The sequence below is a fragment of the Danio rerio genome, chromosome 2, assembly GCF_049306965.1.
Source record: "Danio rerio strain Tuebingen ecotype United States chromosome 2, GRCz12tu, whole genome shotgun sequence".
NCBI lineage: Eukaryota > Metazoa > Chordata > Actinopteri > Cypriniformes > Danionidae > Danio > Danio rerio.
In genome coordinates, this window is record NC_133177.1 from 51,098,418 (window position 1) to 51,217,952 (window position 119,535).

At 37.0% G+C, this 119,535-nt stretch overlaps 10 protein-coding genes and 1 long non-coding RNA gene across 28 annotated transcripts in view; 4 read left to right on the forward strand and 7 right to left on the reverse strand.

The window, feature by feature from the left end:
* The window catches only part of ftr19 (finTRIM family, member 19), a 4,483-nt gene extending 2,700 nt beyond the window's left edge, over nt 1–1,783 (reverse strand). The window contains exon 1 of the mRNA XM_073930324.1: nt 1–1,783. This exon is cut by the window's left edge and continues 237 nt beyond it. Within this exon, the coding sequence (XP_073786425.1) occupies nt 1–348 (348 nt within the window). The 5' untranslated portion in view covers nt 349–1,783.
* Nucleotides 1,784–7,928: 6,145 nt separating this feature from the next.
* Nucleotides 7,929–16,998, reverse strand: LOC108179111 (E3 ubiquitin-protein ligase TRIM16). Its single transcript, XM_017352264.4, has 6 exons — nt 16,133–16,998; nt 15,842–15,937; nt 15,537–15,770; nt 13,849–14,008; nt 11,678–11,737; nt 7,929–10,182 (listed from the first exon to the last, which is right to left on the reverse strand). Exons 1-6 carry the CDS (start codon nt 16,715–16,717, stop codon nt 9,701–9,703), a joined length of 1,617 nt encoding a protein of 538 aa, XP_017207753.2. The 5' UTR covers nt 16,718–16,998; the 3' UTR covers nt 7,929–9,700.
* A 1,589-nt stretch (nt 16,999–18,587) lies between these two features.
* On the reverse strand, nt 18,588–28,421 carry ftr05 (finTRIM family, member 5). Its single transcript, XM_073930330.1, has 6 exons — nt 27,715–28,421; nt 27,481–27,576; nt 27,176–27,409; nt 25,525–25,684; nt 23,334–23,393; nt 18,588–21,838 (listed from the first exon to the last, which is right to left on the reverse strand). The coding sequence occupies exons 1-6, from the start codon at nt 28,303–28,305 to the stop codon at nt 21,264–21,266; spliced, it is 1,716 nt and encodes a 571-aa protein (XP_073786431.1). The 5' UTR covers nt 28,306–28,421; the 3' UTR covers nt 18,588–21,263.
* Nucleotides 28,422–29,699: 1,278 nt separating this feature from the next.
* ftr20 (finTRIM family, member 20) lies at nt 29,700–35,795 on the reverse strand. 3 transcript variants are annotated; one of them, XR_012394292.1, is made up of 6 exons: nt 34,765–35,791; nt 34,474–34,569; nt 34,170–34,403; nt 31,087–33,937; nt 30,861–30,935; nt 29,700–30,682 (listed from the first exon to the last, which is right to left on the reverse strand). XR_012394292.1 is itself a non-coding variant. In XM_021468048.3 (6 exons), the coding sequence occupies exons 1-6, from the start codon at nt 35,353–35,355 to the stop codon at nt 30,141–30,143; spliced, it is 1,698 nt and encodes a 565-aa protein (XP_021323723.2). In that variant the 5' UTR covers nt 35,356–35,795; the 3' UTR covers nt 29,700–30,140. The 3 variants fall into 3 exon arrangements, 1 of the variants encoding a protein (XP_021323723.2); XR_012394293.1 differs by having other exon boundaries at nt 33,857–33,937; nt 34,765–35,781; XM_021468048.3 differs by having other exon boundaries at nt 33,778–33,937; nt 34,765–35,795.
* Nucleotides 35,796–37,781: 1,986 nt separating this feature from the next.
* Nucleotides 37,782–50,793, reverse strand: ftr21 (finTRIM family, member 21). Its single transcript, XM_021471297.3, has 4 exons — nt 47,994–50,793; nt 42,184–42,279; nt 41,841–42,056; nt 37,782–40,422 (listed from the first exon to the last, which is right to left on the reverse strand). Exons 1-4 carry the CDS (start codon nt 48,561–48,563, stop codon nt 39,109–39,111), a joined length of 2,196 nt encoding a protein of 731 aa, XP_021326972.2. The 5' UTR covers nt 48,564–50,793; the 3' UTR covers nt 37,782–39,108.
* Nucleotides 50,794–52,741: 1,948 nt separating this feature from the next.
* ftr22 (finTRIM family, member 22) lies at nt 52,742–66,621 on the reverse strand. Its single transcript, XM_683823.9, has 6 exons — nt 65,974–66,621; nt 64,785–64,880; nt 64,459–64,692; nt 63,309–63,468; nt 63,018–63,077; nt 52,742–56,036 (listed from the first exon to the last, which is right to left on the reverse strand). The coding sequence occupies exons 1-6, from the start codon at nt 66,565–66,567 to the stop codon at nt 55,504–55,506; spliced, it is 1,677 nt and encodes a 558-aa protein (XP_688915.2). The 5' UTR covers nt 66,568–66,621; the 3' UTR covers nt 52,742–55,503.
* On the forward strand, nt 64,680–75,511 carry ftr23 (finTRIM family, member 23). Of its 10 annotated transcripts, none has more exons than XM_073918490.1 (7): nt 64,680–64,767; nt 69,970–70,552; nt 70,632–70,727; nt 70,794–71,027; nt 73,324–73,471; nt 73,545–73,613; nt 73,828–75,511. In XM_073918490.1, the coding sequence occupies exons 1-7, from the start codon at nt 64,724–64,726 to the stop codon at nt 74,364–74,366; spliced, it is 1,713 nt and encodes a 570-aa protein (XP_073774591.1). In that variant the 5' UTR covers nt 64,680–64,723; the 3' UTR covers nt 74,367–75,511.
* A 3,097-nt stretch (nt 75,512–78,608) lies between these two features.
* Nucleotides 78,609–83,286, forward strand: im:7148405. Its single transcript, NR_134974.1, is given in 5 exon segments — nt 78,609–78,713; nt 79,487–79,559; nt 80,798–81,001; nt 82,636–82,804; nt 83,043–83,286. It is a non-coding gene; the product is annotated as an im:7148405 (long non-coding RNA).
* A 5,540-nt stretch (nt 83,287–88,826) lies between these two features.
* Nucleotides 88,827–96,529, reverse strand: ftr24 (finTRIM family, member 24). Its single transcript, NM_001365968.1, is given in 7 exon segments — nt 88,827–90,398; nt 91,803–91,862; nt 92,086–92,245; nt 93,365–93,598; nt 93,758–93,853; nt 93,932–94,531; nt 96,406–96,529. Coding segments are annotated over 6 exon segments (1,677 nt in total). The 5' UTR covers nt 94,517–94,531; nt 96,406–96,529; the 3' UTR covers nt 88,827–89,856.
* A 2,016-nt stretch (nt 96,530–98,545) lies between these two features.
* LOC101882560 (tripartite motif-containing protein 16) lies at nt 98,546–109,560 on the forward strand. Of its 7 annotated transcripts, none has more exons than XM_073930274.1 (8): nt 98,546–99,126; nt 99,780–100,982; nt 101,504–101,599; nt 101,700–101,933; nt 102,459–102,609; nt 107,911–107,970; nt 108,136–108,411; nt 108,511–109,560. In XM_073930274.1, exons 2-8 carry the CDS (start codon nt 100,392–100,394, stop codon nt 108,672–108,674), a joined length of 1,572 nt encoding a protein of 523 aa, XP_073786375.1. In that variant the 5' UTR covers nt 98,546–99,126; nt 99,780–100,391; the 3' UTR covers nt 108,675–109,560. The 7 variants fall into 7 exon arrangements, with proteins under 7 accessions (XP_073786375.1, XP_073786386.1, XP_073786396.1 ...); XM_073930283.1 differs by lacking the exon at nt 98,546–99,126 and having other exon boundaries at nt 100,111–100,186; nt 100,271–100,982; nt 102,459–102,603; XM_073930280.1 differs by lacking the exon at nt 98,546–99,126 and having other exon boundaries at nt 100,129–100,186; nt 100,273–100,982.
* A 645-nt stretch (nt 109,561–110,205) lies between these two features.
* ftr26 (finTRIM family, member 26) lies at nt 110,206–118,753 on the forward strand. Its single transcript, XM_005163559.6, has 6 exons — nt 110,206–111,587; nt 111,962–112,057; nt 113,085–113,318; nt 113,506–113,659; nt 117,447–117,509; nt 118,144–118,753. The coding sequence occupies exons 1-6, from the start codon at nt 111,006–111,008 to the stop codon at nt 118,668–118,670; spliced, it is 1,656 nt and encodes a 551-aa protein (XP_005163616.3). The 5' UTR covers nt 110,206–111,005; the 3' UTR covers nt 118,671–118,753.
* The last annotated feature ends 782 nt before the right edge of the window (nt 118,754–119,535 follow it).

Consider the following 119,535-nt stretch of genomic DNA (forward strand, 5'->3'; position numbering starts at 1 on the left):
CAGCAGACACGACTTGATGGCTTTATATTTTATTCCAGTACAAACATCACACTCCACATCTCCAGGTCCAGCATAACTGGGAACAGGATCAACTTTTTGGACTTTTGTCATCTTCAGTTTCTCCACCATTTCAGCAAACACCACATTCTTGTTTAAAGCAGGTCTTGGAGTGAAGGTCTGTCTGCACTGAGGGCAGCTGTAAACTCTCCTCTGCTCATCTTGATTCCAGCAGTCAGTAATGCAGCTCATACAGTAACTGTGTCCGCAGGGGATGGTCACTGGCTCCTTCAGGAGATCCAGACAAATCGGACAGTTGAACTGATCTACTAAAATACTGCTTTCTGCCATTTTACTGTGTACTGGCAGCAAGAAAGAAACACAATGTCTTATCTACACTTTCGTTTTCTTTGAAATGAGGAGCTGAATTTGGTTCCTGGTCTAGAAGTGACGTGTGCAAAACACCAATGTCAGGCGTGACTCACCTGTATTTTACTGCTTATATTAAAGAGCAACCACTAGGTGTCACTCTCACACTGAAGACTTTTGCAATATTTTTTTATTTACTTAATATTATTATTTCTTTTGTCTCATAATTTAAGACATGCTTTTAGGGGTGGCATCCTCCTGCAGATGTTATTCTAACCAGTTCCAGCACACTTTCCTGGAAGTTTGTATTAAGTCTGAAGGCTTGGTTAGCTTGTTCAAGTGTATTTAAGGATAGGAGCTAAATTCTAGAGGCCAGTGCCCCCCCAGAGCATTATTGAAGTATCAAACCAGGTCCAGGGTGTCAAGTGTCAAACCTTATTACTCAAGGATTGGACTGTCAAACCGAAATGAAGGTCTACATCGCCCTCAGGAGCCTATTCTAATTTTCTTATAAAGAAAAGTAGAAAAATGCTAATAGCTTCTGCTATGGGGTGGCACAGTGGTGCAGTGTTTAGCGCTGTCACCTCACAGCAAGATGGTCGCTAGTTCAAGTCCCGGCTGGGCCAGTTAGCATTTTGTGTGGAGTTTCCATGTTCCTCCTGTGTTAGCGTGGGTTTCCTCTGGGTGCTCTGGTTTCCCACACAGTCCAAAGACATGCGCTATAGGTGAATTGAATAAGCTAAATTGGCTGTAGTGTATGTGTGTGTGAATGAGATTATATGGGTGTTTCTCAGTACTGGCTTGGGCATTCACTGTGTAAAACATATGCTTGATAAGTTGGTGGTTCATTCCGCTGTGGCAACCCCTGATGAATAAAGGGAAGGACAGCTGAAAGAAAATGAATGAATGCGTAAACTACACTTTTATTCAGAAATCACTGTTTCACTTGATCTGCTTTCTGTAGAGTTTGCTGCTCATGGCCTTTGGACTGCTTGGCCCCATTATTGCTGCTTGCAGCTATACATTTTTGATTGTTATTATTATTTGTCACAATATCCCACAAGATCCAAAATTAAATACATTTTACCCTGAGGCAGAAACAGACGTTCATGATTTCCACCGAAAATGTTTAAATCAGTTTTGAGTTCAAAAATAACTGGAACCATAAAGCAATAACAGCAAACACAAACATTCTGTGCATAGTGGAACTTTATTGTGGTTACAAGTACTTATACAATATAATTAATTCCACAGTTTTGTTTGTTTAATTCAATTCAATTCAATTCAGCTTTACTTGTATAGCGCTTTTACAATGTAGATTGTGTCAAAGCAGCTTCACATAAATGGTCATAGTAACATGGTAACTTTGTCATCCCAAGTGTCTCTTTATTCAACATACTGTAGTATTTCAGTTCATTCAGTAGCAAACAATACACGGTAGAGGTTACAAATCAATGCTAAATGAACATTACTGTATTTTTAACCTGTATACACACCCATCACAGCAAAATGTTACACTTATGTTCAGACAAACTGACAAAAAAAAGATTTATATAACATCAAAACATGATCTAAGACACATCAAGTCATTTACATAGACAAGCAAAAAGTATTTACTGCAGTAATTGGTATTTCTTGACTGAAACACTTGCAGCAATTTGTAACTTAATAGACAATATAACAAGTTGAAATGAATGGACATAATGGACATCGCGTGGTTTTCCTTTGGGTGCTCCGGTTTCCTACACAGTCCAAAAGACATGCGGTACATGTGAATTGGGTTGGCTAAATTGTCCGTAGTGTAGGAGTGTGAATATGTATGCATGTTTCCCAGAGATGGGTTGCATCTGAAAGGGCATCCGCTGCGTAAAACATATGCTGGATAAGTTGGTGGTTCATTCCGCTGTGGCGACCCCAGAAAATGAATGAATGAATGAATATTGAGCTTCGCGATGGCACAGTGGGTAGCACGATTGCCTCACAGCAAGAAGGTTACTGGTTCTAGCCCTGGCTGCGTCAGTTGGCATTTCTTTGTGGAGTTTGCATTCTCTCCCTGTGTTCGTGTGGGTTTCCTCTGGGTGCTCCGGTTTCCCCCATAGTCCAAAGACATGCATTACAGGTGAATTGAATAATTTAAATTGTCTGTAGTATTTGTGTGTAGATGAGAGTGTATGAAACAGGCTATCTTGAATTTGACAGAATATTTAATGAAACCCACAATCAATTTGTACACAAACGAAACATGGCAAAGGGAATGGGAAAACTGCATAAATAATAAATTACATGATGTTAACCCAAATATAAATAAAATACATTTAGCAGATTATAATTTTGAGACCAGGCATGATCAGACGGTCTATACCAGATGTCAAATTGGTCATTCTAGGTTGACACATTTATATTTACTGATTAACGAAGAATCACCTAAATGTAATTACTGCCAGGCTGCTCTTCCCATCAAACATATTTTGTTGGAATGTAGAAGTTTAAATTCCATTAGACAACATTTATATAGGGAGAGAACTTTGATGGACATTTTTAAAAAGGTAGTTTTAAATTATTATCAAAAATTTAACTGAAAAATCATATTTAATTATTATTATTATTATAGTTGATTCTTTGAATAAACTGTGAATTGTATATTTATATTTTATATATTTGTCTAAGTAACTTTTTTAGTGTAATACGAATTTGTTTTTATCCTGTAATATTTTATGCCACGAAATAGCCATAAGTTACTGATGTGGCAATAATAAATAAAATGAGAGTATATAAGTGTTTCCCATTGATGGGTTGCAGTTGGAAGGGCATCTGCTGCGTAAAACCTATGCTGGATAAGTTGGCGGTTCATTCCGCTGTGGCAACCCCTGATTATAAAGGGACTAAGCTAAAAAGAAAATGAATGAATGATTGAACATTAAGATTAATTAAATTCAATGATAGAAACATGTATTACACTGAATAGTAAAATATGCAAATCAAAAGCTTGATAGTAATAGTTACTGTAACTGGCAGTTACTGTAAATAAAATATGTCTGTAGATAAAATACACACATTCTGTGTAGCGAAAGGATATTTTTTGATTGTGTATTGTACTAACACAATTGAAAATATGCTGAACTGTTGACTAAAATGGCACCATTGATGGTCTGTTGTAATATATGTACTATCAGTTTGAAAATTTACCAATCTCTTTTTGCCAAACCAATTTTCAAGAGTTCACACTTAGATATTGCTTGACAGGTGTAAGCAGGTTTGGCATGCTGTCCCGGGAGAGAACCCTGAGCTCGGAGATAGTTGAGCCCAGGGCTCCCGCCAGGTCCATAGAGCATGTGAGGGGAGTACGAGATCAGGTGGTTTTCAAGAGCTCCCCTTTTTGTAAAGGAGAAAAGGAGGAGAAAGGGGTGGATGGGGGGTTTCTTCGGAAAACGAAGATAAGGGAGTAATGTCTAGCTAGGCTACTTATAGTGGGTTAGGATAGATCTGATTGGCTAACTAATGAGTGTAGATAGGTGGCCAGCTACTGTCAATTATATCACGTGCTCCTCTCGAAATTAGTTTAAAAACTTCACTTCAAGAGTTCACACTTAGATATTGCTTGACAGGTGTAAGCAGGTTTGGCATGCTGTCCCGGGAGAGAACCCTGAGCTCGGAGATAGTTGAGCCCAGGGCTCCCGCCAGGTCCATAGAGCATGTGAGGGGAGTACGAGATCAGGTGGTTCTCGAGAGCTCCCCAAATGCATGAAGCTCGGGACAGCAGCCGTGTATTCGAAGAAACTCCCCAAAAGGCTTGAAATGCTATATCCGGCTGCTGGATATAGTTATTTGAAAAAGAAAAGGTAAAGAGGGCTCCTTTGGAGCAAAGGGTGAAACAGGTTCCTGCGGGAACCCGAGCAGAGTTGGCTTGGGCTGTGAATACTCCTGCTGGAGTAGAGACTCGGGGAGACCCCTGCGGGGGTCAGAGCCATGGGGTGGGCGGGAATCCTGCTGGAGTCATTACAAGGGAAGGGGAGTGAAGGACTCCGGCTGGAGAGGGGGGTGAAGGGGGGCAGGGGGGGCGGGGACTCCAAAGGAGTAATTTGCTCGAGGAACACTCCTTGCGGAGATTGAGCTGGGAGGTGGCAGCACTATATATAATTATATATTTATATGAAACATATAGATATATAAATATATAATGGGGTAATCTAGGGCCTTGGGGGGGCGTTTTTACTGACTCTTGCGAGAGTCGAAGCTCTTGGCTCTCCTGCGGGAGAGAGAGCTGTATGTGCCATCTCCAGCTGGAGTCGGGAAAAGGAATGGTCGGTGAAGCCCCAGCTGAAGGGGGAAATGGCAGTTGGGCGATGACCCCTGCGGGGGTCCGGTGCTCGGGATTAACTCCGCGGGAGTTAGAGCTTGAGGGTGACAGCACTATATATAAATATATATTTATATGCGTGGGTGCATATATATATACATATATATAAATAAATTTAAAAATAAGAGATAAGTGTGAGAAATAAACAAAAAATAAACATAAATAAAAGCTAGGGCCGGGGAGGGTCGGTGACATGACTCGTGTCACAGCTCGGGGTTGGGTGAGCTATTTAGCTGCTCCAGTAAGAGTCGGGAAAGATGAGGGGGAGGTGAAGACTTCTTACTGGAGGGTGACGGGCGGTATAGGTGCTCTGGGGGTGTTCCTGCAGGAACAGAGCGTGAGGGTGACAGCACTATATATAAATTCATTTTTATATGCGTGGGTGCATATAGATATAAATTTATATAAATAAAATCAAACAGAGAGAAAAATAAATAGTGCTATACTATATGTCATTAAGGAATGACATATAATATAAAAAGCTAAGGCCAGGGCAGTGAGATGATTCCTGCGAGAATCGAAGCTCGGGGTAACGCCCCTGCGGGGGCCAGAGCCATGGGGGGGGCGGGGTCCTACAGAAGTTAGAAAAGTTGGGGGGCAGTGAAAACTTCTGTGGCAGCGGCCGGGGGGGGGGGCGGGGGTGACAAGGGGGCCTGGGCGGGGAGAGAACTCCTACTGGAGTTAGGTGAGTGAAAAGGGGGAGAAGGCTGAGTGCAAATCAGCTGGAAGGAAGAAAGGAAGCTAGATGGCTGGGTCATGCCCGCGCCCTTGGGAGACTGGGTAGTTCCTCTGCCCTCGGGAAGCTGGTATGGTTGGGTCGTATTCTCTCCCTGGACTAGGCCCATGCCCTTGGCCGCTGGGATTACTGCGTCTGCTGGTGAGGGTCCTCTGAGCTTCCCTGAGATGGCTGTGGCTGAGTCAGATATAAGATTTGAAGGCGTCAGGAGACTACTTTCCTAGTGTTTGTATGTGTTGTTACGATAGCCCTTGTGTGCTGCTGTGGTGGTGGCTCCAATTCTGAATGAGTGACTGGATTATGAATCTGGTGGGAAGCCTGAATGGTCCTATGACTTTAAGGTGTTATGAAACCAAAAATGTTATTGAACGGAATGTGTGGATGTGTTGAGCAGTGAGAAACTGATGAGGTGTTCTGGGGAAACTTAAAATGTATAAATGAATGCTGACGCAAATTGTGTATGCTGTGGTTATGGGATTATCATCTTAAAAGGAGAGATGGAGTCAGCTGCGGCTCTGCTTCTGATACCAGTTTCTGAAAATAAAGCAAAAGAGAGTCAGCGATTTCCTATGCAACTAGGAACATGTACAGAAGTTTTTTTTTTTTTTTTTTTTTTTTTTTTCAGAATGTATTGACTTTATTGCCAGTTAGAAGCGCATTGGCGGCCCCGATAATATACCCCACGAAGGGGGCAGCATCTGTGTAAAAAGGATATACTGAGGATGAAATTGGATAGCTAATAAATGAATGGCTTCTATTCCAGCGCTTAAGGAAGGAAGCATAAGCAGGTCGCATGCTTTAAGCGCTACCTGATGGTTACGAACCTTTATGAATTTCATTTCTGTTAAACCAGGAGTCACCAAATATGGTACCGATGGGCACCAGATAGCTCACGAGGCTCTCGTGTGTTGCTCACAGGCCTGTTCTAAAATAGCTCACCATAACACCACTTACAAGTAAGCTTTCTCTAATATAGAAGTAATCATTTAAAATGTAAATATTTGCAAAGATAAATAAAATAGTGTTGCACGTTGATATATTAATTACAGGGTATTTCCTACCCTGTTAAATCATTGTTGGTAACTTTGAGAGAATCATAACATGATCAGTGACTACACCTGGATGAATATTATTCATTATTAAAAAATAACCAAAAACTTAAATTATAATTATAAGTAATTTGAGCAATTTGTTATTTGAGAAGTGTTTATCCAACTGGTAGCCCTCCACGTTAATCGGTGCCCGAAAGTAGCTCTTAGTTTCAGAGGTTAGTGACTCCCGTGTTAAACGCTAAAGACAACATTTTGAAGAAAGCTGAAAACCTGTAACCATTGACTTTCACAGGAAGGAATAAATAATAAGGAAGTCAATGCGGCTGTCCGTAGTGCCCAGCCACAATTCATGACACTTCGTATTCTGCCGCGCCGCGGAGCGCTATTTGTATAATTGATTAGTTTATTTGATAAAGTATGAATGCTTGAGTCTGGTGCGCATTAATCTACTATCCTCTGTCGTAAGTGCGTCGCGTCACCGCGCCGTCGGCGCCTCTGGTGCGCGACGCCCTTCAGGCAGAGTTTGTTACGGCCAAGATCGGATTTAGATCATTTCTCTTCTATTCCGGAGATTGCTGCTGCGAGATGAAATAGGTGAGTGACGAAAAGGCATCCCTGCGGGATAATGCGCATGTGTGTTTGATGTTCTAGATGGAGAGCAGTTTATGCTTAGCGTGATATTTTTCTTCCAGAATATAAAAGGGGACTGATTGTCGATTTATTCAAGTAGCTTATTAATGCTTGAAATTCTATCACTCCAAATTGATGCTTAAGAATTCTATAGAAGTGCTTAAGCCGGAGGTTCTTCCGCAATGAGAATGCAAATATTAGAAAACCGGTCACTAGTTTAGCTGGGGGATAGGGAGAGAGAAACGGGAACTTGTAGGTGAATTACGTGCGAACACCGTAGTTATTGGTGAAATCCAGCGGATCGTTTTTAAGCATAAATGTGTGGGCTACTTTTGCATCCGAATGTTAAACGGACTACGAAATGTAATTGTGACCTCCGATTGCCAGAAATCGGGTGGCGGGTGTAATGTTGATTGCAACCGAGCGCTGCAGCCGTCTAGATTAGAGAGATTGCTTGGTTTATAACGTGATAATTTAAGCATATTCATCTGGCAGAATCATGCTGTTAAAGCTGAAAAAGGCAGAATTATGAGGAGATGAAAGAGCCGTTATTAGACGTTTTTAGAAACGTTCTAATGTCCATTTCAGTAGGGCTGGTATGGATGTGCTTAACAGGGAATTGCTCTGTGATTTCTGGTGTAGTGTTGGTGGACGGCTAGTGAGGTTGTGGGAAGGGAGCGCCGAGATCGGCTGTGCTTCAGTAGACGAAACCTGGAATGAGAAATTCAGAAAATTAGGTCAGTTACGAACGTAATTCAGTAAAAGCATAAACATATTGACAAAAGTCGACAAGTAATTTCTATTTTATAATAGAAAATAATCAGCAGTAGCTGCGAGCTTGTAAAAATGAGAGGGGGAAAAAGCAATGATACGCAAGGTAGAGGGGCGGGGTGCGTAGGTGGTAAGGATCGCTGAAAGAGGAGGACTGGAGTGTGCACTGGAATCGGGAGCTGCAGGATGGAAGAGGTGAGGTGGGATTCCCAAGAGTTGCTTTATTGTCCGGGAGATAGGTTTTATCCGTGTTTAGAATTATGATTGCTGCAATATGTCCAAATCCAATATTGCTTTTTAATCCTTTCCTTGATTCTCCGGGGAGGCGGAGAGATTGCGGGTTTAATGTCTGTTTAGGATAGGGGGTGTGGCAGGAGCGTGTTATGTCCTGGGGGTGGCGGTGAAGACGTGGATTCGCAAGTGTTTTGGGTTTAATGCAGCGGCTTTGAATTATGGTCCCGGCGTCTAGGAGTTTGGAGGAGTTCAGTGACAGTCGTTGTTGGATATGAGTGACACATGATGATGCTGGAGAAGGTACGTAGCGGAGCTGGGGATTGCATTGTGATCTGGCTGGAGTGGATAGGCCTACGGCCTCTCGTTGGAGCCTCGGTCTCGAGCTGACTTTCATGCTGGGCTGGTTGTTGTTAAGACGGGGCTGGTGTTTCAGGGAGCCCGGAGCTTTCTTTCTTGTATGTAGCTGCGCTGATGCTGTTGTGATCTCAGCCGCCGTCGCTGTTGTTGTTGTTGTTGTTTTTGTCATTTTTTGTAGTTGCTGACGATGGTATTAAAGGTGGTGTGGTATTGTAGTTGAAGAATAGTAGGAGATGTGGAGGATCCGTTTTGTCCGTGAGTAACTTTTGGAGAAGCTAGAGCGGACCTGTCGTTTGTTTCTTCGGAAAACGAAGATAAGGGAGTAATGTCTAGCTAGGCTACTTATAGTGGGTTAGGATAGATCTGATTGGCTAACTAATGAGTGTAGATAGGTGGCCAGCTACTGTCAATTATATCACGTGCTCCTCTCGAAATTAGTTTAAAAACTTCACTTAAAATAAAACTGTAATGATTACAATAGGGTCGTCACAATACTGGAATTTTAAAAACGTCCATTTCCACTGAACATTTGAGAGCGTTTTTAAACAGCTCTGATTTGTCCATGCTAAACACATGACTGTGATTGGCTGTGAAGGTCATCAGTTCACCGAACTCACAACTGTTTATTGAGTGTAACCACAGATACAGTACACTGGAATGTCATGTCTACCAGATAATTTGTCTATAAGCTGACATACGAGCGATCCGCTGATGAATTGTGTCTTTGAAACATTCCAGCGTATCTGTATCTATTTTTACACTCAGTAAACAGCAGTGAGTTTGGTGAACTGATTACCTTTACAGCCAATCACAGCCATTTCTGTTGAGCACGTAAACACAACGACAAATCAGCAGCGTTAAAGAACACGCTCAACAGTGCTCAAATGTTAGCGGGAAATGGACGTTTTTAAAATTTCAGTAATGATTGATACAGAATTCCAGTATCGTGACAACCCTACATTTCAATCATTTTACCATACACTATGACTTGCTCTTTACAAACACTGTTGGATAGATCTCGTTTTTATTAATTACGTAAGATATGAGCATACTATTTCAGTGGTTTAAATATAATACTGAATAGAAAAAAGAATGCATCATTTACTAATCGTCAAAATTATCACAGTCTGGGTGAAATGTTTTAAGATGACACAGATTCACCTTTGACTTATAAACCCAAAACCCAGGGTAGAGCGGTTAAGTGAATGTGGTCTGGACTCTGAGGATGAGGCTCATTTTTGTGTCAGAGACGCTGAAGAAGGACAGAATTCCTGCTTTGGGATCCACATACACTCCTATCCTAGAGGAGATGGGAAATACATAGAGTTTCTTCTGTTGGCCATTGCGCCTAAATGTGTAACGGGAGTTAGAGCAGAACAAACTCCAGGACTGATCATTACATCCAAATCCACTAATATATCTCTGTGCCTTTCTCTTGATGCTCTTATAAGCGAGCGCTACACCCATCCCATAATCACCCTCATTCGGTCTCCACTCTACCTCCCAGTAACAGCGTCCGCTCACACTCTCTCTACACAACACCCCAGAAAAGTTGTCAAATCTGTCGGGATGATCAGGATACCGCTGGACTTTGTCAGTATTAGTCGCCACTCTGTTGCCATCAGACAGACGGAGGTGTTTATGGGCTGTGTTTGGATCCAGAGAGAGCTGCTGGAAATCTGAGAAAGAAAGTATATTTTGTTTTGTTTTTCAAAATTTTTTTGTGTCATTCTGCGTAATCCAACATAACAAAAAATACAAGTATCACAATAATAAATATTGCTACATCAGTAAAAATGTCTGGATATCAGTTAAGTGTGGGGTTTTAAAGGGGACCTATTATACTCCTTTTTACAAGATGTAAAATAAGTCTCTGATGTTTACGTTAAGTTTCAGCTCAAAACTCCCACAAATAACGTTTCGTTACTCCTTAAAGCTGCTCCTTTCATGCTGTGTTCACACCAGATGCTGAACACGTGCATAAATTGCACTATTTGCGCTGAAATAGACACATGAACATTAGATTTTACTTGCTTTATTTGCGCGTCAAATTCTGCTTTATTCGTGCGTCACATTTACTTCACAACAGACGTGAATTGGGCGGGGCTTCTTTCTGACTGGTGACTGTAGCTTTGTCGCTAAATGGCTAACATGGATTTTATTGAGAGAATAACTGTGTTTATGTGCTTTATGAAGGCTAAAAACAGCATCGATTCGTTTGGAGCAGTGTCTGAGTCCACTAGATACTTTCAGAGGTGCACCCAGCTCTGCGAGTTCATAAACTCCTCCATAAACTGTACCTGGATGATGGAGGCTTTCAGTGGTGCTTCTGACACAGCCAAGCCCAGTTTGATTAATTGTTGTCGGTGTAGGCAGGAGAATTTTTCCCCCGGGACACCAACAACAGGAGCTACGTTATAAACATGCCCCCACAAGAGAAAGCTCCTGATTGGTTAAGATTTTTGAACTCAAGCAATTCATGTGATTTGCACATCAAATTAATTAACTAATCATTCTTACTTAACAATGAACGCAAACTGTCATAGTTTATTAAAGATACAAATCCCTCGCTGCACATCAGCTGCACCTTCAGCAAACCTCCTAATAGGTGCTGCACAAGGACTTTTATGATAATTTGATCTGTTCTGCAAAATATTTAAGTGTGTCACTGGATTCTAAATGACTATAAATAATACAAAATGATATAACTAATGCATTGTCCACTTTGCTGAGCGAGATCGCTTCACTTCCTAACTGAAGTCACATCATCAATGACGCAAGTGTGCTTTGGCAGGGAGGGCAAAATGCAGTGCAAGTGCTGGCCGAGGGGGAGGGGCAAGGGGCGACAAGTGCGCTTCTGCATGGTTCAAGCCAACTTTACCCAGTGGGAGTAGACCCTCAGCCACTCTAACATCTTTATGGAAACACGCTTAATTCACATTTGGGATTTTTCTTTTCCTTTTTTCTAAACTTTGATTTGACTGAGACTTGCTTCATGTTGGCATGGAAACCCAGATATGTGATTTCAAATAACAGTTAATATAATATCTCAGATTTAACTAGTATCAGGAAAATACCTCTCATGATCCTTAAGAACACAAATTCTATAAAACATGATGTAAAATTAATGTCATATTGCTCATTTGAACAGCATGTATCGTTTTACTAACTTACATTGTAGGAAGTCCTTCCTGGTCTTGGGTTCAATCTGGTAAATAATACTGATCTGTGTTGCTATGGGGGAAAAAAAGACAACGTTAATGATACTGCAGAGTAAATAGCTTAAATTTCATATCCATTTCTATCATCTATCCGGCTTTCTCCTCTCAGCTGTATCTCCCTGTTACAGGAAAGAGCAGGCCAGATTTCTGAACACTGAATAGTGTTTTACTTACATCACGATTTCATCAGTTAATCATATACAAAGCTATTATGAAGATACTCTGATGTAAACAACAATATATATTAGGGCTGAACAATATCGCAGAATTAGATTATTTATTAAAGATGAAAAGATAGAGATATTATTAAATATCTATATAAAAATTATGTTTGACTATTCATACAATGATGACCATACTTTTTACATTTGATTGTTCAATTGCTGTACTTGAATACTGCTAGACTCCCCAGAACACCATAAAGCACTGTTTATTATTTATGTATTTTTGCTGATTATCAATTGATTATCATTTATGCAGATTCACTGCATAAAAAAGGACTTGACCATCTCAGTCAATCTAAATGAATGAAATCTTTTCAAATAGATCTAATTCAAATCATCTGGTGAAAATATATTCACATCGCAATGTATATTCCAGTAAAACAAAATATTGCAATGTCAGACTTTTCCAATATTCTACAGCCCTAGTTAGGCCTGTCATGATAAGGAATTTTTGTTGTTGAATATACTGTCACAGAAATTGTTGCGATATACAATATTATTGTCATTATGAGATCATTTTATGCCACTAATTATATAATGATTATATAGCAGCATAATAATGCAAACAGCCATACACACTTTAAAATACATATCATTATTAAGGTTATTTAGATTATATAATTTGATGTTAAAAAGGTAAATGTAATATAATACATACTATTAAGGGTCCTATTAGGTAAATGTCCAATTATAAACTTTGACACCAGTGAGGTAGAATGTAAATATCATTGTAAAATTATTTTGCATTATTTGTGAATTTGTGTATATATATATATATATATATATATATATATATATATATATATATATATATATATATATATATATTGGAAAGGATAAAATTATTTAGGTCATCTTCAAGTATTGCGTGATAAGTCAATATATTGATTATTGTGACAGGCCTAATCCTATTGCACAGTTATCGACACCTAAATACATTGATTTTTTATGCCATCTAAAGCATGAAAATACCCTGTGTAACCAGCTAAATATAGAGAAAGACTTGGTGTGCAGCAGAATGTGTAATATTTTGATAAACTGAATTCAATAGGCTTTCTTCAGCTTGATTTGTTAAATTTCTGGCAGTCTTTAGTACTCTAAATAGTTTTATTTCTGGTCCGACACAATTAAATATTGCCCTACTGTGCAAAAGACAAGTATGTCGATGCAATACTTTTTGCAATGCAAAAAGACAATGCAATACTTTCTCTATGCAACAATATCTATAACAAAGGTATTATAGATCGATAACAAATCTATTCATACAACTCAATATCCAGAGCTTTTGACTAATTGCATCTCTGTTTAATGGTTATCATCTTTTTTTTCATATTTATTTTGTGTTGTCACTTGTCACCTTATGTACACTGGAAGCTTCTGTAGCCAAAACAAATTCCTTGTATGTGTAAGCACACTTGGCAATAAAACTGATTCTGATTACAAACCAAAACTTGACTATTTTTAATCAGCAAAATATGCAAGTTTGGTTCGGTTCAGTGGCGTTTAAATTCTGCACTACAATATGCCCAACTGATGACATGTCATGAAAACCCTCTATAGGTGTAATTTCAATTCCTTGTGATGTTTTTAGACTTGTGTGTTTTATTATTCTGTTCACTCCCTTTGTGTGTCTGAAATCACATACATTCCTACTATACAGTAAGCAAAAAAAAAAAAAGAGTATGTGAACTGAGTAAAGTGTCTGATTTTGAAGTATTTAAAATGGCATCAAAATGGACACTTTACTATCCCATGAGGCCTCAGGAAAGACCATATGAATGGGAGTGAACTGATGTGCGTAGGTCATGTGCCAAAAAGGCTAATGTTAAAGGATGTCCATCCTGCTTTGGGGTTTATTCAAGGAAATAATCTTGCTTTTGGTAGTTTTGCAATACTTTACCTTGACTATGTAGGGTTTCTGTCTTCCTTGTGCAGAACTCTTCCATTTGTTCTTTCATTTGAGAGACAGATTTGCTCACGTCTTCATAAGGGGAGTCAGAACTGACAGCAAAATTGAACACATCCGTAGATTCCAAGGGTTCAGAGAGAGACTGGAATCTCTAGAGAGAACAAACAGAAAACCATCATTAAATTATATTCATGCATGCTCATCAACACCCAGAGTTTGTGTTTCTAAATGAATCTTTAGTAACACTGTAGGGATTATATACCGTTTTAACCTAAAGAATGACCAGTAATGAGTTCCTAGGCCGCTCTGCTTCTAATCACAAACCAATAACAATTATACTCTCACATAACGTCATCAACTGCGTCACACATATAGGTGTTCTAACCTGATTGGTTAAAACACAGATAGACTAGGAAGATTTTAAGGTGGGTGCGTGCGTATAATTCTGAACAATATCTTAAGCATATAAACATCAGACATCCACTATACTGTTTAGAGCTGACTCCAGACCTATGAACAAACCCACAATCAAATACAACACACACACTTAAAGTACAATCTGTTTCTTACCCAATGCTGAGTGTACTCTCATCAGTTTTTGTCAAAACTGGTTAAAAACCGGTATCATCTACATTCAGGCAGTTATATCCTTACTACACAAAGTCTATCTTGAATAATGTAATGTAATCTTATATAACACATTTATTGTGTATGGCCATACACCCAAAGCGATTTACAATCATGACGGCTGCCACAGGACAACGGCGCCAGTGCGCTCACCACACACCAGCTATTAGTGGAGTGGAGAAACAGTTATGGAGCCAATTCGGTGGATGGGGATGATTGGGAGGCCATGATCGTAAGGGCCGATTGAGGGACTTTGGCCAGGACACCGGGGTTACACCGCTGCTCTTTACGAGAAGTGCACTGGGATTTTTAATGACCACAGAGAGAGTCAGGACCTCGGTTTAACGACTCATCCGAAAGACGGCGCCCACTGACAGTATAGTGTCCCCTTCACATTTACTGGAGCATTAGGACTCACGCCCCCTGCTGGCCTCACTAACACCACTTCCAACAGCAACCTAGTGTTCCCAAGTGGTCTCCCATCCAGGTACTGACCAGGCTCTGCCCTGCTTAGCTTCAGTGAGCAACCGGTCTTGGCTGCAGAGTGATATGGCTTTGGTAAAAAGTAGAATCACTTTAAAAGAATTAAACTGTAAAAATAGCAAAATCACTTTAGACATTTTAGATAGTATTAACTTATAGAAATAAAAATAGACAGTCCTCAGCCCTCAGCTCCACTTAAGGTCTCCGTGACCTCGGACCTAGTTTGGTGGCTCCTGAAAATAGTTTCAAAGAGACAGGCAAATGCACTGAACATTCTTATATTAAGCAATGTTAACTTTATTCATTATCCAATAATCATCTTTAATAAAAATAATGAGAAACAGGATGATGAGAAAAGGATAAAGTTGATCCATGCTGAGACGGATTGGAAGGTATAAATCCGAATCCTTCAAGACATTCCAGCTTCAGGGTTTTCAGTGGGGTTGTGTGAATTTGACCTTCATGAATATTCATTTGCTTTGTTTTAATATGCATTTGATGCTTATTCCTATCAATAAACTGCTATTAAAGTATTGGTCACGCAGTCCTGTTATTCAGATCTCAGTTACCTGTAGGAAATGTATGTGGTCATCAGTGTGTGAAAGCTGCTCCAGCTCAGTGTTTCTCCTCTTCAGATCTTCAATCTCCTGCTCCAGTTTCTTCAAGAGTCCTTCAGCTCGACTCACTTCAGTCTTTTCTCGATCTCTGATCATCTGTGAGACCTCAGATCGTCTTCTCTCAATGTACTGGATGAGTTCAGTAAAGATCCTCTCACTGTCATCCACTGCTGTCTGTGCAGAGCTCTGTTGGAGAATACACACAATCAGACCAGCAGGAAACTATAAAGATGTTTTTTTCACATTTTATTACTGACCTTGTGAGTTTTCACAGACTCGTTTAGCTCCTGAATCTTCTTCTCTCGCTCCTGGATTTTCTGCTGCAGATTTCTCTGTGTGTCTTTCAAATGTTTCTGTTAAATAAATGAGAATAAACAGTGTAAAGAGAAAATATAGAGCAGCTTTGGCACTTTTAAGATTTTAAGAAAAGTTTTCAGATTTGTTGAATACTTTAAATTTTTATTTAATCGATTTTCATTTTTATAGAATGATAATGTTAGTGTTGCTGTACATTAATGCACATAATTTGCATAATTTTCCTTCTTTACCTGTTTCTCCGTTCTCTCAGATGAAGAAGATACAGTGTTATGATTTTTGTGTTCATCCATCGTACACAGTAAGCATATACTCTTCTGGTCAGTCCGACAGTAAACCTCCAGCAGTTTATCATGTTTTAGGCAGATCATCTCCTGGATTCGTCCGCTGGCATCAGTTATCTTGTGTCGTTTACCGGTGCGAAAAGCCTCATGACGCTCAAAGTGAGTCTGACAGTAAGATTCCAGACACAGCAGACACGACTTGATGGCTTTGTATTTTATTCCAGTACAAACATCACACTCCACATCTCCAGGTCCAGCATAACTGGGCGCAGGGTCAGTTGTTTGGACTTTTGTCATCTTCAGTTTCTCCACAATTTCAGCAAACACCACATTCTTGTTTAAAGCAGGTCTTGGAGTGAAGGTCTGTCTGCACTGAGGGCAGCTGTAAACTCTCCTCTGCTCATCTTGATTCCAGCAGTCAGTAATGCAGCTCATACAGTAACTGTGTCCACAGGGGATGGTCACTGGCTCCTTCAGGAGATCCAGACAAATCAGACAGTTGAACTGATCTACTAAAATACTGCTTTCTGCCATTTTACTGTGTACTGGCAGCAAGAAAGAAACACAATGTCTTATCTACACTTTCGTTTTCTTTGAAATGAGGAGCTGAATTTGTTTCCTGGTCTAGAAGTGACGTGTGCAAAACACCAATGTCAGAAGTGACTCACCTGTATTTTACTGCTTATATTAAAGAGCAACCACTAGGTGTCACTCTCACACTGAAGACTTTTGCAATATTTTTTTATTTACTTAATATTATTATTTCTTTTGTCTCATAATTTAAGACAGGCTTTAAGGGGTGGCATCCTCCTGCATCCCCCCCCCCCCCCCCCCCCCCCCCACAGGTCCAGGGTGTCAAGTGTCAAACCTTATTACTCAAGGATTGGACTGTCAAAGCGAAATGAAGGTCTACATCGCCCTCAGGAGCCTATTCTAATTTACCTTCACTCCTTTTAGTCGACTATGTTAGAGAACTAATGTTGGGAATAGTGAATGATGGTTTAGGCAGTGATTTTTAGATCCAGCCCTGACTTGAGGACTGTGTTAGTGTCAGACAGGGGCATATTTTGTGGGGGGGATATGAGGTAACCTCCCAATATTCAACACTTGCAATTACTACTCCCAGTATCTACTTGTAATAATATTAATAATAAAAAAAATCAATCAAGCACACCCAACCCTCCTGTTGGATGACAAAGATGATTCCTCCATTAAGAACCAGTTTTGTCTGGACAGTATCAGGATCGTTGACAGAACAGTTGTCAGATGATCATAGACTGCTGAAAAATGATAAAACATAAACTGCAGGAAGCCGTTCTCAAATAAAATGCAATTAAATTAGTGACAAAATAATGCAAAAAACAAGCAAAATAATACTTTAGGCTATATCTTCTCAACGCTTAACTGTATTCACTCAAACTTGGTGTATGTTATGACGCCTGACTGTCACCTCATGGTCAGGAGATATGAAAAATATTTTCGCTTATACCTCATCAACGCTTCAGCCAAAATGAACAAAATTAGTCTTATTAAATTTAGAGTGACAATCTGAATTGAATGATATCCAATATATCTCATTTTTGCCATTTCAGGTGTCAGCCATTTTGAATTTGGTCAAAAAATGCTATATTTTAGAAACGCATTAAGGTATCATCACAGAAATTGGTATGCATTTTCAACAACATGCCCTAAACATTTCGGAGCTTTGTGGCTGAAAGACATAAAGAAAAGTAGAAAAATGCTAATAGCTTCTGCTATGGGGTGGCACAGTGGTGCAGTGTTTAGCGCTGTCACCTCACAGCAAGATGGTCACTAGTTCAAGTCCCGGCTGGGCCAGTTAGCATTTTGTGTGGAGTTTCCATGTTCCTCCTGTGTTGGTGTGAGTTTCCTCTGGGTGCTCTGGTTTCCCACACAGTCCAAAGACATGCGCTATAGGTGAATTGAATAAGCTAAATTGGCTGTAGTGTATGTGTGTGTGAATGAGATTATATGGGTGTTTCTCAGTACTGGCTTGCAACTGAAAGGGCATCCACTGTGTAAAACATATGCTTGATAAGTTGGTGGTTCATTCCGCTGTGGCAACCCCTGATGAATAAAGGGAAGGACAGCTGAAAGAAAATGAATGAATGCGTAAACTACACTTTTATTCAGAACTCACTGTTTCACTTGATCTGATGCTTTCTGTAGAGTTTGCTGCTCATGGCCTTTGGACTGCTAGGCCCCATTATTGCTGCTTGCAGCTATACATTTTCGATTGTTATTATTATTTGTCACAATATCAGAAATTAAATACATTTTACCCTGAGGCAGAAACAGACGTTCATGATTTCCACCGAAAATGTTTAAATCAGTTTTGAGTTCATAAATAACTGGAACCATACAGCAATAACAGCAAACACAAACATTCTGTGCATAGTGGAACTTTATTGTGGTTACAAGTACTTATACAATATAATTAATTCCACAGTTTTGTTTGTTCAATTCAATTCAGCTTTATTTGTATAGCAGCTTCACATAAATGGTCATAGTAACATGGTAACTTTGTCATCCCAAGTGTCTCTTTATTCAACATACTGTAGTATTTCAATTCATTCAGTAGCAAACAATACACGGTAGAGGTTACAAATCAATGCTAAATGAACATTACTGTATTTTTTACCTGTATACACCATCATCACAGCAAAATGTTACACTTATGATCAGACAAACTGACAAAAAAAAGATTTATATAACATCAAAACATGATCTAAGACACATCAAGTCATTTACATAGACAAGCAAAAAGTATTTACTACAGTAATTGGTATTTCTTGACTGAAACACTTGCAGCAATTTGTAACTTAATAGACAATATAACAAGTTGAAATGAATGGACATAATGGACATCGCGTGGTTTTCCTTTGGGTGCTCCGGTTTCCTACACAGTCCAAAAGACATGCGGTACATGTGAATTGGGTTGGCTAAATTGTCCGTAGTGTAGGAGTGTGAATATGTATGCATGTTTCCCAGAGATGGGTTGCATCTGAAAGGGCATCCGCTGCGTGAAACATATGCTGGATAAGTTGGTTGTTCATTCCGCTGTGGCGACCCCTGATTAATAAAGAGACTAAGTCGAAAAGAAAATGAATGAATGACTGAATATTGAGCTTTGCGATGGCACAGTGGGTAGCACGATTGCCTCACAGCAAGAAGGTTACTGGTTTTAGCCCTGGCTGCGTCAGTTGGCATTTCTTTGTGGAGTTTGCATGTTCTCCCTGTGTTCGTGGGGGTTTCCTCTGGGTGCTCCGGTTTCCCCCATAGTCCAAAGACATGCATTACAGGTGAATTGAATAATCTAAATTGTCTGTAGTATTTGTGTGTAGATGAGAGTGTATGAAACAGGCTATCTTGAATTTGACAGAATATTTAATGAAACCCACAATCAATTTGTACACAAACGAAACATGGCAAAGGGAATGGGAAAACTGCATAAATAATAAATTACATGATGTTAACCAAAATATAAATTAAATACATTTAGCAAATTATAATTTTTGAGACCAGGCATGATCAGACGGTCTATACCAGATGTCGAATTGGTCATTCTAGGTTGACAAATTTATATTTACTGATTAACGAAGAATCACCTAAATGTAATTACTGCCAGGCTGCTCTTCCCATCAAACATATTTTGTTGGAATGTAGAAGTTTAAATTCCATTAGACAACATTTATATAGGGAGAGAACTTTGATGGACATTTTTAAAAAGGTAGTATTAAATTATTATCAAAAATTTAACTGAAAAATCATATTTAATTATTATTATTATTATAGTTGATTCTTTGAATAAACTGTGAATTGTATATTTATATTTTATATATTTGTCTAAGTAACTTTTTTAGTGTAATACGAATTTGTTTTTATCCTGTAATATTTTATGTATATCCATTTTGCCACGAAATACCCATAAGTTATTGATGTGGCAATAATAAATAAAAAATGAGAGTGTATAGGTGTTTCCCAGTGATGGGTTGCAGTTGAAAGGGCATCTGCTGCCTAAAACCTATGCTGGATAAGTTGGCGGTTCATTCCGCTGTGGCAACCCCTGATTAATAAAGGGACTAAGCTAAAAAGAAAATGAATGAATGATTGAACATTAAGATTAATTAAATTCAATGACAGAAACATGTATTACACTGAATAGTAAAATATGCAAATCAAAAGCTTGATAGTAATAGTTACTGTAACTGGCAGTTACTGTAAATAAAATATGTCTGTAGATAAAATACACACATTCTGTGTAGTGAAAGGATATTTTTTGATTGTGTATTGTACTAACACGATTGAAAATATGCTGAAATGTTGACTAAAATGGCACCATTGATGGTCTGTTGTAATATATGTACTAACAGTTTGAAAATTTACCAATATCTTTTTGCCAAACCAATTTTAAAATAAAACTGTAATGATTACAATAGGGTCGTCACAATACTGGAATTTTAAAAACGTCCATTTCCACTGAACATTTGAGAGCGTTTTTAAACAGCTCTGATTTGTCCATGCTAAACACATGACTGTGATTGGCTGTGAAGGTCATCAGTTCACCGAACTCACAACTGTTTATTGAGTGTAACCACAGATACAGTACACTGGAATGTCATGTCTACCAGATAATTTGTCTATAAGCTGACATACGAGCGATCCGCTGATGAATTGTGTCTTTGAAACATTCCAGCGTATCTGTATCTATTTTTACACTCAGTAAACAGCAGTGAGTTTAGTGAACTGATTACCTTTACAGCCAATCACAGCCATTTCTGTTGAGCACGTAAACACAACGACAAATCAGCAGCGTTAAAGAACACGCTCAACAGTGCTCAAATGTTAGCGGGAAATGGACGTTTTTAAAATTTCAGTATTGATTGGTACCGAATTCCAGTATTGTGACAACCCTAGATTACAATCATTTTACCATACACTATGACTCGCTCTTTACAAACACTGTTGGATAGATCTCGTTTTTATTAATTACATAAGATATGCGCATACTATTTCAGTGGTTTAAATATAATACTGAATAGAAAAAAGAATGCATCATTTACTAATCGTCAAAATTATCACAGTCTGGGTGAAATGTTTTAAGATGACACAGATTCACCTTTGACTTATAAACCCAAAACCCAGGGTAGAGCGGTTCAGTGAATGTGGTCTGGACTCTGCAGATGAGGCTCATTTTTGTGTCAGAGACGCTGAAGAAGGACAGAATTCCTGCTTTGGGATCCACATACACTCCTATCCTAGAGGAGATGGGAAATACACAGAGTTTCTTCTGTTGGCCATTGCGCCTAAATGTGTAACGGGAGTTAGAGCAGAACAAACTCCAGGACTGATCATTACATCCAAATCCACTAATATATCTCTGTGCCTTTCTCTTGATGCTCTTATAAGCGAGCGCTACACCCATCCCATAATCACCCTCATTCGGTCTCCACTCCACCTCCCAGTAACAGCGTCCGCTCACACTCTCTCTACACAACACCCCAGAAAAGTTGTCAAATCTGTCGGGATGATCAGGATACCGCTGGACTTTGTCAGTATTAGTCGCCACTCTGTTGCCATCAGACAGACGGAGGTGTTTATGGGCTGTGTTTGGATCCAGAGAGAGCTGCTGGAAATCTGAGAAAGAAAGTATATTTTGTTTTGTTTTTCAAAATTTTTTTGTGTCATTCTGCGTAATCCAACATAACAAAAAATACAAGTATCACAATAATAAATATTGCTACATCAGTAAAAATGTCTGGATATCAGTTAAGTGTGGGGTTTTAAAGGGGACCTATTATACTCCTTTTTACAAGATGTAAAATAAGTCTCTGATGTTTACGTTAAGTTTCAGCTCAAAACTCCCACAAATAACGTTTCGTTACTCCTTAAAGCTGCTCCTTTCATGCTGTGTTCACACCAGATGCTGAACACGTGCATAAATTGCACTATTTGCGCTGAAATAGACACATGAACATTAGATTTTACTTGCTTTATTTGCGCGTCAAATTCTGCTTTATTCGTGCGTCACATTTACTTCACAACAGACGTGAATTGGGCGGGGCTTCTTTCTGACTGGTGACTGTAGCTTTGTCGCTAAATGGCTAACATGGATTTTATTGAGAGAATAACTGTGTTTATGTGCTTTATGAAGGCTAAAAACAGCATCGATTCGTTTGGAGCAGTGTCTGAGTCCACTAGATACTTTCAGAGGTGCACCCAGCTCTGCGAGTTCATAAACTCCTCCATAAACTGTACCTGGATGATGGAGGCTTTCAGTGGTGCTTCTGACACAGCCAAGCCCAGTTTGATTAATTGTTGTCGGTGTAGGCAGGAGGATTTTTCCCCCGGGACACCAACAACAGGGGCTACGTTATAAACATGCCCCCACAAGAGAAAGCTCCTGATTGGTTAAGATTTTTGAACTCAAGCAATTCATGTGATTTGCACATCAAATTAATTAACTAATCATTCTTACTTTACAATGAACGCAAACTGTCATAGTTTATTAAAGATACAAATCCCTCGCTGCACATCAGCTGCACCTTCAGCAAACCTCCTAATAGGTGCTGCACAAGGACTTTTATGATAATTTGATCTGTTCTGCAAAATATTTAAGTGTGTCACTGGATTCTAAATGACTATAAATAATACAAAATGATATAACTAATGCATTGTCCACTTTGCTGAGCGAGAGCGCTTCACTTCCTAACTGAAGTCACATCATCAATGACGCAAGCGTGCTTTAGCAGGGAGGGCAAAATGCAGTGCAAGTGCTGGCCGAGGGGGAGGGGCAAGGGGCGACAAGTGCGCTTCTGCATGGTTCAAGCCAACTTTACCCAGTGGGAGTAGACCCTCAGCCACTCTAACATCTTTATGGAAACACGCTTAATTCACATTTGGGATTTTTCTTTTCCTTTTTTCTAAACTTTGATTTGACTGAGACTTGCTTCATGTTGGCATGGAAACCCAGATATGTGATTTCAAATAACAGTTAATATAATATCTCAGATTTAACTAGTATCAGGAAAATACCTCTCATGATCCTTAAGAACACAAATTCTATAAAACATGATGTAAAATTAATGTCATATTGCTCATTTGAACAGCATGTATCGTTTTACTAACTTACATTGTAGGAAGTCCTTCCTGGTCTTGGGTTCAATCTGGTAAATAATACTGATCTGTGTTGCTATGGGGGAAAAAAAGACAACGTTAATGATACTGCAGAGTAAATAGCTTAAATTTCATATCCATTTCTATCATCTATCCGGCTTTCTCCTCTCAGCTGTATCTCCCTGTTACAGGAAAGAGCAGGCCAGATTTCTGAACACTGAATAGTGTTTTACTTACATCACGATTTCATCAGTTAATCATATACAAAGCTATTATGAAGATACTCTGATGTAAACAACAATATATATTAGGGCTGAACAATATCGCAGAATTAGATTATTTATTAAAGATGAAAAGATAGAGATATTATTAAATATCTAAATAAAAATTATGTTTGACTATTCATACAATGATGACCATACTTTTTACATTTGATTGTTCAATTGCTGTACTTGAATACTGCTAGACTCCCCAGAACACCATAAAGCACTGTTTATTATTTATGTATTTTTGCTGATTATCAATTGATTATCATTTATGCAGATTCACTGCATAAAAAAGGACTTGACCATCTCAGTCAATCTAAATGAATGAAATCTTTTCAAATAGATCTAATTCAAATAATCTAGTGAAAATATATTCACATCGCAATGTATATTCCAGTAAAACAAAATATTGCAATGTCAGACTTTTCCAATATTCTACAGCCCTAGTTAGGCCTGTCATGATAAGGAATTTTTGTTGTTGGATATACTGTCACAGAAATTGTTGCGATATACAATATTATTGTCATTATGAGATAATTTTATGCCACTAATTATATAATGATTATATAACAGCATAATAATGCAAACAGCCATACACACTTTAAAATACATATCATTATTAAGGTTATTTAGATTATATAATTTGATGTTAAAAAGGTAAATGTAATATAATACATACTATTAAGGGTCCTATTAGGTAAATGTCCAATTATAAACTTTGACACCAGTGAGGTAGAATGTAAATATCATTGTAAAATTACTTTGCATTATTTGTGAATTTGTATATATATATATATATATATATATATATATATATATATATATATATATATATATATATATATATATATATATATATTGATATATATTGGAAAGGATAAAATTATTTAGGTCATCTTCAAGTATTGCGTGATAAGTCAATATATTGATTATTGTGACAGGCCTAATCCTATTGCACAGTTATCGACACCTAAATACATTGATTTTTTATGCCATCTAAAGCATGAAAATACCCTGTGTAACCAGCTAAATATAGAGAAAGACTTGGTGTGCAGCAGAATGTGTAATATTTTGATAAACTGAATTCAATAGGCTTTCTTCAGCTTGATTTGTTAAATTTCTGGCAGTCTTTAGTACTCTAAATAGTTTTATTTCTGGTCCGACACAATTAAATATTGCCCTACTGTCCAAAAGACAAGTATGTCGATGCAATACTTTTTGCAATGCAAAAAGACAATGCAATACTTTCTCTATGCAACAATATCTATAACAAAGGTATTATAGATCGATAACAAATCTATTCATACAACTCAATATCCAGAGCTTTTGACTAATTGCATCTCTGTTTAATGGTTATCATCTTTTTTTTCATATTTATTTTGTGTTGTCACTTGTCACCTTATGTACACTGGAAGCTTCTGTAGCCAAAACAAATTCCTTGTATGTGTAAGCACACTTGGCAATAAAACTGATTCTGATTACAAACCAAAACTTGACTATTTTTAATCAGCAAAATATGCAAGTTTGGTTCGGTTCAGTGGCGTTTAAATTCTGCACTACAATATGCCCAACTGATGACATGTCATGAAAACCCTCTATAGGTGTAATTTCAATTCCTTGTGATGTTTTTAGACTTGTGTGTTTTATTATTCTGTTCACTCCCTCTGTGTGTCTGAAATCACATACATTCCTACTATACAGTAAGCAAAAAAAAAAAAAGAGTATGTGAACTGAGTAAAGTGTCTGATTTTGAAGTATTTAAAATGGCATCAAAATGGACACTTTACTATCCCATGAGGCCTCAGGAAAGACTATATGAATGGGAGTGAACTGATGTGCGTAGGTCATGTGCCAAAAAGGCTAATGTTAAAGGATGTCCATCCTGCTTTGGGGTTTATTCAAGGAAATAATCTTGCTTTTGGTAGTTTTGCAATACTTTACCTTGACTATGTAGGGTTTCTGTCTTCCTTGTGCAGAACTCTTCCATTTGTTCTTTCATTTGAGAGACAGATTTGCTCACGTCTTCATAAGGGGAGTCAGAACTGACAGCAAAATTGAACACATCCGTAGATTCCAAGGGTTCAGAGAGAGACTGGAATCTCTAGAGAGAACAAACAGAAAACCATCATTAAATTATATTCATGCATGCTCATCACCACCCAGAGTTTGTTTCTAAATGAATCTTTAATAACACTGTAGGGATTATATACCGTTTTAACCTAAAGAATGACCAGTAATGAGTTCCTAGGTGGCTATGCTTATAATCACAAATCAATAACAATTATACTCTCACATAACGTCATATAGGTGTTCTAACCTGATTGGTTAAAACACAGATAGACTAGGAAAATTTCCAGGTGGGTGCGTGCGTATAATTCTGAACAATATCTTAAGCATATAAACATCAGACATCCACTATACTGTTTAGAGATGACTCCAGACCTGTGAAACGGATCCACGATCAAATTCAACACACACACTTAAAGTACAATCTGTTTCTTACCCAAGGCTGAGTGTACACTCAGCCGTTTTTATCAAAACTGGTTAAAAACCGGTATCATCTACATTCAGGCAGTTATATCCTTACTACACAAAGTCTATCTTGAATAATGTAATCTTATATAGCACATTTATTGTGTATGGCCATACACCCAAAGCGATTTACAATCATGACAGCTGCCACAGGACAACCAGTGTGCTCACCACACACCAGCTATTAGTGGAGTCGAGAAACAGTTATGGAGCCAATTCGGTGGATGGGGATGATTGGGAGGCCATGATCGTAAGGGCCGATTGAGGGACTTTGGCCAGGACACCGGGGTTACACCGCTGCTCTTTACGAGAAGTGCACTGGGATTTTTAATGACCACAGAGAGAGTCAGGACCTCGGTTTAACGACTCATCCGAAAGACGGCGCCCACTGACAGTATAGTGTCCCCTTCACTTTTACTGGAGCATTAGGACTCACGCCCCCTGCTGGCCTCACTAACACCACTTCCAACAGCAACCTAGTGGTCTCCCATCCAGGTACTGACCAGGCTCTGCCCTGCTTAGCTTCAGTGAGCAACCGGTCTTGGCTGCAGGGTGATATGGCTTTGGTAAAAAGTAGAATCACTTTAAAAGAATTAAACTGTAAAAATAGCAAAATCACTTTAGACATTTTAGATAGTATTAACTTATAGAAATAAAAATAGACAGTCCTCAGCCCTCAGCTCCACTTAAGGTCTCCGTGACCTCGGACCTAGTTTGGTGGCTCCTGAAAATAGTTTCAAAGAGACAGGCAAATGCACTGAACATTCTTATATTAAGCAATGTTAACTTTATTCATTATCCAATAATCATCTTTAATAAAAATAATGAGAAACAGGATGATGAGAAAAGGATAAAGTTGATCCATGCTGAGACGGATTGGAAGGTATAAATCCGAATCCTTCAACACATTCCAGCTTCAGGGTTTTCAGTGGGGTTGTGTGAATTTGACCTTCATGAATATTCATTTGCTTTGTTTTAATATGCATTTGATGCTTATTCCTATCAATAAACTGCTATTAAAGTATTGGTCACGCAGTCCTGTTATTCAGATCTCAGTTACCTGTAGGAAATGTATGTGATCATCAGTGTGTGAAAGCTGCTCCAGCTCAGTGTTTCTCCTCTTCATATCTTCAATCTCCTCCTCCAGTTTCTTCAAGAGTCCTTCAGCTCGACTCACTTCAGTCTTTTCTCGATCTCTGATCATCTGTGTGACCTCAGATCGTCTTCTCTCAATGTACTGGATGAGTTCAGTAAATGTCCTCTCACTGTCATCCACTGCTGTCTGTGCGGAGCTCTGGTAGAAAATACAAACAATCAGACCCTCAGGAAACTATTAAGATGCTTTTTTCACATTTTATTACTGACCTTGTGAGTCTTCACAGCCTCTTTCAGCTCTTGAATCTTCTTCTCTCTCTCCTGGATTGTCTGTTGCAGATTTCTCTGCATGTTTACCAAATGTTTCTGTTGAACAAATGAGAATACACCGTGTAAAGGTAACATTTATATAGCTTTGAAGCTTCTTTTTGTTTTTATTGAAACTTTTTTTGGAAGTTATGGAGTATTAGTGTTGCTGTACATGCACATGATTTCCTTGTCTACCTGTTTCCTTGTTCTCTCAGATGAAGAAGATACAGTGTTATGATTTTTGTGTTCATCCATCGTACACAGTAAGCATATACTCTTCTGGTCAGTTCGACAGTAAACCTCCAGCAGTTTATCATGTTTTGGGCAGATCATCTCCTGGATTCGTCCGCTGGCATCAGTTATCTTGTGTCGTTTACCGGTGCGAAAAGCCTCATGACGCTCAAAGTGAGTCTGACAGTAAGATTCCAGACACAGCAGACACGACTTGATGGCTTTATATTTTATTCCAGTACAAACATCACACTCCACATCTCCAGGTCCAGCGTAACTGGGTGCAGAATCAACTTTTTGGACTTTTGTCATCTTCACTTTCTCCACCACTTCAGCCAGCATGGTGTTTTTACCTAAAGCAGGTCTTGGAGTGAAGGTCTGTCTGCACTGAGGGCAGCTGTAAACTCTCCTCTGCTCATCTTGATTCCAGCAGTCAGTAATGCAGCTCATACAGTAACTGTGTCCACAGGGGATGGTCACTGGCTCCTTCAGGAGATCCAGACACACTGAACAGCTGAATTGATTCCGAGCCACAGAAATACTGGCTTCTGCCATTTCACTGAGTTTTCTCACAGACAGAATCAAACACAGGGAAGCTGAAGTTTCGTTTTCTTCTGAGTGCGTAGCTGAAATAGCTTCCTGTGTTGTAGAGACGTGTGCAAAACAAGTATGGCGTGTGACTCAACTGTTACTGACAATAATAAAAGCATCCACTAGGTGTCAGTCTTACGCTAAAACCAGAGCTGAATGACGGACTAAGGCACTTTGTGTTTGGCATTTTTCACATAATAACAAACAATAAATGAAAATTTCACATAATAACACGATGTAATTGTGAAAATTTAAGAAAATAATTTAACAGAATGCAAGTTATATCATAACTAACTATAGGGCTCACTTCACTGGAAACACTCATGTAGATTTGAAGTTGTCATCTGGATGGCCTACATCAGATCTGGAATACAAAATGCATTTGTTGCACTCTTTAAAGGTCATCCTGGAAACAAACAAACAAAAAAGCCACCCAATCGATAATAAAGCTGTAGTTCCTGTTACCTAAACACATATGGGAGGGTCACTGCATAAATTTCTTACATGTCATCTTAAGTTTTGCTTGAGCCACTTGTACAGTACGTGGAATCATTTATATATATAATTGTATCATATACATTGACTTGTATTAACCTGTAAACATTAGACTACAAATAAAGTAGAAAGTCATATATGAATTTATTTTAATGTGGCAGCTCTTTCACTAATGGATAAACTGGTTTATTTATTTGATCTGATTCCTCTGCATCTGTGCTCGTCTTCTCTCCACTTCACCACACAATATTATAGAAATGCATATTTTCAGCTTCTCAGACACACACAGATAGTTTACAAATGATAATACTATACAACAGTCAGCTTTTTCTGTGTCTGTGGTGTTTTGCATTGGTATACATTGTGAGATCCCAAGCTTGTCCAAAAATATGTCAGAATGCAGCTCACCATGATGTAGATTCCCATTCTCTATTGGACATCAGAAGAGTAGTTTCTCTTGAAAATTTTTTGCTAGTTTGCCTTATAACATTTCTTTATGAAAGATCAAGTTATTACTGAAATGAAATGGTGAAATCAGTTGCTTATGTAGGCAAAACAAAGAAACTGACATTGAAGTTGGTTGATTTAGTTTTGTGTTAAAAAGTTGTGAGATATGCTCCCAACAGATGTTTACCATGCTTTCAGTGAAGTACAATAGTGAGTGATACTCTTCTTGTTTAAATATCTGGGTGTTGTGGTAGAAATGTCTTCTAAGGCATTTGTGAATGAACCATTTACTTCTTGAAACTTTGGACTCTAAGTATGCAAGGTCATGATGAGGTGTGGCTAACTCTTATTTTACTCTTATTTTTGAGCTGTATTTTTTCTGACATTTTGGTCATGCAGAAAAGTGTAAGACATCATTCAAAATCGAGCATCTATTTTTATTTTTGGATGAATACAGTTACAACAAAACCAGCATTTGTGAAATAAAGAAACCAACTAGGCTGCATTTTCCACTATTTCTGTGATGTTTAATAGAAATGCATAATAAGAAAAAAGTAAAAAAATTAGAAATCTACATACATTATCACCTGATTTCCTGTTCTTGTGAATTATTTACATTTTTGCACACTTGTCTTTAATTGTGAGGACTTTTCACACCCATAAACATGATGCAACATTTGGTACAAATACGATTGGTTTCTTTACCCGTCACTGATATACCATCATGTGAAGTCCTAGACCATTTACAGCAGCCAAGATTTACACATATAATGTGATTTTTTGCTGCTAATCTTATTATAGTGATTAGTATCTCAGATACATACGATTCATGTGATAATCTGAAGATTTGTCAGGATTTAAATGTGACAAATTTTCACCCTTGAACCTTTATTTATCCAAAACCCAGGATAGAGCGGTTGAGTGAATGTGGTCTGGACTCTGTGGATGAGGCTCATTGTTGTGTCAGAGACACTGAAGAAGGACAGAATACCTGCTCTGTGATCAACATACACTCCTATTCTGGAGGATCTGGAAACTACAGAGAGTTCAGTCTGTTTGCTATCGTGCAAGAATGTGTAACGGGACTTAAATGAGAATAATCTCCAGGACTGATCATTAAATCCAAATCCACTTGTAGTCATGTCTCCCTTCCTGTTGATGGTCTTATAAGAGACGGCCACACCGACTCCATACAATCTCTCATTCCCGCTCCACTCCACCTCCCAGTAACAGCGTCCGCTCACGCTCTCTCTACACAACACACCAAAAAATTTGTCAAATCTGTCAGGATGATCAGGATACTGCTGAACTCTATCAGTCCAAGTCGCCACTGTGTTGTCCTCAGTCAGACAGATCTGTTGATGTGCTGTGTTTTGATCCAGAGAGAGCTGCTGGAAATCTGAAAAAGATAAAGTACAGCATAGCCATTTAGTTTATACATTTTTGCATGTAACTGGTTTAAACATACTCTGTTAAATTTGGTGTGAAGTGAAACTGCAGCAGTATCACACAAATACTGAATACTGGACACTGCAGCTGAACAATTTAGTGACCTTGTGTTATTCACACTGGCTTACACTGTTGGAAGTCCTTCCTGGTCGTGGGTTCAGTGTGAGAAGTACTCAGAAGTGCTGAGAAGATCATTTTTCTTGCTGTGGAAACAAACAGTGACTACGTTTACATGGTTATCGGTAATCAAATTATTTTCCTTAATCTGAATAAGACAATAATATTATTAAGGTGGTTACATGAATTACTTTTTAAATGTTCCCATTTTACTTTATAATACATAGTTCAACTAACATCATTACGTGACCATTTCCGGGGCGTCACGGTGGCTCAGTGGGTAGCACGATCGCCTCACAGCAAGAAGGTCGCTGGTTTGAGCGTCGGCTGGGTCGGTTGGCATTTCTGTGTGGAGTTTGCATGTTTTCCCCGGGTTGGCGTGGGTTTCTTCCGGGTGCTCCGGTTTCCCCCACAAGTCCAAAGACATGCACTGTAGGTGAATTAAATATCCTAAATTGACCGTAGCGTATGAGTGTGATTGAGTGTGTTTAAGTGTTTCCCATTGTTGGGTTGTGGCTGGAATAGCATCCGCTGCATAAAGCATGTGCTGGATAAGTTGGCGGTTCATTTTGCTGTGGCGACCCCTGATTAATAAAGGGACTAAACCAAAGAGAAAATGAATGAATAAATGAATGAATGAATGAATGAAAGTAACCATTTCCTCCAGCGTTTTACACAACAGTAGTTTGCGTTCGTCATGCCACTATATGTGATTTGGGGTGTTTTATTTAAAAATTTGCGACAAGTTCATTTGCAGTTCATTTCTCCATGCGTGCAAACAAATGACAGCGGATACAACTTCTCAAGCAGGCCATTTCATTCAAAAACTTTTCATTCATGCCCTCGTGACAAATTCACTTTAAAGTCAAGGCACTTTATAATGTCCATTTCTTCCAGAATACTCAGCATAGTCATTGTTTTTTGGCTTGCACCAAAATGTGCTCCCTTGCTTGAAGCCATTCTCATTTGTTTGTTGCCAAATGTCTGACAACTGCTTGTGTGCGTCCTGTTGCAAAATGTAGCGAAAAGTACTACAAAATGTTAATAATAGTATTTGCTAATAATGCTAATATGTCTGTACTGCACTTCAATAATGCCACCAAAATCAGCATACTCCCTGTCTTAATTCAGCATACTCCACATGTCTTAATTTAGTTTGATTATGACTTTAGTCAGATTAAGATAATCAAAAATCTCCGTTTACACGGTAGACTCTTAATCAGAGTATTGTCTTATATTTTTAGATGTTAGTATCAGTATGCTAATCTTCAAGGATATTTATAAGCTAGTGTGGTGGAAACCAATGACAATTTGCATTACAAGATGTAAAACTGATATAAACCATTGATATATACAGTAGATATCGTATACGGTCCTTGAGCGTGCGTTAATACAGCCACCACATTTGTACAGTGCTCCCAGGACAAATGTCATTCAATCCCACTATTCAAAGACTAAAGCCAATCTGAAGATGCTTTTGCGCTGCATACGTGTGTAGTAACGAGTAAACAAAGCACAAAGGCAGATCATTTCATAAGGAAGAATCAATTTTTTACGTTTTTGTATGTTACAAACTTTTGTGCTAAACAAGTATTGATGATACAGTCACTTACTGCCCTGACCATGAGGCAAAGGAGCACCAACTTGCAATAAATTCTAGGCTTATGCTAACTTAGTTATAAATATAATATAATATAATATAATTATACTAACTTAGAGATAAAATCAGCAAGCAATGTAAATAAAATTTTAAATCAAGACATTGCAGTGCCAAACATTTGTATTATTGTCGGCTAAGAGAAGTAACGGCTAGTTTTTGAAGTAACTTATAAGGGTGTCTGATAACATAACAGTGCATGTGCTTCAATGAGCATACTGTCCACTCTAAATTGCCTATTACAAATGTTACACACTGTACCATTTAGACCAGAAAGGTGGATATGCACATTGAGATGCAGGGATATGACACTAGTCATTCATAACGGAGATTCATTCACAAATGAATCGCTTCCTCCTTTAGAAATAGAAGTGAAAGCAAATTTCACAGGGAGGGAGGATAATACATTTCCATGCACACAAACACATACTCTTTGTCGGCAATGCCCGAGCGGTCACTTATCCATCGATGTAGAAAAGTGATGTAAAATTATAATTTTCATAATGTAATAAAAAATGTTTGCATACTGACCACCAGGAAAACTCCTGATTATAGATATACTGTATGCATATGTGTTTATATATCTATGGCTCCGGATAGCCAGTGCTCCACTGCACATTGGTCCCACATTCATTTCAAAGGAACGCTACCCTGTACTAATATGGCAGCTCTATTGACGCATTCCTTTCGATAGACAACAATAGCGTAGGCGACATCTAATGTGAATGCTGTATCTATAGATATAAACATGTAAAGCTTGCAGTTTGTCACTTCCACCTAAATGGATCACGTCACCTCATACTTCAGTTGGTAAAATCTTGACCAATCAGATCAAGACATTTCTCATTTGTTTTTCATTTGATGAACTTAAGCTTAACCACGCTCACTGGCAGAGCTGTGAGAAAAACTAAACACTATTGGCTGATTTTAAAAAGGGGAGGGGCTACTTTGTATCACTCTCTCTTCATTTTTTAGTTCAGATTGCCAAACATTGAATTAAAAAGCACTTCACGGGACCTTTAATCATATTTAAATCTGAGTGTTGGTGTCCATGTAAACATACTCAATATTAGTGTAACAGCAACATGATAACATGCATGTTATTTTCTAATAACTATCTCTCTGTGTATTTTAGTAGCTCATGTAGATGACTATTCTGTTCTATGCATGAAGTTTCACTGTGAACAGTGTGAATATTTTTGCTGGAATTCTTTCTTGAATTAAGTCCATAAATTATATTTGTTTTTTGTTGTCAAAAATGGTGACTTTACCTTGTCCATGTATGTTTTCTATGTCCTCTGTACAGATCTGCTCTAATTTTATTTTCAGTTGAGAGACAGATTTGCTCACGTCTTCATAACGAAAGCCAGAACTGACAGCAGTGCTGGATAAATCTGTAGATTCCAAGGGTTTAGAGAGAGACTGGAATCTCTAGAGAGAAAAATAGAAAACAACACAAAAGACAACAAGACATCATTACAGCATCCTCATAGCCAACATTAATATTTGTTTATATTTCTAAATCTTCAGTGACTTGAGTTTCACCTCATTCAATTGCTTTTTTAAAGGAATCAGATGTGTGTCTTAATCAGCTTTATTGTTTAAGTAATTGTCATTTAGAAGATACTTTAATATAATATACTTTACTTTTCATCTCAGTTACCTGTAGGAAATGTATGTGATCATCAGTGTGTAAAAGCTGCTCCAGCTCAGTGTTTCTCCTCTTCATATCTTCAATCTCCTGCTCCAGTTTCTTCAAGAGTCCTTCAGTTAGACTCACTTCAGTCTTTTCTCGATCTCTGATCATCTGTGTGACCTCAGATCGTCTTCTCTCAATGGACTGGATGAGTTCAGTAAATGTCCTCTCACTGTCCTCCACTGCTGTCTGTGCAGAGCTCTGGTGGAGAATATAGACAATCAGACCAGCCTGAAACTATTAAGATGCGTTTTCAGATGTTATAACTCACCTTGTGTGTCTTTAAAGACTCTTTCAGCACCTGAATCTTCTTCTCTCGCTCCTGGATTTTCTGCTGCAGATTTCTCTGTGTGTCTTCCAAATGTTTCTGTTGAATAAATGAGAATAAACAGTGTAAAGAGAAAATATAGAGCAGCTTTGGCACTTTTAAGATTTTAAGAAAAGTTTTCAGATTTGTTGAATACTTTTAATTTTTATTTAATCGATTTTCATTTTTATAGAATGATAATGTTAGTGTTGCTGTACATTAATGCACATAATTTGCATAATTTTCCTTCTTTACCTGTTTCTCTGTTCGCTCAGATGAAGAAGATACAGTGTCATGATTTTTATGTTCATCCATTGTACACAGTAAGCATATACACTTCTGGTCAGTGCGACAGTAAACCTCCAGCAGTTTATCATGTTTTAGGCAGATCATCTCCTGGATTCGTCCGCTGGCATCAGTTATCTTGTGTCGTTTACCTGTGCGAAAAGCCTCATGACGCTCAAAGTGAGTCTGACAGTAAGATTCCAGACACAGCAGACACGACTTGATGGCTTTATATTTTATTCCAGTACAAACATCACACTCCACATCTCCAGGTCCAGCATAACTGGGAGCAGGGTCAGTTGTTTTGACTTTTGTCACTTTTAGATTCTCCACCATTTCTGCCATCACCACGTTCTTGTTTAAAGCAGGTCTTGGAGTGAAGGTCTGTCTGCACTGAGGGCAGCTGTAAACTCTCCTCTGCTCATCTTGACTCCAGCAGTCAGTAATGCAGTTCATACAGTAACTGTGTCCACAGGGGATGGTCACTGGCTCCTTCAGAAGATCCAAACAAATTGGACAGTCAAACTTATTTTGATCTACTGAAAACCTGCCCTCTGCCATTTCACTTTGCGTAGTTGCTGACAGATAAACAGGATGGCTATAGCCTATATGCTTTTGTTTTGGGTTGATTTGGCAATGTCTTTGAAAAAAGGTTTGGTAACGTAGTGACAAAAGTGAGATTTAGATTCTAGTTCCTTTTTCTTGAACATGCAGATGGACGATCCTTAATTCTGAAATGCGCACAGGACAATCAAAACAATCTAGAACCAACAGACGGAAGACCCTTGAAGAGAAGAGTCTGCATTTGAAGACAATCCTGAACACGGTGGTGCTAAGCGTGTGGTTGTTGTCCCTCTTGCTGCTTCAACTCAGCAGATTTGCGTCTCGCTGAATTTATTGTTTTGCGTCTTGCTGAACTTATCGTTTTGCTTTCGTTTCTTTGAAATGAGAAAGTGACGTGTGCAAAAGAATGGCGCGTCAACCCATATTTATGTATGTCCACTAGATGTCAGTCTCGCGCTGAAAGCTGCTGTAATAGTTTTGGGGTAGAACTGTAGTAAGTTTCTAATTTTCATAATCTGAGGGATTTGTGAGATATTGTAGAGCCTTTTGATATATTAACACAAAAAGACACAAGTAGTAAACATTTTATCAACAGAATAATAGACAAGAGTAAATAAATGGAAACCATGAATAGATAAAGTGCATCATATAAATGCAAGTTATTAAGTTTGATGTTACACAATATCATTTGAAGATATATTTTGTGTGCTATTCCCCTGGAAGTAAAATGATAAATCTTGTTCTGATTTGAGCAAATACACTGAAAGGTTATGTATTAATTGACATCAGCTGTAGAAAATCTAATGCAGATTAAGAAATCATATAGTGATAATAAACGATAAAGGCTATATCTCTGGAAAATGGTTTGATGTTTATGTTCTGCTTGGCTCTTCTGCTGAGTCTTAACTGTGGTAAATAAGGAGTTTGATTCCATTTAAACAACCTTGAAGTCGAATGCTGTGGACTGGAGAATGTGAAGGTTCATTTTTATGAAACACACAGATGAACAATGCTTAATTAATTCTGAAATTTATGCAAAACAATCTAGACCAGGGATGGGCAAACTTGATCCTCGAGGACCGGTGCCCCCCAGTTTTGCTTTAGCACTAATCAAACACACCTGAACAAACTAATCGTCTGAAATCACATAGTACCATACTATATAACAGTATGCTAAAATCAGTATGATAGCCCAGTAGTATGTCTGAATTCATAGAATTCGAAAATATGCGTGAAGTACCCGAATAACCTACCACTTCCGGCGAGATTCTGAAGTGCACATCCCATGCACACTACGTTATACAGTGATGCACTGCAAGACAATTCATGAATGGGAGTGAAGGGACGCAACTCACACGGGCGGATGTGGTATGTCTGAGTTCCATTTATACTTCTTACATTCATACTGTATAAAACATGCTTTTCTAACGGCCGAGTAGTAAGTTTACATTTAAATGCAGTACCTATTGAGTAGTAGGCGGTTTCAAATGCAGCCTATGTGAGAAGTACCCAGATGACCTACTACTTCCGGTGAGATTCTGAAGTGTGCATGCTATTCCATGATGCACCGTGAGAGAATTCATGAATTGGAGTGAAGCAACGCAACTGATGCGGGTAGGTCACATGATGCACTTGTTTTTTGCGATTGTTTTAGAACTTCCGATTCAGTTGCCTATAGGAGAAATGACTAGGACTAATAAACCGCAGAAGTCAGTCAGACTACTTGCTCTACAAACAAGTGTGTTCATGACTCTACAAACAAAGTAGAATCATATAGGAAGAAAATATCCGTTTGCAACATCAAGCAGCAGAAAGAGCTGTTTTTTAACGTCTAAAAATTAATAGAAGTGAATGAGACTGGAAGCCAAACAGGTTACAATGGCTGCATCAATACTTACGCAAAGAATAAGATTTATAGAACATACTTTTGTTACTGCCGAGTTTAAATTGAAATGCAGTACCCACTGAGTAGTAGGCAATTTCAGACACAGTAAGATCACTAAAAAAAGCAACATGCAGTTGTGTTTGATTTGGGTTGGAACAAAACCATGCAGGACACCGGCCCTCCAGGATCAAGTTTGCCCATGCCTGATCTAGACAATATAGTCTGATAGAGGTCTGACACAGATGGAGGGTCTATAAAGAGAAGAGTCTGGCAGGTGTAGAAAAACCTAAAAATTGGACTGCTAAGCTTATGATTGCTGTCAACGTTGCTGCTTCAACTTTCTTGTTTCACTTTTCAACAACCAATAAAGTTTACAACTTAGCAAATGTTTAACAACTTTAATCTTCTCTGAGGAAAAGGGACTTTTTAAATTGGTCCCTTTCAGATCCAGAATTTTAACTGGCTGATGCTGTCAGAGTATAGAACAGTGCATGTAGTGTTTCTTCTTAAGTTGCACAAATGACAAGCCACTTGGACAGGGTTTTATAACTGTCATACTTTATTACACAACACTAACACTAACAGCCTTCTGTCGCCAATTCCACCATATACCTAACAAAGTCCCCATGTAACCACACAGTAAACCCCGCTATAATCAAACCTATGATGACAATATACTCTCTAATCCATGGGTCTCAAACCTAATTCCTGGAGGGCCGCAGCTCTGCACAGTTTTGCCTCAACCCCAATCAAACCCAGCTGATCTAGTAGTGTCGAGTAGTCTTGAAACCTTGATTAGTTGGATCAGCTTCGTTTGATTAGGGTTGGAGCAAAACTGTGCAGAGCTGTGGCGCTCGAGGAATTAAGTTTGAGACTCATGTTCTAATCCATGGGTTTCAAACTCAATCCCTAGAGGGCCGCAGCTCTGCACAGTTTTGCTCCAACCCTAATCACTCATGTCTGATCCAAATAATCGAAATGCTCAAAAGAGTCTCAAACACTTTGATTAGTTGGATCAGCTGTGTTTTATTTGGGTTGGAGCAAAACTGTGCAGAGCTGTGGCCCTCGAGGAATTGAGTGTGAGACTGTTCTAATCCATAGGTCTCAAACTCAATTCCTGGAGGCCCACAGCTCTACACAGTTTTGCTACAACCCTAATCAAACATGGCTGATCCAAATAATCGAATTGCTCAAAAGAGTCCCGAACACCTTGATTAGTTGGATCAGCTGTGGTTTATTTGGGTTGGAGAAAAACTGTGCAGAGCTGTGGCCCTCGAAGGAATTGAATTTGAGACCCATGCTCTAATCAAACAAGAATACAGTATGCTATTGCACTATCAAAGCATTTTACACAACACCACAATGTAGATCAAAGTGTAGAACAATCTAAAACAAAGCTTAGAACAATTTAAAGGAAAATACATCATATCATGAAACTTTTAAAAGGGATATAGAGTTGATTTTGTTTTCACTGTGTGTCCATTTTTGTTAATAAGATTGGATTTGAGGTTTATGAAGATTGTTTTTCATTGAGGCTTGCCACATGCCAAAACATTGGGAATCAAAATGAATTTTTGATTGTTTACGCTTGGATAAAAACAAGGAACAACAAAGCAGATCTGTGCAGTTTCCTTGTAATTCAGTTAGAGACATCAGAACTGTCCGTGAACGTTTTTGTGCAGGCCAGTTTTTATCTCTAGGCAGTAGGCACATAGAGCTACTACAACAGTGCAGTTACAAGGTGAATGGTCACACAGATGAAGTCCACGGGTAATCAAAGTCCCCTATCCATGCTCATCCACAGTTGAGTATAGTTTAAAATGTGTTGTGAAAGTTAGAGCAAAAAAAATTGTAAACCCAGGCCTTCAGTGATTTGGTCGGAAAGATGGGGGTAAGGGTGGTGGTGAGGTTTGTGAACCGAGAGGTGGGGGTAGTGGCGGGGGTGAAGTTTGTGAACAGAGAGTTGGAGATGGTGGGATTTGTAATCGGAGAGGTTTGGGCGGTGGGATGGGTGGTTGTGCTCGGAGAGCTGGGGGTGTTGGGGGGAGTGGTGGAGGTGGTGATTGGAAAGATGGGGGGAGTGCTGAAGATGGTGATTGGGGAGTTGGGAGGAGATATGTAGGTGGTGATTGGAGAGGTGGGGGTGATGGGGGGAGTGTTGGAGGTGGTGAGGGTGGTGGTTGGAGGGATGGAAGTGGTGGTGGGAGTGGTTGCTGAGAACGAGGAGGTGGGAGTGGTAGATGTGATGATGGGAGAGATGGAGGTGGAAGAGGTGGCTGAGAACGGGACAGTGGAGGGGGTGATAGGACAGATGGAGGTTTTGGTGGAAGTGGTTGCTGAGCACGGAGAGCTGGGAGTGCTGGAGGTTGTGATCTGAGAGCTATGGGTGTTGGGGGGAGTGGTGGAGGTGGTGATTGGAAAGATGGGGGGATTGCTGAAGATGGTGATTGTGGAGTTGGGAGGAGAGATGAAGGTGGTAATTGGGGAGGTGGGGGTGATGGGGGGAGTGTTGGAGGTGGTGATTGGAGAGATGGGGGTGGTGAGGTTGGTGGTTGGTGTGATGGAAGTGGTGGTGGGAGTGGTTGCTGAGAACGAGGAGGTGGGAGTGGTAGATGTGATGGGAGAGATGGAGGTGGAAGAGGTGGCTGAGAACGGGAAAGTGGAGGGGGTGATTGGACAGATGAAGGTTTTGGTGGAAGTGGTTGCTGAGCACGGAGAGCTGGGAGTGCTGGAGGTGGTGATTGGACAGATGGAGGTGGTAGGGGTTGCTGAGAACGGGGAGGTGGGAGAGGTAGATTTGGTGATTGGATGGATAGAGGTGTTGGTGGAAGTGGTTGCTGAGAACGGAGAGCCGGTGGTGGTGGTGGTGGTTGGAATGGTGGGGGTGGTGAGGGTGGTGGTTGGACAGATGGAGGTGTTGGTGGAAGTGGTAGCTGAGAACGGAGAGGTGGAGGTGGTGAGGGTGGTGATTGGAGAGACGGATGGCGTGGTGGTAGTGTAAGTTGTGTTCTGAGAGGTAGAGGTGGTCTTGCTTCACCACTGTTAGATATCTTTTTCTCCTCCTCTCTGCACAAACTGTACAGTTGCTCTTTCAGTTCAGAGATAGATTTTCGCACATCAGAACTGTTCTTAATGGATCCATCTGAGGCTTCAAGAGGTGAAACGAGAGACTGGAAACACTGTGAAGAATACAGAAAAGAGACAAAGCTTAATTGGCGACACACTTCTCTTACAACTTCAGGTATAGGCTGATACTGTGCTAATATATTCAAACTACTTGAAATAGATTTACATTTAGTCATTTAGTCTACGCTTTTGTCCAAAGGGACTTACAGTTGAGGAGGCATTCAGTGATCCAAGAAAAAGAGGCACTACTCACAAGAAGTGCTGATTATATAAAGGAACTGATTATGCTCAGAGAAGGAGGGGGAGTGTTTATTTAGAAAAAGAAGAGTGTTTCTACAGGTGGTTTGTCAAGCTCACTCACCTGTGTGAGGCACAGAGTTGCATAATGTTTTGATGTAGTTGTGTGGTTTTGTGGGTGGATTTATAATAATAATAATAAAAATACTAATTCCTTACATTTATATAGCACCTTTTCTGGACACTTTTTATTTACACATTGGGGAAATCTCCTCATCCACCACCAGTGTGCAGCATCCACCTGGATGACGCAAAGGCAGCCATATTGCACCAGACCGCACACCACACACCAGCTGGTTGGTGGAGAGGAGACAGTGATGAAGCAAATTATCATATGGAGATGCTTAGGAGGCCATGATGGACAGGGGCCAGTGGGCAAATTTGGCCAGGATGCCGGGGAGCCCTGCTCTTTTTCGAAGGATATCGTGGGAATTGTAATGACCATAGAGAGTCAGGACCTTGGTTTAATGTCTCATGTGAAAGAAGGCTCATGTGGTTTAATGTCTCATGTGAAAGAAGGCGCTCATTGAGCAGTATAGATTCCCCATCACTATACTGGGGCATTAGGACCCACACAGACCAAAGGTTGAGTGCCCCCTGCTGGTCTCGCTAACACCACTTCCGGCAGCAACCTAGCTTTCCCATGTGGTCTCCCATCCAGAGATTGACCGGGCACAGCCCTGCTTACCTTCAGTGGGCGACCATGTGAGAGTTACAGAGAGCTAGCTGCCGGCTATTTATTAATTTGTCTAGCTATATCAACTGAACATTGAAATATTTTGGCTTTCAAAGATGTCCAACAATCATATTAGTTGCCTTCTATGGACATGCCTCAAAATGACAGATTCATTAATTTTCCTTTGGCTTAGTCTCTATTTCAGAGATTGCCACTGCGGAATGAACTGCCAACTATCCCAGCATATGTTTTACATGGCAGATGCCCTTTCAGCTGCAACCCAGAACTGGGAATCACCCATATGCTACAGGCAATTTAGCTTACCCAATTCACCTGTAGTCAGGTGCATGTCTTTGGCAAAACCGTGACTCAAACCAGCAATGTTATTGCTGTGAGGTGATAGTGCTAACCACTGAGCCACCGTGCTGCCCATAGAAGAACATCTATAATAGTAATTTCCATGATAAATCCCAGCATTATTACTCAGCCGTCCATTACCTGTAGAAAACAGATGTGATCATTTGTGATGGAAAGCTGCTCCAGCTGAGCTTCTCTCCACTTCAGATCTGCAATCTCCTGCTCCAGTTGACCTACGTCCAGTTGCCCTTCATCTCGACTCTCTGCAGTGTTTTCTTGATCTCTGATCACTGTGACCGCAGTGGAGTAGGCTGGTTCAGCAATTCGCTGACTGTCTTGCACTGTCTGTGCAGAGCGCTTTTAAAAAATACAGACCATTGACTCGTGTTAAATACTGCAGACTTTTGTGGACAACATATTCAAGTAAGTACATTTCCCTAAACACAACTACAACTGCTCTTCTTAACACTCAACAATCACTGACCTCAGGAGTCTTCATAGGCTTTTTCAGTTCCTGAAGCTTTTTCTCCTTTTCCTGGATTACCTGCTGGAATCTTCTCTGTGTTTCTTCCAACTGTTTCTGTTAAAGAATTAAGCAAAATAAAAGGATTACTACAGAGAGCCAAAGCTGTTCACATTACAAATGGTTCTGTTCAAAACGATGCATGATTTGTTCAAACTAAATATATCGTTTCAGCATCTAAATCACAATGATAGGATGTGCAATGCTGAGTTGGGATTCATTATAGATGACCAGAAACCACAGTTTAGGACACATGAGATCTGTAGAGTCACTGCAGCGTTTAACATAATATAGTGAAGTTTGATCATTTGTTTTTGAGGTCTGCCATTGTGAGCATTTCAAGTTTAAAGTGAGTTCAAAGCAATGGTCTCAAACTCAGTTCCTGGAGGGCCGCAGCTCTGCATAGTTTAGCTTCAACCACTTCCAACTCAACTAAAGCGAGGCTGCGGTGAGAAGAAACCCAGAGGTACAGAATCAGCACTGTAAACATATAGCAGCAACATGCTGTGGATTACAAACCTGCAGCTGTTGCCGAGATTTCAAAATGCAGAAAGGGTGTAAACATCACTTTAATATCATTCAGTTCAGTTTAATTAAAAAAATTAAAAGCACTTTAGGCTTCAAACAAAATCACAATCTCTTAAAAAATAATACGCTTAAGTGTCCTCCTAGTCTCAGTTCATGGCACAAGGTAAACACCATGGGAACATTTTCTTGCTTCAGCCTATTTAACCCGGTGAGTGATAAAACATTGCAGTCATCTGTAGCACACCCTCATGTTGTCTTTAAAAGTGTTGTCTCTGTACTGAAGTTTTAAAAACATCCATTTTCCGCTAACATTCAAGCACCGCTGAGCACGTTCTTAAACAACTGATTTGCAATAGTTTTCACCAGTGCTCTACAGAAATGACAGTGATTGGTCGTAAAGGTCATCAATTCACTGCTCTTCATCAAGTGCAAACACAGATACACGGACACTGGAGCGCGAAGCAGCCGCGAAGATCTGTTTAGTCATCAAGCGTATTGCTCATCTGTGTTTGCACTTGGTAAGCGTTGAGAATGCGGTGGGTAAACTAATGACTGAGCGCTTGAACACAATGGCAAATCAGCGCTGTTTAAGAACGCCATCAACAGTGCCTTAAATGAAACTAAATTCAATTCAGCTTTTTTTGTATAGCGCTTTTACAATGTAGATTGTGTCAAAGCAGCTTCATATAAATGGTCATAGTAATTGGAACAATGTAGTTCAGTTTTTACTGTTTATGTTCTGTTCAGTTTAGCTCAGTTCAGTGTGGTCAGTGTAAATGTTAACTGAAAATGCACGTTTGTTTTTTAATTTCAGTGCTGAAATTCTAAGTCTAATATAGTGAAAGAATCAGTTCATTAACTTGAGTTTGATAAATGGCTTCTAAAACGTGTTTGGAAAAGAAAATGTTAGCTAACTATTGCAATTTCCCTTAATTTAGCTTAAAATGAGGTCTGATATCCCTTTTTATTTTCACTGTTTATTCAGAACGGACCTTCGGATCACTTGGAAGGCAGTGAAATTACACATTTATGTCACGTTCTCTTCGCTGATAAGATACAGCCAGGTACTCAATGTTCCTATGTGACTCCAAGCAATACTTTCGGGTCTCTTTCCATTGCAGCCTCAATTTCGCTTTTAAAAAATGGCAGCCGCGTGAAATCAGTCTAGAGTATGTAGTAGTCTTGAACACCTTGATTAGTTGGATCAGCTGTGTTTGATTAGGGTTGGAGCAAAACAGTGCAGAACTGCGGCCCTCCAGGAATCCAGTTTGAGACCTACAGTATGGTTTAAAGCAGGGATCAACAAACTTGTTCCTGGAGGTCCAGTGTCCTACAGATTTTAGCTCCAACCCTAATCAAACACACCTGAACAAGCTAATCAAGGTCTTACTAGGTTGACTTGAAACACTCAGGAAGGTGTGTTGAGGCAAGTTGGAGCTAAACCTGCACCTGAGCTCCAGGAACGAGATTGGTGACCCCTGTTTTAAATTGTTCAGGCACAAGAAATTGAGAGAGAGAGAGAGAGAAAGGGAGCTTTGCGCACTTACTTTGATATGTCTGAGAATCAAAATAAGCTCAGCTCTCAGGACATAGCAAGCTTATTTATGCACTCACAGACTATAATCTGCTGTTTTACTCCATAGAACTCCATATAAAAGCCTGATACTTTTTTTATCTAAAGGGTTAATGCTGGCAACTGATGATCTACAGTAAAAAAGACAAATTTGACCTCTAACCAACAAGGAAAACCAGCATCAATCAGGAATGCATGGTTATATGCTGTCATGGCTTGTAAAAATTGTAGTTATAATGGAAGTCAGTGGGGCAAAAACAGCCACTAACATAACGAAAGAGTAGTCAAATTAAACAATCCACAAGATGTAACTCCCTAGAAAACCATAAAGCATTGTTTATATCACCTTTAATCATTGCTTTATTGTATTTTTCTATGCTTCAAATTGTATTATATTTTATGCAGATGGACTCCCTTACAAAATTATCCAAATCAATCTAAATGGTTTATTTCCAAATAGAGATTTTCAAGCCATCTGGTGAAATTTTGTTCAGATCACAATATATATTGCAGAATTATTGGTAACACTTTACAATGCTGGTCTTGGAGGGCCGGTGTCCCTGCAGGGTTTAGCTCCATCTTGGCTCAACACACCTGCCTGGACGTTTCAAGCATACCTAGTAAGACCTTGATTAGCTTCTTCAGGTGTGTTTGATTAAGGTTGGAGCTAAAATCTGCAGGACACTAGCCCTCCAGTAACAAGTTTGGTGACCACTGCTATACAATAACAGTACAGGATTTATGATGTATTAATATGTAAACTGAACATTACGTTATTATGAACTTATGATGAGTTAAGAGTTAATGCATGCTCTAATCATAAACTAACTTGAGTCACATGAGTTCATGTGTGTCTACCTTAATTACGTGTTAGTTCATGCTGTTAATGAATGTATTAATAACATTTAATTTAGGTGAAATGTAACCAACATGAACTCATGAGCTTTTAATGTTAAGTTATGTCACGACTTTACTTGGAGGGGGACATCACCATGAGCTCATCCTTAAAGGGTCACGAAAAAACACAAAAACACATTTTTTGAGCTGTTGACAGTCGTATATGTGTCCCACACTGCTAAAAACACTATTAGGACACCTATATTTCACTAAAAAGTGTAAATTGGTTGTTTTTGCGTTATTTCAAGCAAATTCGTACTTCCTGTTTGAAACGAATTTTTGAAGCTGCGTCACGGCCATGACATAATAGCGTGTATTCCAGCATGTAGACTGGACGTCTGTGCCAGAGTGAGTCTTATTACGTCTTACAGTGTGATGCATTAATGCATGAGTAAGGCTTGGTTCAAACCAATCAGCGCGCTCTATTGTGCAACTTCATTAATATTCATTACTGTGTTTACACGACATAGACGCCACGTTGTGTTGGCAAAACAAGCGTGAAGTGTTGCTTTTATAGTTTGCTGCCGTTAAGTTTCGTTTTTATTTTCTCTCTGTGAGAGCTCATCTGGATCACGTGTGGATTACAGTGTACGCGACGCTCGACAACAATAACTTACGTGTCTAAGGAGGATTATTGTTTACCTGAGAGCTGTTCTCATCTGCAAACGCTGAGATCGGATTTGCTTGTAGTCTTCTCTTCATAAAGACGCGGCTCTAGTTGCTGGTGATTGTCCTGTCTCTACAGATTTGGTAAGTGAGCGACCAGCGCTCTTTGTTTATTCAGTTTGTTCGTATCGAACTAAGTTAACTATTGTACTGAGTGCAAACATGTTAGGACCACAACCAAACTTTAACCTCGTGTAGGGTTTTTACCGTATTTTGTGACCGGAATAACACACACGGCTTTCTGACGCTACCTGCCGTGTGCATCTAAGTTTCCGGAAAATGCTGAGGTTTTTTTCACTCATTCGCCGTGCGGTATCAAACATTGCATGAAAAATACACGCTTAGAGCTGTTCCTCGAATCAAATATCACGTTTGTCACGAGGGGCATGAATGAATTCCCTGAATGAAAGAGCCAAACTGCAGTTAAAGTCCAACATTTAATAATTTGGCAAATAATTCGACTACAGATGTCCATGTAGGTTAAACACCATAACTTTCTCATGTGTGTGTATTTTGACTGAAACTCGCTCGTGCCCAAATAGACACTCCCACACCATCCCACTTTAGTTCCTCCGACACTCCCCCCTAAACAGAGCTGGACACGCCCATTTTTCTGACTTTTTCCAAAGTAGAGGTGTAAAAACACCCTGCTGAAACGAGGGGGTTTCATGCCCCTTTAACTACTCTTGAGCTCCTGTGTTTAAACTGTTCATGTTGATGTTGACTGAACGCTTTTCTGTTGTTATTTAGTGTAAACACTAAGGATGTAACGGTATCAGAATTTCACGGTACGATAATACCTCGGTATGAATGACATGGTATGGTATTTATTGAATAATTTACAGGAAAAACAAAACTAATGAAAAGACTCGAAAAAAAGTGCCAAAAGTGTTTATTTACCTTAGCACTGAACATATCAATGACATACAAATTAGCCAACTATCTGTAAATTTCGAAACAGGAACTTCAATTTTTAAATTTTAATAACAAAAAACTATTAAACCATATTAAAAAAAAAGTTTCAATTTAGTATTGTTGAAAACTCATCACATTCAACATTTAATCACTCACTCACTTAGATAGAGATGGGTTTTTTTTAAGGAAAATGATCATATAACTATAATCTGGTAAAAGCTGGGATCTCTGGGCATTTACAATGTCACCTGCAACAGAAAAAAAAAGCTCTCATTTGGGACTGAGGTTTCTGGGACAGACAGATATGATTTAGCCAAGGTTGACAGCAGTGGGTAACGTTGTGCATTGTCTTTCCACCACTTGAGAGGACAAGCCATGAGTGAGATAGAGGTCTTTTTGCGGTATAAGTCAATGTCTGCATCAATCTAACAAGTGTGCTGTGTTATGCAGTCCCCATGACTGTTTTTAGTCGTATTCCCCAACTTATATTTCACCACAGTCTGGCAGTGCCTGCATACTGTTTTATTCTTTGTCTGTCACCTTTTCTCCTTTTTCGTATCTTTTTAGAAAGAAATCGAAATGCTTCCACACATCCGATTTAAAACCCGCTTTAGGTTCGATAATTTCCAGCTCTTTTTCTTCCCCGCTACTAGCAACACACTCTGGATTTGTTGTGACAACAGACCGCAAAGGATGATGACCACGCCTAGGCTTATGGGAATTGTAGTTCCCGCTACCTCCCGATTGCTTCATTCGCCTAAGCAAACTTTTTTCAGAAATATACTGTAGTTTTTTTGAGTCATTTGCCTACGGTAATATTGAAAAAAATTACTATTGCAGTATGACGGTATTTACAATATGGTTACATCCCTAGTAAACAGACTAGACAGATGTGCATAATTAGTTAAGTATGGGTTAATGATGATGTTCCCCTTTAAGTACAGTCATGATATAATTATACATTACCATGTTATGAGTTCATGATTGTTAAATTAAGCATGCATTAACTAATCAATTGTTCATAATTATGTAATGCTTAGTTTACATATTAACATATCATTATATATGCACTGTTATTGTATGAAGTTTTATCAAATTATTTTTTCCAGTCATATTTTTTCAACATCGTGCATCCCTAATTTGTTCAGTACTCTATATTGTGATACTTTTTAAAATTGTAAAAGTTTCCTACCTCTTTCTCTGTCCTCTCCACTACGGCTGCTACAGTGTCGTGGTTTCTGTGTTCATCCATAGTACACAAATAGCAGATGCAGCACTGATCAGTACGACAGAAGATTTCTAGCTGTTTATTATGTTTTGGGCAGATCATCTGCTTCAGTTGTCCAGTAGCATCGGTCACTTTGTGTCTGCCCGAGTGAAACTCCTCATGACGCTCAAAGTGAGTCTGACAGTAAGATTCCAGACACACCAGACAGGATATCGCAGCTTTATATTTTCTCCCAGAGCAAACATCACACTCCACATCCCCAGGTCCTGCATAACTGAGAGCATTTAATAATCCTGTCTTCAGTTTCTCCACCATTTCTGCCATCACCACGTTCTTGTTTAAAGCAGGTTTCGGTTTGAAGGTCTGCCTGCACTGAGGGCAGCTGTAAACTTTCGATTGGTAATTCCAGTAGTCAGTAATGCAGTTCATACAGTAGCTGTGTCCACAGGGGATGGTCACTGGTTTCTTCAGGAGATCCAGACAGATCGAACAGATGAACTGATCTTGAGCTACTGAAATACTGGCTTGTGCCATTTCAGGCAAAGCAGCTCAACCAGCAAATGGCTCAATATTAAAATTGGTTCCTTGTTCTGAGTTTGAGATCAAGGTGCACAAAGCAGGAGTGTCTATGAGATAGATTTTATTGCCAATATATTACAGTCTCAAGTCCACTTTGTTTCAACTTTGACTCTAACATTCCGACACTAACATTTTACCAGTTCAGTTGCTTTCAAATTTACTAAGCATACAATTAATTGCAATATTAGTGCTTCAAAGTTAAGACTCTTTAAATATTAATTGTTGAATGTAAGTGTTTATCTGTGGTGGTAGTTTTTTTTTCAGTTAAGACAACATGTTATAATTTCAGAGTGACATTACCTTTATAACATCTGATAGCCATTTATTTAATCATTTTCCTTCAACTTAGTCCCCTTAATTATCTGTTTATGAACCGCCAACTTATTCAGCATATGTTTTACGCAGCTGATGCTCTTTCAGCTGCAACCCAGTACTGGGAAACACCCATACACTCTCACATTCACACTTATACACTACGGCTAATTTAGTTCATTCAATTTACATATAGCACATGTTTTGGACTGTGGGGGAAACAGGAGCACCCGGAGGAAACCCACACCAACAAGGGGAGAACATGCAAACTTCACACTGAAATGCCAACTGTTCCAGCCGGGACTCGAACCAGCAAACTTCTTGTTGTGAGGCGACAGTGCTAACCACTGAGTCACAGTGTCGCCCGTGAGCATTTATCATTTTTTATTAATCTCGTAGAAGCCACATATTTTAACAACATGAGAAATAATTGATAGCAGATATATTATAAAACTATTAGAATGAAGAATATTATTAATAAAGGCACTGTTAATAGCTGGTACTAAACATTTAAAATAACGATTCACTAGTCAATGTTAGTTAATGTATTTACTAACATGAACTAAGTAGAATATTGTACAGCATTTATTAATCATAGATTGACATTTACTAATGCATTATTACAATCCTAAGTTGCACTGTTAATGATACACTGTAATATGAACTGTATTTTACAGTAGGACAGTTATGCGGTTTGTTACTGTATTTTAACGTTTCATAGTGAAAATGACTGTATATTTCACAGTAAAGATATACAGTGCTGTAAACGCATATACGTAGCAAGATGCTGTAAATATAAATACAGTATTTTTGCTGTTATTGATTTTACAGTACACTCTCAGAAAAAAAAATGTACACGGTGGTACAAATACTGTTCCTTGAGAAACAGTTTTGTACCTTTGTAAAGACCTCTTATGATGCTGTAAAAGGTACAAAGTGTTGATCAACTATTTCTTTATTACAGTAGCTATGAAAATAAATATGGCTGGAAAGGCAAAGTGATTTGTTTTTATAATTTCTAGAAGGAAGAAACATATAAACATTAATTATTAAGTTCTATAATACAATATTACAAAACAACTGGTAAAACATACTATAGGTATTGTAAACTACACATTTAAGGTATTTTAAATAAATGTTTTGTTAGCATTTTTGACACTCTTAAGGTACAAAGTGTCTTGTCACTGTGGTGGTACCTTCATGTATCAGATTTGTACCTTTGATAAAGGCACAATCTTGTATCTGCAGGTTTTAAAACCAAAGGTACATTTTGGTTTCCCATGGTACAAATGATGTCCTTAAAGGTACAAACTGCAATAGTACAAATGAGTTCCTTTGTTTTAAGGTACAATTCTGTCCCATACAAAGCTATTGCCCCAGTGACAAGGGTTTGTACCTTCTTTGGTAAAACATTGTACCATTTTTTTCTGAGAGTGTATGATACAGTAGATTCCACAGGAAAGTGTTTACAGCGTGTGCTTGTTAACATTAGTTAAGCACTTTGAGTTTTTAAGGGCTAACAATTAATGACTTTGTTCATTAACTAACATTAACAAAGATTAATACAGTAAAAATGTACCGTTCATTGTTTGTTCATGTTAGTAAATACATTAACATATAATAAAAGAGATGCTGATCTCCATATTTTATTTAAGCACATTTGAATTATTTTAAGGTGGCTCAGTGGTTAGCACGGTCTCCTCACAACAAGAAGGTCGCTGGTTCTCCGGGTGCTCCGGTTTCCCCCACAGTCGAAAGACAAGAGGTACAGGTGAATTGAATAAACTAAATTGGTCGTAGTGTTTAAGTGTGAATGTAAGAGTGTATGGGTCCTTCCCAGTACAGGGTTGCAGCTGGAAGGGCATTCGCTGTGTAAAACATGTGCTGGATAAGTTGGCGATTCATTCTGCTGTGATAACCCCTGATGAATAAAGGGACTAGGCTGAAGGAAAATGAATGAATGAATTATTTTAAGGATTCACTATTACAGTAAGGTCAAGCTGCCCATTTCTGTTATTTCAAGGTTACCAAAATTAAGTAAATACCGAATGCATTTACTTCCTTCTGTTGGAGGAATTGAGGAGCGTCACAGAGAAATGATAATCAAGCTAAATAAACACACTTTGACCTGCAAGATAGAGGAAGTTCTTTGAAAATTTGTGTGACAAATTAAGATAACAGCAGCTCTATATTTTAGATGCAATTTGCCATATAAATCTTTATCCAAGATCACACCCAATATTACAATGATCTAGTGAGGACTGTGGGGATGACGCCAACCTGATTTCACCAAGTTGGACATGTTACCGGATTAACATCTATGTTGATCCTGAGACAACATTCCTATCAGCCAATGAGAATGAAAGGATATATTTACCGTTTATGTTAAGGTAAGGCTCACGGTTAGGTTTATGCACTTCTACATGATTGTTATCCAACTATTATTCCCCTCTAATTTTGGGAATAATTTATAATTATGGTTGGGTTTAGGGGTAGGGAATAGGATTAAATTTACGAACAAAAATTTATGTTCCGGGATCAACATAGATGTTAATCTAGAATCTCATCGTACTTGGCAAAATCATAAGTTGTGTGTGGATAATTCCCCTATTGACTTGGCCAATACCTAACCATCTCACCACAGAGATATAGCAACACAAGTGTCAAAGGTTTATTGCGGGGAAAAATCACAGTGATACTTTTACAGTAAACCGTCTGTCCTGTTGATATAGATCACTATTAAGACGTTTATGGTATTATGGCTTTGATATTTTTATACTTTTTACTGTCCTGCCAAAGTAATCTCACTTTTTTTTGTCTAACTATACTTGGATAATGCTAATACAAGTGTATTTAACACTTCCAGAGAAATTTAATTAAATTAGCATTTAATTGTATTACATTAGAAGTGTACATTGTCCAATGATTTCAAGCAAGGTTTCAAGTAAATGCAGTCAGTCAGTATTTTCAGTGAAAGCTGCCAGGGAATGAAACTCCATTCCAGCAACAATTAGAAGATCACTTACCTTTCGTTCTTTTCAGTCTCATGTTAAAAATTAGTTATTGACAAATCAGCATTGTCAGCATTAGTGCTGTATTCTTGACACTTATTTGTACTGTTTGTCTTTGGCTTTTTGTCCTCTTCTTCTGCCATCGGTCTGTTTTTGTTTTTTACTCTTTTAATTGTATTTTATATATGATAGAGTTGTTTATGTTATGTGCTTTTATTTTAGGTGTAACTTTTTAACGTTCTGTAAGGGGTCTACACATGAAAAACAGCCATTCTTGGCTAATTCTGGCACATTTTACAGTAATGTTTATTAATGTGCATTGACCCTGTAAACAAATAAACTAAACTAAGCAGCAACAAAACTCTCATCCTGATCACTACAAAATGTGATCAGACATGTTATTGCCCGTGGTGGAAAGAGTACTGAAAAAGTCATACTGAAGTAAAAGTACCATTACTTGCCTAAAAGTAATTTAGGTAGTGGTTTAGTTACCTGTAGTGCAAGTAGAGTAAAGGTATCAGCTGTAAATATTGCTCAAAGTATGAGTAAAAAGTAGACCTTTCAAAAGTACTCAAGAGTAGTAAGTAGTGAGTATAAAAAGCTGACGAATTTACAGGTAATTTGTGGATGTGTGTAAACGTAACATTCTGTAGTGCATTTAGTCGTTGCCCAGCAGGCACACAACGTCATAAGACATTAATAATAGGTTTGTGATGTCAGGTGACCAAAATTCATTGTCTAGCCAGCAAACAAGGACAATGTTATTTTATTTTTTATTTGTTTTATTTTGTATTGTTTGTTTTTGTGCAGTTAACAAATAAATACCACAATATCAATAGTTTACACTTTTTATTAACAATAACTAAGAGTAAACAAGAACATTCGAAAACCTCCAGTCTCCCATCCCACCACCAAGGAGAATTAAAAAAAAACATAACATTAGCACCTACAAGAATTGTCAAAGCAACTGAATAAATATACATAAAATATAAATAACACACGCACACATTAATAAAAAGAGCAGAGATCTTTCTTAAAAGAAATAAAATATATAGAAATCAGCGAATTTTGTGTTCTGATGAAATTAATTAAAGGATGCCAGATTTTTTTAAATTTTTCAGTGGAGCCTCTTAGTGCAAACTTAATTTTTTCAATATATAGAAAAGATCTCAATTTTTCCAACCAAGAGACAGTGGAAGGAGGTTTAGAAGACTTCCAGTGTAATAAAATCTGCCCTCAGGCTATCAATGACGCAAAGGCTAGAACATTAGCATTCTTATTTGAAAGGTTGTCCAACAAAGCCGATACACCAAAAAATAGCAATCAAGGGGCATGGTTCAAGAGAAATGTTGAGAAAAAGTATCAAAGAAAGAACTCCAAATAATTTCCAACTTTGTACAAGAAAAAAACATGTGGGTATGATCAGCAAGAGCCAGAAAACACCTGTGACAATTAACATCCACGCCTGGGAATATCTTACTTAATTTCACATTTGTTAGGTGAATTCTATATACTGCAAAAAATGCTTTTCTTGCTTAGATTTTTTGTCTTCTTTCTAGTCCAAACATCTAAAAATTCCTAAATTACGAAGAATTTTCTAGACAAGAAAAACATATTGTCTTGTTTTCAGAAATAATATGCCAATATTAAGTGAGTTTTTCCTTAAAACAAGTTTAAAAATCTGCCAATGGGGTAAGCAAAATAATCTTACGTCAAAAGAAAAAACAAGATTAATTTGCTTACCCCATTGGCAGATTATTTTGATTGTTTTAGGGAAAAACCAACTTAATATTGGCATATTATTTCTCAAAACAAGATAATATGTTTTGCTTGTCAAGAAAATGCTTCTTGATATAAGAAATTTTAGATATTTAGACTAGAAACAAGACAAAAAATCTAAGCAAGAAAAGCATTTTTTGCAGAACCTTAAATTGAATCAGACTCAGTTTGGCAAAGGAAGAAGAGGAATTAACTCTCTCAGCAGCCATTTCCCACCATTCCTGATCCAAACCAAGTCCAAGTTTTTTCTCCCATTAATGCTTAAACTGAGAAAGAGAGGGCAGACAACGTTATTTTATTGTCCAATAACGACATCAAATGACTTTTTTCATTTTCTTGTCGGCTTAGTTCCTTTATTAATCTGGGGTTGCCACAGCGGAATGAACCGCCAACATATCCAGCAAGTTTTTTACGCAGCAGATGCCCTTCCAGCCTTCCAAAATCTCTGGGAAACATCCACATAAACTCATTCACACACACACACTACGGACAATTTAGCCTACCCAATTCACCTGTACCGCATGTTTTTGGACTGTGGGGGAAACCGGAGGACCCGGAGGAAACCCACCCGAACGCAGGGAGAACATGCAAACTATGTTTTTTCCACACAGAAACGCCAACTGAGCCGAGGATCGAACCAGCGACCTTCTTGCTGTGAGGCGAACGTGCTACCCACTGCGCCACTGCGCCGCCATTTCTATTTTATATTCAAATTATATATAATTGCATAAACCTTAGAAGGCTTTGTTTTCATTCTCCTGGCTTGTTGAAGGAACGAGTGACGTATATCTGTAAACCAACAGTGTCCAGTTGCACGTCTAGCTCTGCCTTTTGGTGTGTTTTGCCAAGGGTTTACCCAAAAAGTTGTACGGTACGGTTCGCTTTAAGGTACCATTTGACAGTGGAAATGGCCATAAAAGCGCACCAAACTGAACCGTGCCACACAGTGGAAACGGGCCATAAGATAAATGAGGGAAATTCATTGTGTTCATAAAAAGTTTAGCAGCAGCCATAGGTAACTGATGCCCGATGTTTCTAGAAATCCTCAGGCTTGCTCTAGCACTTTTGGAAACCTTCTTAATGTGTTTTTTTTTTTAGAGTCAATAATTATACCTAATTATTTAAAATGATCCACTATATTTATCACTTCTCTATTAACTAAAATATCTGGGCAATGCTCCTCATTTTTAATAATTGAAAAACACATTCCCACAGTTTTACGTACTGTACATTAAGGGGAAGAACTTAATTCACTGTAAGCTTTGCTAAGCTAACACTTTGCTAAGCCCAATGTCTCCCTTTGCATTGAACATTGAGTGTATTACATTCACAGATGTTTAAGATTTAGCCAAATGTTCACACAGCTACAAAACTAAAGTTTAGAAAAGGATATTGTAGTGGACCACCCCTTTAAGGAAAAAGCTTACGATGCGTGTCTTTTCAAAGCACCGTTTGAAAGAGAAAAGGTTTTTCTCAGCACATTTAAAACATAATAGTTTTATTAACTGGTTTATTCTGACTAATTTCTGTCTTTACCATGATGACAGTAAGTAATATTATAGTCATTTTGCAAGATACTAGAATTCAGCTTAAAACAAAAAAGCAAGCTTTAAAACATACTGATGCCTCATTAGTTTGCAACAGTAGATTACTTTCATTCACAACCGACTCTGACTCAACTGACTCGACTCTTTACTCATAATAAAGTGTACTTACTTGTGTACCTACAATCCTGTCTGACTACTTTAAGTTGGTGGTTCATTCCGCTGTGGTGACCACTAATAAATAACAGACTAAGCCGAAGAAAAATGAATGAGTTTCACTTTTGATCCGTAAACTGCAAACCCAGGATAGAGCGGTTGAGTGAATGTGGTCTGGACTCTGTTGATGAGGCTCATTGTTGTGTGAGAAACGCTGAAGAAAGACAGAATTCCTGCTCTGTGATCCACATACACTCCTATTCTGGAGGAGCTCATTGATACACCGAGTTTTGTCTTTATGTCGTTGTGCAAAAATAAGTGACTGGATTGAGAACACTGCAATCTCCAGGACTCATTAGTATGTCCAAATGAACAACGCTTAGTTTCTCCCTTCCTGCTGATGCTCTTATATGACACTGATATTGAGACGCCATCAGTCCACTCCACCTCCCAATAACAGCGTCCACACACACTCTCTCTGCACAACACCTGAGGCCAGGTATCAAATCTGTCCGGATGATCAGGATATGGATGCATTGTAGTAGTGAAAGAAGCCACTCTGTTCTCATCAGACAGATGAAGCTGTTTATGTGCAGTGTTTGGATCCAGAGTGAGCTTACAGGAGTCTGTGAGAGATGAAAATATATAAATGTTTAGCTTTTTAATTCAACTCTGTGTCTCAGTTTGTATTTGCCATTTCTTCAAGTCTAAGTTTGTTCGATTTTTGCAGCAAAGTGAAGCTTTTTCTTGCCGTATAATCTTTTTTCATAAACTTCGCTCACTGTAAAACATGGTCTGCACATCTAAATACTGTATTAGAAATGTTAAAAATAGTTTTGCATGACATCATATAATTAGGAAAGAAACTGAATGTGCATCACACTTGTCCCAGCTTTTAAAAAGACTTGCATCCAAATGTAAAAAGTAAAACAGGATATATATATATATATATATATATATATATATATATATATATATATATATATATATATATATATATATATATGTACACTGGCCTCTTTATTAGGCAACCCTTACTAGTACCGGGTTGGACTCTCTTTTACATTCAATACCACTAGTGGCGTTTCTAGTTTAAATGGCACCCTGGGCAAAATAATATATTTATTATTATTTTTATTATACAATTATTATTCAAAATAAATAGCAGAAATCAATCCTAAATGTAACTGGAAAATATTGTGGAGTGATATGCCTTGATCACTTAAGAAAACTTCTGCATGACTATTATGACAATTCTATAGGATACAAAAAATAAATATCTTTTATAGAATTATCTGTTGTCTTGGACCTTACTCATGGCTGAGAATTAATGTTATGAAGTCCTAGCTCCCTGACTCTTTATCCTTCCTTTCTGCTTTATATGCTTAGTTTCAAAAGTTTGTCTGCTTTTAATGCTTTGTGAAAGTAGATGCCAAATGTGAATGGCTCCTAACATATTTATTCTGGGATTGCCACTCTAAATTAATACACTTACATACAGCAAATCATATCTCAATGCTTTTACTCTGGGGTTTTTTTGTTTTTTTGCACCGTCTCCCCGTACCACCCCCAGCAAGATGCCACCCTGAGCAATCGCCCATATTGCCCATGCCTAAATCCACCACTGTTCAGAACTGCCTTAATCCTTCGTGGCATAGATTCAACATGGTTCTGGAAATATTCCTCAGAGATTTTGCTCCGTATTGACATGATAGCATCACGCAGTTGCTGCAGATTTGTTGGCTGCACATCCATGATGCGAATCTCCCGTTCCACCACTTTCCAAAGGTGCTGTATTGAGTTCTGGTGACTGTGGAGGCCATTTGAGTGCAGTGAACTCATTGTCATGTTCAAGAAACCAGTCTGAGATGATTCACGCTTTATGATGACATGATGTGTTATCCTGCTGGAAGTAGCCATCAGAAGACGGTTACACTGTGGTCAAAAAGGGATGGACATGATCAGCACAATACTCAAAAGTGCCCAAAATGCCCAAAGTATCCCAAGAAAATTTCCCCACACCATTACACCACCACCAGTAGACTGAACCTTTGATATAGTCAGGGGGCAGAATTGATCCATGCTTTCATGTTGTTCACACCAATTTCTGACCCTACCATCCGAAAGTCGCAGCAGAAATCGAGAACCATCAGACCAGGCAACGTTTTTCCAATCTTCTATTGTTCAATTTTGGTGAGCCTGTGTGAATTGTAGCCTCTGTTTCACCTCCGTGAAGTTGGCACCCCATAAAAACAAATAATCCCCAAAACTATGCCATTCGTTTGTGCTACGTTTGTGCTGATTTGTGCCGCAAAAACGAACGTTTGTGCTGGTTTGGGGTCTGAGATATTAAGCATTATTTTTTTAACCGTGTGACGTCACTCTCCACCCCATGTTGCGCAATTGACTTCAAAACAGCACAGGTCGTTTGTGCTCGGTTTGTGCTGGTTTGTGCCGTTAAAACGAACACGGTATCTGTTTTCCTCTTTTAGATATAAGCAAAATATTTCGGGAGCCGTGACGTCACTCTCCACCCCAGGTTGTCCAAATTGCACAAAACTGGTATCATTCGTTTGTGCTGGGTTTGTGCTGGTTTGTGCCGTTAAAATAAACACTTTATCTATTTTCGTTGTTTAGATATAATCAAAATATTTCGGGAGCCGTGACGTCATTCTCCACCCCATGTTGTCTAAATCACACCAAACTGGTCTCATTCGTTTGTGCTCGGTTTGTGCTGGTTTGTGCCGTTAAAATAAACACTTTATCTATTTTTATTGTTCAGATATTGCCTTATCAAAACATTTCGGGAGCCGTGACGTCACTCTCCACCCCAGGTTGTCTAAATTGCACAAAACAGGTGTCATATGTTAGTGCTGGATTTGTGGTGGTTTGTGCCGTTAAAATAAACACTTTATCTATGTTTATTGATTAGATATTGTCTAATCAAAACATTTCGGGAGCCGCGATGTCATTCAGCGCCCCATTATTTCCTCTAAATTGCACAAAACAGGTGTCATATGTTAGTGCTGGATTCGTGGTGGTTTGTGCAATAACAATTAACACTTTATCTATGTTTATTGATTAGATATTGCCTAATTAAAACATTTCGGGAGCCGCGACGTCACTCAGCGCCCCATTATTTCCTCTAAAATGCACAAAACAGGTGACATTCTTTAGTGCTGGATTTGTGCTGGTGTATGCCATTAAAATAAACACTTTATCTGTTTGTATTGTTTAGATATTGCCTAATCAAAACACTTTGGGAGCCGCGACGTAACTCTATATTGCACCAAACAGGTGTCATTCAGTTGTGCTGGTTGTGCCGTTAATAAACACTTTATCTGTTTTCCTTGTTTGGATTTAACCAAAATATTTGGTTAGATTTGTGCTGGTTTGTGCCATGAAAATGAACAACAGATATTTATATTTGTGCACAAATATGTTACTTTCGTTTGCTCACAAATTGTGCTCGTTTGTGCTGCAAAAATATGATTTGTAAAAAATAATATCAGATCATTAAGAGGTCTCTCTACCCCAGTTGCTACATATTTACTAAAATAGTCTCATTTGTGTTATGACATATTAAAAAAATTGCAAATATATGACAGAAGATTGTGATACAATATGAGGCATATTAAATTCATAGGCCTACTTTCCACTGACTAAAAATCATCCACCCGCACAGTTGGCCTCAAACTAAAATATAATTCGTATATTTTTTTGGAAAAAAATATCTTTTTGAAACAAATTTCGCATATAGTTTGTCTCTTTAAAAGCCGCTTTCCAATCGTTCGGACCCTTTTGTATGCTGAACTGTTAGGCTCACATTCCGTGCTAAACCAGGCAAGACAGCAAATCAATTTTATTTGGAGGGAAATTGACCAAAATTTAACGTTATGAATGAAAATGATTGGAGGGGAAATAAATGTATCAATTTTTTTTTATACATTACAGAAAAATAAACAATGATAATAAAACAATAATAGTGCATTTGTATTATAGTGGCAGAAATATATTTTTTGACAGGCCTTGGGCAAAGTAAGCGGGCACTTTCAATTATAAAAAATATAGCACTTAAATTATTTAATTTTTAACAATCAATAAATTACACAGAGGTTTTATATCAAAAGTTAATAAAAATATAAAATACATTTTGTTGGTAAAATAACCATTTAAACAATGGCTGTTATTTATTTTAGTATTCAAACATTAAATACCGATTTTTTTCAAGTGAAATAAAAATGAAAATGAAACAACAGCATATCAGGATGTAAAGCATATTCATATTAAAGCAATTCCTGGTTGAGATTTTAGAAAATATAGCTACCCAGTATATATTAAAGATCACAGAGAAATTACATGTCCCCAAAAATGTCCAGCTTATATTTAACTGAATTGTATAAATATTGAAAATTTCTCATTTTATTTTTATTAAACATTTGTTATTTTTTATTAGCAAAAACAATATCAACATTTAAGAATCTATATTTCATTTATTCATTCATTCATTCATTCATTTGACTTGTTTATTGATGCATATATAGGCTATAATTTAAATTATATAACAGTACCTTGGACAGCTACAGTGCCACTAAAGCTTTCAAACAAAAGTCCAAAAAATTAAAGTTTTAAAGTTTAAATTAATTTTCTCCGGTGACGGCCGACATCACAACACGCCGTATAACCGTCCTTCAGGTGGTAGCCTATAGCTGGCATTAAATTACAAAACAAGCTGTCTGGGCCTTGAATTAAAAAAAGTTTAGTTAAACCAAATCAAAATGGTCAAAATAACATCCTACAGCCCGTGATAAAAACGCACAGTGTTTACCAATTAAGTGAATGTAAATATTTTATATGATTGTTGTTATTGTTATCATTATTATTATTAATTGTAATTAATTAATCAATTATTTATTGTTATTTTATTGCCATTTGGACATTGTTCTTTTACTGTATGACAAACAACACAATCACGAAAACCAAAACTTATCTGTAGAAAACGCATAGCCTATGTGTTTGCATGTGTTATAATCTATTTTTCCCCATAAAATAAATATTGACTAAATAAGTCCACTAAAGCTGCTTTACTTAATCATAAGTGGTAGGCCTACCTACCACAACAGAAAAGTTTAGGCTGCTAGTTTAAATACGAAAGCAGCCTAATATGGACGACCAGATGATACGAGTATTTAAGAGAAAATCTACATTTTTATAAAATTAATAAATAAAATTAATAAAAATTATTTATATATTTTTTAAATTATTTTTTCCCCTATCGTTAAGCATGCTGGCTACTCATGTGAGACTAAAACGAAGTAGATAAGTAAAGCAGGGTTGTAGCCAATTATCTTTATATTGGCCAAGCCCTTTTAATTGGATTAAATCTATCAAAATTATGTTCGCATCCTTTATGCTTTTTCTAATAATAAAAAGATCTCAGGATAACCTTGGCCTAGGCTATCTTAAAAAAAAGCATCTTAAACAAAATTTCTATCAGCCCAAACAAATTTAAATATTTTAAAATATGCGGGTAGCTGATATCATTATCTTTCATTCAATATTTTAATAAAAGAAGCAACACTAACGAAACTTTCAGGTACAATCCAGCACAAATGAAACGCACACAAACGAGACTATTTTAGTAAATATGTAGCAACTGGGGTAGAGAGACCTCTTAATGATCTGATATTATTTTTTACAAATCATATTTTTGCAGCACAAACGAGCACAATTTGTGAGAAAACGAAAGTAACATATTTGTGCACAAATATAAATATCTGTTGTTCATTTTCATGGCACAAACCAGCACAAATCTAACCAAATATTTTGGTTAAATCCAAACAAGGAAAACAGATATTAACGGCACAACCAGCACAACTGAATGACACCTGTTTGGTGCAATATAGAGTTACGTCGCGGCTCCCAAAGTGTTTTGATTAGGCAATATCTAAACAATACAAACAGATAAAGTGTTTATTTTAATGGCATACACCAGCACAAATCCAGCACTAAAGAATGTCACCTGTTTTGTGCATTTTAGAGGAAATAATGGGGCGCTGAGTGACGTCGCGGCTCCCGAAATGTTTTAATTAGGCAATATCTAATCAATAAACATAGATAAAGTGTTAATTGTTATTGCACAAACCACCACAAATCCAGCACTAACATATGACACCTGTTTTGTGCAATTTAGAGGAAATAATGGGGCGCTGAATGACATCGCCGGCTCCCGAAATGTTTTGATTAGACAATATCTAATCAATAAACATAGATAAAGTGTTTATTTTAACGGCACAAACCACCACAAATCCAGCACTAACATATGACACCTGTTTTGTGCAATTTAGACAACCTGGGGTGGAGAGTGACGTCACGGCTCCCGAAATGTTTTGATAAGGCAATATCTAAACAATAAAAATAGATAAAGTGTTTATTTTAACGGCACAAACCAGCACAAACCGAGCACAAACGAATGAGACCAGTTTGGTGTGATTTAGACAACATGGGGTGGAGAATGACGTCACGGCTCCCGAAATATTTTGATTATATCTAAACAACGAAAATAGATAAAGTGTTTATTTTAACGGCACAAACCAGCACAAACCCAGCACAAACGAATGATACCAGTTTTGTGCAATTTGGACAACCTGGGGTGGAGAGTGACGTCACGGCTCCCGAAATATTTTGCTTATATCTAAAAGAGGAAAACAGATACCGTGTTCGTTTTAACGGCACAAACCAGCACAAACCGAGCACAAACGACCTGTGCTGTTTTGAAGTCAATTGCGCAACATGGGGTGGAGAGTGACGTCACACGGTTAAAAAAATAATGCTTAATATCTCAGACCCCAAACCAGCACAAACGTTCGTTTTTGCGGCACAAATCAGCACAAACGTAGCACAAACGAATGGCATAGTTTTGGGGATTATTTGTTTTTATGGGGTGCCAACTTCACGGAGGTCTCAGACCTCTGTTCTTAGCTGACAGGAGTAGCACTCAGAGTAGTCTTCTGCTGCTGTAGCCCATCCGCCTCAAGGTTGGACGTGTTGGGTGTTCAGAGATGCTCTGCTGCAAACCTCAGTTGTAACAAGTGGTTATTTGAGTTACTGTTGCCTTTCTATTAGCTGGAACCAGTCTGGCCATTCTCTGACCTCGGGCATCAACAAGGCATTTGCGCCCACAGAACTGCCACTCACTGGATATTTTCTCTTTTAAGGACCATTCTCTGTAAACCCTAGAGTTGGTTGTGCGTGAACATTCCAGTAGATCAGCAGTTTCTGAAATACTCAGACCAGCCAGTATGGCACCAACAACCATGCCACATTCAAAGACACTTAAATCACCTTTATTCCCTATTCTGCTGCTCGATTTGAACTGCAGCAGATTGTCTTGACCATGTCCACATGCCTAAATGAAGTCATGATATTTTTTACCTTTAAACATAATTTTCTAAAAAATATATATAGCCTGTTTCCAGTAGGGGATGTTTTTTTTTTTTTGGATAAAAAATACAGTCTGTATAGTAAGAAATATCATTATATACTGAATAAAGAGTCCCCAACGGGATTCCAAACCAGTGTGTTTGTGTGTGTCCACATTGACTTACATTGTAGAAACTCCTCCCTCGTCTTGGGTTCATTATTGGAAATAATGTTGATGTATGTTACTAAAAAACAAGACATATATTGAGAATACTCACTTTCCTTCAGCTTATTCCCTGGTTTATCAGGGATCACAGCGGAATGAACAAGTTATTTTTAGTTTTTAAAAAGTATTAATTAAAAAAGGAAATCAAACAGGAATTATTTTTTCTCATTAGTACTGTTTTGTGTTTGTTTTTTAACATAAATGTTAAAATATGTAGGTTTTTCTGAAAGTAACTTTTATTTCACCTCACCGTGACCAGATATCTGCTCTGTTGCCTGTTTGCAGAGCTGCTCCAGTTTTTGTTTCATATTAGAGACAGATTTTCTCACATCTTCATAAGGATGGGCAGAACTGACGGTTGGGCTGCGGACGGCTGCTGATTTCAGAGATTCAGAGAGAGACTGGAAACTCTAGGAGAGAATAAAAATACAGAAATATCAAAGATCCAAAAAATTGCATTAAATTCCATTGTTACACACCATTTCATTTAAATATGAACATTTATTCAACCCCAGTATTTTCAATGGAGTTAAAGCATTAATAATGGAGTTACAGAGTATAAAAAAATCGATTAAATAATATGCTGCTCTTCAAGCAGTCTTTCATCTTGTTTAACTAAATGATTGCTTTAGTACATTTAACTCTATTTAGGCTCAATTACATTAATGACGCATTACCATATGAAACTTATCCCTGTGGAAAGGGATCATGGATGCAGTTGGAATGTACATTGCAAAAGACAATAAAAATATTGCAGGTATGCGCAAATACAGATTTAGGTAGCAGATTGCCTTTTTTTTGCCTTCCTCGCTTAGAAGGTTTGTAGAAAAGAAAGAATGTTCAAACTAAAACCAGCACAAAAAATAAGCATCTCATGCACTGATATTTAATGCTGTTAAATGTTTGTTTGCACTCTATCAAAACTTCCTCGTATCTTGTTGCTGAGACTTTTGTTTCATTATGTTGATGTGCTTCCAACTGAAACGGAATATTGAGTAAGGGGCAGGGCTTTCTTTTTGTGCACCATTCCCTAGCAAACTAACGGTCGTGGTTAAGAATATTGCGGCTGAAGCCATCAAACTGATATGAACAGACATAGACAGCCACTTCAAACACAGAAGCAAATGGTCAAAACTTGATTGAAGATTACCAAAAGTAACCTTTTTTTCAAATGCATTAAATTGCACAGATAAATTAATTACTAGATTAATTGTTTACATAAAGAATAACAATGTGCGCAAGCAAAATATACATATTAACATTTATTTTGGGCGGGGTGAGACGAATTCTCACAGTAGCCACACATCCCCAAATATACAAATTCACCTTAGTGTAGGATCAGTTGTTTTCTCTCTAAAAACACCTTGTGTGACGACAGTCTAATTTTTTCTGTTTGTTACCTGTAGGAAATGTATGTGGTCATCAGTGTGTGAAAGCTGCTCCAGCTCAGTGTTTCTCCTCTTCAGATCTTCAATCTCCTGCTGCAGTTTCTTCAAGAGTCCTTCAGCTCGACTCACTTCAGTCTTTTCTCGATCTCTGATCGTCTGTGTGACCTCAGATCGTCTTCTCTCAATGTACTGGATGAGTTCAGTAAAGATCCTCTCACTGTCCTCCACTGCTGTCTGTGCAGAGCTCTGTTAAGACACAAAAACAATCCGTTCATCAATGGGCTTCAGTGAAACTGGAAAATGCAGTCCAACACTGCTCAGGTTAGTCTGACTCTTACCTTATGATTCTTAATGTCTTCTCTGAGCTTCAGATTCTCCTTCTGTCTTTCTTGGATTTTCTTATACCATTTTCTTTTTATTTCTCCAACCTGTTTCTAAAGCATAAAAAAATGGCGTATATTAGAAAGAATGATCCATTATCATCAGTTTATTTGAAAGATTTCTAGATTGCAAAATTATACATCGGTCTGTAGCTATATTTACATCAAAAGATGCATATTACACTTAAATCATACTAAAACATTTGTGAATAAAGCACCTTTTCCATCCAACGAGTCAAATAAAACTAGATCTTCAATTCCTGATAACCTGACACCAGATATCAATAGAAACATGAAAATTGGTGTGTCAGGAGAAGCCACTGCAGGGTTTTTTGTTTTTATCATAGATTAAATTACTTGTGCCTTGAAATGCAAAGAAAAGACAAAGGATTTTGGACTCAAAAGAATCATCTTAGGTCAAGAAAGTTCAGGGTCTAATAATACTGAGCCACTTTGATTAAGGACTTTGGCTGAGGGATTTTAGGATGACCAAGAAATTTCTAATTAATGCTGACCCATCACGGCTATTTTTGTTATCACATGCTCTGTTAAAACCAAATCACATTATTTTTTGATTTGCTTGCTGTAATTTATTTAGTAAATGTGTTTTCATCGTAGTATTTACACATTTTTCTTATCAGATCAAAAGTTTATCCTACTCAGTTGTGCACATACGTTTGACATCTTGGCATTTTCATTAAGCATTGTTATGTGGTATACCAATAATTGACATAAAATATGTGCACCGTAAAACCCCACAGTCAACTTTATCAAATGAAATGAGTGTAGTTAACTCAAAATTTACATTTCAAGAGTTTTGAACTCTTAATTAAATTAAGTAAATAAAATAGAGTTAATTAAATACCTCATTACTTTAACTTAAATGGAATAAGTTCACAGTACTCATATAGATTAGTGTTTTAACTCAAATGGTTTCCTCAAATGGTTTGAGTTGACTTAACCGATTGGGTTTTACAGTACTCAACAGTGCTCAAATTGCTTCTTTTACTCAAATGGAGCAAGTTCACAGTACTCATTAGGATTAGTTTTTGGACTTAAATAGTTTGTTGCAATCGGTTTTCTTAAATGGTTTGAGTTAGCTTCACTTTTTGGGTTCTACAGTGTGGATGGAACTTAAATGGCATACCTGTTTCTCAGCTCTCTCTGCTTCAGCTGAAACAGTGTCGTGATTTTTATGTTCATCCATCACACACATTAAACATACACACTTCTGGTCAGTCCGACAGTAAACCTCCAGCAGTCGGTCATGTTTAGGGCAGATCATCTCCTGAATTCGTCCAGTGGCATCAGTCACTTTGTGTCGTTTCTTTGAGCGCGATTCTTCATGACACTCAAAATGACTTTCACAGTAAGATTCGAGACACAACAGACAGGATTTGACAGCTTTGCGTTTTCTCCCATTACAAACATCACACTCCACATCTCCACTTCCAGCGTAACTGACAGCAGGGTCAGTTGTTTGGGCTCTTCTTGTCACCTTTGCTTTCTCCACCATTTCTGCCAGCATCACATTCTTGTTTAAAGCAGGTCTTGGAGTGAAGGTCTGTCTGCACTGAGGGCAGCTGTAAACTCTCCTCTGCTCATCTTGATTCCAGCAGTCAGTAATGCAGTTCATACAGTAACTGTGTCCACAGGGGATGGTCACTGGCTCCTTCAGGAGATCCAGACACACTGAACAGCTGAACCGGTCCCGAATCCACCTACTATTGAATTCTGCCATTTCACTACACGTGCACTCAGATTCAATGAAATAATCACTTTCGCTTTCGTTTTCTCTGAAGGAGATATTTCCGGCCACTATAGAGAACATCCACTAGGTGTCAGTCTCATAGGCTCATTATTTTAAAAACCTAAAAGCTGTAGTGTTTAGTTTGATTTGTGCTGTTTATGGCAGACACTTTTACCCAGATAATGATTTTCACTGTGCATTTCAGAACCAAAATCACATTTTTAAAGAACTATTGGTGTTCTGCACAGTTTATATCATTCTTTCATTCATTCATTTTCTTTTCGGCTTAGTTCCTTTATTAATCAGGTCACTACATCGGAATGAACCGCCAACTTATCCAGCATATGTTTTACGCAGCGTAACACCCATACACTCACTACAGCCAATTTTGTTTAAGCAATTGTGAGGGAAGGCGAGGCAGTGGGCAGTAGGTAGTGCTGTTGTCTCACAGCAAGAAGGTCGCTGGGTCGCTGGTTCGAGCCTCGGCTTTCTGTGTGGAGTTTGCATGTTCTCCCTGCCTTTGCGTGGGTTTCCTCTGGGTGCTCCGGTTTCCCCCACAGTCCAAAGACATGCGGTACAGGCGAATTGGGTAGGCTAAATTGTCCGTAGTGTGTGTGTGTGGATGTTTCTCAGAGATGAGTTGCGGCTGGAAAGGCATCCGCTGCGTAAAAACCTGCTGGATAAGTTGGCGGTTCATTCTGCTGTGGCGACCCCGGATTAATAAAGGGACTAAGCCGACAAGAAAATTAATGAATGAATTGTGAGGGAAACCGTTACTAAAACACCTGGAGGAAACCCACCCGAACATGGCAAGAACATGTAAACTCCATACCCAACATTCATCTCTATTATAATTTGTAAGAGTTGGACATTTGATTATGATTGGTTAACTAAGACAGCAGCACCCTAATGTAAAACCATTCAAAATTAGTAACAGTTTTTTTTTAATAAGATTAAGATTTATTAATATTTATCTTTCTGCTAACCAAAATATGTATAAATAGTTACAAATATACAAATAATTACAAAAAAGCATTTGAAACAATTTAGATGGTGTTTTTTTTTTTTTTTTTTTTTTTTTTACATTTTAATTCAAGTTTTAGACAAGAGAAAATCTGCCCTGTCACTTTAGCTTTTGAGTTTTTGTTTACTCTTGTCTTTATTTTGTTAAGCTTTATTGAGCACCTGCCTTTAAGATTTTCTTAGATGTGTGAACACTGATTTCTGTCTTAACATTATTTTTTAAAAACATTGTTTTTATTGCATAATCATCAGAAACCAACATACAACACAATATAAATTATGTAACATTAAAAAACTAAAATAACAATGGTAAATAAACAACAAAACACAAAGATAAATAAATAAAAATAAAATAGTTTAATTACACAAAACATAGTGTACAGCATTTCTGCATCCAATAGTTTAAAAAAAATTAACTGGAGAATCAAAAAAAGTGACATAATTTATACAAATCTCAGATGTTTTGCTTTTCGACAATTTCACAGTAGAAATAAAGAAGTCAAACTCGATACAAAAAACTGTAATGTGGGAGAGGATTTAGCAAATTTCTGTTTATGTATGTAGAATATTGCCAATAAAATAAAAAGATTAACAATATATTTGTTGGATTTGTTTTCATAATATAAAATAATATTTATCAATGTAAAAAAATAAGTAAATTTTGTCTTTTTAAAAATTTATTTGGCTAGATCCTTCCAGAAACAGTTTACAATGTTGCATTCAAAAACTAAATGGCAAAGGCTCTCTTTATCTGCATTGCAGAAACCACAGATATCCTCCATTTTAATGTTCTTTGATAAAAACTATTTTGCTGGGTAAATTGTGTGCAGTATTTTAAAATGAATTTCCTTGATTTTATTATTAGTAGTGTATTTGAAGGCAGTTAACCGGGCTCTTTTCCAGTTAATATTAACTATAACAGAGTTCCAGAAAAAAATTGCCTCTTGGAGTAGTTTTATTTTGCTTATGAAAAATATTAAGCAAATAATTGTTAGAAAATTTTTATAAGTCAACTCAACACCTTCTAAATGTAATTTTGGGTTTACAATGATTATGATTTTAACAATTTGAATATTTTTACAGGGATAGATTAAAAAAAAACTGGTTTTCGCGTTACTTACAACATTATGACGTACATCCGAGTTCATCACTGACGGACGGAAGTTTACAATGGTCAGGATTGTGTGCAGTTTTAAAGCGTGACGCACGCCAGGTAAGTCCTCAACAATATTACTTTAAATGCAGTGCATGTTATCTGCATAATAGACGAGTACTGTAAAGCCCGTTTCATTTAACTGTTCATGCTTTGTCGGGTACGCCAAATGTTGGTGAGTAGCCGTCTACGTCTGCGTGGCAACAACTCGCATAAACAATGTAACATTACCGTTTGGATGAACACATTTTCTCGCTTCAATTGACTATAAAGTTATCAGAAAGAAAGGTGTGCGTGTGCGTGTGCGTGTGCGTGTGTGTGTGTGTGTGTGTACACGTTTTAGTTCGTTTCACTAATTTAAAGGCAAAGTATACTTTTGTAACAATTTTTGCAAGATTTGCCAAGATGGACACATTTTTGTTATATAAAAGCTACTTTTTAAACAAATTAACGTTGCAGAATAAGAAAAAATGGCTGTTTAAGGTTTTTATAAATACGTTTCCAAAATAAATGTTAAAGAAAATATGCTCGTTACACTTTTATATATGATGGAAAAAATTAGGACTAATTCTTAATCAAAAAAATCATAATATTTGTTTATATAAGATACTTTTTGCTGTATTATTAAAATGTGAAACTGAATTATAATAATGATACTTTTTATTTATAATGCACTTTTCTTAGACTCAAAGCACTACAAGGCAAAATACTAACATTAACAAAAACAGCACAATAATACGAAAGATACAACAACAAAACAATAAAAATTTGAACCATAATATAGAATAATAAATCAACAAAAATAATCATCCTAAGTTAAAAGCAATGCTAAACAGGTGAGTCTTATGAAGTTTCTTAAAACAGGCACACTATGAGAAAGTTCTACCTCCAATGGTCTTGAGTTTACAGCGTGGCTGATACAGGGTAAGTCCTAATGCCGAACGAATACTGTGGGCTGGAGTGGCGAGAGTCACCAGGTCACAAATGTAACCAGGTGCTAGCCCATGCACTGCTTTGAAGGTTAAAATCAAGGTCTTAAAATCAATCTGTGACTTAATAGGAAGCCATTGTAGTCGTTGACATGCAGGAGTAATATGGTGGCGTGATGATGTGTGTGTCAGAACAGTTATGGCATGTAACATCTTGTGATGTATGAAAATAACACCAAATGTACCTCATCTGCAATAATAGAATCACCTGTGTGTGTTTGCATGTAGTGAAATGGCAGAAAGCAGTATTTCAGTGGCTGAGGATCAGTTCAGTTGTTCAGTCTGTCTGGATCTTCTGAAGGAGCCAGTGACCATCCCCTGTGGACACAGTTACTGTATGAACTGCATTACTGACTGCTGGAATCAAGATGAGCAGAGGAGAGTTTACAGCTGCCCTCAGTGCAGACAGACCTTCACTCCAAGACCTGCTTTAAACAAGAATGTGGTGATGGTAGAAATGGTGGAGAAACTGAAGACAGGATCAAGAAATGCTGCAAGTTATGCTGGACCTGGAGATGTGGAGTGTGATGTTTGCACAGGAAGGAAGCGCAAAGCTGTTAAATCCTGTCTGATGTGTCTGAGCTCTTACTGTCAAACTCACCTTGAACAACACGATAGCTTCTTTAAAGATAAGAGACATCATTTAATCAATGCCACTGGACGACTGAGGCAGATGATCTGCTCTAAACATGACCGACTGCTGGAGGTTTACTGTCACACAGACCAAAAGTGCATTTGTTTACTGTGTATGATGGATGAACACACAGGTCATCAAACTGTTTCAATTAAAACAGAGAGGGCTGAGAAACAAGTATGTTTTGCAAACATTAGTAACATAGATGAGGTTTATGATGCAGACAGTACCTGAACAACACCTTCTGCTGTTACAGAAACAGTTGTTGGACTTACAGAAAAACTTCCAGAAGACAATCCAGGAGAGAGAGGAGGAGGTTTGGGATCTGAAACATGCCGTGAAGACTCATAAGGTGAGATTAAAGAGGAATGTTTAGCTTCTTTAAGAACTTTTTGTTAACGTTTCTTCACCCTAACAGCATTCTGCACAGACAGCAGTGGAGGAAAGTGAGAGGATCTTCACTAGACTATTCCACTTTATTGAAAGAAGACAATCTGAGGTCTCACAGATGATCAGAGATCGAAAAAAGACTGAAGTGAGTCGAGCTGAAGGACTCTTGAAGAAACTGGAGGAGGAGATTGAAGATCTGAAGAGGAGAAACACTGAGCTGGAGCAGCTTTCACACACTGATGATCACATACATTTCCTGCAGGTAACTGATCTTAAGCACAGGATGATTTTATCACATTGATTTTGTCATTATCAGCTACTGAAGTGTTGATAACTTTATACAATACATTCATTTTAATGCGTTTAATCTTAAGAATAGCTTAAGGAGTCAAAGTATAAGATCAAGGCAGATTTTATTTTTTATTTTTGGGAAACAAAGTTTGACAAATTAGTGCTGGGCAAAAATAATCACATCCAAAATAAACTTAGTTTTGACATAATTTAAGTGTGTGTACTGTATATATTTATTATGTGTATATATAAATACACTTAGGAATGCATATATTTAAGAAAATGTTTATTTATATTTAGATATAAAATATAAGTCTTTATGATACAAATTGTATATAAATTTAAATATCCATGTCACAAAAGTGTGTATGGGTGTGTATCAATATATATATATAACAGTGGTTTGGGGATTTTTTTGTTTTAATTATATATTTTTTTTCTTTTCATTCTATTTTTTATCATTCATTATTTGTTAAATTATAAAATTAGAATGTTAAAACCAGGGGTGCTGACAGACCCTGTAAAATCTGCTGTGCCCCAGTAAATTCTTTGAGTTACGAGATAGATTGACTCGTTCATTTATTCATTTTCCCTCAGCTTAGTCCCTTTATTCACCAGGGGTCGCCACAGCGGAATAAACCACCAACTTATCCAGCATATGTTTTATGCAGTGGAAGCCCTTACAGCTGCAACCCAGTACAGGGAAACACCCATACACTCTTGCATTCACACATATACACTATGGCCAATTTAGCTTATTCAATTCACCTATAGTGCATGTCTTTGGATTTTGGGAGAAACCGGAGCGCCCAGAGGAAACCCACACCAACACAGGGAGAACATGCAGACTCCACACAGAAATGGCAACTGGCCCAGCTGGTACTCGAACCAGCGACCTTATTGCTGTGAGTTAATAGTGCTAACCACTGAGCCAATGTGCCACCAGTTACAAGATTGATTTCTATTATTTATTTAGTTAGTTATAAATACAGAAAGGAAATAAAGGTGATAAGAGTAAGGGGGTCCTATGTAGGAAAGTAGATTATACACAAATTAATGTAAACCTTTTACAGTTTTAAATTAATTCTTGCACATATATGTACAAGAAAAATCATGGAACCAACTGTGTGCGCTTGTGTTGTAATGTTTGCAACATGAGTGAAGTGCAAAGCCTCCTGTAACCATATAAAATCATATGTATGCTGAATGAGATATCGCTTGCTTTTCTGTAAAAAATATTATTATTTAAATAAAATGCGAGATGTGAACCTACACTGGTCTTACGGTTCGGTTACGATTATCATGCCACCGATTCAGTTCATTTCGATATCTTGGTGCATCACTGTGCATTGACAGTGCACTCTATACACAGTTTTATATTTGGGGGGCTATAACAAGCTGTCTGTATAAACACACACATAAACACACAGCATCACGCTCTCTCTCATTCACACACACACACACACACACACACACACACACAGACAGCACCAAACAAGCAACGCACTGCATCACGCTCCTTATTCACACACATAAACAGACACACAGTCGCATACTCGGGAGTGATATTATTAGACCACCCGCTCCAGTTCAAATTACACCAGAGTTAGGGTCCACTTCACGTTTTATTGGGAAATTTATTCCCACGCCGCAAGAAATCTGGTCAGGTCCCAGAGCTCCCGCGGTCACGTCAGCAGGTCAAATGGGCCAAAGTGAGAGAAAGAGGGAGAAATGAAGTTCACTTTCATTCTCTCAATCGCAGTGAAATAGGGGCTTCTGCTGTGTCAGTGAAATACTGTCCAGCAAACACACACACAGTGAAATTGTTCAGTTTCTGAGTTTTTTAAGTGTTTGGAGTGTTGTAAACACTTGAGCTCACCTCCCTCGCCATAGTAAGCTACGGCGACATAGGGCATATGAGATAAATGACGTCAGTACATAATAACCTGTTTGAATTATCACTGAACTGATACCGAATTGTCCATGTCTGCGTCACAACCGAAGAAACAATTAATTTTGACACGTTGTATTTAACCCACGTAAACTAGTTAAATTTGCGTATATGATGGAATTTGAAGATCACAATCATATTCATTTAGTAGATATGCATTTATGTGGTCAAGTTTAAATGGAAACATTTTCACAAAATGGATGGTCATCTGATCAGAAAGAACACATGAAGTGACCAAGTGTAAACGTCCCATGTGTTTAAACTAGTTTAGAAAGTGCTTTTATAAACTGAATCATTTCTTTTGATTTGCTTCTAGAGTTTCCATTCTCTCTCTGCTCCTCCTGAATCTCCAGAAAGCAGTGATGTTACTTCTCTCCTCTTTTATGATGACGTGGGTGAAACTCTCTCTGTCCTGAAAGAGAAACTTGAGGACGCCTGCAAGGAAGCCACAGAAAATATGTCTGGTAAAGCAATGGAGAATTTGTGTGGAAAATGTATAATGTCATAAATACAAGACTGATCCATCGTCTTTATTAGTTTTAGAGACACCATACATGGAGATCGTTTCCACCTCTGAACTCATTAACAGAGACAAGTTCTTGCAATGTAAGTGTCAGTCATAATATAAAAGTGACTTCATATGCATAAAAAGCAAATGAAATGAAAGTAAAGCATCTAAAATAATGTTTAAAATAAACATGTTCAAATATAAATGTCGAAATTCAGGCCAAATAAAGTTCCATCATCATTCTAAGTAACGTAATAGCTCAAATAAATAGTAATAAATGCATTAACTGACCTTGTGTAAATTTGTTTTCAGATTTCCATCATCTCACCCTGGATTCAAACACAGCACATAAATATCTCCGTCTGTCTGAAGGAAACAGAGTGGCTACTTTTATTGGAGCTGACCAGAGTTACCCAGCTCACCCGGACAGATTTCATGACTTTTCCCAGGTGTTGTGCAGAGAGAGTGTGTGTGGACGCTGTTATTGGGAGGTGGAGTGGAGCGGGGAGGCTGGAGTGGGAATATCAGTCTCGTATAAGAGCATCAGAAGAAAAGGAGAAGGTTTCGACTGTGTGTTTGGGTTTAATGATCAATCCTGGAGATTGTCCTGCTCTAACTCCAGGTATACACTCAGACACAAACAGCTATCCACCAAACTCCGTGTACCCTCAGGCTCCAACAGAATAGGAGTTTATGTGGATCACAAAGCAGGAATTCTGTCCTTCTTTAACATCTCTGACACAATGAGCCTCATCCACAGAGTCCAGACCACATTCACTCAGCCGCTCTATCCTGGGTTTGGGATTAATTTTGGGTCAACTGTGAAACTGAAGTCTGCAGAGAATCTGTGAATGACAGTGTCATCTTACAAGTTTAAGCATTATAAGAGAAAGGGCTGAGTACATGTGGTTAGCAGTAGTCAGTGACAGTTGACTGGTATTTTTAATCAAGATTGTGTGTCTTTAAGATTTTCTTACATTAAGGACATTCATTACCTGACAAAGGTCTTGCCTATCCAGGTTTTGGTATTAAAAGTGGCTTATATGAAAGGCAAAGTCCTCTAGATTGTGCTTATATTACCAGAATAAAACATGATCATGCCTGGATTTTTAGTTATTTAATTAGGACAGTAAGGTCTGACTTTGCTAAGACAAAAATCTTGTCACTTAACAGGAGTAATGTACAGTATAGAATATAAAGTCATGTTGCAGTGGAAAAATAATGAATATTATGTATGACTCCCATGAGCTTGGACGACTGCATCCAGACATCTCTGCAATGACTCAAATACCTTATTTTATAAAGTCATCTGGAATAGCAAATAAAGCGTTCTTGCAGGACACCCAAAGTATATCAGGATTCTTTGGATTTATCTTCAATGCCTCCTCCATCTTACCCCAGGCATGCTCAATAATGTTCATACCTGGTGACTAGGCTGGCCAATCCTGGAGCTCCTTGACCTACTTTGCTTTCAGGAACTTTGATGATGAGGCTGAAGTATGAGAAGGAGCGCTATCGTGCTGAAGAATTTGCCCTCTCCTGTGGTTTGTAATGTAATGGGCAGCACAAATGTCTTGATAGCTCAGGCTGTTGATGTTGCCATCCACTCTGCAGATCTCTTGCACACCCCCATACTGAATGTAACCCCAAACCCTGATTTTTCCTTTACCAAACTTGGGTCCATGCAGGTCCAATAGGTCTTCTTCAGTATTTGTGATGATTGGGACGCAGTTCAGCAGATGATTCATCAGAAAAATCAACCCTCTGCCACTTTTCCAAATGATCAATCAAGTTAATAATAATAAGACAAGACTACAAGACCATTGTTATGTATTTTGCTCACCCGTGTACCCTAAAGTCAGCTTGAAATTAAATTTTACTCATCTTATTTTGATATGTATATAATAGTGCTTCTTATAAATGATGTATCGGTGCACTTAGTTCTTGTGTAAAAATTTATTTGCCCTCACAACTTTTATTAAATACCGTAACCTTCCCTCTTCGTTGGAATGACTTTTCTTTATTTCAGGTCACAAAAGCTGCTTTTCCACTATCGTGCCAAACCGTTCTAAGAACACTTCGGTACGGTTACGGTTGTTTCTCCACTTGAGCCTGGAACGGCGCGGCACGATTACAAACCGTTCTCGGCCCGGAATTCTCGGCACGGTTAGACAACCGTGCTGAACTGTGCTGACAGATTCTGTGTGTTGACGTCGCGACTCGGTTGCTAAGCTACCACAGCTGGTTCAGCAGAAGCGCGCTAGTCATCAGACATCCTCAATAAACTACAGTGCATTTAATATAAAATAATGATCCAGGTCTAAACGATACAGTTTGAAAAGGGTTTTAAAACCATAGAGCATCCCTGGCAGAGAAGTGAATAACTCATCACATTCTAACGAAGATATTTTATTCATTAAAGTTATTATTTTATTGACTTGAATACAGACCTACTTCGCCTGCTGAATGTGAGTTTATTGCACGCAGCGCTGTATTTCACAGCACAAAACTCGCTCTGATTCGGGAGATACATGCCAACGACTTGTGCTGCTGACTTTTTTTCCTGCTCCGCATCGAATAAAGCGAATAAAATCACGCTTTGCATCGTCGATGTCCAAATTCCACAACAACATCACTATATCCATGGAACACGAACTTGCTGACTCTTTTAACAACGAGGAAATAATTGCACTTTTTAATTCAAAGCCAGGACAGCTTGTTAATACCGGCGAGACCACCTGAAGGACGGCGTGTTCGTGTTGTAATGTCGGCCGTTCAAAAGACTTTGCTTGAAAGCTTTACGGAGCGGCACTGTAACTGTCCAAGGTACTGTTGTATGATTTATATTATAGCATATGCACTAATAAACAAGTCAAAAGAATGAATGAATTAAATAAATATGGATTCTTAAATGTCAGTATTGCTTTTACTCAAAAAATATCAATACGTTTTGACAAATGTTTTATAAAAACAAAATGAGCAATTTTCATCATTTCAGCTATAGGCAATTATATGATTCAGTTATACATAAGTTATATGACATTTATGAGGCATGTAACATGTTTCTGTGTTTGTTTGTTTTTTTGTGGTGATCTTTAATATAGCTACGCAAATATTTTCTAAAACGTCTAGCAATATTTCGCCTACAGCTTGTTAGTTAATAATGAACACAAAAATAATTATAAAAATAAAAATAAAATGATCAAAATAATAAGATAATAAAGCAGCATTTTAGTGCTTTATATGCTTTAAATCCTGCAATATATGTGTTGTTTCATATTCGTTTTTTTCACTTGCTGCATTCGTTATTTAATGTTTGAATAGTAAAACAAATAACAGCCATCGCTTAAATGGTTTCATTGTACTATCAAAATGTAGTATATTTTATATCATTATCAACTTTTGATATAGCCTAAATACGCAGTGTAATTTAATTAATTGTTAAAAATGAAATAATTTATGTGCTGTGTTTTTATTAGTGAAAGTGCCCGCTCACCTTTGACAAGGCCTGTCCAAAATGATATTTTTGCCACTATGATGCAAATGCACTATTATTGTTGTCTTATCATTGTTTTTTTTCTGTTACGTTCAGAGATTTTAAATATTATTTATTTCCCCTCCAATTATTTTTAATCATCACGTACATTTTGGTAATTTTCCCTCCAAATAAAATTTAGCCAGAGCTGCGCAACATATAAATAAATAAGGGTGCACATATAGCACCCCTATTTGATAGAGCGGCATAACAGTGTTTAGTCACATGCTTTTGCTTTTATGAAAAATAAATAAATAAATAGTTTCGGCTCTTATTTAACTTTAATTGAACAAAGGGAGCCGTTTACATTGCGTTACCAAGGCAACTACTGATGCGTTTTGTGTAATGTTTTAAAGAGCTTTGTCGCAGCACGACAGTGGAAAATGAAACCGTATCCGTGCTGTCTGGCCCGGTTTGGCACGGAATGGAACAGTTCTGTTTAAAGAACGATTCAGAACGATAGTGGAAAAGCGGCTAAAAAAGAGTGCCTTTAGGGCAGGGCTATCAGGGCATCTCATTTCTACTCCTTTTAAGCAATTCCCATCTTCCAACAATCCAGTTGCTTTCCAAAAGTCGTAATCAAACACCCCTCTTCATATTTTTTTTTTTCATTTGAGGACTGTTTCAATTGGAGGTACAAAGCTTGTACAATGAAACTGAAACACCTGGTTTAAGACCACAATAATTCATTAGCATGGTATAGGGCCTCCTTTTGCAGCCAATACAGCATTGAAAATGACAGCTAAAAATCCATCAAAAAGATTTTGGTGCCATTTTTCATGCAGAATAGTGGCCAGGGGTCTGTTCTTCGTACGTGGATTACTCAATTAGCTGGATTTGGATGTTCACGATATGACACGATCCAGGATTGTTTTGTTTTTCAGAACTCATCTGAGATTTGTTGTCATAGTAACAGTTCTGGTACACTGTAAAAAATGTTTGTGAAAATAACAGTGAAATTCTGTAAAATTGTGACATCTAAATTTTGTAAATAGAAAAACAATGAAACAGCGTTAAATTTACAGTATGCTTTTGTAAAAAATAAAAATACAGTTGTAAAATGTTAAACTAAATTAAACTGTTAATTGTACTGTAAGACTGTGTATTAATAACAATGTTTATTTGTAAAATTTACTGATCACTGTTATTTGAATAGTAAAAACATGTAATACTGAAAACTGCTGTAAAAATTACAAAATGATACTAAACAAACAAAAATCAGCTATTACAGATAAAAAAGCAAGTGTAAGCAAGTAGAACTATCACAAATGTTATCCTACATGACATATTTACAAGTTTTAAATGAGGGGTTTTAAGGCAATGTGTCTGTTTAGAATTGTCTTTATGGTCTATAAGCTATTTTAGCTTTGCTAATTATCATATTTAATGTAGGCTTACATAGAAAGATAAGGGTTATTTGTCCCCAAGGGTCCTTTATTTTTGCGATGTGTTTCTATTTAAAATGTATGCTTTTGCGTAAATTAACGTCTGCGTTTGAATTTCAAACTCTGTTCTGCCTTGTCCAATCACCAATCGGCTATCTGATTCTTGCGGGAGCAGCCATTTTACAGATATTGTTTGTGAAAGCGCGCGCTCAATCTGTCCGGCCCGCGAATAAAGCTGTGGAAGACGTCTTGCAGCATTTCTAACTACCGAGGCACTGGTAAGTTTAGTGAAAAGTTGGTTTACTTTGTACTTTAAACGCTTTACCATACAAACACCTGCAAAAAAGGAGAGGGTATTATTTGGGGTGTTGCACGGTCTTCTGAATAATAATCTGTGTTACAATGCAAAGGTAACTCGGCCACTTGTCGTATCGTCCGACTAACGTAAAGCTGAAAAAAACTGAAGATTTTGTTAGAAGTCTAAAGATGATTAACGTTACGTGTCATTTTTGCAACAAAACATTTGACACACTGAGACGTTAACGTTATGTGTTGCATTGTAAAGTTCACAGAAACGAACCCCATTGTTTTTTCAAATGTGTTATTGATGGCTGTATGCGAACATTTTGCGCTTACGCTGCATTAAAAGCACATGTCTATAGGGATCACATTGAGTTTGCCTCAACCGTTAGTACTAAAGCAGTTTTTGCTGATTTAAATGTGCCATTTTGTTGTGTGACCGCACGTTTAACACGGCTAAAGATTTAATAAGCCACTTAAAAGAGCATTTAGCAAATGGCCGACCTGTGTCTTGTCCAGTAACGGGTTGTAATACTTTTACAATCAATCGTCTTTTACAACTCACATGATCAGGAAGCATAGACCTGCTTCAAATTATACTATAAGTGATAATACCCATAATTTGGTTTCACACGCCATTGGTGGGTTAACTGAAAATTTCAGTCATGCTCAATATTTTTGCAGGTAACGTTATTGTGAAATCACAAGAAATGAATTTCAGAGCGATAACTTAAATGTTTGTGGTCCACAGTGAACCCCTGAAACTTGATTCTGTTGTTCATGATTTACAATCTGAAGACTATCAAGAGATCAAAGGAATAAAGGTAAACTGCTGTTTTCAATACTTGAAATCTTTCCATGCCTGCCTTTTTACCCAAGTCTTTACAGTGAATCAATCAAACATAGAGAATTTTTTCTTTTTAGAGTTTAATACTACTGACAGAAATAATGTATAAAGGAACATCATACAAAAAGGGACATTTTCTTGTGTCTAAAAATTATGAGTTTGATTTTGGAGAACTTCTCATCATTTAATTAAAAATGGCGAAGCTGTGTTTTTGTAATGAGAATACAAAGAGCTGAATATCATTTTGTATACCATCTGTACTCTATGACTAAACAGAGTAACTGGCTACAGTGTCTTAGCATTAATGACTTGGTTGATTTTTATCCGCTAATATCATACTTTGGTAATGGGTACCAAGTCATTCTGCTGAAACACAGCGTGCTGTTGAAGTAAAGAGATCTTGTCCACAGAGGTGGAAAAAATATGGTAAAAATCATCATGTATGCTTAGTTAAAATAACATGTAGTTTAAAGAGATACTTTTCCCCAAAATTTTAAGTGTTGATATCATTTACTTAACCTTGACTTTTTTTTTTCTTTTTTTCAAACCTGTTTGGGGTTTGTTTGTTTTTGTTTTTTTTCTCAAGAGGATATTTGAAGAATGTTGTAACTGTTGACTTCTATAGTATTTCTTGCTACTATAAAAGTTGATGATTACAAGTTGCTAACATTCTGTCCCCCCCCCAAAAAAAACTCAAACTGGTATTAAATGTGTCAAGGGTAAATAAATTATACATTTCAAATTTTTAGGTAAACTATCTCTTTAAAATAATAGTAAGATCTGAATTTTTGTTTTATTTGCATTTAGATGAACAGAAATAAACTCTTAATAAATTTAATAACTACATGTTTAATCACTACTTGCTTAATTTCAGTATTGACTGACTTGGAGACAACATTTTTTCGTACTGCCATCACAGAGGTCTTGCCTAACCTTCCAGAGGCAACAAAAGATATTTTAGAGGAGTTATTGCAATCCATTGGAGTGGAGACATATGAGGATTTTCAGTTTATTGAGGAATCTGATTTACTGACAGCATTGAGGCCAATCCAAGCTCAAAGTTCTTGCTGCTTGGAAGTTAAGATGTAAGTCGTGTTACAAAGCAGAATGCTACAAGACAAGTTCACAAAGTAACAGGTGTAAAAAGGTCTTGAAAAGGAAAAAAAAACAAAAAAACTTTGTTACTGACTATTGTTTGTGTATGATCTTTTGCAGGCCAGACACCAGAAACAAGCAGCTCATCACAACCTTCCACAGCCTTGCATAGTTCACCTGCAAGTTCTCAATCGTCCTCCACCAGCAGCTCCCAAAGCCCAGATGTAGACTGGGTGGATACGTTTCTGATACCATGGGATACATTTTTTGGAGAGAGGAAAACTACCAAGTTCGCGAATGAGAAGAGAGATGGTCCGAATTGTGGTAAATGAGATTCTTCACTAAAGAATAGTACCCTGGCCCAACCACACCCCCATCTATTACTCTGTATACTTTGCTAGCAGTCTTTTTGAATTCCATTCACTGGAACAGAATAGAAAAAATTCAGAACATCAAACTCAATACTCTAAAATTCTAAACCAGATATTCAGATTGTGAAATTCAGATTCAGCAGAAAGTAGGTCAGGAGTCATCAACAGGGAAGAGTAGACGATCACTGAAAAGTTAAAGCTAAAATTAAGCATTTTGGCTATTCACAGAGCTGTGTGAGTTTACTGGTGTATTTGAGGCTCAGGAGGACACAATTCTTCTGCAAACTGACTATCGGAGTCCGCTATTTTCAGTAGTTTGTGTAATAAATATGCTTGAGTGAACTAAATTCATATATTTAATTCAGTTACATCTCTTTGATTAATCAGTTTCATTTTCAAACTCCCTGCGCTTAACAGCTGTGGTAAATGACATATTTGCATGCTCCTGCTTTTTTGTCAAATTATATAGGATATTATATTGTTAAATTTCATAAAATTATATAAAATATTTATTACAATATTTATAGTACAGCATAGCATATAGTATAGTATTTTAAGGAAGATTTGAATGATGTTTGGCCAAAGCCTATCATCAACACTGAGATGCTGCCTGTTTTAAATATCTATTGGCATCCAAAATGTCATATTTAACCTTGCATTTATATTTATTTGAATGATCAGATTTTTCCATATATTTAAAAATATGACATTATTTTTTAGCTAAAATACGTTGAAACCAAAATGTCCAATAGGTGGCGCCAAATCCCTATCTTTGTCATTGAATTGTTCATTCAGAGTCGTTCGATTCAGCTCATTTATAAATGAATTAAGTGACTCACTATGAATGACTCGCTCAGAGATTCTTGTTAACCTCATTTGTTAAGTGCTTTAAACTTTGTTTCAAATGGTTACAACATAAGAGGTGGTAAGTTTATTGTTGTGAATAATGTACAGCGAAAGCCACTTGATGATTTTTCAACGTTTTTTTTTATGTGACCCGAAACTAAAAGCATCCTTCCCCTAGCCCCCCCCCCCCCCCCCCCCCCCCCCCCTGACCTACTGTCTGCTGAATCTGAATTTCACAATTTGAATTTCTGGTTTTGAATTTTACAATATTGAATTTGATGTTCTATATTTTTTGTTCGGAAAACTTGAAACGTCTATAAAAAATTTCAGCCTTAAAAAATTTAGTTGTCTTAAATTTCAGATGTTCATTATTCAAGGTAAGAAATTCAAATTCAAATTTTTTTATGGCATATAAAAATTTAGATTTATAGAATTACAATTGTCAATAATTCAAACTAACACAATTCAAATTCAGATTGGAAAATCATTATTAGCTCCATAATTTACAATAAGAATAAATGTGTTACCATTAGTAATCATGAATGTACAACAATACTTATATGGTGTTTATTAATTGTTGTTACTAAAATTATTATGTATTTCAAGATCAAAGACTGTCATGATAACATTTAATATAATAGTAACAAATCTTGTAAAAGATTTTTTAATTTGTTTGTATTTTTTACTTTTATGGTATTATAAAAAATACCAAATGTAACTTTTATTTAACTTTTTTCTTAGGCCAATCCTGCTTTTCATCGAAGCGTTTCCTGCTGTGTGTGGATCGAAATGTTGTACATGACAACATTCCCTCCTTTATTTCTGCCCTGTGCATGATGTTTGGGAGCTATTATTGCTTCAACATCCATTACCCATCAGAGCTGGCATCAATCTTGGAGTTTTTGCTGAAGTATGTGTTTTTGTACTGGCTTTATACAACATTGAAGTGAAAAAAATTAAAGTAATTGATGCAGTGGCTTTTTATGAATACTTAAATTGCTAATGCAAAGTTTTCTTTTTATTTTCCCTGGTTTATATGTATAGGTTAATACATTTCACTATAGTTTCAATTAAAAAGGTATTTTTCCCCAAAAAAATAATATTTTTTTATCATTAATACAATTAAATTTTTTCTCTTTTTTGCCCAGGTGTTTCTTCTCTATCAACCCAGAGAAAGGCACTAAAGTGGAGAAGACAAACACAGCCCGTCTTCATGTGAACCCAAGAGTTCTTACCTTGATTCAGGAACTTTCAGATCATGAATGGCGTGACGTCTAAATATGGACTGAAGTCAGTAAGATTTGACATACAGTGAATGCCAGTTTCTCAGGTTTGTTTGATCTGCCATGCTTAATGTATGTGTTTAAGTTAGTACACAACTATTAGCGTTTTTATCTAGTGTTTTCTGAATTAGGTTATTCCTGAATTGGTTGTTTGTATGGAATATTTGTTTATAAAACAACTCTTAAATGTTCTTAAATCGATTTAAAAGAAAAGTTGGTAGCACTTTAAAATAACTACAAACTATGAACCATTTATTAAGCATTAGCATATAGTGAATTAATTTACTGTTGAGCATTAACTCTACTAGAATAAACATTAGTAGACAGTTTATAGCTACAGCTAAAAATGCTGTATTCTTGACTTAAAAGCATGTGTATTGTGCTTAATAATTGTGTTTTTATACTTGGTTAAAGATTCTTTTTTCATTACTAAATTAAGTATAGCATTATTTACAAACCAGTTATTTAAGAGTAGTTGGTGGTTTTTTTAAGATCATTCAGAATGCGTAAGTTAATTATTAATAAACTATTGAAATCAACATTTATATATCTTATTATTCGGGCATATATTAATAGTTAATTTGTATGTTAGTAAATGCTTTATTAACTCAACTTCATCTAGTTTTGTGACCTAATCTAAAGTGAGGACTATTTATGCTTTATACATCCCTTATTAAATTCTTAACAGGAATTATTTTCTTTAATTTGAAGAAACACAAATGAAACTCTGTCAAATGAAAAATTAATCTTTGCAATCTTATGTAAAATAAAATTACTGTACAGTTTAAACATTGCTAAATAATGAAATGTTGCATCCTATTATATTGTTAAATTATATTGTTGTTTAATCCAATTTTATGTCATATTATGACACTCCTGTTATTCAGTAATGTTTAAACTTTACAGTAGTTTAACTTTTTAGATCAGATTGAAAAGATGTATTGGTCATTTTATACTGAGCCTTTATTAGTCATTTAGAAGGGATTTATAAAGCATAAATAGTCCTCACTTTAGATTAGGTCATAAAACTGGATGAAGTTGTGCTAGTAAAGCATTTATCAACATACATTTGTAACCATTTCTATATGCCTGAATAATAAGATATATAAACATTGTTTTCAATGGTTTATTAGTCATTTACTAACTCACTCAATTGTCTTAAATATCTCCAACTGCTCTTAAATACAAATGGTTCGTAAATAATGTGATACTTAATTTAGTCATGAAAAATCAATTACTCACAAATTATGAAAGTACAACTATTAAACACATTATAAATGTGCTCATAAGACAAGAATACAGCATTTGTAGCCTTGTATATAAACTGCTTACTAACGTCTGTTAATGTAGAGTTAATGCTTAACAGTTAATGTTAATAGCTATTATTGTTAATAGCATATAGTGAATAGTTAATTCACTATATGCTAATGGTTGATAAATGATTCATAGTGTGTAGGTATTACAAAGTGTTACCGAATAGTCTTTCATTTTATTGCCATTTCAATTTTAGTTTTACTGGCAATGTCTCCCATGTCTTTGTCTATAATTTTCCTTATTTGTTTTTTTAAAGAAGACAATCATTAATCTGTCACATGCTTTCAAAATGGTGAATGTATAGTTTGTAAGGAAAGTAAGCAATACAAATGTGAACTGACAGACAATGTTGACTTGTTTATGGTTAATAAATACAAATTATAATTTGGTTACTAAGTTTTTGAGTGCTGTTTCTGGTCTAAGCATATCTAGAATTTATATTCCTAAGTAATGTGTAACATACAAGTTATCGTATTAATGGTCAAGGGTAAAGCAAATGATTTACAGTTGCTACTGAAATCAAACTATGTTTAGTATACGAAACAACATTGGTTTTCTTAAAATAATTGGTTTAGGTGTAGTTGTGCCATTTCAGAAAAGATTTACTTGTTTACTTTTTGATAATTATGAATAAACACAATTGACTAAAGTGATGATTTTATGCTGTTAAGTTGTTTATATTTTACAATGTATTTTTGTTACATAATTATTGTGGCAACCACAGCTGCCAGATTAGTAATTCTATATGTTCAACAGTTTTAAATTGTAAAGAGGTTTACATTTTTATTGTAATTTTTACAAAATTATTCTGGCAACCACAGCTGCCAAAATATTTTTGTAAAAACAACAAGATTTCTTTGTTAAAATACTAAAAATGTAATTATTTCTTACACAAACTTTCTGTAAATTTTACATAATATTAATTTGTTTTTACATAATTATTCTGTACATAAACAGTTTTAAATTGTAAACCGGTTTACAATTTTATTGTATTTTTTACAAAATTATTCTGGCAACCACAGCTGCCAAATTTTTTTTGTAAAAACAACAAGATTTTTTTGTTAAAATACAAAATTTTTTATTATTTCTTACATAAAATTTCTGTAAATTTTACATATTATTAAATATTTTTTTACATAATTATTTTGTACATAAACAGTTTTAAATTGTAAACAGGTTTACAATTTTATTGTATTTTTTACAAAATTATTCTGGCAACCACAGCTGCCAAATTTTTTTTGTAAAAACAACGGAATTTTTTTTACAGTGTAGCTCAAGCCTGCGTAGGAGCAAATTCATTTCATTTAAACAGGATTATATTGGGTGAGTTCAAGCAAAGATAATACTGAAAGTATGTACCAAATTCTGTTATATACACTTGGGAAAAAAAAAATATATATATATATATATATAACAATTCTGTCTGGTTCTCAAATCTGATTGGCGGATAGCCATGCGATATTCTGAAATATCAGAAATCCTGTACAGCCTCTTTACCCTTTGTGTATTACTCCGCCCACATACAGCCAGCAAAAAGCAGACACTACAGATCTAAAGTTTAAAAGATGCACGCTCAACTGTTAAACTGTCAGCTTATGATTTGAATCCAATGTGGAAGAAAGTAGTTCCACATACAAAAGGGTTTTTGAGACTCTCAGTGTTTCATTTTGTTTTTATATACACAATTATGCCGTCAAACTGTTGTATAAACGCAATATCACACTCGTAGCAGTGCGATATGGCTGTATATCGACACTGGTGGGGGCACTAAGGCACGCCATCGCACGCCTCCCACCAGTGCCGATATACAGCCATATCGCACTGCTACGAGTGTGATATTGCTCATATATATATATATATATATATATATATATATATATATATATATATATACACGTTTACTGCTCTTTTGATGTAAATTTACTCACATGGATAATTGAATATTAATCAGATGATGTCATTACGTTGCTGTGCCGTTAGCCAATCGTTGCATTGCTGATCATGATTTTGAGGACGGATGGATCTGTCCTTCACAACACGCAGCGATCTCTGATCAGCTCATCCAGACATTTTAATTTGATTCGCGAACTTGTTTGAAGAACCAAATTAGCCTGAGATCAGTTATCAAGATTAAAAGATCCAGGATCTGCTTAGATCATTTAAACGAGGTACGAACAACGGACCCCTGACTTGCTCCTCCAAAAGTGGAGGAGCAAGTCCTCGAAGTGGCTCAATATTGCTTAGATCTGGTGACTGTGCAGGTCGTGGAAGGTTTAACTTCACTTTCATGCTCATCAAACCACTCTGTCACCAGTCTTACTGTATGTATTGGTGCATTATTATCCTGATACACGGCACTGCCTTCTTCAGGATACAATGTTTGAACCATTGGGTGCACATGGTCCTCCAGAATGGTTCGGTAGTCCTTGCCAGTGACATGCCCGTCTAGCACAAGGCCTACATTTCTGCCCAAACCATCACTGATCCACTCCAATGCTTCACTCTGGGCATGCAACAATCTGGGTGGTACACTACTTTGGGGCTTCTCCAAACCGTAACTCGCTTTTATGACATGTGATAAACACAGGTAAGTGGGCTTAACAAACCACCTGTAGAAACACTTTCTTTCTCTTGCTCTCTCTCAAAAAAACTCTAGCTCTTAATTCTCTAAGCACAATCAGTTCCTTTGTATAACTAGCACTTCTTGTATGTATTGCGTCCTTGTTGAATCGCTGAATGTCTCCTTAACTATAAGTCGCTGTGGACAAAAGCATCTGCTTAATGACTAATGTAAATCTCCCAGATATGGTAAAGACAGTGAAGGTGGACTCATCAAAGAACAATACATTTCATGCTGTCCATAAGCCAAGATTTTCGCTGCTGGCACCATTGAAACCAATGTTTGGCATTGGCATGAGTGACCAAAGACTTACAGATAATTAACAACTTTTAGTTATATTTGCAGTGTAAACCATGGAGAGCAATTTGAGCACAGAAAGATACTCTAACTCGTCTTATACCCCTTGTCAGAAAAGAGAGTGAATAGAGTCTTAAATTTTAAAGTGTGGTAAAGAAATGCTGAATATCGAGAGATAATGGGAGTAGGACATACTTGATTATTTATGGGGGTTTGTTATTGAGTTAACTGCATAATAATATGATTGTCAATAATCTGCTTATGTTCCTTCCTAAATTAGTTTCTAACTTCACTTAGTCTGATAAAACAGTGCTGCTTCTCCACTTGATCGCGAGCAGAAGAACTGGAAGCGGTGGACTGTGGCATAATAAAAGCTCTGCTACTTTCGTCTCTCAATGCTTCTGAACTCTCATTTTGCACAATGGCTTTGAAGGTTGATATAGTTGTTGAGGTAAGACAGTCACTGACATGTAAAGATGCAGAACAACATCTTTCTCTCTTTTTTTCAGCCCTCACCTGGACAAACTGCTGTATAAAGGTTTCAGTCACTATAGGGAAAGTCTCACCATCTTGCAAAGTCAGTGAAAACTGGAAACTGGCTGAAAGTTAGAGTTTATCAGATAATTAGGGATTTTACCCCCAGGAGCCACTGTGCCACAAACACCTACTACCAACTTGTAAGTATCTGTTCTGTTATTAGTTCAGTGTGTTTTTCAATTATAATTCATTTATTTATTGAAATAATAGATGTGGTATTTCTAGAAGCAAGAAGGTCGCTGTTCGAGCCTCAGCTGGGTCAGTTGGCATTTCTGTGTAGAGTTTGCCTGTTCTCTCTGTGTTGGTTTCCTCTGAGTGCTGCGGTTTCCTCCACAATCCAAGGACATGTGCTGTAGGTGAATTAGGTAAGCTAAATTGTCTGTAGTGTATGTGAGGATATCCTGGTCCTCCAGGTTGGGGGTTAAGCATTGGGCTTCCCACCTCATAAAAACTAGATGTCACGAAACACCAATATGGTGCGATTAAATATCAGCTTCAATATAAATGCCACTGGGAGTAATTAAGCACATATTAATATTCAACAAACGCTTTATGTAAACTGAATCAGTTATTAATTGTATTTGCCATTTTTATTAGCACTTTTTTACAGACTGTTGTTTCTGCACATGAATTGGATGCTCATATTGTTATTACCGGTGTAGCAGAGTGGATAAGAACTATTACAAATTCTGAAAATCATTAGTTTCATGCATGTATATACACTCACCGGCCACTTTATTAGGTACAAGCGGCCCTCCTATGAATTGTCAGTCACTGATATTGCCCCCCACCAATTTGAGTTTGAAACCCCCGCCCTAAAATTAAGTAAATTATTTATAGAGTGCTGTGTAGAAGACTACAATAAACACAAACATGTGATGTTTTGAAGCATTAACTCACTTTAATTGTGATATTGGTTAAACAAAATAATAATGTCCTCAACAGTGCCCCAACCTGTGCACATTTCTTTCGACACATCATCCTCATTCAAAACAATAAACTCTCACAACTGCAAATAAAGACAGATGTGGTCCAATTTTGTATATTCTTCGCCAGTCCACTAGGAGAACATTCAAAGGACTTGCAAGTTTAAAATGTTCAATATCAATTAGGGTTGTAATGATAATGGAATTCGGTACCAGTCGATATTGAAATTTTAAAAACGTCAATTTTTCCACCAACATTTGAGCGAGTTCTTAAACAGCGCTAATTTGCCATTGTGTTCACATGCTTAATAGAAATGACTGTGCTTGGCCGTGAAGGTCATCAGTTTACCGAACTCACCGCTGTTTACTGAGTGTAGCCACAGATACAGGGACAGTGGAGCGCTTTAAAGACGCTAAGATCAGCTGGTTTGCCTATAAGCTGACATATGAGCTATCTGCTGTTCAATCACGGCTTTAAAGCGCTCCAGTGTCCCTGTATCTATGGTTACACGCAGTAAACAGAGGTGAGTTCAGTAAACTGATGACCTGAAAGCCAATCACAGTCATTTCTTTTGAGCTCATGAACACAATGGCTAATCTGCGCTGTTTAAGAATGCCATCAACAGCGCTCGAATGTTAGCGGGAAATGGACGCTTTAAAAATTCCAGTATCAGTTGGTAATGAATTCTAGAATTGTAAAAACCCTAATATCAATGCAATTTTAATATGGAAATGTGATGTTATTTGTGTTGGTAATCTAACAGTGATACCAGTTCCACATTTTAACCCTTTCTTAAACATTTAACAATGTTAGAGCCAAAAATATATAAAAATATAACTTGAAAATACGTAAATGATGTTCTTTAGCTTTTTTTAATGTACTTTTTCAGTTTTGGGACAGGTCCTTATGGAATGAAATAGATTAAGAGACTCTTAATCTAGTAATTTCTGGTTTATGTCCCAAATCTAGTCTGGTATAGGATCATTAAAGTCTACAAATTTTAAGCCTTGAGCCTGGATCTATCCAAAACCCAGGATAGAGTGGTTGAGTGAATGTTGTCTGGACTCTGTGAATGAGGTTCATTGTTGTGTCAGAAACACTGAAGAAAGACAGAACTCCAGCTCTGTGATCAACATACACTCCTATTCTGGAGGATCTGAAGAGCGCAGGGAGTTTCGTCTTGATGTTGTTGTGCCAGAAAATGTAACGGGATCTAGAGCAGATCATTTTCCAGGATTGGTCATTATATCCGAATCCACTTGTAGTTCTCGTTCCCTTCCTGTTGATGCTCTTATAGGAGACCGCCACACCGACTCCATACAGTCTCTCGTTCCCAATCGACTCCACCTCCCAGTAGCAGCGTCCGCTCACACTCTCTCTACACAGCACACCAAAAAAGTTGGTAAATCTGTCAGGATGGTCGGGTAAGTGCTGGGCTGTGTGAGTGTAAGTCGCCACTGTGTTGCCCTCAGTCAGGCAGAGGGATTGATGCGCTGTGTTTCGATCCAGAGAGAGTTGAAGGAAATCTAAAAAAAATATTTACATTGTTAATTTGGTAGGAAAAACAACGGCAGCAGTACACTAAAACAAAGGCTATAGAATACACAAGACATGTCACTCGTATAGTTTTAAAAGGGGAAAAGTGTGAAGCCTGGTTTATATTTCTGCGTCGAGTACAACATGCGTAGCTGTGCATTAATACTTCTGCACGCTGTTTCTGTTGCCTTAAATGGACTTTGACTAAATACAGTATAGACTACAGTAAATGTGTATACATGTGTTACAATGAACGTATAGAGCATCAACAGGAAGGGAACGAGAACTACAAGTGGATTCGGATATAATGACCAATCCTGGAAAATGATCTGCTCTAGATCCCGTTACATTTTCTGGCACAACAACATCAAGACGAAACTCCCTGCGCTCTTCAGATCCTCCAGAATAGGAGTGTATGAACGTACAAGACAGTTATGCTGCTTCACACCAGATGCGGAACGCGCGTCAAGCGCAAGTGTTTTACATGTTAAGTCAATGCAAACGCGCGAATAGACATCCTGTGGCGCTATACGCGAGAGGCGAATTGATCGTTTTGCGCGTTAGACGCGCTTAACGAGCGTTTCACGCGAATCTCTCGAGTTCGAAAATCTGAACTTCAGCAGACATTCGTGCCGCGTTAACCAATCAGAAGCTTGCTCTTGTGGGACAACGACAACAATTCATCAAACTCGGCTTGGCGCAGTCAGAAGCACCATTGAAAGCCTCCGTGATCCAGGTTTCTGGAGGAGTTTATGAGCTCACACAGCTGGATGCACCTCTGAAAGCATGTAGTGGCCTCAGACACGGTCCTAAACGTATCAAACGCTGTTTTTCAGCCTTCATAAAGTACATAAACACTTATTTTCTTCATAAAATCCATGTTAGCCATTTAGCAACGAAGCCCATCACGCGAATCCGCGTCTGTTCTGAAGTGAATTTGACGCGCGAATGAAGCGAGTAAACTCAAATGTTCACGCGGCAATTTACACGCGAATAGCTCGATTTACCCGCGCGTTCCGCTTCTGGTAAGAATACAGCATTAAAGGCACAGTATGTAATTTTTGCCACTAGAGGGAGTTTATTCGCAACAAACAAAGCTGTATTTTGATGACACTGTGACTAAGTGTGGTATCATGGGAGTTATCATCTTCATTACATCCTATGCAAAATAGAAGACTGTTGTAGTAGTTTTTGGATTACTTAATGAAAAAAATCATGCATACTGTGCTTTTTAAAGTATAAATTATTTTGATTTAGAATATTTAGAGAATTCTGAGAGTGTACAATGTTAAATATTTAACTAGTGCTACAAAAGAAATACTCAATCGCACAAATCCGTTTAAATGTTATGTGTTATAAATGAAGTGCATTTGTATGGTTTTTTATTTACTTACATTGTAGGAAGTCCTTCCTGGTCTTGGGTTCAGTCTGGTAAGCACTGTTGATTTTTGTTTCTTTGGAAAGAAACAAACAACATGAGTGTCACTGAGATTTAATTACTAATATCCATCTCTTCATATTACAGTAGCTCACTGTAAATAAGCAAACCAGGCCAAGTTTATGAACACTGAATATGAATCAACATGTACAAATTACATCCTTTAATGTTTTTACCATTTCATACATTAAGCTCTTAGTTTTATTCTTGTAAGCAAGATAAAAATTTTTAAAAATTACCTTTACAAAATATGTTCTCAATCTCCTCTTTACAGAACTGCTCCAGTTTTTCTTTCAGCTGAGAGACAGATCTCCCCACATCTTCATTAAGGACAAAAGAACTGACATTGGCTCTGGATATGTCGGTCATTTGTGAAGGTTCAGAGAGAGACTGAAATCTCTAGAGAGAAAGAAAAGTAAAACACACACTAAAATCATCTGCGTACTCGCATCGACAGGTTTGACTTTATGATTTGGTGACACATTCCAGCACATACTTTATACTTTATTTATATTTATTATTTGTCATTCGTTTGTAGTTTACTGGGAAATACATATTAGTAGGGCTGCATGATGCTGGAAAAATGTGACATTGCAATATTTTTTTATTTTGCGATATATATATATATATATATATATATATATATATATATATATATATATATATATATATATTGCGATATGAATACAATTTTACCAGATGACTTAATATTTCTATAATATTAGGATTATACATTTATTGGGATGATTCTGCAGTGGGAATGCCTCTCTATAAAATCCAATAAACAATCTATAAATACAATCAAGAAAAAACTGAAATAAGTGTTTTATCATTTTCCAACTCGAACACTATTCAAGTAAAGTAATTAAATGATAAAAATAAACAATTCAGTAAAATTAATCATCTATAAAGTCACAAATGGTACCATTTCTTTTGCCTGAATGCTTTTAAAATCAACATACACATAACAGGCATCGAAAACACATGCAAACGATAAATTATAACACAAACTAGGCTTGGACAGTAATACAGTAATATGGTATACCGCTGGATCTAAATACGATGGTAAATACGAACTAGAGGTCTGCATTCCTGCTGCTGTACTGCTGGAGCCGCGGGACCTGACCAGATTTCTTGCGATGCAGGAATAAATTTAAAAAATAAAGCGGGGAGCGGTCGGTAACTCTTGTGTAATTTGAATGGGAGCGGATATTATATATTATATAGCGAGATTATTTCGTTCCCGAGCTCTTTTTTTTTTGTGTGCGAACACTTCACCCCCCCGCCCCCACCCCCACCTAAATTTAGAATAAAAACTCAACATTTCATGTCCTACGATGTGATTATTCAAAGTAATCACATTGCGATATCGATGCTGAAACGATATGTTGTGCCGCCCTACATATTAGGATATTTACCAGCTGTTCAAATCATTTTATATTATCAAACATTGTAAAGAAAGTTAGGAAAGATGTTTGCTTGCGAATTTGTTTGCTCTATATATCAGATCTCAGTTACCTGTAGGAAATGTATGTGATCATCAGTGTGTAAAAGCTTCTCCAGCTCAGTGTTTCTCCACTTTAGATCTTCAATCTCCTGCTCAAGTTCTTTCAAGAGTCCTTCAACTTCACTCTTTGCATCCTTTTCCTGATTTCTGATCCTCCATATAACTTCAGATCGGCTTCTCTCAATGAATCGGATGAGTTCAGCAAAGATCTCCTCACTATCCTTCTCTGCCGCCTGTGCAAGGTGCTGTTAACATACCCAACTAATCTCCATCAGATTAATACAGTTTAGTGTGAAATCTATAGTGAGCTTCAATGTGAACTAAAGCAAATAAACTCTAAATACTGTACATCTGCTCTCCTAACATCCAACTTTTATTTTTATTATCATCTGCTGTTCACTTACCCTGTTGGTCTTCACAGCGTCTTTCAGCTCCTGAATCCTCTTCTCTCTCTCCTGGATCTTCTGCTGGAAATAAGCCTGTGTCTCTTCCAGCTGTTTCTGGAAATATATGAAGAATATGTAGAGCTATTATGACAGTGTTCTCTAGCTGAATGATTAACTATTTTCTATGCTTACCTGTATGTCCGTCCTCTCTGATGTAGTCGATACGGTGTCATGATTTTTATGTTCGTCTACCGTACACAGTAAACAAATGCACTTCTGATCAGTGCGACAGTAAACCTCCAGCAGTTTGTCATGTTTTGGGCAGATCATCTGCTTCAGTTGTCCAGTAGCTTTGGTCACTTTATGTCTGCCGGAGTGAAACTCCTCATGGCGCTCAAAGTGAGTTTGACAGTAAGACTGTAGACACGCCAGACAGGATTTAACAGCTTTGTATTTCCTTTCGGTGCAAACATCACACTCCACATCTCCAGGTCCTGCATAACTGAGCGCTGGAGCAGTCTGAAATGATGCCCCCCTCAGTTTCTGCACTATTTCAGCAAACATCACGTTTTTGTTTAAAGCAGGTCTTGGAGTGAAGGTTTCTCTGCACTGAGGGCAGCTGTAAACTCTCCTCTGATCATTTTGATTCCAGTAGTCTGTAATACAGTTCATGCAATAACTGTGTCCGCAGGGGATGGTCACTGGCTCCCTCAGGAGATCCAGACAGATCGAACAGTTGAACTGATCCTCAGCCACGGAAATATTGGCTTCTGCCATTTGAAGGTGCTTAGACTGAAAAAGAATAAAAAGAGAGGTATAAAAAAATACCTGCACACTGCCTTCACAAACTGAACTATTATTCAGTTCAAGCTCTGTTTATTTATTCAGGTTGTTTTCTTTTTTATGAAACTACAAGTAGGTGCAGGATTTTTTGTGAAAGCGATTTCTTCATTTGTTTCCACCTTGCAAATTTGCATTTTTGCCAGATTAAAAATATATCAAGGGCATTCGCATTTAGGTAGAAGATACAGAAAGCTAACCAGACAGTATTTCGTAAAATCTTTGAAACCTGCATGATTTGGACTAGGCTGCATTGAGATTTTTTAGCATGACAAATAATCAGGCAGTGGTGTAAAGTAACAAATTACAAACACTCAACTGACTGTAATTGAGTCGTTTTTCTCAGAAACTGTAATTTACTAAGTAGTTATAAATGTGTACTTTTTACTTTCTCTTGATTACATTTTTAGCGCTGTATCTGTACTTTTACTCCACTACTTTCCTTCAACCTGCAGTCACTGCTTCATTTTTTCCTGTTTATGAGGATTAGAAAATCAGTCCTGTGATTCCAACAAATCACAATACTGAACTACCTTAAGACATGCAGCAAACAGTTTGAGTGTATCAAAAGTGTTCAAGATGATGTCCGAAATATTTACAGGCAATGACCCAGACACTGTATAGACTGCTTGTTACTGATGGGAAAATGACAGATGTTTACTGTATGGTGACTGAAATGACTTTAAACAAGAACTAAAAGCACTACAGAATGTTACGTTTACACACATTCACAAATTGCATGTAAATGCATAAGCTTTTTACAGTGTAATACTCATCATCACTCTTGAGTAGTTTTACAAGGTCTGCTTGTTACTCATACTTTGAGTACTGTTTAAAATACACTTTTACTCTACTTGCACTACATGTTTGGGCAAGTAAAGGTAATTTTACCGGAGTAGGATTTTTCAGTTCTCTGTCCACCACTGGTGTCAGTACAATCCTAGTTTATTAAATTGGTCACCCAAGGAGTTAAATAAGGTTGAAGTATTATGAAACTGTGTATGTTGCTCGGCTACTACTTTTCTACAGCAACACTTTCTGAGGAAATACACACACACATATATATATATATATATATATATATATATATATATATATATATATATATATATATATATATATATATATATATATATGTTACATTTTATTTACTTTTTTTTGTGAAACCACGATACATACAGACCATTTCAATGTGGTCTTGTCTTTGGTCCATGAACATTTCCTGCCTCCAAACTATTTCATAACTGTAACAAGAGGCAAAATCAATCTCAACTTAACGTTACTGTTAAAACGACTATCCTAACATTGTTTATCAATATGTGGCTCTTTTTGGATTCTGGGAAGCTCTAGAAATTAAAAATTTACAACAGGAAATGCGTTGGGACCATTGTTGTTGTTTGCATTCCTTAAAATCTATATGGAATGGGCATTTCGTGAAAGCAATAACGTTACATGTAAGCCGTGGTTAACCGTGAATTTAAAACAGCAAACTGTTCACATTGTTTTCTTTATATGGGTCTTTTAGGGTTGAAAAAAATTTGAAGTGGTAAAATGAGAAGTTGAAAAATACCAAATCTGCAAAAACATACACACTCTAACGTACTGTAATTCCACTGCAAACTTAACCCCGATAAAAAAGAAATAAAGGATTAGGTAATACAGCCGGTTATATAACAAGAATAACACAACTGCAATTTTAGTTCACAAAAGTAAACCAAAATATATTCCCAAATAATAAACACAACTCCCATGAAAACGCAGAATAAGCGTTATATGTAACGGTAACACGTTATACCAAGAAAGAGATGCACTAAATATAAGCTTACCTTTACTTGAATAAGTCCAGTTAAATTCAAGCACAACTGTTAAAATATGTTGTTCAAAGGAACTTGGCTGCCCGTCATTTCTCTACTACTTCGTTGTTCTTTGGACTTAATGGCGGTTTGGTGCATCTCCGCCACCTACTGGAGCGAAGGTTGCAACGATGATGTCGAGACCATATCAAGCATGGACCAATTTGAAATGATTTAACTTGTTTAAAATCATATTTGCTATAATTCTCTGTCTGTTGTAAACCCAAAATTACATTTATAAGGTGTTGATTTGACTAATAAAAAATGTACTAACAAACACATTCGTAATATTTTTCAGAAGCAAAGTAAAATTACTCTTGGAGGCAATTTTTTCTGAAACTCTGTTATACTGTAGTTAATATTAATTGGAAAAGAGCCTGGTTAACTGCCTTCAAATACACAATTAATAATAAAATTAATGAAATTAATTTTAAAATGCTACATACAATTTACCCAGTCAAATAGTTTTTATCAATGAACATTAAAATGGAGGATATCTGTGGTTTCTGCAATGCAGATAAAGAGAGCCTTTGCCATTTAGTTTTTGAATGCAACATTGTTTCTGGAATGATCTAGCCAAATTTATTTTTAAAAAGACAAAACTTTGTTATTGTTTTACATTAAAAGATCTTATTTTTATTATGAAAACAAATCCAACAAATGTCTTCAATATATTGTTAATCTCTTTATTTTATTGGCAATATTCTACATAAACAGAAATTTGCTAAATCCTCTCCCACATTAACAGTATTTTGTATCGAGAGAAATTGTTGAAAAGCAAAAAGATTTGTATAAATTATTATGACACTTTTTTAATTTCCCAGTTAATTTTTTAAATCATTGGATGTAGAAATGCTGTACACTATGCTTTGTGTATTCAATTTTTTCTTTTTTACTTTTATTTATTTTTACTATTTATATTAATTTATACTTGTTTATTTTTTACCATTGTTTTGTTAGTTTTTTATGTTTCACCTTTTATATTGTGTTGTATGTTTGTTCCTGATTGTTTATGCAATAAAAAAAGCATAGACGTTTATAGCTATCTATTATAATGTTTATGATGCTAAGCGCGTGCGTTTATTTGTATTCAAAATATCTTTAATCAATTACTGAAAGATAATATATACTTGTGGTATGATGTATGTGTAATCAACCACACCACTTCTGACTTTGATACTGATTATTTCGTTACCATATATCATTTTTTAAATGTGCTTGTGATATTTGTTGTCAAAATAATGTTTGGTTATTTTATTATTTAAAAAATCTGAATTATAAGGGCAATTATAAAAAATAAAATCTTAAAAATAAACCGTTCTGGGAACAAGCATATTTCACTCACAGTGAGGTTCACTCTCTTAAGATATTTGATCTTAGCTGACTCCCAGTTAACTAATTTTAATGAGATTTATATAGCGTCTTAAAACCCTAATTTCTTGTAGAAAAGCTCAGCAAAAGAGAAAAGTCATTACAAGTGTGCAGTGGTGGAAAGAGTACTGAAAAATTATACTCAAGTAAAAGTACCATAATTTGCCTAAAAATGTGCAAGTAGAGTAAAAGTATCTGTTGTAAATATTACTCAAAGTATGACTAGACCTTTTAAGGTACCTTTTAAGGTACTTATGTAGTGAGTATTGCGCTGTGAAAAGCTGATGCTTTTACATGTAATTTGTGGATGTGTGTAAACGTAACATTCTGTAGTGCATGTAGTTATTGCCCAGCAGGCACACAACGTCATAGGACGTTAATATTAGGTTAGAATTAGGTTGTGATGTCAAGTGACCAAAATTCAATGTCTAGCCAGCGTCTAAAATAACGTTATATTGATGTCTAATAACAACGTTAAATGATGTTGATATTTGGTGGATTATAGGTTGTGTTAGAAAGTGATCAAAATCCAACATCGAGCCAACATCTTAAACCAGCGTCATATTGACGTCAAATACTGATATTTATTTATCAGGAATGGCAACCAAAATCCACCATCTGATAGACGTCATAGTGGTAACGTCCACACAACTTCAAGCTGTGACATCATTAGACGTTGATTTTTGGTTACCTTTCGGTTGGACATTGACGTTGGTCTGACATTGAGTTCTGAGTCTGACGTCAACGTTGTTAAACTTTATTTGTATAGCCCTTTTACAATGTCAATTGTGTCAAAGCAGCTCTACATAGAAGATCATAGTAAATACCAAACAAAACACAACATCCTTCACGACATTGGGGTACAACGTCTGTCTGACGTCATGTTGATGTCTTGTACTTGCTGGGTGTTTAAGGCCATTTCAGTCCCCATACAGTAAACATCTGTCATCTTCTCATCAGTGATATCCATCTAAACAGTCTCTGGGTTAACGCATGTAAAGATTTTGGACATCTTCTTGGACACTTTTAATTGCCCATATCTTGAGGTAGTTCATTATGAGGCGATTTACCTTCTATGTGTGATTTGATTGGACGGGAATTACAGGACTGATTTTTCTTATCCCCTTAGACAAGAAAAAATAAAGTAGTGACTGCAGGTTGAAGGTAAGTAGTGGAGAAAAAGGACAGATACAGCACTAAAAATGTACTCAAGTGAGAGTAAAAGTACACATTTTTAAAACTGCTCAGTAAATTACAATTCCTGATAAAAAGTAATTAATTACAATAATTTGAGTATTTGTAATTAGTTACTTTACACCAGGCGTGTCCAAACTACGGCCCGCGGGCCATCTGCGGCCCGCAATCAGTTTTGTGGTGGCCCGCGAGGCTTTTTATAAATAATAATAGAATCTGGCCCGCTATACAAAAATGAACGTAATTCAATAAATAACCACCGGGTGTCGCTATTACATGCATTCAATTAAGCAGTAGTTCTTGTTATGATCTATCTATATCTATCTATCTATCTATCTATCTGTCTATCTGTCTGTCTGTCTGTCTGTCTGTCTACACACAGTTGAAGTCTGAATAATTAGCCCCTCTTTGATTTGTTTCTTCTTTTTTAAATATTTCCCAAATGATGTTTAACAGAGCAAGGACATTTTTACAGTATGTCTGATAATATTTTTTCTTTTGGAGAAAGACTTTTGTTTTATTTCGACTAGAATAAAAAGCGGTTTAAATTTTTTTTATGAACCATTTTAAGGTCAAAATTATTAGCCCCTTAAGTCTTCAGAACAAACCATTGTTATAAAATAACTTGCCTAATTACCTTAACTTAACTAGTTAACTTTATTAACCTAGTTAAGCCTTTAAATGTCACTTTAAGCTGTTTAAAAGTGTCTTAAAAATATCTAGTCAAATATTATTTACTGTCATCATGGCAAAGATAAAATAAATCAGTTATTAGAAATGAGTTACTAAAACTAATATGTTTAGAAATGTGTGGAAAAAATCTTCTCTCGGTTAAACAGAAATTGGGGACAAAATAAATGGGGGCTAATAATTTAGGGGGGCTAACAATTCTGACTTCAATTGTATATATATATATATATATATATATATATATATATATATATATATATATATATATATATATATATATATGCGTGTCTGTGTGATGTATGTAAAATTTGGCCCGCGACAACGTTTGTTTTTTTGCATCTGGCCCTCGGCCCAAAAAGTTTGGACACTCCTGCTTTACACCATTGCAAGTGTGACGTGTGTGCGTGCGCGTGCGCCCTCCACCGGTCTGCTTCTACTTACACAATCGGTTAGTTTCAGTTATTTTCTCAAACGCGGAAGAAGAAACTCTTCGGTTCAGGTAAAAGTAAAAGAGCGTTTATGTCTGATAGACAAGTTTTTAATCTGTTTTCTAGCTGTCTAACTCTCTCTCTCTATCTTTCAGAGTGTCTATCTTAGGTGTCACAGGAACAATTGTATTTAGCGAGTTTTAAAACACATAGCATCGTTGTTCATTTTCTTTCAAACACAAATAGTCGTGTTTATCTCTCGGTGTCTAAAATAAAATGGCAGAAGCTAATGTTTTTTGGGCTAAGAATCAGTTCAGCTGTTCAGTGTGTCTGGATCTCCTGAAGGAGCCAGTGACCATCCCCTGTGGACACAGTTACTGTATGAACTGCATTACTGACTGCTGGAGTCAAGATGAGCAGAGGAGAGTTTACAGCTGCCCTCAGTGCAGACAGACCTTCACTCCAAGACCTGCTTTAAACAAGAACGTGGTGTTTGCTGAAATTGTGGAGAAACTGAAGATGACAAGAGTCCAAAACGTTGATCCTGCTCCCAGTTATGCTGGACCGGGAGATGTGGAGTGTGATGTTTGTACTGGGATGAAGCGCAAAGCTGTTAAGTCCTGTCTGATGTGTCTGAACTCTTATTGTCAAACTCACCTTGAACAACATAACGGTTTCTTTAAAGATAAGAGACATAATTTAATCAATGCCACTGGACGACTGAGAGAGATGTCCTGCCCTAAACATGACCGATTGCTGGAGGTTTACTGTCGGACTGACCAGAAGTGCATTTGTTTATTGTGTACGATGGATGAACACAAAAATCATGACACTGTTTCAGCTGAAGCAGAGAGAGCTGAGAAACAGGTATGAACTTAAAGCTACTACGGTATATAGTCTAGATGTCAGGGAAGTGCTTGTTGGTGTTTTACATGGAGAGCTTTATGACTAAAAAATACATGTAACATCAAGAAGACGCAGACAAATTTGCACAAAGCACCTCTTTCAAACAGTTAACAGATTTTGATAGACCTAAATGTTGTTGTTTTGAAAAAAAAAATAATTCATTTGAAATTTTTAATGCAGGATGCCATCAAATGACAACAAGAGAGGAAGACAATCAGTCAGTAAATAATCATTTGAAACAGACATCAATTATTTTATACATTTGTATCTGTTTATTTTGTTTATTTGTTTGCGCCATTTTGGTTAAAGAAATCTAATTTGTACTCCCTTTCACTTCAGAAAAGGAGGCCTGGAATTCGAAGTTTTTAAATTCAGTCCTAAAGGGTTAAATCGGCATAAGGTTAACTAAATGATAGAACCTTTGAATTATGGATTTAAGGAAAAGTACGTATTAGTGTGTTTACATTTGTTCCATGTTGCAGAAACCCTTGGGGGGTGTTCAAAGAAAATTTGATCTTAGAATCAAGAGAAAACAGAAGCTGCTATATCGGCTAAAAGAGGCTGTGGAGACTCATAAGGTCAGTTTTAAAGTTTTAATGAGGATATATTTAAGAGTATTTTAAGTCCTACTCCTGAAACTCACCAAGAGCTAGTCTGATTATCTGTATTCTCTACCAGAGCTCTGCTCAGAAAGCAGTGGAGGACAGTGAGAGGATCTTCACTGAACTCATCCAGTCCATTGAGAGAAGACGATCTGAGGTCACACAGATGATCAGAGATCGAGAAAAGACTGAAGTGAGTCTAGCTGAAGGACTCTTGAAGAAACTGGAGGAGGAGATTGAAGATCTGAAGAGGAGAAACACTGAGCTGGAGCAGCTTTCACACACTGATGATCACATACATTTCCTACAGGTAGCAGTGAAATGGAAAACATGAACTTTAGGATCATCCTATTATCACAGAAAGGTCAGGTCATTGTATTTAATTCACTAGCGATGCAGACAGATTTTCATTGTTTTTTCTTTATGGGCTTTTGCACCAGGTTATGAACTATAGGATTAGCCACCAGGCCAGATCTCTAAGAACTAAATTTCCCATCTAACCATTTTCCTGATTGCATTCACACAGTCACTAGACATTTTTATGTAAGGACACACAGACAGTGATATAAGCATCCAACAAAATCAACCAGTGGAGGATAGAGGAGCTGGGTTTCTAATGTGTTGTGATAAAGGAGATAATTAAAAATGTCAATTTTATGCAACTGAAAAAGCAAACAAGTGGACTAAACCACAAATATGTAGTGCTAAACATCCCCAAAGCTGAGAAAACAACACACTTTTGCTAATGGATCTAGGACCTAATAAAGCTCCTTGAGTGCTTATACAAAAAGACGTTACTGATTCAAATCTGTTCTGTTCTCTTTGTCTCCTGTAGAGTATCCCGGTTCTCTCTGTTCCTCCTGCATCCTCAGACATCAGTGTCAGTTCTCTCCACTCATATGATGATGTGGGTAAATCCATCTCAGAGCTAAGAGAGAAACTTGAGGACCTTTGCAAAGAGGACATACAACAAATATTTGGTAAAGGTAAATCATACAGGTTTATTTGCAGTTAGTACTAAATCGTATTGGAAAACTCTAACCAGGGCTCAACAATAGCCGCGTTTCCACTATCGCGCCTAAAGCAAGCGAGCCAGGGCGAGCCAAGGCCAGTGGCGTTTCCACTGTCACTTCCGGGGCCTAATCGGGCCAAAGCGGGGCTTTCTTGGGGCCAGCGGCCGGCCTTTTTCGGCCCGCCGAATACCTTGGGCCAAAGAGGGCCAGCCGGGGCTTCGGGGCGGAGTGGAAGGAGAGGCGGGCACAGTTTTCCGATCGCACTCGAGTACATGCGCCAAACACATAAACAAACAAATAAATAAGAGAAAGAAAACATCTGGAACAAATTATAGGCTGGGGTCTTTTTTGTATATGATCGCCCTTATGTTTCTCTTTTAAATGTAAGGCTGTTGCATAAAATGATAGTTTTAATAAGTGACTTTTCTTTGCTGCATCTTTGATGTTTCAATAACGCATAATAATCTTTACACCATATTAAAGACACATCAGACAGTAAAGGTTTTCAAGGGGTTTTGTCAAGTTTAATAAGTGATTTTGCGCGTTTAGATGCCTGTGTATGTTTGTGAGACCGAGGAAAAGAGCACTCCATTCATAGCTCTGTTGATGCCGCGAGCGGCTTTTTTCTATTATTTTTTTATTGTTTTAATTTATTTCGGAGATAATACATATGAATACAACAGAAAGGCATTAAACTTTACAAATTTCATGTCCACTTTTGTAGGCTCAAAACAACAGTGTCATATCTAGATAAAATAGCCCTATATTGAAATAATTTAAAGAATTACAAATATCAGATATAATAAAATCACATTAAATAAATAAACCAATATAAAACTAGCAAAAGCTATAGCTATAACAATTAGGTACTATATCAAACTGTTTCAAATTTTATTAAACTTTCATTTTTCAAATGCCTCTTTGAAAAAAGATTTTAGATATTTTCTAAAAAATAAATAAATAAATAAATAAACATCGGAGAATGTTTTAAATATTATTTATAAAGTATTTGGATACGATGAAATTAATCAAATCATGCAAACAGAGCATTTTCGGGGTGAGTGAAAGCAGAAATAGGCGACCTTTTTTTTCTGTCTTCCAGCTGCGCAGCACTTTTTTGACGGGGAAAACTGCACGTTCGAAATGTGTTCTGTGTCCTCAAACAAGTGTGTGTTTTTATATGACGTGGTAAAATTAAAAAAGGAAATTTTAAATACATAAAGAGCTTTATTAGTGCATTGCTGCTGAGCGCAACGAAATATAGGCTATATTTTATTACGTGCTGCTCTTATGTGCTGAAACACTGAACACTTACCTTTACTTAAGATATAATAAGCAACATCTTTAAATAAAGGGAATCACCTATGAAGCGTAATAAAGCCTATAGGGAAAAAAAAACTCATGTTTCAGTTCTCTCCGGAGCATTTGGGATGAATGTTGGACAGCGTCTGTCAAAAGGATGTTATAAAACACATTTTATATCGAGTTATTAACGGAGAATTTTATAGGGTATATGTGGTGTTATATTATGGATGTGTGCGCTCCCTGCGCTGGGTTCCTCCATTGATGGCAAGGCCACTGGATTTCGATGCCAATAGTCGGTCGGCGAGTAAATGAATATGATGAATGAAAAAACACAGGAATGTGCGTATAGACATGCGTTGTACTGCTGTACAGTAACGTGTGATTTGTTTGTTTTGGTTGTCCTAATTTTTATAGTTTCGTGATGATGTGATGTGGTGTGCTTTATCTGCATGATTCTCGCTGAAGTGGGCGGTTTGAGTGACGTTAGATTCGGGGGATGTTCTGGGGGCGGGGTTTGCTGACGCGCTGCAAGCTACTAGCCTCACAGTGGAAACGCGACATGATTTCAGCCTCACTGCTCAACCTCCCGGGCGATTGGCCCGGCCTGGCCCGATATAAGCCCTGGCTCGCTCTGGCCTGATAGTGGAAATGCGGCTAGTAAGGACTGCCCGGTGGCCCAGGGCCAGCGTGAGAGATGCTTGGGACAGTAGACAGGATCATTACTTGTTCGATCCGGACAGTGATGCCTTGTCACTAACATTTAATTTGTCTGCGACTGTTTGTCAGTTGCGTGCATTTTAAGTTTGCGCTTTTAGGTCTTTAAACACAACCTTCTCTGTGATGTCATAATCACCATATTGTTTTCCGGTTCCTCTTACATGATTTGATGTTTTGAGCATGCTATTTTTTTCCGTAACCTGGTAACAACCAGTACAGCGAAGAAACAAACATGGCGGCAACATTAAATTATAAGGCTAAAAGAAATTGTCTGGAAGCAGACATTTACATGTGAACAGTGCAACTAAAAAAATGAAGTGATGTTTGCATAACACTTTTATTAACATTTTTTTAGTTAATGAAATTCGAGATTCACAGACTTTATTTTTGACACATTATTTAAAATCTGCGGCTAAAAATAGCTATTAACTTCCCTTTTTTTTGGTGGGGCCAGTAAAAATTTTGGCAGGGCAAGTAAAAATCTGAACCACTGGCCTGATCGGACCAGTAGAAAAACTCCTTAGCGTTGAACCCTGCTAACATTGTGATATTTTTGCTTTTCTGCTAAATGTATTGCAATATGCATACTGTTATGTATTTGTGTTTTTTGTGCTCTGTTTTCTCTGTGTTTTTTCCCTCTCTCTCTCTCTCTCTCTCGCTCTGTTCTCCTGTATCTGCTCTCCTGTATTCTCAGGTTCTGTTCAATCTTTCGCTGTTTCGTCGCTTGTTTGTATTTACCGCGTGCGTTTTGAAATAACCCCGTCTAACTGTGTTTTGTTGTTGCTTGTTTCTGTGTGCACGTTATCCGTCTGTTATTCGTACATTGTTCTTAGTTTATCGTTGTTTACGAGGCTTGGACGAAGCGGACAGGTAAGAAGGTCACGTGACATACATTTCGCAACACTCAGGACTACTCTGCTGTCTAGTACACTAGGTTAGGGGTTCGTTGTTGTTGTTCACTTTGGGATTGTAAATAAAAGCACACATTTTTGGCATTACTTTGGTTGTCTTTCCACTCATTCACTGTTTATATAAATATATTTTAATTAAATAAATGTCAAACCCCACACCCTAGACTAACATCAGGGGTTTGTAACACATACAATTTCACCAAGTGGCTTGAGAAACTCTGTTTTGGAAGGAATTCATTAATTTAGACTGATTGTGATGACTCTGCAGAGGAGTGTATTTGCTTAAACTACAATAAACTAATTACGAGGAGAGATAAACAAATAAGAGCAAAGATACAAGTGAAATAAACCTTCTCTATAATTTTCTTGGGAGTCTAACAGCATTCAGGTGACATATCAAATATTCAAATGTAAAATAACAATGTATAGTCTACACGGAGCACATGGAGTATCACAGGTGTCAAACTCAGTTCCTGGAGGGCCGCAACTCTGCACAGTTTAGTTCCAACCCTAATTAAACCCACCTGATTCAACTAATCGGGTGCTTTAGGCTTGTTTGAAATGTAGGTAAAGCTGTGGTCACACTAGAGTTTAAGCATGCGAAATTTTGTTGTATGGCATTGCGAAAAGGGGCGGGATTAAACAAGATGATTAGACATTAAAAAATTGTGAGCAATTGGTCCATATTTTACATTTCTGTTCAGAGAGGTAATGTTTTGATCTTTGATTGGTCTCATGCAATCATGTGATGCAATTTCAGAGGTCAGAGTTCACCAAACTTACATTTTGTAACGCAGCAAACTGTGAAAACTTGTGGCACAAGTTTGCGTTTCCAGTCTGACGCATTTGCGTGCCTATGAATAGAAGTCTATGGGGAGAAAAGTACAGTTTGACCGCAGCTTTAGTGTGTTGAAACTAAACTGTGCAGAGCTCCAGTCCTCCAGGAGTTTGACACCACTGGTCTGCATTGTGTAAATAATTCAATACAATTAACCTTTATTTAAGTTACAAATGATACAATTTCTTGCACGTGAACACTTTAAACTCTCTTTAAATGCTCATACACTTGCAGCCCTTAAAACAAATGCACATAATAAACGTCCTCTCTATTGTGGTTAAATTTTGCATGTGTTTTGACCTGTGCTTTCTGGTAAATTATAATCCCGACTCAACATTGCGCATCCTGCGATGTGACAATTGTGCATGTTGAAATTGCAATATTAATGCTGATACGATGTATTGCGCAGCCGTATTTATTATTTATCGTATCGTATTTATCATATTTTGACCGCAAAAACGAAGAGAGATAATTATAGACCATTTCAATATGGTGATATCATTGGTCCATGAACAATTCCTGCTTGTCTTTTTCAGAACTGTAAGAAGAGGCGATTTAGTCATAACTAGGCCCACACGGTATCTGCGCGCACAGAAATCTGCAGATTTTCAGCCCATAATTGAGTCTATTTATTTAGTTGTGTGTAAATGTGTGTAAATTTATATTTATTCAGTTTTTAAATTAATTTCAGTAATATTACTGACTAATATTAAAACGTTCATTTCATATGGTTTACTTACAGTACAGTTTACAAAGTAATAATTTCTGTCTTTTAGTAGATATATTGTAGATATATTATATGGGAGACTTGCTTTGTTTAACAAATAATTGGATCTAATAGGATTTACATTTTAAACATTAAATAAAAGTTTAAATTTTATTATTTTTAATTTAACATATACCAATATACCCCAAATCATTCCACATAAATCCTCAGAATTTTTCACAACATTCTGCGAAGAAATGGCAAAAATGCCTGCAGATTCTGTCTTGCCCTAGTCATAACTAGGCCCACACGGAAACGCAGATTTTCCGCAGAATTACGCAGATTTCTGCAGGTTTTTAGCTTATCATTAATTCTGTTTATTTACATGAGTAAATGTGTAAATCTAAATTTATTCAGTTTTATTCAGTAATTTATTACTTTTTATTTAATATATTAGGGTCTTAGTTATGATACTCCGCTGGATACTCCCAAAATAATTCCGCTGAAATTCACAGATTTTTACCAAAATTCTCCGCAGAAATAGCAAAAAACGTCCGCAGATTCCGTCTGGCCCTTGTCATAACTAATGTTAACATGGCTGTCACTAAAAAAAGTATGAACATGTGGAGCTTTCTGGATTCTCAGAAGCTTTATAACTGAAAGATCTAAAACAGGAAATACATTAGGACCTTTGTTATTGTTTACATGCCTTATAATTGTCTGTAGAATTATAAATGCAATCGGTTTACTATTGCCTTTAAATGTCTTACACTCTATACGTCTGTTGGTTTTGTTAGTTACATACATGGAAATTGTTGCCTCATCTGGACTCAAAACAAGAGATGAATTCTTGCAATGTAAGTATTTCTAACAAAAAGCAAATACAAACTGTCAGACATTTATCAGTCCTCAAGAAATAATAATCCTGAATTCCAGCATGTTCTTATCAGGATTTAATTTTCCATCTTCTCAATATATAAAATAAATATATGTATAAATATAATTTTTGTTGCTCTGTTCAGATTCGTGTCATCTCACCCTGGATTTAAACACTGCACATAAATATCTCCGTCTGTCTGAAGGAAACAGAGTGGCTACTTTTATTGGAGCTGACCAGAGTTACCCGGCTCACCCGGACAGATTTCATGACTTTTCCCAGGTGTTGTGCAGAGAGAGTGTGTGTGGACGCTGTTATTGGGAGGTGGAGTGGAGCGGGGAGGCTGGAGTGGGAATATCAGTCTCATATAAGAGCATCAGAAGAAAAGAAGAGACTAATGATTCCGTGTTTGGATACAATGGTCAGTCCTGGAGATTGTCCTGCTCTAACTCCAGCTATAAATTCAGACACAATAGCAATGTTGTTGATCTCCCTGTATCTTCCAAATCCTCTAAAATAGGAGTGTATGTGGATCACAGAGCAGGAATTCTGTCCTTCTTCAGTGTCTCTGACACAATGAGCCTCATCCACAGAGTCCAGACAACATTCACTCAACCGCTCTACCCTGGGTTTGGGATTAATTTTGGATCAACAATAAAACTTCTATTGTTGAAGTCCTTATGAACTATAAGATAATTTATACATCCTCATGAAAAATGCAGATAGGAAATGTGGTAAACAGCTTCCTCTATCTTTCTGGTGATTATCATTTTAATCCACACACACACTATTTTTTCTTTATATTAAATTAGTCTAATATACTCATTAAATATCTCCCATAACACACTGTGCAGGTCTGTGTCCAGGGCACAATACAAGGGAACCCTATTGGATTTCTTTTCCTTTTGTTGTAATTGTAATTAAACACAATCCCGTAGGAGCTACTGATGCGTAGACACAGTTCACACAACCCATACAAGCAATAGAGCTGTTTCTTCTTTAAGAAGAGAAGTGTTGTTTCTCCTTTAAGAGAAGGAGGTTTGGAGTTTTGTGAGTTTTGAAATTGAGTGATACCTGCCTCTGTGCATTTTTGTTAGCACAACATCTATAATCCAGTGAATGTGTAAGAATTAGGTGCGTATAATGTCTTAGCTGTGTATTGAATATAAATGTGATGTCTAAACATTCCAAAATAATACAGAATTATTTTGATTGATTGGGGCAGCACGGGGGCGCAGTGGGTAGCATGATCGCTTCACAGCAAGAAGGTCGTTGGTTCGAGCCTCAGCTGGGTCAGTTGGCATTTCTGTGTGGAGTTTGCATGTTCTCCCTGTGTTGGTGTGGGTTTCCTCGGTTTCCCCCACAAGTCAGAAGACAGATGTGCGCTATAGGTGAATTGGGTAAGCTAAAAAATGATCTGTGAATAAATGTGTATGGATGGATGTTTTTTCAGTGATCAGTTGCAGCTGGAAAAATGGCATCTGCTATGTAAAACATATGCTGGATAAGTTGGTGGATCATTCCGCTGTGGCAACCACAAATTAATAAAAAGACTAAGCCAAAAAGAAAATGAATGAATGATAATTGGGGCATTTAATGCAATATTAAAAAAAGCATGTACAGTAGGCCTACCTACAAAGTATTATTTGTAATTATCATTTATACATATGGTGTGTGAATGTGAGAAGGTGTATGAGGTTTGAGAAAAAAAAAAGGTTTATTATAGGGAAAGATACTCAAAGAGCCTCAACTCTTGATGCGTGGAAAACGGGTGCAGACAAACTGGCAGAAAAACTCAATGGACAATATAAATGAATGTGTAACAACCTGAATCTTTAAATCTCTGATAGTCTGCGTGAATTTCTACTTTATGTAATTTACTACTATATGTATGGATGTATATATGTACATGTATGTGTGTGCACAAATATGGGTAGGTATATATACATGCATGTACAGTTAAACTACTAGGCCCCCCTGTTTATTCCCCCCCCCCCCCCCCCCAATTTCTGTATAAAGGAAAGATTTTTTTCAACACATTTCTAAACAACAGTTTTAATAACTCATCTCTAATAACTGATTTATTTTATCTTTGCCATGATGACAGTAAATAATATTTGACTAGATATTTTTCAAGACACTGGTATTAAGCTTAGTGACATTTAAATGCTTAACTAGGTTAACTAGGCAGGTTAGAGTAATTAGGCAAGTTACTGTTTAATAATGGTTTGTTCTGTAGACTATCGAAGAAATAAAGCTTAAAGGGGCTAATCATTTTGTCCTTAAAATGTTTTTTTTAAATTGAAAACTGATTTTATTCTAGTCAAAATAAAACAAATACGACTTTCTCCAGAAGAAAAAATAGTATCAGACATACTGTGAAAAATTGTCCTTGCTCTGTTAAACATAATTTGGGAAATATTTAAAAAAAATAAGAAAAAAAATCAAAGGGTGTCTAATAGTTTTGACTCCAACAGTATGTATATGTGTATTATTTTCTATGGTATTAAATACTAAATATACCCTGTATTTGTCATGTATCATGTTTGTTTAAGATGCTGTGACCACTCACATGTAAAATCTATAAAAATTAATCACAAAAATAAAATAGTATCATTGCAGGCTGCACTGGCACAGCTTGAACAGAAATGAAAAAAAAAAACTATGTGTGAGCGCCCTCTTTAGGTCATTTTCCACGCACTACTTTCGATTTCTTGCAAAACCAGGAAACTCTTTGAAATGAGACCAACAGAAACTCGATGACTTGTTGCATATACCTTTGTGTGCATGTGTTAATAGAGTGAATATGTCAGTGACTACTCGGTGTTGTTCAACTTACTGTTTTCGATGGGTGATTGATTTGCTGATTGACCCACCAGCAAGTTTTGGGATTCTGAACAAGAGAATCAGACAAAGATGCAGTTGCAAAGCTTTCTCATGTAGGTGAGTTCAACTTTACAAACCGACAACAACAACAACAACAAAAACACTTTAAAGCTGTAATATACTTGGAAAATGGCAGAATCCAGCACTTCAGTGGTTGAGGATCAGTTCAGCTGTTCAATCTGTAAGGATCTCCTGAGGGAGCCAGTGACCATCCCCTGTGGACACAGTTACTGTATGATCTGCATTACTGACTGCTGGAGTCAAGATGAGCAGAGGAGAGTTTACAGCTGCCCTCAGTGCAGACAGACCTTCACTCCAAGACCTGCTTTAAACAAGAATGTGGTGATGGCAGAAATGGTGGAGAATCTGAAGAAGACAGGATTAAAATCTCGTGCAAATTATGCTGAAGCTGGAGATGTGAAGTGTGATGTTTGCGCTGGGAGAAAACGCAAAGCTGTGAAGTCGTGTCTGCTGTGTCTGAACTCTTACTGTGAAACCCATTTTGAATGTCATGAAGTCTTTCATTCAAGTAAGCGTCATAAAGTGACCGATGCCACCGGACGAATCCAGGAGATGATCTGCTCTCAACATGACCGACTGCTGGAGGTTTACTGTCGGACTGACCAGAAGTGTGTATGTTTAATGTGTGTGATGGATGAACATAAAAATCATGACACTGTTTCAGCTGAAGCAGAGAGAGCTGAGAAACAGGTATGAATGCTAAAGACTTAACTTAGTTTATCTTAAATTATGTACACACATGCATTAAGGTCTTAGTGGAATCAAAATACACAATGTTAGTGTTATTCTTTAGGTGAACAATTAATCTGTGCTAGTTAATTTACTGAAAAAATATTTTGGTAATCTTTAATTACCTAAAAGAAATCATTAGAAAATAATACAAAAATAGAAGATAAGTTATTAATAATTCATAATTAGTAGTTGATTATAATAATTCATTATAAAGAAATTCTAATATATTGCGATGAGGGATTTAAACCATTGAATATGTGCTTTATTTTTACACATTTAATTCCTTGTGAACCAAAGAACTTCTGATATTTATTTTTTTACTTTTGTTTTAGATTCAAGTTGGCGAAACACAAACACAATTACAGAACAGAATTCAGGAGAAGCAAAGCAAGCTCCAGCAGCTGAGAGAGTCTGTAGAGATACATAAGGTGAGTTTTAATAAAGGTGGCACGGTGGCTCAGTGGTTATCACTGTCACCTCACAGCAAGAAGGTCGTAGGTTCGCATCCGGCCTGTGTCAGATGGCATTTCTGTGCATGTTCTTCCCGTGTTGGCGTGGGTTTCCTCCAGGTGCTGCGGTTTCCCCCACAGTCCAAAGACATGCGGTACAGGTAAATTGGAGAAACTAAATTGGCCGTAGTGTATGTGTGTAAATGAGTGTGTATGGGTATTTCCCAGTACTGGGTTGCAGCTGGAAGGGTATCCGCTGTCTAAAACATGCTGGAATAATAAAAAGTTAAAAAAAAATTAGAAAAAAAAATTAGAAAATGGTTGACACTCACACACACAAGTACTTTTTACTTAGCATACAGTACATATAAATGTAAAGATTATGACTAATATTGGCAATTGCATAAGGCATACAGCCATTTTTTCCCTAATAATTTGAGTGTGTGACACAGTTGAAATTAAATATGTATATGAGCATAGCACAAGCCCTTACAGGTCTGGAATCTTCACATTTTCTGATATGAGAGACATTTTATTTAGTAAAAGTAAATAAATGAAAGAATAATGGCTCTGCGTTTCAGCATTTTATCTCACTGTAGAATCACTGTATTAGGATAACAGTTTTTTAGGCACTTGCTTGACAGAAGCATCAACAGCTTTCAAATATATCTTTATTATTTCAATTAATAAAGGTTTCTTAATGCATGAATACAGCCCAAGCTATATAGTGAGAAATAATGGGAAATATACAAACAGGTAAACAAATGAATACAATCAGGCTAGGGGCTAAATATGCACCACAGAATAGAAAATCAGGAGACATTATTAATTTGGTGCTAAAAAGGTGTCCTGAACTGCCAATTAAATATATCTTTCAAAATAAAAGCTTTGCATCAACAACAACAAAATAATTACAATGGTTGAAAGAAATGTAAAGACACATTAAGTAAATGTCAGGATGAACATATTTTAGGTTCTTACAAGACTTGTTTGTTTGTCCTACCAGAGCTCTGCACAGACAGCAGTGGATGATTGTGAGAGGATCTTTACTGAAATCATCCGCTGTATTAAGAGAAGAAGATTGAAGGTCACACAGATGATCAGAGATCGAGAAAAGACTGAAGTGAGTCGAGCTGAAGGACTCTTGAAGAAAGTGGAGCAGGAGATTGAAGATCTGAAGAGGAGAAACACTGAGCTGGAGCAGCTTTCACACACTGATGATCACATACATTTCCTGCAGGTAACTGGGAAGACTATTATATGTTGTACTGCAGACTGTTTCTTTTTAAATTTTGACATCAAAAAGAGCAAATCTATGTTTAAAGGCCATGATATGCTGAGGATTTCGCTGTGATTACTATAGCATGTGAATTCCTCCATCATCATGAATGCATCTTTATATTTCTGTTGACATTTTGTTTATGTAGAGTTTGCAGCCTCTCATCATCCCTGCTGAATCTACAGACAGCATGACTGTCAGTTCTCTCCCTTCTTATGAAGATGTGGGAAAATCTGTCTCAGAACTGAGGAAGAAATTGGATGATTTCTGCAAAGAACAGATTAAATTAATTTCTGCTTCAGGTAAAACACAAACTCATCTTGTAAATTAGAGCTTGATTGTGGTAAATAGACATGGCTCACACAAATGTTTCCAAAAAAGACACACACAGACAATAAAGTCAATATTATTGGCCCCTTATTGATTGCCTAACCAACTGTCATTATTATACAAGGATTTTCCTAATTACATTAACTTACCTAATTAACCTAGTTAAGCCTTTAAATTGCAGCTGAATACTAGTATCTTAAAAAATAACTGGTCAAACATTATGTATTATTTGTCATCATGGCAAAGGTAAAATAAATAAGTTATTAGAAATGAATTAGAAAATAAAATTCTGACTTCAGCTCTATATATGAAGAGTTCAGATGCAAAAACCTGTAAGTGCCGTCTGAAATTTCTGTCAAAAGTAAACATTTTTCTCAACTTCCTTTGTTTATGTTGATTTATTTTTACATAAAAGACCATGAAAGAACTTATTTTTTGGCATAAAAGTGAAATTACTGAACCTACACATAGGAGCCTGATAAAAATGCACATTTTAAAAGAAAATTTTAGATGGCTTTTAGAGGTTTTTGCATCTGAACTCTTCATAAATAAATGAAACCAAGGCAAATCTACATCAGAAAGTGGTTAAAACTCACACACACAAGTACTTTGTCTTTTTACTTAGCATGCAGTACATATTAATGTAAAGATTATGACTAATATTGGCAATTGCATGATGCATACAGCCATTTTTTCCTAATAAATTCAGTGTGTGCTACAACTGAAGATAAATATGTATATGAGCATAGCATAAGCCCTTACAGGTCTGGAATCTTCACATTTTCTGATATCAGATACATTTTATTTATTAAAAATTAATAAATGAAGGAATAATGGCTCTGCGTTTCAGCATTTTATCTCACTGTGGACACACTGTAATAGAACAGATATTTAGGCACTTGCTTGACAGAAGCATCAACAGCTTTCAAATATATCTTTATTATTTCAATTAATAAAGGTTATTTTAATGCACAAATACAGCCCAAGCTATACAGTGAGAAATAATGGGAAGTATACAAACAGGTAAACAAATTAATACAATCAGGCTAGGGGCTAAATATGCACCACAGAATAGAAAATCAGGAGAAACGTATTAAAAAGTCTTAAATGCTATTTTGCAAGGTATTACATTTGATATAATTTTTTGATTATGCAGTGTATGGTTGTATGCTAAAGTTTGCCTGAATTAAATCTGTGAATATCAGGATGCTGTGTAGTTTATGAAATCAGTAAAATCCTGCTAGATTTGACATAATGCTGCTGTCTTTACTGCAGTAACCAACACAACACCATTACTTCTGCAGTTCTGTAGGCGCCAACCTGCTTAATTAGCTAGATTTAATAGATTTGTATCCAGTATATGAATAATGTTTTAGTTTTGGATTAGTTTCTTACATTAATATTAGTAAATAAACTGTAAGGTAAAATCTCGCCCATGTTAAACCTGTATATACTTTTCATAGTACATCCATCAGTAAATATCAACATAGTTTTTCTATAACTGCACTTTATAACTTACAGTATACCTCTATTCTGCACTTGCTGCTATTGCACTGCTGGTTAGACCTAAACTGCATTTCGTTGCATTGTACATGTGTAATGACAATAAAGTTGAATCCAATCTAATCTAATGTTTCTAGTTAAAACCTTAAGTAAATAATATTTACTGGGTTCATACACATTTTTACTACTAAAATTCCATGACTTTTCCATGATTTTTCCAAAACTTTCAAGCAAATTTTCATGTCCTAATGTTTCATGCAATTCAATTTAATTCAGCTTTATTTGTATAGCCCTTTTACAATGTATTTTGTCAAAGCAGCTTCACAAAAATGGTCATAGTAATTGAAACAGAGTAGTTCAGTTTTAAGTGTTTAAGTTCAGTTAAGTTTAGCTCAGTTCAGTGTGGTTAAAAATCATTACTGAGAATCCAAACACTGAAGAGCAAATTTATGCAATGTCTACATATGCATGGTAAAAGAAAACAATGCATACTCAACTTTATTACAGCATATCGTAAAACATGCAACAATCTATTTAGTTGCAATTTATATTTATGTAAAATTGATTAAGATAATGCTTAAACCACACTAATAATGTGAGAGTTGGTGATTGGCCAAGGACAGAAAAGAAGTAAATAAACTATAATCAAGGATACAGATATCAGATATCTGATTTCAGTTTTCCCTGACTTTTCCAAAACTTAAAATAACTGATAACTTAAAATCACTAAATAACTTAATGTAAATGTAATTTCAATGACTTTCCAAAACTTTATGGTTTTTTTCTGTTTATCCAAAACTTTTCCAGGCCTGGAAATGCTTGTCAAAGTTCCATGACTTTTCCAGGTTTTCCATGACCAGGGGTCCGTTCTTCGTACGTGGATTACTCAGTTAGCTGGATTTGGATGTTGACGATTTGACACGATCCAGGATCGTTTCGTTCTTCAAAGCTGATCCGAGAGTTGTTGTCATGGCAACAGTTCTGCTAGGTCAAACCTGATCGGGAGCAGGTTCAATTCATATAAACAGGATTAGATTGGCTCAGTTCAAGCAAAGATAATACAGAAAGTATGTTCCGAATTCTGATATTTTCTTACAGTAGTAGTTATACACTTGGGGAAATAATACATAATTTTTAAATATATATATAAAGTATATATATAAAGTTATTCATTAATAAAATAAATAAAGTTATATATATTAATAAAATGTATGCAATCTGCACCCTCAAAATGAAAGTACAAAGACTGCCACCTGGTGCAAAGAGAAAACTTATTGAAATGAACTTTTTAGATCGCTTTAGAACAAATTGTGTATAATAGAAATGCACAATATGTGACTTTTTTTAAAAGCAATAATACATTTATGCAGTCATAAACATGTTTTGATAGTTAATATGCCAGTGATTTGATGCTTCACAAAAGTTGCAGACACCTTTACCAATATGAAAATGCTTTTGTAAACAACCAGTTATTCTTTATACACCAATTAAAAAACGGCTACTATAATAAAGAAAATCTTTTCTAAATGTAGAACTAAATACATTGATTTGCATTGAAATACATGATGAATACTCTTGTCTTGACAAATGAAAGTGTAAAGCCTGCAGCTCACAACAAATGTGGAAAGTTCTTGCGTGTCATATTTAACAAACGGTTTACTGCTAATTTGATGTAATTTTGCTCACATGGATAATTGAATATTAATCAGATGATGTCATTACGCTGCTATGCCGTCAGCCAATCGTTGAATTGCTGATCATGATTTCGAGGATCGATAGATCTGTCCTTCATAACACACGCAACAATCTCAGATCAGTTCATCCAGACATTCTAATCTGATTCAAGAACTTGTTTGAAGAACCAAATTAGCGAGAGATCAGTTATCAAGATTAAAAGATCCCGGATCTGCCAAATAATCTTAGATCATTTAAGCGAGGTACGAAGAACGGACCCCAGATGAACTCTGTATTTAAATAAAAGCTGTGCATCAACAACAACAACAACAGCAACAAACAATTACTAATCCTTTTGTTTCTGACATAAAAGTTGAAAAACACTGAAATAGAGTACGGCAAAATTATTAGATTACAACCGACTTGCTAACATTTCTTTAGGTATTATTTAAATAAAAGCTGTGCAACAAACAATTACTAATGCTTTTGTTTCTGACAGTTGACAAACACTGAAATAGAGTACGACAAAATGGTTAGATTAAGACAGATTGCATGCCACTAAATGACTAACTGTTTCTACAGTGAGCTGCAGAACGCAGATCCTTCCCACCACTAAACCCAAAACCAGGGAGGACTTCCTAAAGTGTGAGTACTTTACTACAAATAAAGCAAACATTAATATCTATGGAAAGGTTAATTGTGAAGCCACTGTCACTCAGCACCAAACATAAACAAATAGCATAAAGAATATATTTGGGCGACTCAGTGGTTAGCACTGTTGCATCACAGCAAGAAGGTCGCTGGTTTGAGTCCCGATTGAACCAGTTGGCGTTTCTGTGTGGAGTTTGCATGCTCTCTTCGTGTTGGTGTTCTCTTCGAGTTCTCTTCGAGTTTCCTCCAGGTGCTTCAGTTTCCCCCACAGTCAAAAGACATGTGCATTAGGTGAATTGAGTTATCTAAAATGGTCGTAGTGTATGAGTATGAATGAAAGAGTGTATGGGTGTTTTCCAGTACTGGGTTGCGGCTGGAAGCTCTGCGTAAAACATATGCTAGAATAGTTGGTGGTTCATTCCACTGTGGCAACCCCTGAAAAATAAGGGACTAAGCCAAAGGAAAATGTATGAATTTAGGTATATATATATATATATATATATATATATATATATATATATATATATATATATATATATATATATATATATATATATATATGTTTATATATGTTTTTCAGTTCAGATTTCTTGATTAAAATGCAGATTGTGTGTTTCATCTCCATCAGATTTCCATCAGTTCACTCTGGATTCACAGTCGGTGCATAACAACCTCAGTCTGTCCGATGAGAACAGAGTAGCTACTTTCACTGCATCAATGCATGCATATCCTGATCATCCGGACAGATTTGATACCTGGCCTCAGGTGTTGTGCAGAGAAAATGTGTGTGGACGCTGTTACTGGGAGGTGGAGTGGAGCGGGAATCATGGTGTGGCTATAGCAGTGTCATATAAGAGCATCAGCAGGAAGGGACAGGGTACTGAGTGTAAATTTGGATATAATGATCAGTCCTGGAGATTGTTCTGCTCTGCCTCTGGATACATATTCAGTCACAACAACAGGAAACGGGATCTGCCGGTAGTCTCCAAAATAGGCGTGTATGTGGATCAGAGAGCAGGAGTTCTGTCGTTCTTCAGAGTCTCTGACACAAAAATGAGCCTCATCCACAGAGTGCAGACCACATTCACTCAACCGCTCTACCCTGGGTTTGGCTTAAACCGGGACTCATCAGTGAAACTGTCATCTATGATTTAGAGTTCTAATCATCATGTAAGAGCTATGAAAAGTAGCATTTGTTTCATTAATAAACTCAAACAATCTTCAACTTTATCATAAACCTGAAGTGTCTATCTGTGTGTGCATCTTTAAATATTTTACACCCTCCTTTTCCCTTTTCCCACTGACACCACATTGAAGATGTGGGATTCTGTTAAGCTCTTATTTACAACTTTTTTTGTGTAAATGGGCTCATTTTGGTGCAGCGTGGTGGCTCAGTGGTTAGCGATGTCACCTCAAAGCAAGAAGGTAGCTGGTTCGAGCCCCGAATGGGCCAGTTAGCATTTCTGTGTGGAGTTTGCATGTTCTCCTCGTGTTTGCGTAGGTTTCCTCCACATGTGAAAATGGTGAATTGAATAAACTAAAATTGACCGGTGTATGTGTGTATGTCCTGGCCCTTCAGGTTGGGGGTTGAGCGTTGTGCTAACAACCCACCTCATGAAAAAAAATAGATGTTACAAAACACCAATATGGTGCAGCTAAATATCAACTTCTATATAATTGGCTCTGGGAGTAGGTAAGTAAGTTAAACGTTTGAGTTTTGCTATTTTTTTTTATTATTATTATTCAACTAGTAGATCTCCTTGTCTGTTGAGAGCACTTTTAACTTAGCTTGGTGTAGATCATTGGATCAGATTAGACCATTATCATCTTGCGTAAATTAAACATTTTTTTTTATAGTTTTCTTTTTAAAGCTTGTCTTTTCTGTAGTTTATAAAGTTGATTATTCATTTATACAATAGAATATTTATTGTGGCATTTAATAATTTTTTACTATGAAAGTCCTCATCAAATCAAAAATGACAAAATTTACTATTGAAACTATAAATCACTATCAACAAAT

Excerpts from the sequence above, each read along its gene's own strand:
- LOC108179111 (XM_017352264.4), bottom strand. The coding sequence starts at position 16,717 with ATGGCAGAAAGCAGTATTTTAGTAGATCAGTTCAACTGTCTGATTTGT. Across the intron at positions 15,938-16,132 it reads CTGAGAGAACGGAGAAACAG|AAACATTTGAAAGACACACA; the intron begins GTAAAGAAGGAA and ends TTTATTTAACAG. Across the intron at positions 11,738-13,848 it reads AGAAACCCTACATAGTCAAG|CAACACAGATCAGTATTATT; the intron begins GTAAAGTATTGC and ends TTTCCCCCATAG.
- ftr05 (XM_073930330.1), bottom strand. The coding sequence starts at position 28,305 with ATGGCAGAAGCCAGTATTTCTGTGGCTCGGAATCAATTCAGCTGTTCA. Across the intron at positions 27,410-27,480 it reads AGGCTGTGAAGACTCACAAG|AGCTCCGCACAGACAGCAGT; the intron begins GTCAGTAATAAA and ends ATTTTCTACCAG. Across the intron at positions 25,685-27,175 it reads ATCACATACATTTCCTACAG|AGATTCCAGTCTCTCTCTGA; the intron begins GTAACTGAGATC and ends TGTTCTCTCTAG.
- ftr22 (XM_683823.9), bottom strand. The coding sequence starts at position 66,567 with ATGGCAGAATTCAATAGTAGGTGGATTCGGGACCGGTTCAGCTGTTCA. Across the intron at positions 64,693-64,784 it reads AAGACATTAAGAATCATAAG|AGCTCTGCACAGACAGCAGT; the intron begins GTAAGAGTCAGA and ends GTGTCTTAACAG. Across the intron at positions 56,037-63,017 it reads GAGGGAGGAGTTTCTACAAT|ACTCCTGTAAGCTCACTCTG; the intron begins GTAAGTCAATGT and ends CATCTCTCACAG.
- ftr20 (XM_021468048.3), bottom strand. The coding sequence starts at position 35,355 with ATGGCAGAGGGCAGGTTTTCAGTAGATCAAAATAAGTTTGACTGTCCA. Across the intron at positions 34,570-34,764 it reads CTGAGCGAACAGAGAAACAG|AAACATTTGGAAGACACACA; the intron begins GTAAAGAAGGAA and ends TTTATTCAACAG. Across the intron at positions 30,936-33,777 it reads AGAAAACATACATGGACAAG|CAAGAAAAATGATCTTCTCA; the intron begins GTAAAGTCACCA and ends TTGTTTCCACAG.
- ftr21 (XM_021471297.3), bottom strand. The coding sequence starts at position 48,563 with ATGGCACAAGCCAGTATTTCAGTAGCTCAAGATCAGTTCATCTGTTCG. Across the intron at positions 42,280-47,993 it reads TGGAGAGGACAGAGAAAGAG|AAACAGTTGGAAGAAACACA; the intron begins GTAGGAAACTTT and ends ATTCTTTAACAG. Across the intron at positions 40,423-41,840 it reads ATCACATCTGTTTTCTACAG|TGTTTCCAGTCTCTCGTTTC; the intron begins GTAATGGACGGC and ends TATTCTTCACAG.
- ftr23 (XM_073918490.1), top strand. The coding sequence starts at position 64,724 with ATGGGCTTCAGTGAAACTGGAAAATGCAGTCCAACACTGCTCAG. Across the intron at positions 64,768-69,969 it reads TGCAGTCCAACACTGCTCAG|TGAAATGGCAGAAAGCAGTA; the intron begins GTTAGTCTGACT and ends GTTTGCATGTAG. Across the intron at positions 71,028-73,323 it reads ATCACATACATTTCCTGCAG|AGTTTCCATTCTCTCTCTGC; the intron begins GTAACTGATCTT and ends ATTTGCTTCTAG.
- LOC101882560 (XM_073930270.1), top strand. The coding sequence starts at position 100,392 with ATGGCAGAAGCTAATGTTTTTTGGGCTAAGAATCAGTTCAGCTGTTCA. Across the intron at positions 100,983-101,503 it reads CAGAGAGAGCTGAGAAACAG|AAACCCTTGGGGGGTGTTCA; the intron begins GTATGAACTTAA and ends TCCATGTTGCAG. Across the intron at positions 102,610-107,910 it reads ACAACAAATATTTGGTAAAG|TTACATACATGGAAATTGTT; the intron begins GTAAATCATACA and ends TGGTTTTGTTAG.
- ftr26 (XM_005163559.6), top strand. The coding sequence starts at position 111,006 with ATGGCAGAATCCAGCACTTCAGTGGTTGAGGATCAGTTCAGCTGTTCA. Across the intron at positions 112,058-113,084 it reads AGTCTGTAGAGATACATAAG|AGCTCTGCACAGACAGCAGT; the intron begins GTGAGTTTTAAT and ends TTGTCCTACCAG. Across the intron at positions 117,510-118,143 it reads CAGGGAGGACTTCCTAAAGT|ATTTCCATCAGTTCACTCTG; the intron begins GTGAGTACTTTA and ends CATCTCCATCAG.